The sequence below is a fragment of the Meriones unguiculatus genome, chromosome 1 (assembly GCF_030254825.1).
Source record: "Meriones unguiculatus strain TT.TT164.6M chromosome 1, Bangor_MerUng_6.1, whole genome shotgun sequence".
NCBI lineage: Eukaryota > Metazoa > Chordata > Mammalia > Rodentia > Muridae > Meriones > Meriones unguiculatus.
Genome location: NC_083349.1, coordinates 80,608,695 through 80,722,189, shown reverse-complemented (window position 1 = coordinate 80,722,189; position 113,495 = coordinate 80,608,695). Strand labels below are relative to the sequence as shown.

Here is a 113,495-nt window from a genome sequence, read left to right as displayed (position 1 = left end):
AGTGCTGGTAATTTCTGGAGCTGGAATTATAGGTGTGAGAACTGGATTTGGATACTAGAAACTCTACAGGGTGCTACCCTTGAGCCATCTCTCCAACACCAACCCCCTCAATACACTGCATTATACCACAGAATATAAATTCTAGATAAGGGATTTGCCCACGGAACCTAACAGTGTATCTATCTTCAACTAACACTAGTATGCCAGTTCTGGTGGCACATCTGTAATCTCACAGAGCTTGAGACGCTGAGGCAGGAGGATTGCAGAGGTTTCAAGGGCAGAATAGGGTAGAGATACCCTATCTCAAAAATTAAAACAAATACAAAATGAATAAAGTGTAATTAATAGTAAAAAATATAATAAAAAATAAAAAAATTTAAAAAAACAAAAACAAAAAAAAACCCCACTCATTATCAAAGTGGCAGCGAAAGATTGATGTGAAGAGCTTTAGGTTCCAACTACTGTGGGAGCAGCCAGATGCCCTCCAGGAATGAAAAAAGGAAGAGGCACTGCCAAGAGATGACATCAGGCTGCAAGGCCTCTTGAATAATTCACAACAGTGTAGCCTCAGGAAGGGTTGGGGCGCAACCGGGACAACAAGTAGGAGGTAAACATTGTCCCACAGGGGCAGTTTCTGGAGACTCGATCTTCCCTATGCCGAGACTCCCTAAGGAGTAAACTCAGGAATCTTGATCCGATTCCGTAGGGTGTGCTCACTGTGAAAACCCAATCCCCCTCCTAACTATTAGCAGTGTGTGGCCCTACAGACTCATTCGCCACCCTCGCCTTACCGCATAAGCCTTGCCTCTGTAGCCTACATTGTAGACCAAGAACAAGCTTGGTGTGGGCTTCGCAGATCAGAAAGTTAAACAACTCTGTCCCAGAAGAACCAATGAAAAGTAAAGGAGGACCGGGATCCCGCTTTCTGAGGGGCCTCAACCTCCTCACTAAACCAAAGTCAGCGCCTCTAGTCATGCCTGCGCGTTTTGGTATTGCAACTCTTCCCGCCCACCTCATGCCCTTCTCCGCCCCTCACCCTCCTTGGGTCTCACGACCTGACCCCTCCTCCAGCTGGTTCCAGCTTCAAGCTCCCACCTGCCTCGGGTCTCCTGACTGTCCCCACCTCACCTCACCATGTCCCCGCCCCCTCGCCTCAGGCCCCGCCCCTGGCTCCATCCCCGCCCCACCCCTCAAGCCGCGTCCTCACTTCCCTATAGTGTCCTTCCGTTCTCGGGGATTTCCTTTAGGCCCCGATTGGGGCTGCTCTTCCCTTATTAGACCTCAGGCAGATTTGATTACTGTGTTTGGTGTCCTAACTTTTCCCATCCCAGCGTTTGCTCTCAACAATCCCATTATCATCATTATTTGCTGTACTGGTTAGTTTTTGTCACCTTAACACAAACCTAGACATCTGGGAAGAGGGACTCCAATTTGAGAAATCGTCTCCTGATTAGCCTGTGGAGCATTTTTTTGATGGCTGATTGGCGTAATAGGGTCCAGCGCACTGCGTGGTGCTATTCTAACCTCGGACAGGTGGTCCTGGGGATAAGAGCAGGCAAGCAGAGCAAGCCTTGGGGAACGTGCCTATCGTGATGGATTGTGTCTGGGAGTAGTAAAATGAAATGAACCCTTTCCTGCCCAAGTTGTTGGCAGTTCTGGTGTGTATCGCAGAAGCAGACTTGAGCAGTTGCAAAGATGCTTGTGTTTGTCTAATGAGCTTAGTTGAGTACGCTATCGTGGAGTAGCCGGGCTCGGGTCTGGTCCCTCAAACGCAGCCAGCGGAAAGGAGAGGACCTGTTCCCTCCCTGACAGCCACACCAGTGCACCTGGGCAAGTGCACGCACATACAGTCAATAAGTAAATACAACAAAATAGTTTTGTTTTTTTTTAAGGGGTTAAGGTGGGTCAGACAGCTCAACCATTGCTGGAACTCATGTAAAGATGGAAGGAAAAAAACCGAACTCTACAAAGTTGTCTTCTGACCTGCACACTCATGCCATCATTTTCCTCCCCCACCATACACACAATAAACAACTTATAAAGAGGTGATCTGGGAATGATTGTGCACACCTTTAATCCCAGAATTTGGGAGGCAGCGGCAGTCAGATCTCAATGAGTTTGAGGCTAGCCTGGTCTACATAGCTGTTCTACTCCAGGCTACATAGTAAGATTTTGGGTTTTTTGTTTGTTTGGTTGGTTGGTTGGTTTTCTTTTTCTATGTCAGCCTGGCTATCCTGGAACTCACTCTGTACCCCAGGGGTTAAAGGTGTGCACCACCACTGCCCAGCTGCAACACCAGAAAAAAAATGGGGCTGAAGAGAGATGGCTCAGCAGTTAAGAGCACTTCGATCAGTTCTCAGCACCCACAAGGCAGCTCACAATTGCCTGTAGCTCCAGCTGCAGGAGGTCTGACACCCTCACACTGACATACATAAAGTGAAACACCAATGCATAAAGTAAAAATTATATATATTTTTAAAGTAAAAAAAAAAACTAAAAAATTAAGTTCTTTTTCTTTTTTTAATTTGATTTCTTTTTTTAAGATTTATTTATCATGCATGCAGTGGTCTGCCTGCATTGTAACCTGCACGCCAGAAGAGGGCACCAGATCTCATTATAGATGGTTGTGAGCCACCATGTGGCTGCTGGGTGTTGAACTTAGGCTCTTTGGAAGAGCAGTCAGTGCCCTTAACCTCTGAGCCATCTCTCCATTCCCCAATTAAGTTCTTTTTCAAAACAGGGTTTCTTTGTGTAGCCCTAGTTGTCCTGAAACAAACAGATTGTCCTCACTCTGTAGACCAGGCTGGCCTTGAACTCAGAGACCCCCTGCCTCTGCCTCCAAAGTACTGGGATTAAAAGGTATGCGTCACCACTGCCAACACAAAAATCAAGTTCTTGTTGTAACAAAATTAGGCTTCTGTCTAAGATTAGCTGTAACTCACAGATTATCCCCAGCTGATTGCAGCTGCTTTAAACTACACATAAAAGCTATGTGGGACTATGAGTGTGTCGCAGGATGGTTTGTTTTTGTTTGTGTGTGCCCAGAGGGAGTGACATCTGTCATCCTGGGTGTGATGTCACATTTCTGCAACCTTGGAGAGAGAGACATAAGTATTGCTACAAATTCCAGGCTAGCCTGAGCTACAATCAGACCCTAATTCAAGAAAGAAGAAAAACAAAACAGCCAAATATGAAACAAACAAAACCCCCATAACCACAAACTAGTAAGTACATCCTTAGTCTTAGAAACTGGAGTTAAAAGACCCATTCTGGAAGCCAGACCTGGTGGCCCACACCTGTGATCCCAGTACTCTGGGAGGCAGAAGCAGGTGGATCTCTGTGAGTTCAAGGCCAGCCTGATCTACAAAGTGTGCCCAGGACAGCCAAGGCCACACACACACACACACACACAAAAAAAAAAAAACATGTCTCAAAACAAACAAACAAAAAGACTCATTTTACCCTGTATGATAGTACAGGACTTTAATTCCAGAACTTGAAACACAGAAAGGACAGTTCCTGGACAGTTCTTGGAGTTTAAAAAGGGTGGGTACAAACAGAACAAGTTGACACCTTTCCCTGTGACATAATAAATACTGCAAGGCTTGCTCTGCTTGCCTGCTTTCTTATCCCCAGGACCACCCACCTGTCCGAGGTTAGAATAGCACCACGCGGACTGCCTACAAGAGGGTAAACATTCCCTTGAAGGTTCTCCACATTAACACAGGCTTAGTTTCAACATTCAGTGTGAAGCACTGTTCTAGACCCACACCTCATTGCCCTTCCATCTCACAACGGTCCTATGAGGTGGCATGATCGCTTCTTTTTTACGGACAAGAAGCAGCCTTGGAGGAATTAATTTACTGATTCTTAACATGATAACCAAACAGTAAATGATTGTGAGTTGCCAGGATTCAAACCCTGTACATCTCCTAAAGACTACATTTAAATACTGCCAGAACCTAAGATGAGTAATCAATTTTTAGAGGTTATGTGGTAAAGACTTCCCTGTCATAATTATAAAAGACTCATTCGGCAAGCACAATGCTCTTGATACCTAATTAAGAGCTTCACTCAGCTTCTCTTGCTAATTCTAGTAATGCCTCTGTGGGATTGTACTATTGTCTCTGTTTTGTGAGGAAACAGGCTTAGAGCCCTAGGATTACTAAGATCACATTGTATGTGTCACTGCCAATAAATCTTATTTGATGTTCACAAAGAAACCCTGTAGACAGCCCTCTTGTGTCCACTAGACATATAACTTTATACAGCATTTTCCAGTTTCTGAAAACTGGCTTTCCGGGAAAGATAAATAGCTTTCCATCCAGCATCTGATGATGAAACAAGGGAATCCAGAAAGGGCCAGTGGGGACTACTTCCTCCTTCAGTCCTGACACCCAGAACCACACTGCAGCTCCTTGCACACTGCTGTATGAGCCTCTACCTTCTCTTTAAAGGGGCCCCTTCCTCTCAGGAAGTCCTCTAAGCACTCCTGGTGATATTTCTTTCTATCTTCATCTGTAACTTTGTAAAAATGTCTGACTCGTGTCTCTTTAAAGCAAAGATTGTCTTATGTGTGGGTTTTTTTTTTAATTTGCTTTTATTTTTAAATTACGTTATATATATATATATATATATGTATGTATCTTTGTGTGGGTATATGCATTCGAATGCAGAGGCTCTTGGAGTCTAGAAGTCCCCTCTCTCTTGCATTTAGGAACCTGTACTCAGCTTTCCACACAAATCCTCGTTAGAATCCTCTTCCTAAGTAGTCATCCACATGAGCCTTCCAGAATTTCACAGGGTATGTAATGAATGAACAGCTTGGAAGAACCCAGCTGCCCATTACAAAAATGGCTTCAGTTGCTTCACTTCCTGTATCACGTGACTGTGTTAGTCATCATGTGACTTTGTCCTTTCCTTAAACCGGAATTAACTTGCTGTACAAGTCCAGCTATGGTATCTGTCTACATTCCTGTTTATATTTAGTAGCTCTTCTATATTCTCAAGACTCTGGAACTCCCACAATCTTCTCCTCATTCGTTGACCCTGAGGAGCTCAAGTTTTCAAGACCTTCTGAAAAGGTAAGCAGGCAGGGTTGCAGTTTGCCTTGGCAACCTTGCGTCTGTAATTCTGTTCATCCAGATTATGGAATTCAGTGAATAGCAGGGTTTTTGTTTTTAAATTCAGGCCATCATGACTCTTTGACTAAGGCACAGATGGAGGGAGGGCTGAAGGTTGAAATCGATGAGGAAAAGAGTGAAGAGAGTCATTTTGGATAGGGCAGAAAACTCACTAACACAGTGGTTGCAAAGAGGAACACATCCACTGTCTATGGGCATTGTCTGCTCACTAATAAAGGAGGGAGACTATGTTGTGGGCATCCACAGGCAGCTAAACTCTGGCCAGGAGGATGGTTGCAGGGTAGAGAGGGTCTTACCTGCTAATCATTCTTCATTCTGTTCTCAGGAGAGTCTCAAATACTAGGGTGGGGCAGGCATCATGACTGCCAGGCTCATAGGATTCTTTCTACTTCAGGCAGCTTCCTGGGCACATGGTAAGTGAGTGAAGGAGGAAACGGCAGTATGAATTCCTCTGCCCTATTGTCCTTTGGAAGGCTTCCACTGTACTGGTGAACTTTCAGTGGGGCCTCTATAACTCCTTTAGAGTGTCCAAGACAATTTTTAGCTGGGTGTACACTGCAGAAATTTTTAAAAAATTGTTTAGTCTCCTTAACCAGCATGCCCACTCCCCCATCTACCCACTTTGATGCTTGTTTTTTGCTCTGTCCTTTAGGTGCTCAACCCTGCATCCCTAAAAGTTTTGGCTACAGCTCAGTGGTCTGTGTTTGCAATGCAACGTACTGTGACTCTCTTGACCCACTGACCCTACCTGCTTTGGGTACCTTCAGCCGCTATGAGAGTACTCGAAGTGGACGACGGATGGAACTGAGTGTTGGGTCCATTCAGGCCAATCGCACTGGCACAGGTAGACACTTTATTTCTCACTAAACCAGCTAGGTCCCCTGGTGCAAGGTCACACCAGTGATCAGTATGTGCTCCTACATACACTGAGTTCTCTGCTTTTCCAATGGTGTCCCCAGGGCTCCTGCTAACCTTGCAGCCAGAAGAGAAGTTCCAGAAGGTGAAGGGATTTGGAGGCGCAATGACAGATGCCACTGCTCTCAACATTCTCGCGCTTTCACCCCCTACCCAGAAGCTGCTGCTGAAATCATACTTCTCCAGTGAAGGTGAGGAAGGGCAGGATCGCTTTTTTTTTATTTTTATTGCATTTTATTATTTTATGTGCTGAGCATGGGTGTGAAGGTCGAAGAACAATTTGCAGGTGTCCATCGTTTCCTACCACTACCATGGGACTGATGGCACCAGGTACTTGGCACCAGGCACTCTTACCCACTGAACTATCTTGCCAGTCTTTTTACTGATTTTCATGATTTTCCCTGACATTTGCTTACTTTCTTTTTCTTCTGCTCTCCCCTTCTCTATCCCTCTTTGAGTGGGTCTCTTGTATTCTAGATTCAAATTCACTATGTAGTCAATGATGAAGTTTGAACTCTTTTTTTTTTTTTCTCTGTGTAGCCTTGGCTGTCCTGGACTTGCTTTGTAGACCAGGCTGGCCTCGAACTCAGAGATTCACTTGCCTCTGCTTCCCTGAGTGCTGGGATCACAGGTGTGTGCCACCTCACCTTTGAACTTCTGATGACTTTGAACTTCTGATCCTCCTGCCTCCATCTCCTGAGTGCTGGGATTACAGGTGTGTGTCATCACACCCAATTTACACAGTGCTGGAACTCAAACTCAGGGCTTCATGCATCTGTGGCAAACATCTGTCACCTGAGCTACAGTCCCAGCCTCTCTTTCTTTCCTCTTCTCAGATCCTTTTGTAGATCCCTTTTGCCTAGAACATGCTATGTAGCCATGATTGGCCTCAAACTCTTAGTCTTCCTGACTCCCAAGTGTTGGGATTACAAGTATGTGCCACCAAGTGTATCAGGCCATTGGGTCTTGAAATGAGTGCCACTGAAATGAGATCGCCTCTTCTTTTTGGTTTTTTGAGACAGGGTTTCTCTGTATAGCCTTGGCTGTGCTGGGATTACAGGGATGCACCACCATGCCCAGCTGAGATTGCCTTTTTGATATTCTGCTAAGGACTTAGAAAACGCATGTTCAGAATGAGCCTGTGTTTCACTTAGATTCTGGTCTCCATAATTCTATGCCCAGACCCTGGCTCTGAATGAGACCCTATTGAAGACTAACAAGTGATTAAAGCCAATTTCTATACTTGCCTTTTAAATTTTGTTTTCGTTTGTTTGCTTGCTTGCTTGTTTTGAGACAGGGTTTTACCTTGGCTGTCTCTGCCTCCAGAGAGATGGGATTACAGATATGGTGCCACCACACTTGGCTCCATACTGTCCTATTGATTCAGATTTTCCTATGTTGGCTATCCTTTTCTGCAGGAATTGAATATAACATCATCCGGGTACCGATGGCCAGTTGTGACTTCTCCATTCGTGTCTACACCTATGCCGACACCCCTAATGACTTCCAATTATCCAACTTCAGCCTCCCAGAAGAAGACACCAAGCTCAAGGTGGGCATTCTGGCTGATTCAGCCCTATTGGTATTGCTGTCTGGGGCCTGGGAAGGTCCGGGTTGAGCTGTCTGCAGATCACTGTAGAACCTTCTGAAGCCTATTTGACCTGGGGGCAGGAGGGTGGAGGCTGGTGGTTGGACCTGATGCACTGGTTGAACTAGTTTGTGTTCCAACTCTGGGTGTCTCTCTCTTCACTACATTCATTCATCTCCAGATACCCCTGATTCACCAAGCCCTGAAAATGTCCCCACGCCCCATTTCACTTTTTGCCAGTCCCTGGACATCACCGACTTGGCTCAAGACCAATGGAAAAGTGAATGGGAAAGGATCTCTCAAGGGTCAGCCAGGGGATATCTATCACTGGACCTGGGCCAATTACTTTGTCAAGTAAGGGATCCCTGGGGCCATGGGGTCTGGGCCAATCTCCCTTTGGACACCTTGGTGTATATTCTACCCCTTGACCGGCTCCACTTCTAGATTTGCTTTTCAGCTCATCTTTTGACATGCTGTGCCTTTCAGATTGTCAGTTTTACCTACTCCCCAAGGTCTTGGTCCACTTTCTTGGCTTTGATCACTTATGGTCTTTCTCTATTGCCAGGTTTCTGGATGCTTATGCTAAGTACAAGATAAAATTCTGGGCAGTGACAGTGGAGAATGAACCTTCTGCAGGGCTCATTACTGGGTATCCCTTCCAATGCCTGGGCTTCACTGCTGAACACCAGAGAGACTTTATTGCCCGTGACCTAGGGCCAGCCCTTGCCAACAGTTCTCATGATGTCCAGCTACTCATGCTAGATGATCAGCGTTTGCTATTGCCCCGCTGGGCGCAAGTGGTAAGGCCTAAAACTTTTCAGGGTGTCCCAGTGGACCCAAGTCTTCCATCCAAAATGACTGGCTAAAATTTTAGAATGTCTTCCCTGTGCCTGGGTCATCTTACTGCCTTTTGTGCTTGAGCCACTACCCCTTACTTATTCCTTGCACTTTTTGCTGTTGTTTTTTGGAGACAGGATCTCACTATATATCTCTGGTTGGCTATATAGACTAGCCTGGCCTTGAACTCATAGAGATCTACTTGCCTCCAAGTGCTGGAATTAAAGAAACATACCATACCTAGCCACTCACTCCTTTTTGTATATGAAGGTAAAGGTGTGAACCTTAAATGACAGTTCATCAAGAGCTGCTGAATTTGGTGTGTTTACTTTGTTTTGGTTTTTGAGTCTGAATCTCTGATTAGGCTAGCTTGCTAGCCACTGAGCCCCAGGGTCCACCTGTCCCCATCTGCCCTGTGCTAGGATATAGTGCTGGAGATCAAATTCAGGTCCTCAGCTGCATGGCAAGCACTTTATCAGCTCCAATTCTTGACTCCTAGACACCCTAGGCTGGATCTGATTGCCCAGGGCACTACCCTTTCTGGACTTCAAGGGCCCTATGAATTCTTATTGTTGTCACTTTAACCCCTCCAGTTCTTTCATCCCACCACCCATTTCTCAGGATGGTCGGTTCCTGTCCCACACCCCTCTGTTCAGGGCTGTGGTCAGTGGCTCCCTTTCTCTAATGCTCCCTCCTTCTCTCTGGGCAGGTACTATCAGACCCAGAGGCAGCTAAGTATGTTAATGGCATTGCTGTACACTGGTACTTGGATTTTCTGGCTCCAGCCAAAGCCACTTTAGGGGAAACACACCGCCTGTTCCCCAACACAATGCTCTTTGCTTCAGAGGCCTGTGTGGGCTCCAAGTTCTGGGAACAGAGTGTTCGGCTGGGCTCCTGGGATCGAGGGATGCAGTACAGTCACAGCATCATTACGGTGAGCCACGTGTTGCCCTGTCCCAAAGCAGACCATCCAAGATCCCCTCTCTAGTCTTAGGCAACCAAAACTATCCTTTTCAGATAGTTTGCTAGCTTGCTCTTTGGGGCAACTGAAGGATGCCACATTTATCTTTTCCTCCACATACATGTATACCCCCCATCACTTTTTCTTCGTGTTTGGGGCCCGGGCAGCTGTATTTGCCTCAAATTTCTCAGCTTGCTAATATGCCTCCATCTTCACAATTCCCATCTCCTTAGACAGACAGACAGAACACTCCTTCAAAGGAGCAAACCACTCCTAGCCCCCATATGTGATCCTTAGCCATCTTCTCTAGGTATACCCATCTTTACCTTTTTACCCTTGCCTCTACTATAGAATCTCCTTTACCACGTAGCTGGATGGACTGACTGGAACCTTGCCCTGAATCCTGAAGGAGGGCCCAACTGGGTCCGGAACTTTGTTGATAGCCCCATTATTGTAGACATCCCCAAAGATACATTTTACAAACAGCCTATGTTCTACCATCTTGGCCACTTCAGGTGAGTAGGGGCTGTGGGGGAGTGGGCATCCCCATTCCATCCCATGCCTATCATCTGTATCAGGCTTACATCATCCTGTACTGTGAAGAAGGTGTTCAGGGTAGGAACCCTGGGAGGGGCACACTCCTATTGCACCATGTAGGCAGGAAGTGACTAGGTGGCATCAGAGCCTAGATAATCCCAGGATGACTGAGTCGTGATGCAGGAGGACAGGACCAAGGCCCAGCAGCACGGTTGTTGAGGCTTAAGAGTATTAGTGTTGCCCAGGAAAGCCAAGGCCCTCATGATGCCTGTCTTCACATTCAGCAAGTTCATTCCTGAAGGATCCCAGAGAGTGGGATTGGTAGCCAGTAAGAAGAATGACTTGGAAACAGTGGCACTGATACGCCCTGATGGCTCTGCAGTTGTGGTCGTGTTAAACCGGTAAGCTGGGTACAAGGGCAGGTCTGGGCCTGAGCTATATGGGGTGCTTGGCCTCAGCAGGTTGAGTCTCAGCTTTTCTCTCTCCAGCTCCTCTAAGGATGTCCCTCTAACCATCAGTGACCCTGACCTGGGCTTCTTGGAGACCATCTCACCTGGCTACTCCATTCACACTTACCTGTGGCGTCGACAGTGACAGAACAGATACCCAAGCAGGCACCTGGGTTTAGCATGGACATTAAAAGGAAAGAGTTAGTTCCTGTGCTGTTTGTGACTAAAGAAGGCACAGCAGGGCCTGGGTGACCTTACAGTGACACAGATGGAGGGACAATGGTTTGGGTGTCTCATTTTTCTTTTTAGTATATGGTGGGGAAGGGAAGCCCTAGCATCTCCTCAATTCTCCATGCTTGTAAAGTGTGTGCAATGCACAAGCTGCCTGTAGAAACCAGGCCTAGGTCAGGGTGAGTTCACTAAATATAAAGAAAAAGATGGGGATGACTATGGAAGTTGGACCTATGCAGAGAAGCAATGTCACTCAGTTTAAGGGCTGAAGCAGCTTTAGAACCAAAGAGACAGTGGGTAAGCCTAGACCTATGCATTCTCATTGCAGCAGCTAGGAAAATGGCAGCCCCATAAAGGAGAAAATATTTGATCCCAGTTAGTGTAAACAGCTTTATTCTGGGGATAGCACCCCATTTTTGGCTGCTCCAACAATGGGGAGACAAAGAGGCATGTGGAATGCATGACAGTAGAAAAACAAGTCCTGAGAACATGAACACATCATTCTTCTTCATCCTCCTCAGCCATGCCCAAGGACCGGGTGCCTGAGGCCCGAGTGGGAGTTGCCCGCTGGATAGAGACAATGCCACTGAGCAGGGCATAGCCCACCATGGCTGCCAGCCCTGCCAGCACAGACAGAATCTGGTTCCTGCGCCGGTATGGCTCCTCCTCAGTCTCAGGGCATGCTGGTGTCTGGCATGGAGGTGGTACCTCGGCTAGGGAGCAAGGAAGGAAGGTGGGCAAGGGAGCTAGTCCTTGGATCCCAGCCCATTCTCTCCATCCACTCCTTACCTCCATCCCGGGGAAAGTAGAGGCTAAGGATGTGGGTACAGTAGACACAGAGGTTGTGCAGCCCCCGAAGGTGGGCCTGCAGCTTTCCACTGGGCAGCTTTGCCTGCAGCAGCAGGACCAAATGGCTAAAGACAAAGGCGTCCAGAGATGCAGGGCTAGAGAGACAGAAGGATGAGGTGGAAGTAGACAACTGCACAGAAGAATCAACATGGAGCAAGAGGAAAAGTCTGCTTTGGTGGGTAGGCTCTGGGCAGCAAAGAGTCACCAAGGGAAGGGCAGGACACCCAGCCCTGGATTTGGTAAGAGGAGTTTTCCCAGGTGGCGCCAGCCTGGCCCTGAATGGAGCTCTAGCCTAGGGCTGCATAAAGGACACATTGAGTGGCCCACAGCCGATCTGCGCCTGGCTGCTCTCCCATCCCACCCTCCTGTACCACCAAGGAGGTTCTAGCCCCACACACAGGATCCTGTCACCAGAGCCAGTATCTGTCCTAAGAACCTCTTGTTCACACTGCAGCCCAGGCTCTGAACCTGTATCTTCTTCAAACATCCACTTATTCCCCCTTGGAGTCAGACTCACGCATCTCCAAAGAAGAATTTCTGAGAGCCCAGACGTTGGGAGAGAAGGGTTAGGCACTCCCGAGCCTCTTGATATAACTGTAGAGAGAGACAAGGCATGTGGCTGTGGGAGCTGTGACACATCCCACTGTGGATACTCATTTCTAGCCATCATCTTTGAGCTTCATCTCCTACGTCCCAAAGCTACCTCTTTCTCTAGTTCTTCCTCGCTGTCTGGTTTGTGCTCGCCACACAGCAGTTGCAGACGCTCCATGTACCGGCGCTGCATGCGGCCAGGCAGGAAGAAGTTGAGGGGAAAGGGCATAGCCTCTGCATACCACTTTCGGGTCACTTCCACATAGTTCTTGGCATCTATCCAAAAAGTATGTATCTGGATTGGGCAGACAGAAAAGAAGAGGTCTGAGCCAGGTACCTGCCTATCACAGGATGGGGTTCTAAGTTTCATGCTGCTCTGAGCATGTGTTTGTGTGTCTGACTCCTTTTTTGCAGGCTGTGAATGCTAGGTCTGAATGTACTCACTAGCACAGGCAGCAGTTTCTCCTCCAGCAGAGACATGAAGGCTAGGGTATCTGCTCCTTGCCGAGCTGACAGATCATAATCGGCATTATACTTCTGTGGAAGAAATGTTCATGAGGTAAATATTGAAGGATTGCAGGGGGACTTTCTCAGTAGAAAAGGCATAACAACGCCACACTAGCCTCTGAGCATACTAGAGGTAGAATAGGGAGCCTTTCCTGCTGAGGTCTCCTTGCCTCAGCCCGGCCAGTAGCCTGTTGCTATTGGCAGAAAGCCTGGGCTTTGGAGCCCACTGTCTGTCAAGGTCCTGTGCCCGCTGGGGGAAGGAAAGAAGGCCTGGCCACAAAGTGGGAGCAGCTCCCAGAGTTTCCACGGAAAGCTGGCAGTGTGCCCACTGACAGCAACATTCTAACAGTAACTTCCTGATCCAGACACCACAGAGCTAGCAAAGCAAAGCTCAACTGCAGGCTGGAGCTCAGCCCATGACTCAGAAATTAGGGGGCACCATCCTTAGCCCCTTGAACCCAGGATATTTACGGCCAGCCACTCCCATCTCCAGCTTGTCTCTCATGGCCGAGCTCTTGGCTTTCTCTTCTGCTTCATTCCAAAGTCTATGTGCCATTACTGCACATATAGCCCATCAGTATTTCCATTTCTTGGTGTGGCCTACCTTTCCAGGCTTCATTCCATCCCTTAGTATCGCCCTGCAAATACTAAGAAAGCTTTGTCCCCACATAACCTCTTGAACATGATTCTTAAATTTCCCTGAACCTCAGTTTCTCCTTTATGGAAGGAGACCGTAATCTTTTTCCCTTGATGTGGCTAGGTTTGGAAATAATTTAGGACAAAACCCTCTGGAAACTGAAAAGGCTGTGTTTATATACAAGGTATCAAGGCAGTAACCCCAGGTCCTGCCAGGAACTTTGGCTTATCTGGCTCTGTTTTTCTGGGTCTCTACACTTCCATTACTTTCCCAGCTCCCTGGAAAGTAGAAATGAAAAAGAGGATCATATTTAGGACTGTATGTTCCCTCTTGGAACAACACTGTGAATGCCAGATCTCTTCAAGTACGCTTTACAGGTAAAGCGTTTTAGTTGGTGAAATGGCTTAGCAGGTCAATGTACTTGCTATCAACCCTGATGACATGAGTTCCATCCCAAGAGCCCCATGGTGGAAGGAGACAACTTACTTCAACAAGTTGTCCTCTGATCTCCCCAAGCAGGCCACAGCATGTATGCATATACACACCCCTCCCCCAACACAAGAGAAATACATGTTTAAAAAACAAAAACCAGAGTTTATTGCGTTGAGAAGTTAAATCACCTGTCCAATATAGAAGATATATATTCTGTCAATGATAGAAGAACAGAGCTAAGGCCTCCAATCTCTTGTAATTCTCTTTTAAACTTCCCAACCTAAGCCTCTACCTCCTGAATGCTGGAATTAAAGGTGTGCTCCAGCACTGCCCCATGACTTTTTTTGAGAGAAGCTCTTATGTATTCCAGGCTGGCCTCAAACACACTATGTAGTCAAAGGTGATTTTAAATTTCTGATGATCCTGCCTCTCCCAAGTGCTGGGATTATATGCATGCACTATCATGCCCATTCTTTTGAAGTTCCTTTCTAGCACCGCCCCCCCAAAGCCAACTGCTGTTTTCCACTCTTTATTTTTTACATTATCAACATATAGATTTCTCTCCCTCCTTGCCCAGCATTCAGAAATCTGATTTCCCCATCTGTCTCAACCCCTTAAGTCTGGCCAACTGCTAGTCACTTTAATCCTCCCCATATTATTCTTTGGTGCTCTGGTTTACCCTGTTTTGCTTGGCATGTGTCTGGTGTCAATAAATGTTACATTGGATAGACTGGATTTCCTTCATTGTCAGCCCCCACTCAAGCCACCTACCTCTTTACGAAGATGGGTGATGATCTTGTGTGGTACTGAGATGATCTCTCCATCACTAGTTCGAAGGGCAGGCAGAGTCCCTGATATTAAGAAAGATCCTAGCTTGCCTATGCACGCTTATTTGCATTACAGTCCCGTCTCCTGCTCCTCCCCTTGTATACGCCCTTCCCTACAGGGACACTGTATACCTGTCGGGCTCTGCCAAGGATTGCTGATCTTGTGTACCCTCAGTGGAGCACCTGTAAATCTGGTATAGGTCTGCAGGGAAGCAAGCAGAAGGTAGAGAGGCCAGCGTATGACTTCACAAAGTAGCCAAGAAAAGAAATATTTATTCAGTAAATTCAGTGCCATGGTCTATTCTTAGCAATTTTATACCAAAAAGAGAGGTAGAAAGAGGGTGTCATTCCCATTTTCAAATGGGCAAACCTGACTCAGAGAGATTGTGGACATGTTTATATGTTCACATCCATATCCATGATTACACATCAGAAAATCTTTAGACTTCCCTTCTGCCATCTACATTGTAAACCCTATTCTCAAAAGCTTTTCCTCAATAACTTCCCTGTTCTTGAAAGTACTGACTCACTTTTCACAGTCTCTGTGCTCTGTTCCTACTTTTACATCATACACCTGGGCATTTTATTATCCGCTTACATGTTTGCCTTACTTTAAACAATTTCAACGCGGGGGTTAAAATCTTACTGCAATGCAATGTCTAGCTTCTGGAAAAAAATGCATACTAAATGCTTCTTATTCTTGAAGAGGTTGAATGAAGCTAAGCAAGTCTGTCTAGTTCCAAAGCTTTTCCTACTGTCTGGGTGCGGGGCTGTCTGATCTACGAAAACTAGACTCCATAAATTCTTAGCGAAAAAGAGAGTGAAGGGGGCTGAGAGGGCACAAATGCCAAGACTATATTACTGAAATCGTTCAGAAGGGGTTACATCAAGGTCACACAGCCAATAAGTGGATAAGCAAGGTCTAAAACCCATCTTCTGAAACCCTGACCAAACCTACTTCCATTGCTACGTAACTCTATCCTAGGAAATCATAATGTGAGGCACACTGGGCACATCGGCCGTTGATTGCCTCAGTTTCTCTCAATATGCTGGCGTTTAGGCTCCCAGCAAAGTTCGAGCACCCTCCCCGGCCCTCCAAGGCATCGCAAAGGACGCCTGCATCATCCCTCACCAGCACTGCCAGACTATCCAGGTCCACCGACGGCAGTCCCCAACCCCCTGACCAGCAGAATAGCTCCATGGGCGCCGCCATCTTGCACACGCTTTGACCCGGAAGCACCTTCTCATAAGCGTCCGCCTTGCCCGGCTGGGACCCGCCCCTAATCACTGACTCTCTGGCCACTGGGGGTTGGGGATCTGGGGAGGCCTTTGGGGAGGAGCGGTTTTTCGCAGCCGGAGAGGTGGCGGGACTGCAGGAGGTGGAGCCTCGGCTTTCTGAGACGCGCTGTCGAGGGCTCCTCTTGAGACTGCCCCCACAAGGGGGCAGGGATGCGGGCCAGAGGCGCCTCTGCCGAGCGTAGCCACGAACGGCCGAAGACGCGGAGGGCCTGGGAGAGGGGCATCTAGTGCGGCTTGCTGGGCGCTGGGGGCACTTGCCAAACTGCACGTGGGCTCGACAACTCCGGGCCCCCTCAGGTCTCTGTGCCGAGCGGGGGCTGCGGGGGGGTCCCCCGAGCCGCATGTTTTCCAAAGCGCGTTATGTTTGGAGCGGTCCTCGCGCTGCCTGTCGCCATGGAAACAAAACAGGGGCGGTGGCGGCGCCGGAGCTGAGGCCCGGCTGGGGCCTGCGTGGGGGAAGGGGAGGTGGGGCCCTCGGGCTCTTGCCTTCGTCAGGGGAACTCCTGGTTTGTCCCTAGTCCCCTCGGGTTCATCCCGGACAAGGCCTTCCCGCGGTACCCAGTGTTCACCAGTCCCATCCTCTCCCCTGCCTCTAATTTTCTGCTCCAGTGCTTTTCCCCTTTTTTGATTTCTTCATTTCGACCTGACTGACCAGTTGCCGTAGGACGCTTCCAGACTTGTGTTTTTCCCAAGAATGAGGGGAAATGAAGGAATGGACACATTTCAGGGACTCAACACCGTAATAAAACCATTTGCTATGCCACAGCAATAAGCCTAATGTCGTGGGCATCCTCTAGGAATTGTAGCAAGCTGGTTTTTGGGCAAGTCCTTTGCTACCCTTTTCTGCCAACCGTGAAATAATGCCTAAAACCTAGCGCTGCCTAAGGCACGGATTTCTGTCTTTTTCAACCGCGGCTTCCAGAGAACAGTAGCATTTGGTAGCGCTGTCAGTAGAAGGCCCCCAAGAACCAGATGCCAGGGCAGAGGGAGGCACCCTAAGAGAGAGGACCATTATGGAGGAGCAGGAGGCAAGGAAAGCTGTAGGACTCTTTCCCAGTGGCCCTGGTTCTGGAGCTGGTGATGCCTCCAAGGTGATTGGCAGTTCTTTGTTTCAACCCCCCCCCCCCTTATCCGCCTGCTGCCCCCCCCCCAGCTCTCTTCTCAGTTCCTCCGCCCCTCCCGCTCCTGCTCTCCGCCTAGTCTTTTTCCCTCCCAGTCGCCTGCCTGCCAGGGGTAGTGAACCGGCTAAGCGGCATGGAGAAGCCGGAACTTTGGGGGGCTCTGGCTCTTCTCCTCCTTTGCTCTTACACATGTGCCAGTCAGGACCTTCAGGGTAAGCCTGCATCCATCCTCCTTGACACCTCTTTGTCTCCTTTCTTTGCCCCCAGACAAGTAACAGACCACTTGTGGGTTTGAGGAGAGGGAAGAGTCCTGAAATTGGGGTGGAGAGAAAAGTTACACTCCAGTGAAGACTTGGTGATAATGTGGGAGGAGTGGGCACCAGAGTGGTAGGTGAGTGCGAAGTGGCCCAGTGTCAGGCATGGGGACCATGACGGACCAGGAGCTGGATGCCAAGACCGCATGACTTAGTTTGTGTCAGTGCATCAACAGGACAGTCTGGGAAAGCAGCCTGATTGATGGTGGTTGCACGGTGTGAGACCCTGGGCTGGTACCCCTTTTACTCTGGCTCTTGGCTACTAAAAGATGGGATGGGGGTGGGGATTGGGCGGCCTGAGCTCTTCCGGAGGTCTGGTGGTGGGATGGGCCCATGGGTGGTGAGAGGTAACTGGAGCAGATGACACAAGCAAAGATTCTTTACTGGCTGGCGGGAAACCACAGATTGGCCAGGACACAGGAGGCAGAAGAGGCGTTGGGTCCTACATTCCCAGTTTGGAGAGGCTAAACAGTGGTGGGAGGCTCGGAGCCCTTGGTGGGCAGCTGTTCTTATCTAGCTGTGTGTGATGAGCCCCTAGGATGGGAGGAATGGCTCTTTGGTTTGAAGGGAGATAAACCCAGCAGTAGAGAAGCTACCTCTAGTTTCTGAGCTGTAGGCACCAGGTGCCACTACAGTCTTCAGTCAGCAGTGTCTCCTTTGCGCCACCTGGTGGGATATCTAAGTGGGCTCTAAGCCGATAGGTTCCCAAGGCCAACGCAGAAGCCACAGAAGGCGCTGGGAGGGAACAATTACCTCTGTTCCCCATTAACGAAAAGGGCTGAGGTTGTTTTTATAGATGGGGTCTTGTGGCCTATCCTGTGTAGCCGAGGCTGGCCACTTGCTTGAGGCAATTCTCTTGGCCTGAGATTACGGGCATATACCACCATTCCCAGCAAGTCTGAGTTTTGGAGGCGATTTATGCTATCCAGAGGTGGGTGGAGGATAATTAAGGATGCCTCACCTCCGAGAGTTCAGGAGGGAGGGCAGGCTTCAACACCAACCCCTTCCTCTGACTTTGATAATCCCTACCTGGCCAGTAATTGACCTGCTGACTGTGGGCGAGTCCAGACAGATGTTAGCTGTGGCAGAGAAGATCCGGACAGCTTTACTTACTGCTGGGGACATCTACCTCTTGTCCACTTTCCGCCTCCCTCCAAAGCAAGGTGGTGTCCTTTTTGGCCTCTACTCCCGCCAAGACAACACACGATGGCTGGAGGCCTCTGTTGTGGGCAAGATCAACAAAGGTGACTTGGTGGGCTTCTCCCCTCCTGCATCAATGACTCCTTGAGCAGCCCCGCTCCCAGGCCCCTCTTTGTTCTCCTTGACCTCTACTAGGGACACCTGGTATGGAGGTACTCAAACAGTTGGGTAAGGCCTGGTATTTATAGGGATAGATGGTAGGTTGTATGTTGGGATGCTTAGAGGGAGAATGAGGCATCTCTGTGTCTCAGCAATGATAGAGCCACTCAGATCTCTGGTAAAGTTCAGTGTGTAGACCTAGCTGTTACGTTGGGAGAGGATAGTTATCTAAGGCATTGAGAACTAATAAGGTCTTCATCTTAGGATAATTTGAAAAACATTTATTTATTCATTTTCGAGACAGCCCTGGCTGTTCTGGAACTCCCTTGGTAGACCAGACTGGCCTTGAACTCAGAGATCGCCTGCCTCTGCTTCCCAAGCATTGGGATTAAAGTTGTGTGCCACCCACCTGGCTGAAAAATCAAGGTGCTGAGAGATACATATACAAATTGGGAATTATCTTAAGAGATGTAGCACTGCCATGCAGTGGTGGAGCATGCCTTTAATCCCAGCACTCAGGAGGCAGAGACAGGCAGATCTCTGTGAAGCTAGCCTGGTCGGTCTACAGAGTGAGTTCCAGGATGGCCAAGGCTACAAAAAAAAACCTTGTCTCAAAACAAACGAACAAAAAAACAAAAACAAAGAGAGGAGCCAGGCATGGTGGCACATGCTTTTAATCCTAGCACTCAGGAGGCAGAGGCAGGTGGATTGCTGTGAATTCGAGGCCAGCCCTCGTCTTCAAAGAGTGTCCAGGACAGCCAGGGCTACACACAGAGAAACCCTGTTTCGAAGAAAACGAAAACAAAAAATAAAAAATAAAAAACAAAACAAAAAACGAGAGTAACTGACAGCCAGGGGGTGGGGAAAGTGGTATCTAGAAGAGATGATCCAGGTTAGTTGGAACGTGGGATGGCGGCTAGTGCCCATACACTGACCTCCAATCCTGGGCAGTGCTGGTGCGGTACCAGCGGGAAGATGGCAAAGTCCACGCAGTGAACCTACAGCAAGCAGGCCTTGCTGATGGGCGTACACACACAGCTCTCCTGAGGCTCCGAGGACCGTCGCGACCCAGCCCTGGCCTGCAGCTGTATGTGGACTGTAAACTGGGTGACCAACATGCTGGCCTTCCAGCACTGGCGCCCATTCCTCCAGCGGAGGTCAGTGGCTTGGAGATCAGAACTGGACAGAAGGCTTATCTGAGGCTACAGGTGAGAGGAAGTATCCTCTGGTTTGGGAGAAATGGTTTGTAGCACCTAGAGGAGCTAACTGATACTCCTACTCCACTTGCTGGCTCCTAGGGTTTTGTGGAATCGATGAAAATTATTCTGGGTGGCTCCATGGCCCGGGTAGGAGCCCTGAGTGAATGTCCATTCCAAGGAGATGACTCCATTCACAGTGCAGGTAATAGATCCCATCCTTTTGACTTCCCTCCCACTCAATGCCCATTCCCTTAGCTTGCCCATTCCTGAGGCTTTTAAAATTCATGGGTCTTTCATCCCTGATTTCATGACCTCATGTGCAGGAGGTATGTACCAGAAAAAAAAATCACTTTGTGGGACTGTAACTCTGAGGGGATGAAGAAGTAAGGTAATGGCTGAGTTGCTGGTCTCAAGTTTTTTAGTTCCTCTTGGCAGCTGTCACTTCCAGCCAAGACCTCTCACTCTGGCTTCTGACAAGGATGCTCAGAGGCTCTTACCTAAGCAAACACCCACTTCTCCCAGAGACTTCAAAGGGCTCTTGAAGTGGCATCTTGAGAAAGGGTTTGAAATGGAATGTACTAGGGTCCCAGCCCTGCTTCGGATGGCCTCTCAGTTGGAGTCCTCTGACTATGCCTGGGAACCAAGATTTTTTTTTTTTTTTTTTTTTTTTTTTTACTTTCTCTGAGGCAATGCCCAGAGGGCCTTAGCCCAATGGAATGGGATGCTTCTGAGTGTGGGGTTGTGGAAAGAGAGCTTGCCTACCAAGCATGAGATGGTGTAGTGTATCACCTCTGCCCTGCTTCTCTGCAACACTTCATCTTTATTGAGGTGCCAGTCATGTCCCCATTCCAGACCCGTTTTCTTCCCCCCTCCTCAGAAGCCCACCCCCCTGACTGCTATCACTTCTTCCTCTAGTGACCAGTGCACTGCAATCCATTTTAGGTGAGTTGACTGTGAAGAGGTGGTTGAGGTGGGGGTACTCCTCTGTCATGGGTGGGGTACCTCTGTCATGGGGGTACTCCTCTGATATGGGCTGGAGAGATGGCTAAGTGGTTAAGAGCACTGTCTGCTCTTCCAGAGGTCCTGAGTTCAACTCCCAGCAACCACATGGTGGCTGACAACCACCTATAATGGGATCTGATGCTCTCTTCTGTCATGCAGGCATACATGCAAACAAAGTGCTCATATGTATAAATAAATAAATCTTTGGGGGATGAGAGATGGCTCAGTGGTTAAGAGCGCTGTCTGTTCTTCCACTCCACCTGGGTTCAACTCCCAGCACCCACATGGCAGCTCACAACTGTCCATAAGCAGTCCAGGTGGTCTGACACCCTAACACCAATGCACATAAAATAAAATAAAATTATTTTTTAAAAAAGTGTGATATGAACTTTGGGGCAAGAGCTGATTTACAGTCCACAGAGGGCTTAGAGTAGCTTCCTGGTTCTAAGTCTCTCCATACGCTGGACCTAAACAGGGGAGCAGACCAAGGCACTGGTCACCCAGCTCACCCTCTTCAACCAGATCCTAGTGGAGCTTCGGGATGACATCCGAGACCAGGTTTGAGTGGGCCAGCCAAGGAAGGGATTCTGGGGAGGGGGCAGGTGGCGGCATATTCGGAGAACTGGCTCCTCCCCATTCATCAGGTGAAGGAAATGTCCCTCATCCGGAACACCATCATGGAGTGTCAGGTGTGCGGTGAGTGGGAGAGTAGAGGAGGGCTCCAGGCAGCATTGTTATGCTTCCCACTGTGTGGCTTCAGCTTCTTCCCAGCAGTCTGAATCGGGACCCTAGAGGGTGGCTATGATTGTGTCCACCTCCCAGGTTTCCACGAGCAGCGTTCCCACTGCAGCCCCAGCCCCTGCTTCAGAGGTGTGGACTGCATGGAAGTGTATGAGTATCCAGGCTACCGCTGTGGGCCCTGCCCTCCTGGCCTGCAGGGCAACGGTACCCACTGTGAAGACATCAATGAGGTGAGGAATGGCAGAGCCCTCCAGGGTACAGAAAGTTGGGTGAAAATTGTTCAGAAGTGGAAGGTCTGAGGTCAGCAAAGACAGGAGGGAGCAAAGAAGGCATAAGATAGACTAGATTACACAGTGAAGGGGATGGCAATGAGGTAGGGAGGTTTGAGATGGCCAGCCAGGGGAAACAGAGCACCATGAGGTTGGGCTGGGAGAGCTGCAGAAGGGATACCAGGAGCAAGGCTTCTAAGATCACACACAGCTGCCTAGCTTTCCCCAGGGAAATGCCTGACTTCTGCCTTCTCCTTTGGTCCCCAGTGTGCTCATGCTGACCCCTGTTTCCCGGGCTCCAGCTGCATCAACACCATGCCTGGCTTCCATTGTGAGGCCTGTCCTCAAGGGTACAAGGGCACTGGAGTCTCTGGTGTGGGCATCGACTATGCTCGGGCCAGCAAACAGGTCAGTTGGTGTAGTCTGTATTGATTTGTGACAAATGAGATAAGGCTACCCCAGCTCTGGCTTTGCATCTAAACATGCCAGTGCTCACCTGTCGCTACTGAGCTCTGTGACTGTGGCCCCCAACTCTGCCCTTTTAGGTCTGCAGTGACATTGATGAGTGTAATGATGGTAACAACGGAGGCTGTGACCCAAATTCCGTCTGCACCAACACGATGGTGAGCTGAGTGTGCCGTCCTGCCTGTGACTGGGACAGGGCTGTGCAACTCCCTCTGCCAATTTCCTACTTCTTCCTGCTCCCTGTGGGCACTTTTAAGTGTTTCCATGAACCTGGCTGAGATTGCCAGGTTCTTCTTTTTCCTAGCTGGGACTTTTAGAAAGTTATTTAATCTTTTTGAACCTCAACTTCCTCATTTAAAAAATTAGGAAGGATGGTGGTGGAGTACACCTTTCATCCCAGCACTCTGGAGGCAGAGGCAGGAGGGTCTTTGTGAGTTCTTCAAGGCCAGCCAGCTTTACAGATTGAGGTCCAGAACAGCCAAAGCTACAAAGAGAAACCCTGTCTCAAAACAAAACAAAAAAAGGTTCTAAGGCCCTAAAGGAGGTAGAAATATCTCTGTGGTTCTAAAATGCCTGTCTTATATCCCACAGGTAGAATAAGGTTAGTCCAGGGTTCCTGGTGAGTTCACCCTTTCTTCTTAACTCCACCTCCCTACTCTTTAGGGGTCTTTCAAATGTGGTCCCTGTCGTCTGGGTTTCCTGGGAAACCAGAGCCAGGGCTGCCTTCCAGCCAGGACCTGCCACAGCCCTGCCCACAGCCCCTGCCATGTCCATGCTCACTGTCTCTTTGAACGCAATGGTGCCGTGTCTTGCCAGGTAAACTAGACCTAAGACAGTGAAGAAAAAGGGGGGATCTGGAGAAATGTGTAAAGCTAGTGAATATATTTAGGAAATGACCTGAGTGCCTTCATAGGAAAGAAGTAAGCCTGTGTGTGGAAACTTACTAATGGGGGCACAGAGCTTAGAACAGGGAGAGCTGTGGGATACAGGGATGCACGGCCACACTGCTAACCCAACTGTATGTTTTGTCCTAGTGTAATGTGGGCTGGGCAGGGAATGGGAATGTGTGTGGGCCTGACACAGATATAGATGGCTATCCGGACCAGGCGCTTCCCTGCATGGATAACAACAAGCACTGCAAGCAGGTACCGAACCCCAGACTAGAGCGGAAACAAGGGTGGGGTGAAGGCTGGCTCACACCCAAAGTCACTGATCCTCTGCCTCCCTCCTACTCAGGACAATTGCCTTTTGACACCCAACTCTGGGCAAGAAGATGCTGATAACGATGGTGTAGGGGACCAATGTGATGATGATGCTGATGGGGATGGTATCAAGAATGTTGAGGTATGGCCAGGCATGGAGGCTCATGGCTTTAATCCCAAGTACTCAGGAGGCAGAGGCAGAGGCAGGCAGGTCTCTTAGTTTGAGGCCAGCCCAGTCTACCAGTTTACAAAGTGAGTCCAGTACAGCCAGGACTCTGTTACATAGAGAAACCCTGTCTTGAAAAGACAAAAAAAAAAAAAAAAAAAAAAAAAGTTGTGTATAGATGAGAGATGGCTCAGTGGTTAAGCATTTGTTGCTCTTAAAGAATGGCCAGTACCACATGGTAGCTTATAAAAATCTATAACTCCAGCTCTACTTCTGGCCTCTGTGAACACTGCATTCATGTGATGCACGGACATATATTCAGGGAAAACACCCATAAACAGAAAATAAAAATGAATCTTAAAAAAACAAAACCAAAAAAAACTTTGAAATAGACTTGCAGTGGTGACATGTGCCTATAATCCCAGCACTTAGGAGATAGAGGCAGGAGCAGCACTGCAAGGTGGAGGTCAGCCTAGGCTACAAAATGAAATCTTGTCTCTGAAAACCAAACAAGGCCAGTGTGACAGCTCAGCAGGTAAAGGCACTTGCCACCAAGTCTGGTGACCTGAGTTTAATCCCTGGAACTTATATGGTGGGATGAGAGAGTCTATTGTGGCAAGTCATCTTTTGGCCTCCGGATAGGTACAGTGGCACTTGTGTGCTCACAAACATATACTACATAAATAAGTGCATGTACGAAAAAAAAAGTTGGGTGGTAGTGGCAACAGCAACATACGCCTTTAATCCCAGCGCTCTAGGGGACAGAGGCAGGCAAATCTTTGTGAGTTCAAGGCCAGTCTGGTCTACAGAGTGAGTCCAGGACAGCCAAGGCTACACAGAGAAGCCCTGTCTTGAAATACAAACAAACAAAAAAACAGGCCAGGCACAGTGGCACATACCTCTAATCCTAGTACACAAGAGGCTGAGGCAGGTGGACCCCTGTGAGTTTAAGACCATCCTGGTCTATTAGGCCAGCAAGGGATACATAGTGAGGGCTTGTCTCAAAACAAACAACAGAACAACAAAACACCTCTAAGGTCAAAATGTCCTGCTTCTCTCAGTGCCAGTGCTCTCTCCATGTTGTGGTCTTTCCTTTGAGTCCTGCAATCCTGCCTCCTCCTGGCCCTTGGCAATTCTCTAGGAATACCCCTCGGACATGTACTGTGGAGCTCTGTACCTGGTTGGGTGGGTGGGGTAGCAGTAAGCAATGAGCCAAGATATTTTTGATAAGGACATGGACAAAGTAAGCATGTGGACTTTTTTTTTTTTAACTTTTATTTATACAGTATTCTGCCTGCATGTGTGCCTACCCACCAGAACAAGGCACCAGATCTCATGATAGATGGTTGTGAGCCAACATGTGGTTGCTGGGAATTGAACTCAAGACCTTTGGAAGAGCAGCCAGTGTTCTTAACCTCTGAGCCATCTCTCCAGCCGCATGTGGACTTCTGACCCTTCTCCTCCCACTCCTTTGCCTAGGACAATTGCCGACTGTTCCCCAACAAGGACCAGCAGAATTCAGACACAGATTCATTTGGTGATGCCTGTGACAACTGTCCCAATGTTCCCAATAATGACCAGAAGGACACAGATGGCAATGGAGAAGGAGATGCCTGTGACAACGATGTGGATGGGGATGGTGCAGGCCTGGGGCTGTGGGGGTGGCTGGGAGATCTGTAGAGGTGAGGCAAGGAGGTTGGGAGTCAATGAACTGGAGAAGCAGGCCTAAGAATACCAAAGAGGTTAAACAAGATGTAGGCAAATCACACAAGGTATAAGCAGGTTCCTGACAAAGCTTAGGCCTGTAACCAGTGTAGAAGAGTGTGCCATGCAGTCAGTAACAGCCTTGTCTCTCATGTCTACTAGGCATTCCCAATGGGCTGGACAATTGCCCTAAAGTACCCAACCCACTGCAGACAGACCGGGATGAAGACGGAGTGGGAGACGCCTGTGACAGCTGCCCTGAAATGAGCAACCCTACCCAGGTACAGGGGAGTGGGAGGGGTGGGGGAAGGGGAGGATCTGGTGGGGGAGGTGCAGTCCTTTACTCTCTATGGAGTTATCAGGAGATGGTGACATCAGACCCCTCTCTCTCAGACAGATGCAGACAGCGACTTGGTGGGGGATGTCTGTGATACCAATGAAGACAGGTAGGGTCTGGGCCAAGAGATTCAAGGTCTCCCAGGGAATTCTCCCAGGAAATATTTTTCCTTTCTTCTTCTACAATTCTTAGTTGCCTCCATGTAGACTTAACTCAGCACCCTTGAGCAGGAAATCATTCGCACAGTCTACCCTCCATTCCTACTGCTGGATTTTCATCTCATCTGATGGCAGGCCCCTGAAAGCCTACAGAAGGAAAAGATGGAACCCACCTACTCAGCTGGTATTTTGTTCCCTTCTTCTGAGCAGCGATGGAGATGGGCATCAGGACACCAAGGACAACTGTCCTCAGCTGCCAAATAGCTCTCAGCTGGACTCAGACAATGATGGACTTGGAGATGAGTGTGATGGGGATGATGACAATGATGGTGTCCCAGATTATGTGCCTCCTGGGCCTGACAACTGTCGCCTGGTACCCAATCCTAATCAGAAAGACTCAGATGGTAAGGATGGGGGGAGGGGGGCCCCAGAGATGGTTAAACTGATAAGGGCTATGCACAGGAGGTGGCAGGTCTACTGAAGGGAGTGAGGGGTCAGGAATGGAAAACCCCAGTGGTACCAGTTGCCAGGGCCTGAGTACCTAGCTTCACTCTCTCCAGGCAACGGTGTTGGTGATGTGTGTGAGGATGACTTTGACAATGACGCAGTGGTTGACCCTCTGGATGTGTGTCCGGAAAGTGCAGAAGTCACCCTTACAGACTTCCGGGCCTATCAGACCGTAGTTCTGGATCCTGAGGGTGATGCTCAGATTGATCCAAACTGGGTTGTACTCAACCAGGTATGCAGACCATGGGCTGGATGGGTGCTGTCACACCTGCCGGGACCCAAGTGACATCATGTACCTGGATCAGGGCTCTTTTTATTTTTTTTTTCCTTATCAATCCCAGGGCATGGAAATTGTTCAGACTATGAACAGTGACCCAGGTCTTGCAGTTGGTATGTAAGGGGCACCCAGCTCAATGATTTCCACAGGCTCCTATAGAGGGTGGATGGGAAGAAATGGGCAGGGGCTTATCAGAAGACTCAGGTTCCATGGGACAGGCATGGATGCCCCCATCCCCACCCTACTGTAAGGCCACCAAGAAGCCCCTAACATTTAGCCCATTCCCACCCCAGGATACACGGCCTTCAATGGCGTGGACTTTGAAGGCACTTTTCACGTGAACACAGTCACTGATGATGACTACGCAGGCTTCCTCTTCAGTTACCAGGACAGTGGCCGCTTCTATGTGGTCATGTGGAAACAGACAGAGCAGACCTACTGGCAGGCCACGCCTTTCCGAGCAGTAGCCCAACCAGGGCTGCAGCTCAAGGTATCCCAGCTGCCCACTCTCCCCAACCCAGCAACTTTCCTAAAGTTCCTGCCCAAATTTCAGGGGCCCCACTACCTAGGAGCTTTCTTACCTAGACATCCAGTCTGGAGATTGCCTAAGCAGCATTCCAGAGAATTCTTCTGATCCCTTGACTTCCTTTCTCACAGGTTCTTACCATCTTCTGTCTCCCTACACCCTGCTCTTGCGGTTAACACAATGTCCTTGTCAATGACTCCTAGGCTGTGACATCACTATCGGGCCCAGGCGAGCACCTCCGGAATGCTCTGTGGCATACTGGCCACACTCCTGATCAGGTACGACTGCTGTGGACTGACCCACGAAATGTGGGTTGGCGTGACAAGACGTCCTATAGATGGCAGCTGCTGCACCGGCCCCAGGTTGGCTACATTCGGTAAGGAAAGGGTTTGAGCCCCAGGGAGGGGGCAGGGGTAAGACTTAACCCCCTATGCCCTCTTGCTGGCAGGAAAGTGGTGACTGACCTTCCCTCTGCTCAGGTTCTTGGTGTCTTGGGTAGAGCTTGCAGCTAGCTCCTTCCATTTCCCTTCTCAGCACAGAGGAGGTGGTACCAGGCACAGCTTTCCTTCACACCTCTAAATCCAAGGTGTTGAGCTCAAGGCCCTTCAGGCCTCTGGGAGCCTCTAGGCCCTGGCAGCCTGTGGAAGAGCTCTTCACTTCCTACCTCTTCAGTGTCAGATCTTGTTCCAGCAGCATCTGACTTTGGATAGGAACCATGATTTACAGAAGAGAAAACCAAGGCCCATAGCTTATAGGCCTTTCAGTTTGACTTTTCCCTCCAAATGTCCCCAGTTGGTGAGAATGACTGCAGAAAGGAAGGGAAAGGGTCTGCTTAGAAGTGAAACTTCCTGTGACCAAAGGCCTAGAATCCAGAGGCCTGAGTTGTTTCCCCTTTAAGGTACCTAGAGCAGTGGGGCGCCAGGGCAGAGGATAAAGGGGTGGTGGTAGACAAGAGCCTGGGAAGCGGGTGACTTCACCCCCAGCCCTTTGTGCTCATTGTCATAGCAACCCAATCCTTGCTAGGAATGTGCTGGTGCTTTGAGATGCAAAAGGAGCTGGACAAAGAGCTAGGGGCCCAAGGCCTGAGAAAAAGCACCCCTCCCTCCCCTTTCCAGTCTTCCCTCAGGACTAGTGAGCACAAGGGGAGGGGAGTTGCACAAGACCCCAGGACTTGGTGGCACAGTGCCCACTGGCACCCTAGCACCAATGATATTTCTATCCTGGACAGAGTGAAGCTCTATGAGGGTCCTCAGCTAGTGGCGGATTCTGGGGTGATTATTGACACGTCCATGCGAGGGGGGCGACTCGGTGTATTCTGCTTCTCCCAAGAAAACATCATTTGGTCCAATCTCCAATATCGATGCAACGGTGAGGCTCTAAGCCGAGATCAACTTGACCTGTGCCCTAGGAAAACCACATCCTCTGACCCTGACTTATTTCCCTCTTTAGACACAGTGCCTGAGGACTTTGAGCCATTCCGGAGGCAACTGCTCCAGGGAAGGGTGTGAGGAGGCGGCCACGGATTCAGAATCCTGATTGGAGACCCTTTGACCTTGGGCTCCATTCTGGAGACCCTGGGGTCTAACCCACAGCCCCTCAGTCAAACCGACGGTTCTCTGGCACCCACCAAGCAGCTCAGCCCCAGAGGGGTAGTGACCCATTGTGCAGGGGTTGGGGGACTTTCAAGGGTTATTACTTAGGTTCTAACCCCAGGAAAGACAACAGCCCATTGCCATAAAGTTTCAGTTATTTTCTAAGTCAATGCAATTACTTATTTTAGGCCCTTTCCAGGACAGAAAGGAACCCGAGGGATAAGAAAGGCTGGTAGGTGCAGGTTAGAGAGCTAGGGAAAGTTTGCCTGAGTTGGGATCTGGGTGGGAAAAGTACCAAATGAAGGATGAGGTTGGAGGATGGCTTGTGTCCTCCCAGCCCCACTTACTCACCGTGGCAGCAGCGATACTTCAGTCTAAGCTGGGCAGAGATCGAAAGCCCGCTCTGGGTGAAGGGGCACCGGGGGGGCCGAGGGGGCCGGAGGCCGGGACGAGTGCAATATTGGCGGGGGAAAGAACAACACTGCACCGCGTCCCATCCCTCCCGCCCACCCGGGGCCCCGGAAAACCGCTCCCTACCACCTGGGTCAGTGGAGCCCGGGGACTGGGGGCATTCTGGGGAACTGGGATCACCTTAGAGGTACTCCAGAGCCTGGTAGCTCGGAAGAGTGGACGAGTGAGGAGAGAAGGGGAGCCTCGAGTGCCGGGGAAGGCCTGTTTCCGATGCCGAAGCACTGCGCGCGCTTGCTCTTTAAATACTCAGACTGAGAGGCGCGGAGCCATTGCCATGGTGACGGGTGTCCCAGCAACCGAATTGAATGGCTGTTGCCTGGCAATCCTGGGAGTTGGGGTTTGGGACCGCCCACTTTGAAATTCTTGTGGGCGAGCTGACGTAGGGCGTCCCCACTCTGCCCAGAGCTGGCCTGACAAAGCCGCTCAGAGGCGCTACACGCGGCGGGAGCGAGGGTCCCATGCCTCCGTTTGTGCACCTCTGAAATGTTTCTAAGGTTTCAGCTTCCGTCTTGTATTTGTTGGGACTCGGAACTATTTACCTACTACAGCTGTAACTGCTCCTGCTGGCTTACACCGCAGCCTGTGCCCGCGGGATCCATGCTGTTGTCCTCAGTGAACCCAAAACTATTTTTGCCCTTCAGAATACCTCTCACACACACACGCGTTCCTGCCCACTCCAAATAGCGTTCCTCTTCCAAACATAGCTCTGTGCTCCCAAGTTCCATGATCGCCCCACGTACTTACTCTCTATTTCCTAAATACCTAGTTACCTGAACATACTCTGTCCCATTGCCCTGTTCACATCCCGATGTCCTCATCACACAACCTGATAACCCCTTCCACACACCTTGGGGCTCTACCCACTTGACATCATTCCCCCCAAACACCATCCGGAGAGGTTGGAGTAGCCCAAGTACTGATCATTGCTTCTCCCCAGCCCTGTGCATTACTATTTGTCCAAATCATTGATTATTTTCACCAAGGCATAACCAACTAAGATATCTTTCCCAACGTTGGCTGTGCGGCCAAATCTCCCCATAGAGGGTCTCTCTCAGTCTGTCACTGTTGATGTTGTCGGCCGCGCCACTGTCATGGTGACCACTAGAGGGCAGGCGTTCCCGGGCAGGAGGACCGGCTAGCCTGCCACTCAAGGTGGAGGGTTGGGTAGGAAGGACCTTAGGCTTCAGTGGAGTCCAAGTTTCGTTCTTTTTAAGTGGAAATTTCCCCCACTGCCTTTCTCGGGAGAAAGCCAAAGAGAGACCCAGGCTACTGGAAAGTCTGGCAGGGGTGGAGACTGTGGTTTTCAGAGTACTGGGAGCGGTTAGAAGGGTAGGGCTATTCCGGGAAGTGGTGGGGGGAGGGAGAGGAAAACTAGCGACCTGTCCACTGTTATCCAGCCTCTTTATGTCCTCTCAACCCATGGAAAGTGGTTTTCAAGGACCCGCGGAGAGTAAGAAAAAGGCTCGGGCACTCAGGGATGGGTTTCCCTGGTCTTGTTGTTAAGGGCCTTCCTGTGTTCCCTTTCCTCACCTTCGGTGTTTCTCTGGGGCTAAAGCCAGAGCCAGGGGGCCCCAGGTTTCCTCCACATACACACTGGGGAAGTCAAGGAGTACTCAGTAAAAGGGGGAGGCCAATGGAGAATAAACAGGTTGTCATAAGGTTGAGTGATTGGAGCCCAAGCACCCTACACGGGATGGTTGGGGAGGAGGAGGAAGAAAGAATAGGGGAGGGGGTGGAGTTTAGTTACCTATCACCTGCTCTGACTGTGCCTAGGGCGGGAGAGGGACTAGTATAAGGCAGCAGGCACCAGAGCCGCTCCGCCCGCGCACACGCAGCGCCTGCCTTTAGTCTGTTTCTGCACCCTTCCTGCCTGTTCAGCACCACCATGACCCCAGCCATCCGGGCTCCTTTCTTCCTGCTGCTACTTCTAGCATTCCTAAAAGGTGAGAGGCACAAAGGTGGGGAAGGGCTGCGCTGTTCAGGTGGGGTTTGCCTGCTGGTAGAGTCATAAATGGCAGACAGGGATGGCCCAGTGTATGTCAGAGGGAAAAGAGGGCTAAGGCTCCCGGAGGCTCAGAAAATCTGGCCCCCATAGTAGGCAAATACTCTAATGTTTGTGTGGGGGAGCTGAGTGAACTGGCTGTGTCGGGAGTGGAAGATCCAGGCCACCAGCAGTGGTTCACATCTATAATCCCCTGCACTCAGGATGCTGAAGCTCACAGAGTTCAAGGACAGTCTGGGCTACGGTATGAGTCCTTGTCTCAAAAAGAAGCAGAGGTGATACCTTTAGGGACGGAGAGAGTAGAGAGGGAGGCTGTTAGCAAAGAGGAAGGCAAATCCAATCCGGGGCTACCTTATTCCTTTTCCTCCTGTGGTTACATTGGTTTCAGAGTTCATCTTTTTCTTCTTGCTCTGATTTTATTCACCAAACCAATAGTTTTTAAAACCTCTGGCTTTAGCCAAAGCAAAATAATAATAATAATAATAACAACACACTTATTACCCAAAGCAACCCAGCGTCCAACTCTTTTTTAAGCTGTGAGCATAAAAACAGTTTACTCCTCACCTTCAACTCTGTACAGGTTTTCTTGCCCTTTCACATCAGAAAAATGGCGTCGCCTCATCTCAGGACACCAACAGTTCCTTAACAATGACTACCACTCCAGGCCACAGTGGTGCCTTGACCCCAGCAACTAGTCCTCCAGTGAACTCGACCAGCACTCCAGGCCACAGTGGTGCCTTGGCCCCAGCAACTAGTCCTCCAGTGAACTCGACCAGCACTCCAGGCCACAGTGGTGCCTTGACCCCAGCAACTAGTCCTCCAGTGAACTCGACCAGCACTCCAGGCCACAGTGGTGCCTTGGCCCCAGCAACTAGTCCTCCAGTGAACTCGACCAGCACTCCAGGCCACAGTGGTGCCTTGACCCCAGCAACTAGTCCTCCAGTGAACTCGACCAGCACTCCAGGCCACAGTGGTGCCTTGACCCCAGCAACTAGTCCTCCAGTGAACTCGACCAGTACTCCAGTCCACAGTGCTACCTCCCCAGCTTCCAGCCCTCCGGTGGACTCAACCACCACTTCCATCCACAATGGTACCTACATCCAAACCACCAACGCTATATCAGGCTTAGCTAGCACTCCAATCCACAATGGTTCCTTGGTCCCAACTACCAGATCTGCATTGGGCTCAGCTACTAGTCCAGTCCACAGTGGTGCCTCAACTATAATGAATAGCTCTGACTCCAACTTGGCCACCACTCTAGTTTACCGTAGTACCTCTATCTCTACTATCAAGGCTACATCAGGCTCAGCCATCATCCCAGGCCACAATGGCTCCTTGGTGCCAACCACCAGCTCTGTATTGGGCTTAGCCACCAGTCCAAACCATAATATCTCTGCAATGGCTCCTACAACTCCAGTCATCAATGGCACTCAATCTTCAGTTCTAAGTCAGCACCCTGTTACTCCTGCTACCCTTGCCACTTCAGGCAACAGCACCATTGTCAGTAGCACTTACTTTTCCCTACTTTCTACTATTGCACTCTCCCCTACCTTCTCCAGTACTAGTTCGCCTCAGCTGTCTGTTGGGGTCACTTTCTTCTTCTTGACTTTTCACATCTGGAATCACCAGTTTAACTCTTCCCTGGAGGACCACAGCTCCAGCTACTATCAAGAACTGAAGAGGAACATTTCTGGATTGGTGGGTATTAGCCTGGTCTTCTGAAGTAGCTCTTCAGAACTGCTTGAATCTTTTGCATCAAACTTGTGTCTTCTCCTCTTATCTCAGTTTCTACAGATTTTTAACCAAGATTTTCTGGGGATCTCTACTATCAAGTTCAGGTACAGTTGACTTGTGGGAAGGATGGACAGTCTCATGGCTTTGTGATGTCGGGGGAGAAAGGCAGAACCATAAGCAGAGACCTGTGGCTGAGCCGTCTATTTCCTGTGAGCAGGTCAGGCTCGGTGGTGGTAGAATCGACTGTGATTTTCCGGGAGGGTGCTGTCAGTGCCTCTGAGGTGAAGTCACAGCTCGTACAGCATGAGAAGGAGGCAGAAGACTATAATCTGGCTATTTCAAAAGTCAATGGTGAGGCACCACTGTACAGTGCAGGGCCCCAGCACCTGTTGACTTTGGGTGCTAAGAGTGGGTTCCCTGACCACTGTTTTTCCTTTTAGTGAATGAGATGCAGTTCCCTTCCTCTGCCCAGTCTTGGCCTGGAGTACCAGGTTGGGGCATTGCCCTGCTGGTGCTGGTCTGTATTTTGGTTGCTTTGGCCATCATCTATCTCATTGCCCTGGTAAGTATCAGGCCGTCAGCAGTGTGCCCCTGGTAAATGGAATCCCACGGGCCATATAATCTCCTGTCTCCCTAGGCAGTGTGCCAGTGCCGCCGAAAGAGCTATGGGCAATTGGACATCTTTCCAACCCAGGACACCTACCATCCTATGAGTGAATATCCCACCTACCACACCCATGGACGCTATGTGCCGCCTGGCAGTACCAAACGTAGCCCCTATGAGGAGGTAAACTGTGTCCTACATGTTGGAGCAGGAGCCTTGGTTGGGTGGAGGTTTCTGAAAAGGTATCTGGGAAACTCGAGCTTCAGAAAGGTGGGTAGCAGATGGCCTAGCAAGGTTGGGAATGGAGGTAGAGTTGTGGGGTCAGATCTTGGGAGACTGTCAGTCTTCTCCAAAAAGTTTTGCCCTGTACTGCTGAATTCTGAGTTGTACCAGACTGTGCTCATTAGGATGCCGAGAGGTGAAGCAAAATACTGTGCCTGCAGGAGTGAACATTCATGTTACCCTCTCCTCCTAGTGGTTAGAGAGTAGATACAGAAACTGGGGACCAGAGGGTGGGGGGCTCAGATGTCTTTGAAAAGAAGTTTCTTCTAGTGAAATGAGTCTACTAAGGTAGTTCTTGGGAGTTTTAGGAAAGTGAAGATCCCACCCTCTTCCCTCACTCTACCTTTCCCTACAGGATCTAGTAAATCATTACTGTGGCTACCTGAGACCCAAAGACCAGTGGGTGGGAAAAGAAGACAAGAGCTTCCTTTTGTCCCATTTTCTTCTTCCTATGGAATCTCTACACATACACACACACACACACACACACACACACACACACAGCCCTTTGGACCAGAGGATCAAAAAAATAAAAGGAGAGAGAGACAGGAGGGGCCTTATAGCCAAGGGGAGGGGGAAGAAGTGCATGCCTGCTGTGTTTACAGTCACCTGGCTGATCCAGGGCCCCAGCCAGGTGCACACTCTGAATTAACCCCTTAGAACCTGCCAGGCCCCTAGCCTGGGGTGCCATCAGGGTTCTACCTGCTAGATTTTTTTAACCCTGAATTTATTTTCCCTCCACTCAGGTTGCTGCAGGTAACGGCAGTAACAGTTTGTCTTACACCAACCCGACAGTGGCAACCACTTCTGCCAACTTGTAGGAGCAAGTCACCCTACCTGCTCAGGAGGCAGCTGCTCCCTCAGTTGTCACGGCCAGACCCCTGCACTTTGATGTGGGCTGGTGAGCCTGAATTCTTTGTAGGCTGCTCAAGGCCTTCCTCAGAGGCTCTGTCAAGTACCTGGACCATGTTAGCCTGGTGAAGCCCAGCCCTGCCCTGGGGAACACTGGGACAGTGGGGTAGTGGTGGCTTTCAGAAGGATTGGTCTAGAAAGCCTGGAGATGGGGATGGGAACTCAAACATACCTGAATAAAAGGTGGCCTCCTGCTAGTTATGCCAGCGGTGGTTCTTCATATACAACTCATGGATCAGAGCAGCCAGAGAGTGTCTGTGAGGGGCCTGGAAAGGGTCTAGGATTGAAGACTCCCAAAGGCAAGGAGGCACTCGGAGGGGTGGGTGCATTTGAAAAACAAAACAGGGATGCAGGGAAGAGGTGGCCTGAGGGAGAACCCAGAAATTGCCTCTTCTATGCCTGGAGGCCCTGAAGGAAGGAGGAAACAAAACCTAGGCTGGCTCTAGTGGGCCTGCCCCTGACCTGGCTTCAGCCCATGCCTATGACTCTCTCTTCTGAGGCCAGCTCATGTCCCTCTCGGCTGGCACAGTGCCTTTAAGGCAGCTTTATTCTTAGCTGTCCAGGTGTGAAGCAAATCCTTGGACCACAGATAACAGTGGCAGAGTCAACACAGTTATGATAAGCCAGGGCTGGTTCAGATCCGGGTGCTGCTGGCACCAGGCCCTGGCCCTCAGCCACCCCACCCTCCACTGCCTCTGAGGGTGGGTTCTCTGGCACCCCGGGAATGGGGAAGTGGTTCTAGTTCCCTGACCCCTTTGGGTCCAGACAACATGCCACACCCTCAGCTACATCCCGGCAGGGTCCAGTGCCGCGGTCCAAATGCCTAAGGTGGAGCTCTATGCTGGCAATCAGTGCTGCGCCCTCTGGTGGTGAGTCAGCTGGAGCCTTGGCCTTAGGCGTGGCAGGAGACTGTCAGCACTTAAGTTAGGGACCTCCTTTCCTTAGGTCCCTTTCCCATGCCACAGGATGGAAATTACCAGGAATGGTCACACTCTGGGAAAACAGAAATGTGCCTGGTGTCACAGTTTATTGTTTATAAACCATAAAAATTACAGCTCAGCACAGGCCTACCAATGCCCACTGCAAGGAGGCAGTAGCTGGCATCAGAGGCCTAGCTTGGCTCAACCCAATGGGGACAACAGCCTCAGCTGGGTTCCCAAGGGAGACTTGGCACATTGGCATGGGTGCAGGATAGGTAAAGCATGCAAGAAGAGGGACAGAGGGACATGCGGCTGAAGGGTTAGGGATCCAAATAAAGCAGTGAGAGGCTCTCCTTCCTCTCACTGAGGAGGCTCGAAGCCTGGCTGCCAAGGCTGTAGTTCAGCATCAATGGGGCAGGGGACTTGGCAAGGCTAAGGGTAGTGTTGTCAACCATACCCAGTGTTCCAGGCATCCTGCCTCCCAATAAGCCTGGGGGGGGGGGGCAGTACAGGGATGGCATAGGGGCTTTCTCTGCCTTGGTTAAGATGTCACGAGCAGGGCCTGGAGCAGAGACTGAGTGGGCCTGGGGGCCTAGGCCAACAGGTAACACAGAATGAAGAACATCCAGAGGGTAGCAGAGGAGCATCCCTTAGTGAAGGAAGCCCTGGGAAGACACAGCTGGCAAGGGACAGGGCAGGGCCACATGGTCAGAAAAAGTTTCAGGGAGAAGTGCTGGGTAAACAGCCCGAGGTCTGGAGGCTTAGGGAGCAGAATGTAGATCTGGGGGAGAGGCCTGAAAGGCTCAGTCCAGCTTGGCAAAGCCTCCAATGGTGACTTTCCTCTCAGGCTTGGTGCCCACCGGCTCCTGCAGCTGTACGGCACCACCCCCGATGAAGCAGAAGGCAGGGCATACAGGCCCTGAGCAGTCCAGGGGGCACTCCAGGAGCCCACGGAAGGACACAGCATCCAGAAAGGAAACCCGGCCCCGCTCATAGTCCAAGCAGATGCCCAGGCGGGGTGGCAGGGGCACTGTGCAGCTGGCTGCTGGGCCATCCCTCCCTGTGAGCCCTGCATTTGAACTTGCTCCGGAACCCAGCAGGATCTTGCCCATGCCGATGGTCAGGAAAGCAAAGGGTGGCAAGGCCTCCACCGTAGCATCCTCAGCACCACTGTCATGCCCACTGTCCGGGTCATATCTGTAGGAGTGGGAATTCAGAAGGAAGAAGTTGAGAGAAAAATGGGGGAGAGATCAAAGAGCTGCAGTATTCGAAGGATTAAATTTTGGGGGACAAGAGGTTACATGTATTAGGTGAACACATGTTGAGGATGCAAGGGCTAGAGTGTAAGACTTGAGGCTTTAGTTAGTGTAGGAAAGCAATAAGGAAAGCAAAGTGCCTAAGAAAGGTGTTACAAGGAAAGAAGACAGGATGCTGCTACAGCACACTAAAGAAATGTGGCCCTTGTCAGTATAAAAGGTGCTGAGGATAGTGGTGCTAGGGAAATCAGGTTAGGGATACAGTTTTGACAGTGGAGGATGTCGGAAGGATGGGAGCACAGCAATTAAGATGCAGTGAGGGGTGTGGGGCAGGAGCAGAGCACAGATTTTGAAAGATGGTGTTAGAAAAGGGATGAAGATGAATTGGCATCAGGATGTTAGAGGGATACATGAATGAGGACAACAAAATTCAAAAGGGAATTTGTGTTGGGGAGAAGGCATTTTGAAGAAATGGGATGCTGAAGGGTAGAGGACTCAGGAGAAATAATTCAGGAGGGAAATGTGGGAAAAGATGTTAATGAGACATTGGAGGCAAGGGAGGGCTGTGGAGGTGTGTTTGAGGGAAGAACTTGGAGATCTTGAGAATGAGGTAGGTTTCAGAGAGAAAACTTTTCATAGAAACAAGGTGCTTGGGAAAGGAGGTAGGAGCTTAGATAGGTGGTGTATTGGTCCTGAATGACAGACGAAAGAGGGCCTTCTTTCAACCATTTCTCCAGCCACACACACTGAAAACCAGTCCTCAAAGCTCCTTCTGCCGAGGGACCACTTCCACCCACAAGCATCCCAGCCTGGCTTCCATGCTACTTGCTCTTGCCCCTTCCCAGCCCCAACTAAGCAGGTCTGCGTTCCCTTCACCACCCTTGCCAACCCCAGCTCCTTCCCCAGGGCTTTGCTCCCCACCCCTTGCAGAAGGGCCTGACCTGGGGCTGATCACATCCGGGGCACCCTGGAAGCTTTCCTGAAGCTTGCTCTCCAGCCCGACGCCCACCTTGACCAGGTAGGAGGCAGGGTCTACGGCACAGGCCCAGTAGCTGCGGCCCTGAGTCACAGCCACATCACCCAGGACCACGTCCACACTCAGGTGGCAGCCTGTGAGCAGCCGCTCAGCAGCCAGCAGCAAGGGAAGCCCCGGAATACTCCGCACCGCTCGCTGGTCCTTGCTGATGGCTAGCCGTTCTCGGCTTGCACCCCAGCGGCCATCAAGGAAGAAGTGCAGGACTACAGGCAGGAGGTTAAGACAGAAGGAAGGGTTTCAGGGACATACACTGGCACTGGGGATTGTGGGGCTTCAGCACAAACACTGGGAATTTTGGGCACAAGGAACAAGTTGTCAAGGGGTTCAGTCACTAGCAACTGGCAGGGGCCCAGGGAACTAAGGCATGGCAAACTGAAATAGAGACATAAGGAAGAAAGGAGCATCCCAGATGGACATGGTATGCCAGGAGTAGCTGCAGTGATGACTGGTGGGCAGAGAAAACAGTGTCCCATCTCTAACTGACTCAAAGTTTCTGCAACCCATTCTCCATGGTTTGCCCTGTGGACCTTTTCCACTACTGTCCTATTCTATCTGGTCGCATTCCTAACACCACTGACCTGGACCTTCCATCCCACACTCTGGTGCTCATACCTGGCCCCTAAATCCAACCCTGTCTTTTTTGCCCTTTACTCAAGCACTGAATACACTTGGCAAGCCACTTCTCTAACACCGGCTGAGCCCTTACTATGAGTCAGAAGCTAAGCCCTTACATGTCCCACCTTATAATGGTTTAATTATCAAACTATACTGTTAAATATTATTATGACCTCTGTAGAAGGGGGGCTCTGAAATCAAGAAAGAGAAGAATGTCAAGGGGCAAACCCAGGCAGTCTACCACTAGAGGAAGTGACTGTAATACACACATTAGATTGCACATTGTATTAAATTGCCTTTCCGGTGTCTGTTGGGAATGAGCTGTGCACCTGGCCATCCTGTACCCTCTGTGTGAACATCTACATCCCCACATGAGGCCGCCTGTGTGTGCACTCACCAGGGGCTGGAGGCGTGTGCAGGTGCACATCTTCACTGTACTCTCCATAGCCAGCTTTGTTGCAGCCACGGACACGCAGCACATACACAGAGCCTGTGTCAGGGTTCTCAAGAAGGGCACTCGTGCCCCTCACCTCCTCCCGTCGCTGCCATCGTGTAGGGCCTGGCTGGGCAGGGACATCTGTGCGCCGGAACTCAACAGTGTAATGCCAGGCAGGTGGTGAGTGAGGGGGGAGCCGCCAACACAGGAAGATTTGATCATAGGCGAAGGTGCGCTGGGTGTCAATGACAGGAGCCTCAGGCACTGTTGGAAGAGACAACAGGGGTCATCAGGGCCTGGCCACCAGCCTGGCAGGGAGAGTGGGACAGGCAGGAGAGGGAAGCAGCGGGAGCCGGGGGGTGAGTGTAGGTGAGGGAGCTGGGGAAAGGAAGCTTCTAAGCCCTGGGTGGGCAGGACAGGGCCCAAAGGAGAAAGGAGCGGGTGAGGGCTGGGCAGGGGACAGGAGCCCAGACTCTGTTCCTAGCTTGCCACTACCCTACTTTGGCCTGAAGTGAGCCACTTTCCCTCTCTAGGCCTAGTTTTCTCTTTAGTCAAATGACAACATCAGACCAAATGAGCTCTGAGAACTCTTACAGCTTAGATTGTTTGAATTAAGAGGAGCCCCAGAAGGAGGCAGGTAAAAGGCCACTGGAACCCAGGCAAGAGAGCCCTGAGCAGGAAGGGATGCATAAGGGAGCCATAAGGGTTGGGAAAGAGATACCAGGGAAGCAAGACAGAAAATAGGCAGCAGAAAAGAGCAAGCTTGCTAGTAGGACAGTGCATGTAGGTCAAGAGGAAGAGAATGAAAGTCCAAAGGGCAAGGGTCAAGATAAAAAAAAAAAAAAGGTCAGAAGGACCAGGACTATGCAATAGCCTAAAGAAGGCAGAGGAGAGACAGGGCATTTGTGGAGTGGGAGGACCAAGAATTCAGGGTGCATAAGGAGAGAAGGAAGCAATATGTGGGTGGCCAAGCTGTGTGGGAGCACAGGGAGGGAGTAGGAGGAAGCCTGGCGGGTGGCAGGGCCCCCAGGGCAGGGCTGCTGACTTGCCTGGGCTGCTCCGGAGCAGAGTCCGCGGTGGCCACAGCCTACAAAGAGAGAGGGAGAAGCAGCGCTGAGCGCGGTAGGACGGTGTGGCAGGGGTGGCTGGGTGGGAGTGGCTGGCCAAGCCAGGCAGGTGGCCAGAAGGTCCCTGGTGGGCACTGCCCCCCGGGTCCGCTGCTGGGGGAAAAGGGAAGAAGGCTCTGGTTGGACATGGGCCTGGCTAGCTCCTTACCTCTCAGGAAGCTAAGCTCTGTCAGCAGCTTCATCTCACGCCCCACATCCAGCTGGCAATGGCGAAAGGAGGAGCTGGCAGCTGGCCGGAATGTCTGGAGGGCCTCAGTGGCTCGGGCAATCCTAGAATGGGGCAGGCAAGGGTCAGGCACTGTCAGGTGGGCAGCAACCCCTCCCTGGAATCTCGCCCTGCCTTTCCCTGGAGCCTCAGAAGAAGCTAGCATCAGTTTGACCACACAAAACTCCTGGGGGCTCCAGCTCTCCACTTGGGTATTCTAGCTATTGTCCTAGTCACTAGACACTCCCATGATGCCCACTTCCCTGGAGTCTGAACCTTGTGCCATGTCCCTCAGTACCTGTTATGCAGCTGTTTGGCTGCTTGCACAAAGCAAGGCTGGTCTGTCTCCTTAAGGACTTCCTGGGCATAACCCACCAGACCCGAGCCATCCAGTAGGCTCTGATGTTCGTGGATCTGGGCGCTGAGCCGGGATAACCGCTCTTGCTGGCACTCTTCGATGGCCTGAAGCAGGGAGGCCCGCTTCTCTTCCAGCACAGCCCCTAGTCCCCGCACCAGCTGCGACACCTCCTCCTTCGCCTGCTGACCACTCACCTGTCCAAGGAGCAACACCAGACAAGTGACTTACTGTCTTCTTGGAGGCAGTACTTGAACCAGCCCCTAGGATGCCACACCATACTGTCCTAGGGACTTTAGGTAAATTTAACTTCTCTATATCAATTGTGGCCACCTAACCACAGATTTGGTCCCATTTGTGCTGGATCTGGACCATTTGTGCTAACTTTCCTGAATACTCAAACCATAACTAGGTGAGAGAGAAGCCTCTTCTATTTCCTAGATTTTTAGCTTGATCTAGGAAACCAAATCAATACAGAAGAAAAGTACAGAAGTCCTATTAATTTTATGCCTACTTGGGGATCTTTTTAAAGTATTTTTATTATTTTAGGTGTATGGGTGTTTTGCCTGTATGTATGTGTGTGCACTAAGTGTGTGCCTGGTGCCCGTGGAGACCAGAAGAGAGCATCAGATACCCAGCAACCACAGATGGTTGTGAGCCACCATGTGAGTGCTGGGAATTGAATCTGGGGACTCTGGAAAAGCAGCCAGTGTTCCTAACCACAGAGCTATCTTTCCAGCCTTTACTTGGGGACTCTGTAAGAGGCAGGATTTCATGCAGCCTCGGCTGGCCTTGAACTTGCTGTGTACCCGTTTCAATTTCCCCAGTCCTGGGGTCACAGTGTAAGCCACCGTGGCCAGGTTAAAAATTTAATTAATTAATTAATTATTTTTAAAAGATTTATTTATAATTTATACAGTATTCTGCCTGCATGTGTGTCAGCAGGCCAGAAGAGGGCACCAGATCTTATCAGATAGATGGTTGTGAGCCACCATGTGGTTGCTGGGAATTGAACTCAGAACCTTTGGAAGAGCAGCCGGTGCTCTTAACCTTTGAGCCATCTCTCCAGCCCTAATTAATTAATTTTTAAAAGAATAATTCAGGTGCTGAAGAGATAGCTCAGTGATTAAGAGTGAGTAGGGTAAGGACTGAGTTCAGTTCCTAGCATCCATCTCAGATACTGAGCCACCTGTAACAACAGTTTCAGGGAACCCAATGCCCTCGGACCCCATGGGCACCCCATTCCTCCACCACATGGCATACTCTCTCTCTCTCTCTCTCTCACACACACACACACACTATATGATTAAATTTTTAAAAATTAAAATAATGCAGTTACATTTTTAACTTAAAAATTTTTAATTAAATTTTGCCAGTTTTGTGGTTTATTGTTGTGGTTACTTTGGACCTTGACCTTGTACTGATACAGCATGTTTTTATTTTAAAAATATTTTAGTTATTTTTCTGTGTGTGTGTGTGTGTGTGTGTGTGTGTGTGCGAGAAAGAGAGAGAATTTATGTATATCACATGTGTACAGAAGCCCTTGAAGGCCAGAAGAAGGCATTAGATGCCCTGGAGCTAGAGTTCTAGGTGGTCATGAGCTGCCCTGTTGGTACTAGGAACTGAACCTTGGTCCTCTGCAAGAGCAGTAAGTGCTCTTAACCACTGAACCTTCCAGCCTGTTTGCTCTTTGTGATGAAGATGCATATGCTCTACCACTGAGCTTCAGTGTCAACTCCAGATGAATATATTTGTGAAGAAATGATGAGATAAATGGATATATGGGCTAGAGTAGTAAATCCTAGCCATGTTGCTAAGAGACAAATGGGGAAAGGCTAAAAACTAGATAAGGGCTACTTTCCATAGTTGGTTAGATTGTTCTGAGGCCTCAGTGTGTGAAGGAGAGCCTTTTCCAAAAAGTCCTTATATATTTCATACAAGTCAGAAAATGCAGTAACTGGGCCTTTCCGAGTCTGTAATTCCTCAAGTGATTGCAACTTGAAATCACAGTTATACTAATTGGTTATATTTCGCCTTAGCTCTTTCATAGTCTTAAATTTTCTCTGTTTTTTAATTTAAAATTTTATATTGAGACATGGTTTCTCTATGTAGCTTTGGCTGTCCTAGACTCACTTTGTAGACCAGCCTGGCTTCAGACTCACAGAGCTCTGCCTGCCTCTGCCTCCCCAGGTGCTGGGAGGCATACCCCACCAAGCCCAGCTTAGTCTTAATCTCTTAATGTCTCATCCAAATAAGAAAGGCCACGGCTGCACTAACATTCATTTTTGGACCGCACTAGCTGTGGCACACTGGTGGCTGCACCATCGTTATTATCCAGTCCCATGCCAGTTAATTCAGACAACCTAGCAGAAGCTGTTTGTTCCCCACCCTAGCTTCAGGGTGTGTCCATGCTAGCTGAACCTAAGCACATTTGAGCTCAGTAGCCCTAGCTATAACCCTCCTACCCTCCCTGCACCCCAGCTCCACCATAACTCAGGATACTGGTATTTTTGCCAATGAAGTTTGATCAGAGCCTCTGCCCACACACATCCCCCTGTGGGCTTGGAACTGGCAGCAGGGCAGTGGGTCACACTCAGCCAAGCAGGATCCAAGGATCCTGTCTCGCTCACCTCAGTGTGCCTGATGGTCTCCTCCAGCTCACAGATCTGGGTCTGCACTGTGTCCTGGTTTCCCAAGATGTATGTCAGACTCTTTGTCAGCTTATCCTAGGGGCAAAGAAAGAGGAGGGCATCACCCTGGCTCTGCAGGAAGCAGGAAATCAGGAGGTGTGGGGAGGGTGCAAGTTAGTGCTGGAGCTGAGTACATGGCGGTCTCTACCTTGAGGGCTTGGTAGGCACTGAGCACGGGTGTGATCTTGTGCCCACTGTGGGTGCGGCGAACTCTGCAGAGCTGGCACACCAGCCGTTGACATGTCTTGCAGTAGTGGGTCACCTCTTCCTTGTGGTCTGGACACATCAGACCCTAGGGATACAGAGGATAATGAAACAGTCAGCACTCTGTGTCTAAGGGTGCTGACCTACCAGCACCTGGCTGCCCCCTCCAGCAGTCAGATGTGGGGGAATCGGAAAAAGCAGGTGGTGCTCCAAAGCACGGCCCAGACATCTGGCATGAAAGCACTGAGGACCAGTCCAAGCACTGTCCTCGCACTGATCCTTCCTTCATATTACGTATAGTAACAACAAAACAATGGTGATTAATGTAATCCTGTGGCTCATCTTTGTTCACCGTTGTACCCAATTCCTAGGATAGTGTCCCGCATATAAACAACTTTTTTTTCTTTTTGGGTGGGGGGGATGGAGTTTTCCTATATAGTCCAGGCTGGACACCAACTTCCAAGTCTCTTTATTCACCCTTGCAAGTTCTGGGAAGTCAGGCATGTGCCACCATGCTTGGCCAGATAACACTTTTTTAGGCAAACATCTCCTGTGATCCTCTCAACAGCCCTGCGGGTATAGATACATAGTAGATTCTCTCATCTCTATGCAGCAAAGGAGGAGAGAGACCCAGAGATGCTAAATCGTTTGTTCAGTGAATGTTAGAGATGGGGATTGCTCAGCATCCAGACATGATGGTGCATCTGTGTAATTACAGTACTCAGGAAACTGAGGCAAGGAAATTGCCATGAGTTCAAGGCCAGCCTGGGCTATGGCAAAGCTGTCTTTTTTTTTTTTTTTTTCTTTTTTTGTTAATGTTTTATTTGGAATTATGTGTATGTGTGAGTGTCTGTGTATGGAAAGGTGCATGTAAGTGCAGGTGCCTGAAAAGGCCAGAGGTGGTGTATCCCCTGGAGCTGGAACTACAGGGAGACAAATGGATTCTCTGGAAGAGCTCTTAATAACAGGGCCATCTCTTCAGCTCTAAGACCCTGTCACACACACATCTACATACACACTCAAAAATATACACACAGACAAAAATACAACCTACCACCCATCGGAAGCCCAAATGCCAGCCACCCCCAACCAGTGGTTCAGCCCCACCATGCCCTCCCACCTCAGACCCTGCAAGAACTGGCTCACCTTGGGACGGAATGAGAGGGTGGGCAGAGTGGGCTCGTGCTGGGCCTTCTGAGTGCCCCAGGGGTGGAAGAGCTTGAAGCATTCATTGCAGAAGGTAGCCCGGCACTCTGTGCAACCCTTGGTAGCCTCTAGTGGTGGGGGCTTGCACAACTGGCACAGGATGGCGCCTCCCACACTCACACTCTGCCGGTACCTCTCCACCACTCGCTCTAGGGTCAGATTTCGGAAAAGCCCGGAAAGGCCCCTCTCCCCCAGCTCCACATCGCCCTGGCAGGCTGGGCACGGGAATATGATTGTCTGGGAGTGCAAGGCACCCCGCTTCCGCCCAGGGTATGTCCCAAAGCCTGTGGATGGACCCAGGAAGTAGAGGTGAGAATTACAGCTGGCTGGGGGTGGATGACATCTGTTCAATTAAAAAGTGGAATTTTATTTCACCAGAGCTCAGCTCTCATTAGAATTCAGATAAGCGGTAAGTAGCTCCACCCCAGCATGGCACACAGATGCCCCTGACCCTTTCCATCTTTCTACATTCCCACCCCAAGCCACAGGCCCTAGCCCCAAGCCCCACCTGACTTAAGGAGCCGGTCCAAGCGGTCTGGCTTGGGTAGAGTTCTCCGAGAGAGGCGAGGGCTGCGGGTAGAAGGGGTCGAAGCAGGAGAAGTGGGCTCTGAACTGGGGTCCCCACCATGGCCTATGTACCCTTGCTGGCCCAAAACCTCTCGGGCACAGGCCTGGCACACGTTGTGGGTACAAGGCAGCACTAATGGCTGCTTGTACATCTCTTGGCACACTGGACACAGCAGTTCCTTCTCCATGTTCTTCATGCTTGTCTGTGGAGGAACGAGGAGGTTGTGTGAGAGCTAGGACACTTGGGAATATCTCAGCCGGTCCCTTGGCTGCCAGGAAGGGCAACACAAGCTACCTACTGTTTTAGCCCAGCACCTGCCTTGTTTGGTTCACACACCTTTCCAGTTCTCTATCTCCAAGGGAGTACTTAAGGTCCAACAAGAAGGTATGGTTGGAGCTCTGGCCACCCCCAGCATCGTGCCCCACCCCCATCACTCCTGATGCAGCAATGCTGGCAGGCAGTCCTGCCTCCTCACCTGTCTCCATCCCTTCATCTCTGGATTAGCAGACTGCTCCATGCATTTATTTCAAGGGCACCACCCATTCTACAGCTCGGCGCTGCACCCCCCTCCCTTTCTCTAGCAACCTTAGACGCTTGACTGCTCCCCGAGGCCAGGGTGCGCTAGCTTTCCTAACCAGCTGGGCACTGGCCTGTGGCCGCCCCACCACCCATCCTCCATTCTTCACTTGTATTTCTTCCAGTCTTCCCAAATCATCCTATTCCTCTCTGCCACCTATACTCTCCGGCCCATTCTGGTGGAGAAACTCAGCCTGCTTGCAGCCCTCGGCCCAATCTGGGGGCGAGGGAGGGGGAAGCGCCCCGCCTACTTGCCCCCTCCCCACCGGAAGTATCCCTTCCCCTTTTGGTGAGGGGTCTTCAGGCTATTCCCCACCCCCACACCTCACCTTGGTCCCTCTCTTCGCAGCCATCCCGGTCAGGGGCGCAGCTGACACAAAGGAGGGAGGGACAGGGAGGGAGGGGGAAGGAAATGGTGGGGGGGAGCAGGGTTGGCACCGCCTCTGGGAGAGACGGGCACGGGTTACCATGGCAACCACAGGCTGCACGGCAGCTCGCGAAGGGGGGGTGCGGGGAGAGCGGTAGGGTAGGGGGTCGGGAGGGGTCCAAATTGGGAACTGCACCCTGGAGCGGCTTTTTCATCACCTCCCACTCGACCTGTCCTCAGTTTCTTGGAAAACATCCAAGCTCACACATAGCCCTGGTACGCTGCTGGCCGCTACCCCAAGCCTACACCTCAGCAAACGGGAGTCTTTCCTGCACTCACCACTCGGCCGTCCCCCGGATCCCTGCACACTTGCATCGCCGCCTTCCTAGTCATTTCTGTCTTAACTAGTTCCACCTCCTGGACCCCCACCTGTTCAAGGATCTGGCTTGCCCCGACCCCTCTACATCCCCTCCCTTCCCCTTGACCCCACCTTAACTCACACTGATGCGGACTAGTGCATCCATGATGGAAGTGAAGGTCTGCATATCCTCACCCTCAGCCATGGCCCTACTGTGCCCGCCCGCCCCCGGGTGCTCGATCCTGGCTGCTCCTGCGAACCCGGGGCTTAACGCAGGAGCCGGGTGGGGTATAGGGAGGGGTGAGGAGGGTGAGATTTCACTGCGCATGCTCCAGGGACCTGCCTCGAACTGCGCCCGTCGAGGTAGGGGGTGGGAAATAGTTCTTCCCACGTGGGTTTCCAAAGGCGGTCTAGGGGGTGGATAACATGGAAGGGTATTTGAGGGAGGAACCATTCCTTCTATTAGAACCTTGCGTCGATCCCTAGTCACAAACTCACATAAATCAAGAGGCCGTTTTCAGAGGAAGATGAACTCCAGGTGGAGAGCGCTACATCTTGGGTGGGGCATAGATTCGGGAGATGTTGAGGCAATCAGAATGGGGCAGGGAGGTCTGGGGAACTTGTATTAGAGATGCCATAAATAGCAAAGAAGACATAGGTGACTCTAGGGCATGGGGTCATGACTGAAAGACCTGAGTGCAGCTTGTTCAGAGAGGATGCCCTGGGTACGAAGGTTGGAGACAGGCAGGGCGGCGGCCTAGAATACTCGTGAAAGCATTATTTCCTCCTTGCCGCAAGAGGGCGCTGTGCACAAGGCAGGCAGAGGAAGCAGTAAAGCAAGTCTACGTTGTGCGCGGACGCCTGCGTGTAGACAATCGCGCCGGGTTTGGCTCCCCTCTTTCTCCAGAGGCACGGGTTGGACCCACGGACCCGGCGTGATGGGTAACCCGGCCGGCGGAATGCCCGGGCAGTTCTGGCGGGGTGGGCGTCGCGGTGGCCCTCTTTTCTCGGTAGCCTTGTTAAAGCTGACGTGTCCTGATTTCTGAGAAACTAATAATTCCTCCCGACAGGCGGGAACTTGGATGTGCGGGATCGGGGCCTTGGGGGAGGCATGTGGAGTGTGGCTGCAATGCTGGGAGCGCTAGGAAGTGGTTGGCAGGCCGAGCTCTGGAGTGAACCTGCCTGAAGCTTAGCCTGACTCTGTCATCTCCAGTGGTTGGTACCGGAACCTCCTTGGCGCTGTCCTCCCTCCTGTCCCTGCTGCTGTTCGCTGGCATGCAGATATACAGCCGCCAGCTGGCCTCCACCGAGTGGCTGACAATTCAGGGGGGCCTGCTGGGCTCTGGCCTTTTCGTCTTCTCCCTGACTGTATCCTCCCCTCGCCAGGAAGTGGGGGATATGTTTGAACAGAAGTTGGGTTGGGGAGGGGGTAATGGGAGGCGAGGCCCTTGCATTTCTCCTACTTCCCAGAGGCGGGTTTGTGTCGCTTACCCTCCAGCCTTGGCTTGTTGCACTAGTTTTTCCTTAATTCCCTCAATCCAGGCCTTCAATAATCTGGAGAATCTGGTCTTTGGTAAAGGTTTCCAAGCAAAGATCTTCCCTGAGAGTAAGTGAAACTAAAGAGTTGATTGAACTCGTTTTTTAAACCTTCCGCAAGCATGGTGCTGAATTTCCTGGTACTTAGATGGCAAAGGAGAAAACTGTCTTGAGGACAGAAGATGCTTTTGGATTAAGCATTTTATCTGGCTCTTGACATCGGAGCTGGAAGAGAGGCACAAAAAGAAGAAAAAGGAAAATGTGGCTTCCTTCCAGGAAGGGTTCCAAGCAAACAGTCAAATCTGAACGGATGTTTGATAGGCATGTTTGAAAGCAAGACCATGTCCACTGAGGGATCATGATGTGAGTTTGAGCTAGCACTACTGACTTCTGCTTGAGGTGATTGTAAAATTTATAATCACTGGCATGTAACTGATAGCAGGCCCCCTGACGAATAGAGAAGGACTGTTAGAGCTCTCTCTTTGTTTCTCTTTTCCTCTTCTCTCCTCTCCTCTGAAGCCCAGACTGGCCTTGAACTTACTGTGTAGCCGAAGATGACTTTGAACCCTTGAACTGCTGATCCTCCTGTCCTGGGATTAGCACCACCTCATATAGTGTATGTGGCACTGAGTGTCGAACCCAGACTCCACCAGCGGAGCCGCATCTGCAGCCCTGATCAGTTTTTGTATGTAATAATCCTTGTAAATTGCTTCATATAGAGATCTGATGTTCTACTCATTTATAGAGAAGTAAGTTCATAAAGCAAAGTACGCATCAGGACCAAACCACCTGAGGAAAGTCATAAGCTCAGATGCTCACAGCAGCTGTCACCTTGTGAAAGACTCACCCAGGAACACCAAAGCCTGCCACATTTCCTCACCCTCCTCCAGGTTTTGCTGTCCTCACAGCCCTGTAGCAGGTTCCAGGACTTCCATCCAGCACTATCAGAACTTCTGACTTTTACCCTTTGTTCCATGTGTACTGTCTTTTATTTTCGGAATGAAATTGTTGAGGGACAAAATTCTTGTCTTTCAGCCAGGCAGTGGTAGCAAAGTCTCTTAATCCCAGTACTTGACTAAGTCTCTTAATCCCAGCCCAGTCTACAGAGTTTCAGGACAGCCAGGGTTACACTGTGAGGCCTATCTTAAAAACAGAAACAAAAAAACAGAACAACTTTCTTCCCTGCTGATTGCAGCTGGAAAAGTGGAGCTTCTTTGCCTTTCCATCTTGTCCCCCTGTCATTAGAGGTCTTAGTCCTCCGCCCTAAATAATGGGAACAAGCCTGTTCCTCAAACCCAAATGTTTATTTTATTTATTAACTTACTTTTGAGTCAGGATCTCACTATGTTGCCCAGGATGGCCTTAAACAATCCTCCTGCCTCAGCCTCCTGCCTAGCTTGCTGTATATGCATATACCACTATATTCAGCTTTCTTGTGTGTGGGGGGAGGTGGCAGAAGTTAAATGAGATGTGGAGCAAAGCTAGTAAAACAAAACAAACAAAACCCTATTTATATGTTACCTGTGTGTTCCAAACAATGTTAAGGCCATCTAAAGTCTGCTTTTATCAAGACATAACCTTTTGTTTGGTTTTATTGTTTTTCTAGATAGGGTTTCTCTGTGTAGCCTTGGCTATCCTAGAACTGGCTCTGTAGACCAGGCTGGCCTTAAACTCACAGCGATCTGCCTGCCTCTGCCCCAGATGCTGGGATTAGAGGCTTATGCCACTATGCCCAGGAGGACATACCTTTTAAGCAGCTTCCTCTTCAGGGCTCTAGATGATTGCTCCTGGTTCTCTATTTCTCTTTTGAACACCTGCTGACCCGCCTTGTTCTCACCTCCCCAGTTCTCCTCTGCTTGTTGTTGGCCCTCTTTGCATCTGGCCTCATCCACCGCGTCTGTGTCACCACTTGGTATGTATCTGACAGTTGGGCAAGGTACAGTGATGCCACACCAGATCCTCCTATGATGTTGCCAGTGTCTTCCCTCCCACCATGTACCTCCTCCTCTGTGTTCCCATTTTCATTCCCCTAGTTTCCCAATTGTGAACCTGAATTCTTTCCATGAAGCTGGTGTCTGCTCTGCTAGCAGCATGGTGTAATGACTTGTTTTCACCCTGTAGCTTCATCTTCTCCATGGTTGGTCTGTACTACATCAACAAGATATCCTCCACTCTGTACCAGGCAACAGCTCCAGTCCTCACGCCAGCCAAAGTCACTGGCAAGGGCAAGAAGAGAAATCAACCCTGAATGACAAATAAAGTGGATTCTTTGTAGTTCTGTCTGCAAGCTGTGATAAGTTGTATCCCTCATCTGCTGGGGCCTGAGCTTGGAAGTGCAAAAATGATCCACGGACCTGTGGGAAGAGAGGTTAAAGGTCAAGAGTGGAATACAGGAAGGGCTGCCTTTCAGAACCAGAGCAGAATTTATTATTGTTGTTAACTGTTGTGTATGTGTATGAATGTGTACATATATGTGGGTGCACATGTGCAGAGGCTACAAGAGTGTGGCAGGTACCCTGTATCATTCTCCAAAACCAGGAACGAGCTTGCAGTGAAAGTGGACCCCTTAAATTCTAGGTCATGGGGTTCCACCTGGTACTGTTACTCTGGCTCCCATCCTCAAAAGTGAACTTTTGTTCTTACCCTGAGCAAAAGAGCCTTTTGCAGCAAGGTCAAGGTGGGAGTCCCTACAAATGTCCATCTGTTCCACTCTAGCATGGACAAAGTGCCTGTGTGGATAAGGTCCTAGGTCAGTCATGAACCCTTGCCTCTGCTTTTGTGTTTTTTGTCTCCCCATCTTGTATCCAAGATATTAGGAAATTCATATTTTCTCAAGAGTATATTAAAGAACAGCCATCCCACAGTCTCAGCCAGTCTTGATGGAAATGAGGCAGGTGGCCCCCAGATCCTGTTCTGTACTGTCACCAGAAGCAGCTCTGTCCAGAGTGGTTGTACCTCCTCTCCTGGTGGATACCGTAGGCTTCAGGGAACACCCATGTTGGTCATTTCTGTATGCTCAGTAGTGCCCAATTATGGGAAGTAGGTTGGTAGGTTGGTTGAACGAAAGAACTTATCCTTCAGCCCTTCTAGAACAAAATTCTGCAGATTAGAGGCACCTAAAGGCTAGGGAATAAGGTTCAGTAAAGATGAATAAAAGAGTCAAAGGAGTTCTGGTATAGACGCCACACTGTGCCCTGTCATCGCCCCAGACAGAAAAGGAAGAATTCGCAGTTTACACAAAATGCCTGCAGAGGGCACTGTGAGTTCATCTATCCTGGACACTCAGGCAGAACTCTCCTGGCAGATTGGTCCTAAAGGGCAAGGGCTGCGCTAGTTCTTTGGAAGCCAACCTCGGGAACCCAAGGGGCCAGGCACCCTGCTGGGTGGGTAGAAGCTTGCATCCAATTCTTGGTCTGGGAGTAGGTCAGAGTTTCCAGTAGAGATCACAGTCTTCCTGAGGGTGGCCGTTCCAGGCTCCAGGCTCACCTAGTGAAGTTGCAGGAAAGTAAGAGAAGTCTGAGCCAGGCATGGTGGAGCATGTCTTTAATGCCAGCACTTGACGGAGGCAGAGGCATTAGAAGCCAGCCTGCTCTACAAGTCGAGTCCAGGACAACCAAGGCTACACAGAGAACCCTGTCTCAAGACAAAAAGAAGTGATATGTAGGGCCCTCTGAGGAATGGAGTGGGGTTGTCCTTAATAGCCCCCACCACCCCCCATCTATGGGAAGCTGGTTGGTTCTAGAGCTTACTGTCAGACTGACTTTCTCCCTAGCTGAAGTGGTAGCAGGGTAGGGTGCATATAGCCTGGGGATAAGGCCTCCTCAGTCCAGAGTCTTCTAGAAGGTTGGCTTGGGTGGAGCCAGGCAGATAGCATCACTAGGGGAGTGAGGGGAAGAGCAGAGGACAGGTGACTGAGCAGTGCTAAGGGATCTGGGCACATGCTACTACCTACTATGTAGAGCCAGGAGCAGCATGTCCCTTGGGGATAATGATCCATTACTCAGGAATTGGTGGGTTTACAGGGCAGATCGGCGCCAATAGCAGCTTTATACTCAGCCTATCTGTGTGTCTAGTTGTAGCCTATACACACCTGACCTTCTAATTAACCCTGGCAGGGATATCAAGGCCTCTAATCACAATCTTTACATAAAGGGGCCTGAGGATATGGTGGCTTGGCTTCCAAGACCTGAAGGTGAAAGAGGTGAAGGAACCTGGGACTCTGCTTCACCGGGAGGCAGTAGACCTGAGGGAGAGAGGAGCGCTCCCCTGGAGAACAGAGGGAGCCAGATGTTTCCTCCTGTTCACACACGTGGCGGTGACACCCGCAGGCACCCGCCGCCAACTCCGGAAACAGGAGTAAATAATACATGGGCGGAGTCAGTGTAGTCTGGCTGGAGGCGTATGGCCCCTGACCTGACTTGCTTCTTAGAGTCAAAGTTGGTACCACCCTCCAAGAAGGCAATGGGACATTGAGATTGAGGCAAGTAGGCAGAGCTGGTCTCCCTTTCCCGGGACAGGCACTAGCATGAAGAGCGCCTGGCATTTAGGGCATACCAGTAGGACAAGGCGGGACCTGGGGGCGCCCAGGGCAGGCAGGAGGGCTAGTCTGCGCCAGGCTTTGGCTCCAGCCCTTTCCGGCCCTTATTATCCTTGGTGAGAACCGGACACTGTTGTGTTCCCACTGGCCCCTGCCTCCACAGCTCTGCTCCCCAGGGCCTCGGGAAGGATGTTGGGAAACAAGAGAGGCCCAGAGACCCATAAGAAACAAGAGATGCTGAGAGACACAGAGACAGAAGCACAAGGGTAAGGGTTCAGTGAACTGCATACACTGAAATCTATTGTGAAATCACGCGTAGGGGGCTCTGTGGGAACCCCGGGAGAATGGAAAACTGGCAGCCCTGCCCTCTGGGGTGCTCTAGTCTGCTCTGCAGTTCTTGACTCGGGTTATAAATATGGCTACCTCCTAAGCAAACAATGGTCACAGCCCTAAGGCAGTCAGTGCACACAGCCCAGGTGTATTTCTTTGCCTCCTTTCCAGGGAAATGGAAGTTCCTGGGGGCTCAAGGGGCTAGAATCAGGATCTCACTCTCCAACCAACCCTTCCAGGATGGAAAGCCAGCTGTACATATGAGAGTTGTGCCCTAAATGCTATTTAGTGGAGTTCCTGCAGAGGCAAAGAGAGAATCCCTTAATGGCCACGGAGTTAGGCATTCTCCATACCTATAGCAAACAGCTTTAGACCAGCTACTGGTAGGGTAGACTTCAAAGGTTTCAAGACTTTCCCGTGGGCTATAGTGGGCAGCCACACCCAGCTAGCCTCTTCAGCACTGAGCCTGTACAGGGTGGGAATCCTGGGCCCACATGTCTCAGCAGCTCCTCCCCGGGACTCCTGCCAGCTGGGGAGAGATTCAGGTCCCTCTATCTATAGAGGTTCCGGCTGCACTAGGAGAAACCAGGCATGTGTCTACTTAACAAATATTTTTCTTGTATACGTAGAGTGTGTGTGGTGTGCACATGAGTATGCGTATTTATAAGTATGTGGATGGGAAGGTATGTACACAGAGGCCCAAAGCTGAAGTCTGGTGGTTTCCTCAGTTTCTCCCTGTTTATTTATTGAGGTGGAGTCTCACTGAGTCTGCAGATCACAGACCCAGCAAGTTAAGCTAACCAGCTTGCCCTGGCTATTCCTTGTCCCTGCCTTCTGGCTTTTAAGTGGGCTCTAGGGCTTAGAACTCCTGTCCTCACACAAGCCCTTTCTCCAGTCCCTAAACGAATAATTCTTAACACGCTGTTACAAGTGTGCTGGCTACACAATCATTACAGATTCATAGAAATTCCCAGAATAAGAAGCCAAGGTCCAATTTTATCCCTTCAAGGTCTGTGGTAATGGGCATACCAGCTTCATTGTGCTATTATGTGTTTTGTATATTTGAAAACTCAGAGAGATCCAGGCAGTGGTGGTGCAGGCAAAGAAAAGTTCGATCAGTTTTATGGCAAATCCCTTCTTTTTGTTTTACTAGAGTAACACTGTAGATTTAGCTGCACTGAGAGATGATACCAAAAATTTTCAGTTGGAAGCCCCTGGAAGCAATAAAGCCTACGCCCAGTGGCTTTCCTGAGCTAGGAGAGAGCCTCCAGGTTCCCTGAGCAGTTCTCACACCTCAAGAAAGCTGGAAAAGAAAAGCAGGGGCGCTCTCCTGTGCAAGAGGTGGAGCTCCATGCATGTGTGTGTGTATGTGTGCATGTTATATATATGTGTATATAGATTACATATGGTTTTTTGAGACAGGGTTTCTCTGTGCAGCCCTGGCTGTCCTGGACTCTCTTTGTAGACCATGCTGGCCTCAAACTCACAGAGATCAGCCTGCCTCTGTCGCCTCAGTGCTGGGATTACAGGTGTGTGTCGCCATGCCCTTTGTTGCTCCACTGTATATTTAGGGGAGTTGGAGAGCAAGAATACTTTCAGGTGCCATAGAGAAAAGCCGTACCCTGAGCACTGCCTCAAGCTGTTTCCAGGGATTTCTGGGACTGGGGTGTATGTATGCCCGTGCGAGGATGACAGAGGTGTGAGTGATAGAAGTAAGCATTGCAGAAACTCCACCCCTTCCAACCCTCTTCTAAGCTGTGCTCCCAGCCAGCTTTAGGTTTGTAGGCAGTGTGAGACAGTGGGGAAGAAATGCTTCTTGGCTTTGTTGTTGCTGTTTAATTTAATCTGTATGAGTTTTTCCCTGTGCATTTATGCACACCTAGTGTGCCTGGTGCCTGCAGAGGTCATAAGAGAACATTGAGTCTCCTGGAACAGATGGATGTGAGCCGCCATAGGGTGCTAGGAACCTAACTCAGATACTCTTAACCTGAGCTCTGCCACTTTTCTAGCCCCTGTTCTTTTTCTGATATAAAGTCTCAGATATTCCAGGCTGGCCTTGAGTTCCTTGCTTTGCCAAAGATTACCAATTTCTGATCCTCCTACTCAAATCTCCAGTGCTGGGACTGCAAGTGTGGGCCACCAAGCCTACCATTATTTGCCCTGGGTGTAGAACCCAGGGCCTACTGCACAGTAACAAGCAATCTACTCCCTGAACTACATCCTTAGCACCAGAGATGTGTCTCCAGTTAGACAGCTCTGAGGTAGAGTATGAACTCTGACATTGAGCAGGCCTGTTACAGGCACAAACTAAGTGACTTCCTTACACGTCAGACTCCTTGACCATAAAATGACCTGACTACCTTAGATTATAATGCTAAAGATTTTAATTAAGTCTGTGGGAAGCCCTGTATTTGAGGTGTTTATTTCGTTCCTTTCCTTCTTCCTTTCTTTTTTTCTTTTCTTTTTGTTTTTGTTTTTTTCAAGACAGGGCATCTCTGTTCAGCCCCGGGTGTCCTGGAACTAGCTCTGTAGATTAGGCTGGCCTCAAACTTAGAGATCTGCCTAGCTCTGCCTTTCAAGTGCTGGGATTAAAAGGCATGTACCACCACACTTGGGGAGGCAGAGGCAGGAGGATCTTTTTGAGTTCAAGGCCGGCCTGGTCTGGTCTACAAAGCAAGTCCAGGACAGTCAAGGCTATACAGGAAAACCCTGTCTCAAAAAGAAAAGGAAAAAAAAATACAGATCGAGAGAGAGAGAGAGAGAGAGAGAGAGGAAAAAGACATGAGCCCCCAGGCCCAGCAGAGAAATGTTTGTTTCTTATATGATAACAACACACCATTTAGCAGTGAGTTAAATCCAGCCCTGGAATTATATTTTGGATGAGATCAATTTCCCTTAAAAGGGGGAGGGGGAAGCAAGGCTAAGCCATATAAGTGAACTCTAGGTTTTAATGAACAATGCTGCCTCAAGAATAAGATGGGAGAACAATCAAGGATGATTCCTGACAACAAAAACCATGCATTTACACATGTACACCACACATACAAGCAAACATGCACACACACACACACACACACACACACACACACATGAAAATAGAAAAAGAAAAAAATAAAGTGGGACCAGGGGTGTAGCTCAGTGGCAGAACACCTACCTAGCACACAAGAAGTCCTGAGCTCAACCTCAGATTGAAAAAGAAAATTAGGGGACTAGAGAGATGGCTCAATGGTTAAGAGCACTGACTGTTCTTCCAAAGGACCTGGGTTCAGTTCCCAGCACCCACATGGCAGCTCACAATTGTCTGTAACTCCAGTTCCAAGAGATCTAACACCCTCACAAACACATACAAGTAGGCAGAATATCAATGTACATAAAATAAAAAAGTAAATAAAGTAATTTTAAAAAAATTAGACTGGTAGATTTTTTGAGTAAAGCAGATTACTGTTGTGTGTGACCTTCATCAAAACATCTGAAGATCAGATTATTAGAATGAGGGAGAAGTAAGCAGTGCACAGCCTTCCTGCTTGAACTGAAATCCTGGATCTTTCCCAGGGCTCCAGCCTACTGACCCACCCTTCAGGCTTTGAACAAGGCTGATTCCCTAACTTCTGAGCCAGTTCTTTAAACATCAGTCTCTCAGTTCCTTTCTCTGTGTCCCTGGTCCTGTTTTGTGGGAGAACCCTGACTCATACACTGTTATCACAAAAGGAAGGAAAGGCTAGAGTGACTGCAAGGCACTGCAGTCTTGGGACTGGCAGGGCAGCATACTGTCAGCATTTGCGGTTCCAGTGCTGAGGGCTCCCGCCCCCCAGCTTACACAGTTTTTTGTTTTTTGTTTTTTTCCTGCATTTATTTCTTTGTGTGTACTGTGGCATGCCTGTGGAGAATAGAGGACTAACTGTGGGAATCAGCTCTCTCCTTCACCATGTGGGTCCCAGGGATAGAACTCAGGCTTAGGGCAAGCACCTTTACTTAGCCGTCTCACCAGCCCTTTCCCAGCTTTCCTGAAAAAGCTTTCTTGCTTAATGCTTGCTTTCTGGCCCAAGATGGCCTCAGACATGTGGCAATCCAGTATCCTAAGCCTCCTATGTGATGGATATACAGCAGTTCACCTGGCTTCTTACTACTTGATATAATACATATTTGATTCCTTTTTATCTCTGTCCTGCCACTATCCACTTAGCTGATTGAAGGGGATTTTTCTGCTTACTAGGTAAGTCCTCAGTAATATTTTCTTTTTTGCAAAAGTGAGGGTTCAAACCCAGAACATACTGAGCCAGTGCCCCATTCCTGGTCTGTCCTTCTAGTAAAAGCCGTTTGTTTATTTATTGTTTTTACAGCAGAGTCTGACTGTGTTGTCTAGGCTGGTCTTAAGCTCATCCTAGCCTCTTGCTTCAGCTTCCCAAGTATCTGAGAACTAAGTGACACCATTGTACCCAGCTAACAATTGTTTGTAAAAGGCAGACAAGCACAAAAGAAACCAGGAATGTTAAACAGGAAGGACCATCTCCTCAATGGAGGAGATGTATGCCTGCTTTCCACACAGAAGGCTGGTAGTAGATATAGTTAATAGCCTGGCCAAATCCCTCAGACTATCCCAGTCTCTCCCTCCCTACACTTTTATCTTTATCTTTGTTTCTCAGTTAATAGAAACCATCCTTAGGAGAGATGTCATGTGTTTTATAGCTTGGTGACCTCCATGCTGTCTGTGTGACAGAAACTACACCAGATTCTCCCCTGGGCAGCTATCAAGCCCATCTATATGGAAGAGGTCACATATACTTTGCAAAAGAGTTTCAATGTAGTCACACCTTAAGCTTTATTGTGCACAATTGTTACCAGAAAACTTTTTCCCAAAATTGTACTCTATTTAAATATGTCTAAGATAAAATGCCCTGTGTCAGACTCTAGAAGTTTGAACCAGAACCGGCTAAGTCTGTATTGAATCTGATTTCCTTCCTGCCTCAGACAGATCATTACTCTGCTGGAAGTGACATGCATAGAGACCCCCCAAGGTGTTTGTTGACAGGACAATCAGGACAGCTACCGCACACCATGGCACACTGGGGCTCTTTGTTGAAGCTCAGCTTCTGCTTTGAGTCAGTTTGAAAACAATGAACTCAGGTGAGCCAGGTGCTTCTGCCAACTGCCCAGGTCTGTGTGTGGGTCCTCTCTTCCTAAAGCTATCATCTTGTCCTGTCTGGATGGTTTAGGTTATCCTGTCTGGAAGAGTTGACTCACCTGAGCTCATTCCCAGTCAGTGTGACATCTCTGAGCCGTCTTTTCCCTGTAAAGCCTGTCTGTAATCTTCCCAGTATGTGTTGATTATACGTATGACTGTTCTGTTACCCCTAGGAAACTGTGGGCAGAAATGGATACAGTCTGACTACCTGGAGCCCTCCTGAAGGACCCAGTAATCTTGCCACCTGTGGGTACCTGTGTGCAGGTCATAGGGTGAGCCCTTCCCTTCAACACAGACAGATTCAGCCCTCAAGCTCCTGGTGACCGACCTGGGCCTGGCCTATGCTAAGGAGCTCTCTACCCTTTCCACCACTGAGCTCTATGCCTAAGCCCCAACTACAAATACCTTTATTTGTTTTTATGTCTGTGCTTTGCCTGCCTGTATACACAGGCACTGTGTGTGTACCTAGTGCCTGCAGAGAACAAAAATGGGCACCAGATACCCTGGAGTGATAGATGGTTGTGAGCCACTATGCAGGTGCTGGGAACTAAACCCGGGTCCTCTGCAAGAGCAGTAAGTGCATTTGACCCCTGAGCCAAGGATCCATCTCCAGGAGTACTGCAAAACAATTGTTTTTAAAGATCTATTTATGTTAGCTAGGCTTAGTGGCACATACCTGTAATCTCAGCACTCTGGGAGGCAGAGGCAGGTGCATCCCGTGTGTTCAAGGCCAGCCTGATATACAAAGTGATACCAAGGCATCCACGGTTACACAGGGAAACCCTCTCTTGAAAAACAGAAAACAACAAAACAAAAAGATCTATTTTTATTAAGCCAGGTATGGTGGTGCACACTTTTAATCCTAGCACCCAATGAGTTTGGCCAGTCTGGTCTACATAGAGAACTCCAAGATAACAAGCACTATTTAGAGAAACCTCTTCTCCAAAAAACAGTAAAAAAATTACTTTTATTAATGTGTGGTACACAGATGTCTGTGGAGACCAGAAAAGGGTTGTAGATCCTGTGGGCTAGAGTTATAAGCAGTTCTGAGCTGGCTGATTTGAGCGCTGGGAACTGAATTCAGGTCCTCTGAAAGAACAGTGTATGCTCTTAATCTCTGAGCCTTCTCTTCAGCCCCCCATACAACACAGGTACTTTTCAGGGTTGCTAATCACCTGTCTGCGGCCAGTTTTCCCAGCCTTGTCTCCTGCCTTTTCCACCCCAGGAAGCATTTTTGTCTTGGAGACAGACACAAAGAATTACTCCGCATGAACTGTCACACCTGCACGCCTTTGTTCAGGCTGCTCCTCAGCTGTGTATGCTGCACAGCCCTCAACCTGCACAGCTCTTACTCATCTTTCCAGTCAGATGAGGTTCCTGGGCCTCCATGAGGGCTTCCTCCTAGGCAACCCAGCCTTCCTTCTCTGTGATCTGGTTAGTAGTGCCCATTATTCACTCTTCAGTGTCTAGGATAAGGAGCACTCAGGTTTAGAATATGCCCTTCTAAGCTAGAGAGGTAGAAAGTGCCAACAACCATGTGCTTAGCATGTGCAGAAGTAACTTCCCTCAGACAGTTTTGAATGATACAAGGTAGGGGAGAGAGTATTTAGCAGATATGTTTACTATGTCCACGGATATTTTATCTGTAGAATGTCTGTATTCAATGGCTATGCCTGGTGCCCTAAGAAGCCAGAACATGTCAGATCCCCTGGAACTGTAGTTACAGATGGTTGTGAGCCATGTGTGAGTGTCTGAGTGTTTTAATTTCAGGTCATCTGAAAGGGCAGTATATGCTGTGTGTGTGTGTGTGTGTGTTTTGAGACAGGGTTCTCTGTGTAGCCTTGCCCTTCCTGGACTCTGTAGACCAGGCTGTTCTGGAACTCACAGAGACCCACCTGCCTCTGCCTCCAAGAGTGTGCGGTATTTGCTCTTAACCGCTGAGCTATCTAGTTGTTGTTATTCTTCTTTTTCTTCTTTTGGTTTTTCAAGACAGGGTTTTCCTCTATAGTCCTGGAACTAGCTCTGCAGAGGAGGCTGGCCTTGAACTCACAGAGATCTGCTTGCCTCTGCCTCCCAGTGCTGGGATTAAAGGTGTGTGTAACCACTACTCAGCTCACATAGCTATCCTTAACAAGAATTACTAACTCCTGTTGCATGCCTCTGGATGACTCTTTTTTTTTTTTTTTTCACCTAGTCTGTAGTACAGGCTGGCCTTGACTTCATCACAACCCTTGCTTCAGCTTCTCAAATGCTGAAGTTACAAGCCTGAGTCACCACAACTGGCTACTGTGTTAACTTAAAAATGTACTAGATAAAAGGGACCTGTGTTGGCTCAGGGCACCCCAAGACAAGGTTTTCAGCACAAAGGAGATTTATTTGAGCAGAGGGACGAAGGGCAGGGAATAAGAGAGACAAAGACGTGATAAAGGAAAAGGGAGAAGGGAGAAGGGAACAACAGAGAGGGGGAAGGGCTGTTTGTCCCTGGAAACAAAGGACTGCCTGTGGACTGAGAAGAGACAGACATGGCCAATAGGCAAATGGTGGTTTATAAAGGTAAAAGGGGAAACCCTTTTAGGGTGTTAGGATGAGGTGTTTAATTTTTGTTTTGTTGTTGTTTTGTTTTGTTTTTTTTTGAGACAGGGTTTCTCTATGTAACCCTGGCTGTACCGGACTCCGTTTGTAGACCAGGCTGGCCTTGAACTCACAGAGATACACCTGCCTCTGCTTCCCTAAGTGCTGGGACTAAAGGCGTGCACAACCCACTCAGCTCATACTAAGTTCTTTTTTAATTTTAATTTTATTTATGTATATATATTCAGACTAACCTCAGATTCATTATGTAACTAAGGATGACCTTGAATTTGTGATCCTCTTGCTTCCTTCTTTCAAGTGCTGGGATTACAAGCATGTACCAGCATACCCAGTTTATAATTTTTTCCCTTCTTATTCTGTTCTATTGAGTTGGTGAAGGAGATGGACAACTCTGGAGTCAGATTGTCTGGGTTTCATTTTCATGTGCATAACAGGGAAAATAATAGAGTGTGTTTCATATGGCTATTGTGATGACTAGATGAGCTAAGGACATTAAGCACTCTGCATTGTATTTAGCACTTAGCAATGATCTCTATCTGCCCATTCCTGTGCCGACCAAATAAAACAGGAAGCTCGCTCAGAATGTAGTTTGGAGTTAGATAGCATAGTAGGGCCTCTTCCATCAGGCTTGGTGGGGCACACCTGTGATCCCAGCACTCAGGGAGGCAGAGGCAGGTGGATCTCTGTGAGTTAGAGGCCAGCCTGGTCTACGAAGTGAGTCCAGGACAGCCAAGGCTACACACAGAAACCCTGTCTTGAAAAAAAAAAAGTAGTGTCCCTTCTTATTTCGTGAACTTGGGCAAACTTAGCTTTTTATGTGTCTCAGTGTTTTCATTCATATATGAAGATACAAAAAATACCTACTGTGTGGAGGGAGGAACGAGTGGTAAATAGGATTAGAATACATTCCATGAATTTCTCCAAAATTAATAAAAATTTTAATTAAAAACTTCCTATTAGCCAGGCATAGTGGTGCACTTGGGAGGCAGAGGCAGGTGGATCTCTATGAGTTTGAGGCCAACCTGGTCTACCAATTAAGTCCAAGACAGCCAGGGCTAGGCAACAACAGAGAAACCCTGTATCAAAAAACAAAAACAAACAAAAAGTAATAATAATAATAAAATAAAAATATATTAAAAACTTTCTCCTGAAGGGACTGGAGTGGTTAAGTGCCTGCTGCCCTTGCAAAGGATCTGAGCTTGGTTCCTGGCACAAGTGCCAGGCAACTCTAGGGGATCCAAAACCCTACTGCAGCATGCTGTGACTATAGTGTCACACAGGCCAATGTGCACAAAAGCCCCTTCAGTGAGTAGTCATTTTTCTGGTGATGATCATTATTAAATTCTTTTTTTTTTTTTTTTTTTTTTTTTTTTTTTTGCTTTTAAGGGGATTTTTTTTGAAGGGATAAAGTGGGGAGGTTGAAAAAGATGCTAAGCACCAAGGCACTGATCCTTTCTCCGGTTCTGCTCTGTGCTGCCTCAGAGGTCTAGCCAGGCCTGGGTCTGCCTCCTTCCTGAGGAGAGCTGGCCCGCCTTCTGCCAGCCTTGCTTTTCCTACTGTGGGCTGACATGACCATGGGGCAGCCAATATGCAAGACAGCATTTGGGTGTGGACAAGACCATGAGGGTTAGAAGCACCCTGGGCATCCACATTCATGACATAGGAATTGGGCTCTACACCAGGAGCTGCTTAGAGCTCTGCACCAAGCTCTGCTTCTTGTCTTTCCTCTTCTGCAGGGGGGTGAGGGAAAGCCTTTGTGTCGGACATGCTGCTTCTAAGATTTTCCTCTTTATTTCTAAATAAGTATTTTTTTTTCCTTGTTTCCAGTTTTCTTGATTATTTTTTGGTAATGTTTGGGGATTGAAACCAGAACTTTGTGCCTATTGGCACTGTCTCTTAGTAGACTTGATGCCATAGAACAAAGATTTAGTTGTCACTAATCCTCATTTTCCTAATATACTTTCTTATCTTACTTTTTTGTTTGTTTGTTTTATTTTTCAAGACAGGGGTTCTCTGTGTAGCCCTGGCTGTCATGGAACTCACTCTGTACACCAGGCTGGCCTTCAACTTCTAGAGATCTGCCTGCCTGTGCCTCCAGAGTGCTGGGATCAAAGGTGTGCACTACCACCCAGCTTCAGTCTACCATTATCTTCACTTTGTAATTTCCAAGTGGACCCTCAATCCACTTAGACCAGACTTTTTTTTTTTTCTTTCTTTCTTTTTAAATCAGGGTCTTCCTTCTGTAGCTCATATTGGCCTTGAACTCGGAGCAATCCTGCCTTTTGAGAACTGGGATTATAGCTATGCACTATATCCCCTGGCTTAGTGAGGACTTCTCGAGTCCTCATTTACTTTTTATTTTCTCCCAACAGAATTGCTTCAAGCTGGGTTTGGTAACACATGCCTTTAATCCTAGCACTTGGAGAGAGGGCAGTTTTCAGCTACATATCATACTCTAGGCCAGCCTGGAGTACATTAGACTCTGTCCTCAAACAGAACAAAAACCAGTTTGGAAACGTAGCTCAGCAGTTAAGTGCACTTGCTGCTCTTCCAGAGGATCTGAGTTTGGTGTCTATTGCCAGCGTCAGGGAGCTCACAACCACCTCTAGCTCCAGCTCCTGGGGATGTGATCTCTTCTGACCTCTGCAAGCACCAAATGTACACAGCACACACTCATGCATATGTGTGCATATGCACACATAAATAAAAAAATTAAACCCAATCAAAACAAAGACCCCTCTTGTTAAATTGGAACTCTGCCTAAAGCCAACTAACCCTTTATCATATTCTGCAATGGTCCTCTTTTCTTTTGTTGTATTTACCTGAAATCACAGGTATGTGCCATTCTTACCATGACCAACCAGCTTATTTCACACAGGGTCTCAAACTGAGCTTCAACGTTATCGTGAGTACTTAGTAAAATCCTATTTCAAAGTAAAAAGGGCTCAGTGGTGGAGAACTTGCCTAGCAGGTATGAGCAGCTTGTTCATCTTTAGTGTTTGGTGGGCGTTTTGGAAGAATGCTTGAATGAGTGGGGTTTCTGCGCTGGAGAACTGAGTTTAAGGGGGGAATATATTGTGTTTACACAGCATTCTGCCTGCACACCAGATCTTATTATAGATGGTTACAGATGGTTATGAGCCACCATGTGGTTGCTGGGAATTGAACTCGGGACTTTCGGAAGAACAGCGAGTGTTCTTACCCTCTGAGCCATCTTCCCAGCCCTTGTATTTTCATCTTAATGCAAGATTTAGGCATATATTCAGACTTTTCACAGGTCCCAGATGTCTAAATGTGGGTCCCCCAAAACACAGCGCAAAAACTCCTGGACTCAGCCTGCGATTTTCGAACAGCGCTGTGTAGGCTGCGTAACACTCTGCCTTTGAACGCGGCCGGAAGTTCTCCAGGCATTGTCCAGAGAACTACAGTTCCCAGAAGGCAGTGCGGAGGAAGGCGGTAGTAGAAGAGGACTTCCGGACGCCGATGCTGGCCTTGTCAGCGCCACACGTAGAGGTACGCTTGGGTGTCGGGCAGAGTGGAAAGGTGGAAAAGGGTGGCTGTGACTAGGTTGAATGTCAGATGCAGATAATGGTAGAAAGGATCCCTAGCTTTGATTTCTCTCCCTGCAGCAAACATGACGAAGTTAACCCAATGGCTTTGGGGAGTGGCGCTCCTGGGCTCTACCTGGGCTGTCCTGACCATGGGAGCTCTGGGCCTGGAGCTGCCTTCCCCCTGCCGGGAGGTCCTGTGGCCACTGCCTGCCTACCTGCTGGTGTCCGCGGGGTGCTATGCCCTGGGCACTGTGGGCTATCGCGTGGCCACATTTCACGATTGCGAGGATGCCGCCCGAGAGCTACAGAGCCAGATCCTGGAGGCCCGATCAGATTTAGCCCGCCGGGGGCTGCGCTTCTGACACCTTCACCCATTCCAATCTGGACATCCTTCCTCATTCCCCATTAAAGTGCAGTTTTATTTTCTAACCTTGTTTAGTTTTGAATATGGAGGGTAGGTATTGGAGATCTCTATATACCAGAGGTCAAGAAGTGAGAGGCAGGAAAGCCACCTTTAGCGTTGCATTTTGGTGTTCTGTCCCCTTCTCAAGACTTTTTTTTTCTTGTTTTTTAATAGGATCGCAATATCCTATTACTGGTCTCAAAGCCAGCCATGTGGTTGAGGATTATCTTGATTTTCAATCTCTCAAATTCTCTAATTACAGACTTAAACCACTATGACTAGTTTAATGTGGTGCTGGGGCTTGAACCTACTGGGCAAACTTTTAAGCCCTCAACTGAGCCTGTTTTGTTTATTTGTTTAGACAGTTTTCCTAAGTAGTCCAACCTGACCTACAACTTGCCCAGGCCATTCTCAATCTATGATCCTCCTGCTTCAACCTTTTTGTTTGTTTTGAGACAGCCTTGGCTGTCCTGGATTCACGTTGTAGACCAGGCTGGCCTCAAACTCATAGAGATTCACCCGCCTCTGCCTCCCTGAATGCTGGGCTTTCAGGCTTCTTAACACAAGGCTGGGCAGGAAGCATGTATACCTAACTTCCATCCTTTATAACTTAAAAGTTTTTGTTTGTTTTTCTTTTTTAAAGGTCCTCATTTTTTAATTTATTTTTATTTTTATTATTAGTTACATTTTATTAACTCTGTATTATCCCAGCTGTATCTCCCTCCCAATCCTACCCTCCCCCCATCTCCTCCCTGCCCCTTTCCAAGTCCACTGATTGGGGAGGACCTCCTCCCTTTCATCTGACCCTGTTTTATCAGGTATCTTCAGGACTGGCTGCAAAGTCCTCCTCTGTGGGGGGAGGTCAACCTCATGTGTCTTTCTAACTTCTAGTTCTTTCAGATACCTTTGCTGAGCCAATGCTACAGGCTCAGATACTAGACCTATCATCTTTCAAATCAGGCAGGTTGAGAATGCTGAAGAAAGCACAGCCTTGCAGGCAGGGGTGGGGAAACAGTTTATTTTAAGGCACATTCTACAGATACCACCCACCCCAGCCTCCAAAATGAGAAAAGATAATCTCTTTAGAAAACTGTGATTCCATCCCATAGGTCCCTCCTGACCTAAGTAAAAACCTTTGATCCCTCTTATTTCCAAAGTCAACTTCTCACAACCTATTGCGTCCATGAAATTGGTCACGAAGACCAGCAGAAACAGGAGCTCTGTTTGGTATCAGGCTGGCACTAAGGTGCCTGTGGTCATGTTTGTAGAAGGCGGTATTTCCTGTCATGCTCTGGGGAGTACTTGCAGAAAAGCCCAAGGCGGATGAAGCTGGTAAGGATCCCTGGAAGGTTGGGCACCTGCAATCAAAAAGCTGCTGTAAAGACAGGAACTAGTTTCTACTTTGTAAACAAGTTGTCCCATCCAGAATCTGCTCACCATGATGTATGGGTCTCTGAGTCGAAACCCATAGAGGGACCAGGAGGCAGAGGAAAGGAGGGTGGCGATGGTGAGTGAGAAGGAGAGACGCTGGGTTGATTTAGTCTGAATGATCTTGGCCTGTGGCAAAAATACTGGTGGTTCAGGTTCATAATACGTTCCTGAACTCTTGCTAGAGAATTCCCTCGAGAAAAAAACGGAAACCCCTCTGATCTGCCACCCAGCCCTTTCCGGCATCCCACTTGTCCATGTAACTCTTTCCAAGTGCTGACTCCAGCCCCACCAGAGTACTAGCCATCCCTAGCTCAGGAAGTCTAACCCTTATCTGTTAGCCAACCCCACTCACCAGGTCAGCCAGTGGGGAGACGTACATGCTGATAGTAAAGACACTGCAGAAGATGCCTAGCTGCTGAAGCCGGGCCTCAAGGTCTGGCACCAGAAGCCAAAAGTATCCATAACCCAGGAGAAGGACACTCAGCAGGGTTCCAGTCTGGAGGAGCGCCGCGTGCTGCAGGGAAGAGGTGCCTTACTTGCATATGTACCAGAACACTGATTTCTCTGCTGGAATTGCTTCATCCTGACCCTATCCATGCTCTAGTGGGGAAATCAACGTTTTATCCCAGCCTTCATGTAATTTTCTGTCAGTTACTTGAAGGAAGTCTCATCCACACAACATTGGAGGTCTCCAAGGAAAGGGAAAATATCTTCTTTTTCTCCGTCCCCTTTCACGTGAGCTTACATATACACTGTAAGAGGCTAATAAATGTGTGATTGAGAGGGAAAGCAGAGCTAAGAGCCATTCTTATCCACTGGACCTGATCCTGATCCTGACCCTACAGGAACTACCAGAGACAGCATAGCATAGTCCTCTCCCAGCTTGTTGCAGAGCACAGGGTAGCACCCCACTGGGCTACATAAGCCACCAGCCTGTGAGCACGGGGAGGGTGGGTGGCTGTGTGTTTATTCTGTAGGCTTGGCTTCATGGAAAGGAGAACCAGAAGGGCCTTCTGGGAAAAGGTAGTAGTGCCATTCTTCTAGTTTTCCAGGAAGTAAAATAGCATATGCTCTGCTAAGATGGCAGGGCGTGCAGCAGAGGTGGGTGCAAGGGAGGGCCTCTACCTTCTGAGGACTGTAGTGCAGATATGCCAGGATGTAAAGAGTCTGAAGCACAGCACCCACGGCATTGACAATGATGAGGGTCACATCTCCCTTCAACACTCCATAACTCAGCCAGCCCAGGTTGCTGCGAGGGGAGGAGGATTATGGTCCAAGGGGCTGAGTGTTGCAGTGGGTCCCCAGGGAGCTCTTATACCTCCCTCAGCCTTTCCCACCACAGCCCAACAACATTCTCACTTGACATCCGTGGTGAGAAAAGGCAGGAACTGGATGCTGTCCACACTCCGTGTCGTCTGCATGTGCCTGAGGTCCGAGCTGGAAGGGACCCAAAGGGAATTGTTAGGAATGGGTAGAAGATTCCTCAGTGCTTGTCACCCACCCTGAAGGACAAGCAGATCTCCTCCCTCAGACTTAGCGGCCAGCTTCGCCTAACACCCCAGATCGCCCAGCCCGATTCCACTTTCATTCTGGGTTCCAGATGCAGCCAGGAATTGTAGCCACGTCTCTTGACCACTTTCCTTTCTTGACTTCCTGGTCCTGCCCCAGCCCAGTTTATCCGCGCTCTCACAGGCCAGTGGAGAACATGCCCAGGGTGAAGAGCACGCAGGCACTGGAAAGGAAAGAGTCTGCTGCGCCGCCAGCCTCCATCCCTCCGGCATCAGTTTTGCGACCAGTGTTGCGCGCCCCGGGCTCCGGCTTCAGCTGAAGACAGCGAAGCCCCGCCCCTCCCGGCGGAACAGCGCCGGAACCCGCCCTCGACGGAACTGCACCGGAACTGGGGTCCATGCCATATCAGCTCTGCGTACTGGGCGGGTGCTTCGACGTAATGTGACGGTCTGGGTCCTGATCTTGCTCTTCAGATTGCGTTTAGTGGTTTTAGTAGGGACCGTGCATTTTTCTCCCACCCAGTCCCTGCTCATAACTCCGAGCACCCCTTGGATCATCTAGACCACTAGCCTCAACTTCTGTGTTCTTATATGTCCTTGTGTGTTAGAACCCAAGCCCCAAATTTAGTCTCACCCAGTCTTCAACGAGCCTCCTATTCAGTGTTCCATTATCAGAACCTTGGTCACCCCAGCTTTGGGAGGTTTTCCCTGGGAGTTATTGTCAGACACCTGAAGAGCAGGGATTGGCATCTTCCTCCAGATGCCCTCCTCTACACTACCGACTTTATCCGTGGGCAACCCTAGCCCTGGCCCCCTGTTCTAACATACTCGCTGCTGGGAACTTTCCTCTCCCAGCCTCCCACGCAACTCTGCTGGTGGGGCTGCGCATATGCTGGCATCCAGCTCCCTGACTCACCCAGACAGCATGAGTACCTGGCTGGTATGCCAAAGCCCAGCGCTTGAGGCTGGTGAGAGTGGGATAGACGTTGGACAGAAAGAACTTAAGAGTGGGTGCAGAGAAAAATCCAGTCCATTATTATAGGGAATTCTCCTGCAGAACCCTCATAGGAGGAAACATCTTCCCTTTGGATTTTGTTTTGTTTTTTTAAAGACAGATAAAGAAGTAAAAACCGTATCTTTCTTCCTCCTGATCCCAGCCATTCACTTATTTTGTCTTCTTTTGTGAGACAAATTCTCACTGTAGCCCAGGGTTCCATCAACATTTTGGCAATCTTCTTGCTTCAACCTTCTGAGTGCTGGATTACAGGCATGAGCCACCATGCCTGGTTATTTATGTTTTGTGCTACTGAGGACTGAACCCAGGGATTACACACATTAGGTTAGCACTCTACTTTTTCTGTTTGTTTTTTCCGAGACAGGGTTTCTCTGTGTAACCTTGGCTGTCCTGGACTCACTCTGTAGACCAGGCTGGCCTTGAACTCAGAGATCTACCTGCCTCTGTTTTCTCAAGTGTTTCTCATTGGGCTAGCACTCTACTTCTTGAGGTACATGTTCAGCCCTTTTGAAGCATGGTCTCAGTTGCCCGTGCCATCTCAAACTTGCAGTCTTCCCACCTCAGCCACAAGATTAGCCGAGATTACAGGTGTGCCTCACACCTGCCCAGCTGCTTCTGCTTCAGCACAGTAGAGACTCTGTGGTCATAAGTCAACATGGAGAAGCAGAAAAGCATGTCCAAAAAAATAAAAAAACAAAAACATTACTTTATTCTGAATTCAAGAACATTATATAAAAAAGCCCTCCAGTTTTAGAAATGAGCAGACACAGCACATTTTCTATACAGACACTGTACATGTGGGTCCTGCCCTTTAAGCTACACTCTACACAGACTGTACACAGGGGCACTGCCCTTACAGCTATACTCTAAAGCCAGGCTGATATAGTCCTCCTGTTGGCACAGCAACAAGGAATGCTACCCCTGGGATGGGGAAGACGCAGTCAGTGCCTGGCTACAAACCTCTCTGGCAGCCTAGCAGGTAGAAATCTTGCCGAGCTGCTGGGTCATGCTGCCTCTCCTGTACCTGGCTCCCATGCAGGAAGCTGTCTCAAGCTTTTCCTTCAGTCTGGACATCATGGCTTTCTTGGCGAAGAACGTCTTTACCAAGTTCAGAGTCCAGCTGCATGAGCACAGGCTCTTCCTGCTCATCTCCCATTGGGCCCTCTTAATGGGCCGGGTGTGCACAGCTGTTTCTTTGGCTTAAAGGTAGAAACGGAAGGGAAAAGGCCTTCCCCACTTCCTTCTCCATCCCTCTGAAGTCGAGGCAGGGATGGCACAGTCAGGCGATGAAACTCCTTTGGGTTGAAACCCTTAATACTGAACCTCCAGAGGCTTCTTGTGCACAAGTGGCAGCTTGTGCGTGTGGTGGGAGAGGTTCCCAGGGCCGAGCTTTGGGGTGCTTCTCCCTGCCCCTTGCCCAACTCCAATCCTTAAGCCAGGTGAAGCATATGCCTTCACTGAGTTTGCAGCAGCAGCAGTGGCAGGAGCAGCACAGTCCAGACTAGGGGGAAGAGGCGGGGGGCGGCACTGTGACCAATGCTATGCAGAACCTGCACCTCCGGGTCATCTGCATGGTGAGAGGGCAAAGATGGACAAGGTGAGTGGCTCACTGTTTGCACTGCTTCCAGCCCCTGTGTGGTAGAGTAGCCACCTCTAGTGCTCAGCCTCCTTGAGCAAACCCCTTCCTGTGACCCATTGGCTTGAGATACCTACCTGCTAGAAGTCTCTTCTCTTGGGGGTTGACATGCGCCTGAGGACTATGAGCTGGAAGATAAGAATGGTAGTAGATCAGTTATTGCACCAGGAGGCAGAGAGGCAGCTTCCTCCCACCCCAGACCACTACACCAAGCTCAGCATGGATGGAAGGAAGAGGTCCATAGGACCTGACACTCACTGATTTTGCCATTGACAGTCACCTTCAACTTCAAGCACTGGGTTTCCTGGTGGTAGATAGGTTTGGCTGTAAAATAAATCCATAGGATGTTAAGGAAAGAGCCTTTGCTAGAAGATATGCACTCAGATTCGTTTGACTCTGCTTTCTCAGTGCCCTGCTTATGTTAACATTTCTATTTACTTAAGACAGGGTCTCACTATGTAGGCTTGGCTGCCCCAGAACTTGCTATGTAGACAAGGCTGGCTCCAAACTCATAAAAATCTACCTTACCTCTGCCCCCTGAGGGCTGGCTAAGGGTGCTCAGCACCACACCCGCCATTATTATTTAATTTTAAAATTGTCTTTCTTTCTCTTTCAAGTATGTCATGGCACATGTGTGAAAGCAAGATCACAAATTTTAGGAGTCAGTTCTTGCCTTCTATCTATTTCTGCACTGCATGCTCAATACGGTTGGTTTTCTTTCTTTCTTTCTTTCTTTGACAGGGCTTGCTGTCCTGGGATTGATCAGATTGGTCTCAAACTCACAGAGATTCAAATTCCTCTGCCTCCCAAGAGCTAGAATTAAAGGCATGCACCACCACACCCCACCAAGGCTAATTTTCTTGTTTCTGCCTTCTATCTCCTTACAGGGATGCTGGGATTACAGATGTATGCTACAGCATCTGGCTTTTTATTGAGTTCTGGAGCTTGCAGCTGGCTTATGTGGGTTCCAGACAAAATTTAGGTTCTCAGGCTAGTGCAAGAACTACTTTAAAAAACTTAATTAAATTTTGGGGAGACAAGATCTCTTGAAGCCCAAACTTGCCTTGAACTTGTTATATACAGCTAAAGAACTGCTGAGCCTTCTGGCTCTCCCTTCTGAGCACTGGAATTATAGACAAGCATCACCCCAAACATTTATTCAGTGTTCGTAACATGTTTGGAGGTCAGAGGACAATTTGGAAAAGTCCTTCTTCAATCACATGGGAGCTGGGGATCGAATTTATGTTGTCAGGTTGGCAGCAAGTGTTTTTTTATTTGCTGAGCTATCTCATTGGCTCTCTTTATTAGTTTTTTTGTTGTTTTGTTTTTTGAGACAAGGTCTTAATATGGAACCCAGGCTGGCCTTAAACCATTAAATTCATCAACGGTTTCTGACACCCTGAGGAGAAAGTCTGAACCCCTATTAGTATTTGGGCCCCAAGAATATGTCTTATCTACTTCCCAAGCCCATCACTCATTCCAAGAGCACCTGAAGTGGTCACTGTCTCTATGCTGTGCTCTTGTCCTTGTCATTCCACACTCAGGCTTTTCTGTCTTTGACCTTGGGCAGGTACACAGGGCATTTTCCCAAGTGCCCTGTGTTCATTTCTATCATATCACACTCTTCTCTTGGCCTGCTGATTTATATGGGTTCCTTCCCCAATTCCCTGAGGACAGGGGCTAGGAGTGCTTTTTAATCTTTGTGCCTAAGACACACCTGAAGTTTGCTCCACCTCTGTATTAACGGGATGAGAGGAAACTGAGTTTGGACTTGGAATGGGAGGCCCTGTGCTACTTGACTCTCCACTAAGCATGCACTCAGACACACACTGATGGCCACCAGTGCTCTGTGGCCTATCCCTTGTGCACTCACAGATGTAGTAGTAGCTGTGTCCTTCCTTGAACTCCTTGCCCAAGGTGAAAGGCGTGAAGCGCTGGAATTTCTCAGATAGCTTCTCTGGGCCATGTTTTGCACTGGGTTGGTTGCATTTCCAACGGACCTGGTCCTTGGACTGGGGCTGGCATTCCACATACTCTTGATGCTCCACCATATACAGTGTATAGCGCTCCATGGCAGCCTCGGCCACAGAGTCCTCCTCGTAATGTGGGCAGATGATGTCTAGGTAGTCATTGAGCTGCACGTGCACGGTGTAGCCCTCCTCCCGGAACCTGGGTACACACAAGGCAGGAAGATGCTCCTCAGAATGCAGTCCAGAGCCTTGAGCTGCCACTTCACATCATGCCTCACGTTCTACACTGGAGCCCCAAAGATTTTCTCAAAATCTCAACTCCCGTATTTACTGACCTTGATTTCTTTCATCTTTCCTCACCACCTTCAGTCATTCCCTCACTACCATCATCTCGTACCAGTTCTCCAAACAGCATCCATTAAGTATCTCTCAGGTTCTGTGTAGAATACTAGGTATTTGCCTAAGGATTGGCTTCTAGACATTTCTGTAGCTCACTTCCCATTCTGTTCTCCTGAGCACTGTCTCCCAGGTGCTTCTTTAAATGCCAGGAGACCTCAGCCTGGGCGGGTGTCTACTCAGGAGCCCAGGCCCCTTTCTCTTTACCATGCCACTGAGCCCTCATCACATCTCTCAGCTCATCCTATCCTGCCCCTCACACCGAGTCTCTTTGAGGTTTCCACTATATAACAACACCCTAATTCCTAGTCCAAACCCATACTCAGAGGTAATCAAATTGTATCAGTTTACTCAAATCTCCCTTTCTTGTTACCCAAATTTATGCTCTGATCTCCTTTTTTCACCCTAAAACAACCTTGCCATTTTATCTCCAGGGGTGACAGCTCCACCTTCCCTGAGGAAAGATTCAGTTCTCAGACCTGTGACTGCCTGCCTTCCCCTTCTCCCCAGGTAGAGACAGCTCCCTTCCCTGAGTCGGGTCCCCCCAAGGCCTGCAGGCTCCAGCCTGACTGCCCACCAGCCCTTGGCTCCAGCCTGGGTAGGGTCTTAGCAGTGGGGAAATGATCCCTCCCCTCTTGATGAAAGCTAGTCAGCTTCTCTGAATTCCCCCAAGCACTGCCAGTGACAGGCTCAGCAGAGCTGGCTGCCAACTTGCTTCAAATCCAAGTCTTTGGTGTGAGTGGGTGGTGCCCATGGTGATGGTGGGGTTCCATGGTGGCCACCCACTACCCAGTCATCAAGACCCTTTAAAGCCCTGGCCTTGCAACAGCTTTCAGCCTCTAGAACCAGGCATACCAACCCCTCCCCCACCCTGGGGAAAAGAGAGAGAAGCAGAGGGAGGCTTTTAAAATTCCTCTCTGGAGAGATAAACATAGAAGCCATTTCAGAACAGGTATTTCAGCTCTGGGCCTGGCGTCTTTCCCTTATTCCCGTGATGGGCACTGACTCATACCTCATCCACCTCTGCTACCCGCCCAGTCACTCTTGAGGGCCTGTGAAAATTTACCTTGTCAAATGTGGAGCAGCCCCCAGGACCTCAGGACAGACCAGGACTGGTTTGCCCCAGTGCTGGCCTCTGGCAAAGGGAGCAGAGAAGTCTGAATAGCCAGGGTGTCTATCTCTTCAGGACCACTGGGGCCCAGAGCCCAGCTCATAGTGGTTCAAGGCTAATGCCCACCGCCCTGAGTCACCTATGCCAACTCTACACCCGCCCTGCTCATTGCCACCTCATCTCTTCCCCCAAGCCAGACTGCCCATGACCTCCACTCTAGACTGGCTTTCCTGTAGTTGTAAATAAGACAGGGTATGTGTATGTCCAGAGAAACAGGGCTGAAACTATTCTTAGTAGGGTACTATCTCCTGCCTGCCTGTTACCCTGAGTCTCCATCTGGAAAACGGGTCTACATAAGTGGCAGAGAAGACAGGGAGGGGGGCAAGGAAGAGGCTCCTTCCTGAAAGAGAGGAAACCTGGGAGCTTGGGAACGGAAAAGGCCAGAGTTCCCCCCTCCCTACTCATGGCTTCCTGTCCCTTCCTCCTCCTCCAGCCAACACCTGGCATGGGCATAAACTGGGACTTTGTTCTTTCTCACTTACCAGGACAGGACTAGGTCAGGGAGGTAAGGGGCAGCACAGGGCTGGCTGGGCTGCAGTAGCACTCCAGGGCCAGGAAGGCCTTGTCTAGGGTTGGCAGCTGGCTTTATCTTGCCCTCCAACAAGCCCTAGACAACAGACCCTCAATAGGCAATGCCACAATGCCAGGGGAATGGCACAGCGTCTATCTCAGGGGAAGGGGAGCAAGCTTGCTGGATCCGGGTGTGGTTTGATGGTGTTTTGTGCTGCCTCCCCTCAGCTGCTAGGCGCCTTTCTCCTTGTTCCACCGTATCTCCCTCTTAGACTCTGCCCCACCACTGTTCTCATAACTCAAGGAAACTCTAGGGCAAGAACAAAGGGCCAGACAGTGTCTTCCCCCAATACCATTTGCTTCGTAGCCCTAAAACCTGCCTGGGAGAAATTACCTCCTTCCTGTTACAGCCCTTTGTAACCCTGTGAACCCCCCTCTGCTCCTCCCCAAGCTTTCCAGGGACACACCTCTCATCAGTTCCTTAGTGTGACCACCTCAGCCACTGCTTCTGTCTACCCATGCACAGCATGTGCCTAATTTATGCCACCCCCCTCCGCCCAAAAAAAAATCCTTGGGGATATTCTCCAGAGTCATCTTAAATACAAAATTATTCATTTCATAATAATACCCGAATACCATAATAATTTCATAATACCTGAAGCCTAGATCCCTACTAAGGGTCTCTGCAGGGCTGCCCTGTGCTTATTCTTGATGCCAATAGGTGCCTGTCAGTATGCAAATGTCCAAGTGGCACACAAAAAGGACACAGAAGTTTTCTGAGGGGACTTAAAGCGCCACTCTTAAGGCAGGAAAGCATGAAATCCGTACTTTAGAGTGATGGCATGCCAGAGGGCAGGAAGAGAAGGGCTGAAAGAGCGCCTGAGCAAGTAGGCATGAGTGGGTTTCTGCCCGGGTCGGCTGTTGCCAGTTACTAAGGGATGGTAAAGACGGAGATGGAGAGCTATAGAATTCAACCCCTGGCCACCTCTCCTAGGCTCAGGCCAGAGGGTGGACGGGAGAGTTAGTCTAGGGAAGGGCATTGCTAACCCGGCACCCAGGCTGCCAGAGGAAGTCTCGGGGCTTACTTGGGATTTGAACTGTTCCAGAAGACGATGTGGCGGTCAGCAGCGGCCAGACTGCAGCACAGACCCAAGAGAGGGGCCCAAAGGAACTCCATAGCGTGGGGCCGGGCCGGGCTGGGCCGAGAGCTCCGTAGTGTAGGGTTCCCACTGGCCTCTCCACGGTACAGTAGGCACCGCGATCACAAGTCTGGCCTCTTTGCTGCTCGACTCCGCCTTTTGGGCTGGCGCCGCCCGACACCCGCCCCGCCCCCGCCCCGCCCGGCGCGTACTGCCCCAGGGCCTGGTGGCTTGGGAGGTGGAGGAAGGGAGGGCTCTGGAAGGGAGGGCTCCGGGGGTCTGCACAGATCTCCCCATAGCCGCGTGTTCTCTTACCGGGGGTGGCGTGTGGTGGTCTATGTGAGGCTCTGTAGGCTTTGTGGGACTGGGAGCAATCACAGCTGGAAAAAGGGAAGAACTCATATTTGAGTCTGGGAACCGCGGCTTCGGCTTCAGGACCCGATTTTGCAGCGCCGAGCGCCAGTCTTGCCAGAGTGCGAGATGGGGGGTTATACTCACACCTTTCCTGAGATTCACATCCAGGTCCGCGCACTCGCCTCCTCACACTATCCCGCGATCACTCCCAATCCCCCCTCATGCCCAGATTTTGCGCTTGGCTGTTCCTCCCCAACCAGACGCGGCTGTTTGTTTTTGTTGGGTTTGTCAATGTTGTCTTTGTTCAAGAGATTGTGTCATCGCTTAAATGCCGGGACTAAAGTGCTACGCTGTGTGTGATCAAGTGTGTAACGTGTGCGGCCATGGCGAAGAGCTCCTCAGCCCATCCGCACTTGTGCGTGAGGAACTCTTGGGCTCACGAAGGGGGATCTGTTTCTAATTTTTTTCAGTTGCGCTAAAGTACACTAATGACCTGTTTATCTGTTCCCGTGTGTCTCTAGCGAATGCGCTTTTGCAGACGGAGTGTGGTACAGTACAGTAGGAACTGGTCACGAAGGGCGACAAACTAACCGCACGTGTACGGACTGTGATGTGTAAATGCGTGTGATGGCGGTGGCTGTAAAGACACTGTGTGTGGAAGCGTGTGAAACGTCTAACACACGTATGCTAATGTTTGTGAAGTGTGAAGAAGAGAAACGAGTTTGGGCGTGCAGCGGGGGTGGGCTGGAGAGGGGGTAGTTTGGACAGCTGTGTTTGGCTCAGGCTGACTTGGGTCTTCTGGTTGGTAGGCCCTCAGTACCAGGCTCTGATCCCCTCCCCCACTCCATGTAAACAACCCCGCAGGAATTCACCTCTCGGAACAGCGAAGTCTGGAGAGGGGTTGTCGTTGTCTGTGTTGGAGCTGGTGGGCAGGTGTTTGATTAGGCTTGAGTGCGTTCCTGGAGCTGGAAAGTCGAAAGCCGAGTGTTTGGTAGTTTGTGTGTGTGGCAGTGTGCCTGTGTGTGCTGCAGGGTTTGATGGGGCGGGGGTTTCCTTCCCTGGCTTCCCTTCTTTGCGGCTGCGCATCGGACACGGGTTCTTCGCAGGCCGTATCCAGCCGTTTCATCCGTTTTTGTTTTTGTTTTTGTTTTACGGGCAGGCTTGCTCCCGACCCTGTAATTACACCGGGCCAGGACGCCGCGGCCAGCCGAGTGCTGACCCTGCTGGGGAGGAGCCTGGAACGGAGGAGGGCTCTGGCTTTCCTCCACCCACTCCAGGAGGTGGGCCCTACTGGTCGCTCTCACGGTGAATGTTTACTGAGCGCTAACTCAGTGCCTAACCGCGTGCCTGGGTCAGGGTCCGGCCTTGCACAAGCACACGCCAACCGAGCGCACATCTGCGACGTGCCGGAGGCCCATGCAGATCCAAGGTGCGGCTAACCCCTCCCTGCGGATCCGAAGGTTATCCGCAGCTCTAGGGAAGCTCTTCACGCGCTTTTTGCTCACCTGGAGGAGGAACACGAGGTGAAGCTCTCCCACGCACCCCTCGTGGTGCAAGTACCCCTTTTAAGTTCCTTTGCTTCCTAGGGTTTTATTTTGTTCTCTGCCGTGTTGCCGGCGCAAGCCCAAACAGTAGCAGGTCACTGTTTGCTGAGTGAGGTCACTCACTATAAAGGTGTAAACATGCAGCTGCTGGGAAACTCGCAGAGGAGGTAGGCAGTGGTACAGTACATCTTTGGAGAAAATAGTTCGATTGCCTCTGGGGGAGACGGCTGTGGATTGGATTAGCTGTGTTGGCTGCCAATCTCCCTGGGCTCAGCCTGGCGAGGACAGGTCTGTCTTCTGCCTGGGGCGAGCTAGGTGGAGAGGGTGGCGGAAATCTAGGCACCGCCAGGGCGCAGAGATCCCCCGCTTGGGACCGTCTCCAGCATTTTCACTTCAGGTCTTGATCTTACCAATATATATACGGGTAGCTCATCTGCTTTGGCTTCCCCTTGGCTGGATATTGGCTCGATGAGGCTAAGATAAAGCCTCTGCCTTCCTGGAGTCCTGCAGTCGGTAGGGTACTCATGTCTGGGCACATGTTTTCCTGGAGTTGTGTAGTAGAGGAAGTCTGCCTGGCAAAACAACAATCTTGCTAAGTGCTGAAATCAGACCCACAACACATTAGCGCTACTCCAGAGCGCCGAGACCACTGCGCCGCCTGGTGGGCGGAGTGGAGAGTTTCAGGCTCTGTGAAATGCGGACGCTGACAATAGAAGGGACTTCAGAACACAGAATAAATCAAGGCCTCCTGGGCATACCAGTTCTAGCTCCCCCGGCGTGTCTGGCTTTGTTTGGGGCATCTCTTATCCTAAAGTTATGTACTTGCGTTGTCTCTCAGCACTCCCACCCCCAGGCAAACATCTGTGCAAGTGGCAAATATGTATGAGGTGTCTGTTTGTCTGGGGAAAACCCCTCTGTGAATACCTTCTGGGAATTTTTAAGAGGTAGGGTTAACTCTGGGGGTGCTGGGTTGGGGTGGGAGGATCCTGTTTCCACAGAGGACACTGCCTACCTGCAGGCAACTTTTCCAGACTGGAGCAGCCACAGCCACTCAGCAGCTTGACTTGATGTTTCAGAGTCGGGAGGCCTGAGCCACAGGCCCTCCAGCATCTCTGGGCACTTGGATGAGGCAGTGGCTCAGTGGGCCCTGAACTTGGAGCCATTTCTGCCTCACTCTTTGAAGATAATTTTAAAAAGTAAAGTACCATCTCTTGCTTTATAGTAGTGTGTGCAGTTTTTTCAGTTTGGAAACTAGAAGGGAGAAAGAGGAGGAGCTTCTGATATGAATGTTTTCTTGCCTTTTTTTTTTTTTTTTTTTTTTTTTTTTTTTTTTTTTTTTGAGATAGGGTATCACTATGCTGGCTATTCTGGAACTCATTATATAAACCAGGCTAACTTCAAACTCACAGAGCTCTACTTTCCTTTGCCTCCTGTGTGCTGGGTTTATAGGCGTGTGTTATGGGGCTGGAGATAATGGCATAGCAGTAAAGAGCACTGGCCAGAGGACCAAGATTCCATTCCCAGCACCTACACACCTGGTGGCTCTCAACTGTCTGTCAGTCCCAGAAGATCAAGGTTCTCTTCTGGGCCCTGAAGGCAGGAGCATATGGTACAAAGTCCCCCAGGCAAAACGTCTGCAGAATTCAAATAAATCGTATGGTCTGTAGAGATGGCTAAAAGGCTAGGCTCTTGGGTCAGTGGTGGTGCATGCCATTAATCTCAGCAACTGGGAGGCAGAGGCAGGCAGATCTCTGGATTGGAGGCCAGCCTGGCCTACAGAGCAAGTTCCAGGACAGTCAGGGCTACACAGAGAAACCCTGTTTCAGAAAACAACACAAAAAGGTTGGGCTCACAGCCAAAACAAGCTGGTTGGTGGTGGCATCTCTAATCCCTGCACTCAACTTGTTTAGGAAAAACAAAAACAAAAACAAAAACACCAATCATGTGTCACTATTCTTTTGCTATGATTATGACTAATTTCTATTGGGACTATGGCGGTTAATATTTGATTGTCAGCAGGAGAGAATTTCTGGGTATGCCCATGAAAATGAGGGGGTTTCTAGATTGGGTTAAGGGAAGTGGCAAGAGGGAGAATGTGATACTGAGGCCTGGGTTGAATGAAGAGGAAAAAGCAAACTAAAGGTGCTTTCTGAGTATAGCTGCCCTGTGACTGGCTGCCTCCTGTTCCTGCCATCAATTCTTCCGAGCTATGGTACACTGTATTTTTTTTTTTCAAGACTCATTCTATGTAGATGAGTGTTCTATCTGCTATACACCTGTTTGTCAGAAGAGGGCCCAGATCTCATTACAAATGGCTGTGAGCCACCATGTGGTTGCTGGGAATTGAACTCAGGACCTCTGGAAGAGCAGCCAATGCTCTTAATCACTGAGCCATCTCTCCAGCCCCAGTACACTGTATTCTTAACACCACAAACCAAAGTAAAATCTTCATTAAGTTGCTTTTGACAGGCATTTTTGTCGTGGCTATGAGAAAAGTAATTAATACAGGACTCTCCTTGATTAGCTCTGCAACAGAAGCTATTTCCATCCCACACTCACCACACGTTAACTCTGGGGATGAGATGCCTAACACACTTAAGCATGACTTCTACCTACCATGGAGCCACATCCCAGACCTGGAATTGATTTATTTTTCAAACCTAAGACCCATGAGTTGGAGACAAATCCTCTAATGCCAAGCTACATTTCCTGGTGTCTCTGAAGGATTTTTAAAAATTTTATTTAAAAAACAACATCTCATTATGTTGTCTAGGCTGGCTGTAAGCTCATAATCTTACTTGCTATAGCCCTCTAATTTTTGAGATTACAGGTATGTGCCACCATACTCAGCTGGAAAAAAAAAAGAAAGCTTTTGATATTGCAAGCCAAATTCAAGTCTTTTGGTCACTAGTCCAGTTATCTTACCTGAAAAGGTCTTAGGCGTTCATACCCACATGAAGAAGGCCATACACAGAGGAATGGATGTGCAATGAATACTCGGGTGTAGCAGACATCCCAGAATATCCGACTATATCTGGTAGAGTTGTAGAAGAGGAGGCAGAAGGTGATGTGGGGACCGTGTTGCCATGGACAATGATACCATGCTTAAGAGTGTAAATGCTGCTTCAGCACATGGGTGGCTAGTTGAGAACCACACTCAGATTTGTCCTTTAAAAAAAACAGTTACTATGAGGAGTAGACGCTGGTTGGGGGCTCAAAGGCAAGGGTTAGTGAGGCCTGAGTGACAAGGGTTGATGTATGTGATCTGACTTGCACAGAAGAGTGACAAGAGAGGACAGAGGTAGTCAGAGCTGAACACAGTCAAGGGGAAGTCAGAAGGTGAGTCTCATAGGCAGGAGCCTGCATGGAACAGTTAGCCCAGCAAGGGCCCAGGACACTGCACCAGTGCATCGGCTGCAAATGACATAATAAACAGCAACTAGTACTTAAACCAGAAATCCTAGGCAGGTATGTTGGCACAAACCTGTAATCTCAGTACCCAGAAGGCAGAGACAGGGGGATCTCTTCGATCTGTGACTTCAAGGCAGCCTGGTCCACATAGTGAGTTCCAGGAGACACAGAGGGACCCTGTCTTTAAAAACAAACAACAGGGCTGGAGAGGTGGCTCAGAGGTTAAAAGCACTGGCTGCTCTTCCAGAGGTCCTTCATTCAATTCCCAGCACCCACATGGTGGCTCACAACCATCTATAGTGAAATCTTGTGCCCTCTTCTGGCGTGCAGGTGTACATGCAGACAGAACATTGTATAGACAATAAATCTTTTTGGTTTTTTGTCTTTTTTTTTTTTTTTTTTTTTTTTTTCCAGAGCTGAGGACTGAACCCAGTGCCTTGCGCTTGCTAGGCAAGCGCTCTACCACTGAGCTAAATCCTCAACCCCAATAAATAAATCTTAAAAAAAAAAAAAACAAAAAACCAACCAAACAAAACAGAAAACAACAAACCCAGCAACCCTTCTCTCAGAAACCCTTCCCCACCCCATGATCAGAGGCTATCCAAGGTCCAAGCCCCTCCACCTGTCTGCTCTGCTGTTCATGGTCCTGGTTGACAAGGCTGATACCTGTGTGGAGCTCTGGCCTGTGTGAATGACACACTATTACCATCTCGAAATGAGTAAATGTCAGAGTGGCTGACCTTACCCACAAGACACTGACAAGATCAGGATATTAATCACCGGTGTGAAAGGAGTTGGGGTGTGGAGGAAGGCTCATTAACCCCTCACCTGAGATGCCAGGAACTCCCACCTGGCACCCACCCCCACCCCAGGGTGTGTAATCTTGCCACAGCTTATGGTCACTGGTCTTGGGGTGTGTGTGTGTCTCTGTGTGTGTGTGTGTGTGTGTGTGTGTGTGTGTGTGTGTGTGTTAGAGTATACAGGAAAAAGAAGGTAAACTGAAGGAGGGGCTTTTGTGGGGTGGTTACTCATGCTGGGGTGCAGTTTTTTGGTGATCTAGCTGTATTGGGGTTACCCTCAATCTTCTAACCCTCTACTTGTGCTCCTGTAAGGAAACCCAATAAACTCCTTTTTTCACCAAGCAAGACTTGCGACTTGCATGGAATATATATATATATATATATATATATATATATATATATCTAGAATAACAAATAACTAGAATCTCAGGGAAGGGTCTAATGCCCTACCCCTCCACACACACTCACAAACACACACACACACACACGCACAAACATGCACCCTCCTTTTGTGTGGGAGTGTTAACAGTGAACATAAGCAAGCCTGATGGTCTCTTGCAAGCAGACATGGCTGATATAATGAAGATAGCTGCTATATTTTCTCTGAGGAATATATTTTTACAACAGTCTTGTATACACTCCAGTGTTTAAATGAAGTGAATATATATATATATATATTTTTTTTTTTTTTTTGATCTGTCACTGCTGTGCCATCTGGTATGAATAGATGTTTACACCTCCTGTGGAAAAGTCACACAACACTGCCTCAAAGGGCCACCTTCAAGCTTCAGGGGCCATGGGAAGAAAATATGGCAAAGGGTCCCCAGGACACTGTCTCCAGGGTTTTTCTGTAGGGCTCAGGCAGGCCTCAGTTATTTTATTTTATTTATTATTTTTTTATTTTATTCTTTTTTGCAGTGTTGGACTCAAGCAGGGCCTTGCATGTATATACCAGGTAAGCATTCTACCACTGAGATAAACCTCTAGTCCTTTTTGCTATTTTGTTTGAGACCAAGGGTCTTTCCAAGTTGCTCAAATTGGCCTTGATTTTATGTAGGCAAAACTAGCTTTGGACTTTCAATCCCCCTGTTTCAGATTCTGGAGTAGCTGGGTTTACAGGTGTGCACAATCATATAACATTTTTCTAATTGTGAATGAGAAAATTTGGAAAAACAGAGAACACTGTGTTCCAAATGCATGCACTTCGCAGCAATTTCCCCAGATTCTGTAACTCTTATGATAAATACCTGAGAGGTTAAGGCTTGGTGCCCAGGGGACCAGAGTAGGACCTTGTATTTGCTGTAAGGTTTATGACAGTGCAGTTCACCTGTGCCTTTGAGTATGTACTCTACCCTCTATCTTTATGGGCTGCTGCAAACACTGATTCAAGTGGAGCCCCTGAGTGGTAGGGGAGAGTGAGGCTCAGATATGAGAGTGAGGTGGTTGCATTTGGGTCTTGGATTGGGTCTTAGACCCTAAGGAGCTATTTCTGCCCACACCCACTGCCCAGTCCTGGGAAAGAAGGAAAGGTTTTAAAGTGCTGTTTGCTGTGAGAAAATGGAGAGTGTGTATGCAGAGAAGAAAAAAAAAAAAAAAGGGCTAGAACAAGGCCTGTGCTCCAGAGTGAGAACATTGTGGGTACACAGAAGGGGTTGGCTTGAATGGGAGATCCCAAACAGACAGGACCTCCCTGGGACAGGCTCTGAGATGCTGTCACCAGAGCTCAGGCTGGCCTGGAGTGCAGCTGAAGCAGAGAGTACTCATCTGTGTATCAGGCACCTGCTAGGAGACATGACTCAGAGGAGGCCAGACAAGGCCACCTGTGAGTCAGGAGATGGTGCCAAGAAGTCCAGCCTTCTGTCTTTGCTGTAGAAACTTAAGAAAGTTATTTATTCTGAACCCCACTGGCTGTTTTTGTCCCCTCCTTCACCCCATTTGTGAAATGGAGTCAAGAATGCTTTCTTTCCGGAAGTAGAACAGCTGAATAAAATATTGGCTGGAAGGAGGAGTGGTGGCAGGCCTGGAGGTGTAAGCGTCTCCTAGTAGTGTTTGGTTCTAGCCTTTACAGGCTGTTGGAGATCAATGTGTGGAGAATGGAGGAGAAGGAGGAGTCTCCAGAAGATAGGTGTTGGGAGGAGGAGGCACACAAGCATAAATATCTGTTGTATTAGGAAGGATGTGAAAGGGCCCTGAAAGCCAGGATATCCACTGTACAATTGGGCAGACAGTGGGTGGCAGGAAAGCTTGTGAAAGTCGGCTCTATGGGTAAGGACCAGAGAAACTAACAGTTGCCTCCACTGCCTGACACCTGCAGGAGAGGGGGGGAAGATGTGGACAGTGCCACATCTCGGAGCCCATTCTTACATCTTCCCTGTTCATTCTTCCTAGTTCCTCTCTAGTTGCTCATCCTTATCCCATTATGGCCTTAGCACTAACAGCATGCTGGGCACTGGTCTACACGGCAGATCCTGAGGTAGGTGTCAGGAGTGTGAATGGGCTTAGTAATGGTGATGAGAGTACAAGAGACATAGGAAGGAGGCACAGCTAGGATGGTGCAAGGAAGGGGCCAGACCCACTCAGAGAGGTTGGGGCAGAAAGATACAAGTATCTGGAACACAAGACCGATAACAGTGCGGGTGGTGGGGTACCTGTGTCAGGGTATATGCCAGACAGAAAGGACCCAGGAGAGGTCCTTTGGCGACAGGCTTGTAAGTAGTCTGAGTTAAAATGAGCTGGAGCATGTGCAGCATATGTATGCTTAGGAGGTGGTAAGCCCCATGAGTGCTGGGAGTCAAACCTGGGTCCTTTGCAAGAACACGTGTTGTTAATCACTGAGCCAACTCTCCAGCACTGACTGAGCTGGGACATTTTAAACTGGACTGAGAAGGGCCTCAAAAGCAAGCTAACAGGGTGGATTTGACTGAGGACCCCAAGGCAGAAGAACAGAGAACTGAGAAAGGCTTGAATAGCAGATAGTGGCCAGAGTGTCCTGAGAGTAGTCACCGCATTAGCTCATGTTTCTAGAGATATTTTCTGGTCCAGGCAAGCTCATTTGAAGCACTTTGCATTCAGTAAGGTACTTCATTGCTACAGTCAGCATAAGAGGTAACTATATTGGTGACCTCATTTTGCATATGAGCAAATGGAAACACAGAGAAGCTGGCAATGTCCCTGAGAGCATACAGCTAGAAAGTGGTAAAGTGTGCAACAAAGCAATCAAGCCTGCATTACCCATTCCTAGAAAGAAACACTGAGACTTAGGGCAGCCCAACAGAGAGAGATGCAAGGCCATTTGAAGGAATCTGGTAATTGGAATTCTGCCTCCTGGCCTTGGCAGATGTGGGTCTTATCCATAGCTCAGTTTCTCAGAGATTGGCCTTGGCTACCTCTGGGAGACTGACCCTGGCAACTTTGCAGGCAGGGTGTTCCGAGCCTGAGAAAGAGATAGCAAGCTCCATGCAACCCTGGGAACCAGAGAGCAAACTTTGTGTGACCTTGAGTGAATTCTTGGATGCCTTGCCAGGTGGCACAGATGTGTTGTTACTGTGAAAAAATTTGCTTGTAATCCTTTGCTTTATAAGTGTTGTTTGCACATTCAGTAAACTGAGACCTTGATCAGAAGCCTGTCTTGGTCTCCATTCTTCGAGTCTCTGTCCCCCATTTCCACTCCCTCTTTCAGGTCGACCCTGTTCAACTAGCCTGAGGGATGGGTCAGCATTCTAGAAGTAGTCTCTTCAGAATGCTGCAGCTATTGGTGTGTGTGTGTGTGTGTGTGTGTGTGTGTGTGTGTGTGTAGGAGCCAACCTTTCAGCATTGGGGGTGTGGTAGGAAATTGAAAGATTCACAATTTGATCCTCCAGGTCTGCCCTGCTAGCGCCCAGTCAACCAGACACTTCCATGCAAAGGGCACGCTCAGACACTGAGCTTAGAATTAATTTCCTGCTGGTCAAGGTCCTCATTGTGGTTTTGGCTGCACTTGTCAGCCAACTTAGGACTGAGCCTTTCCTTGCATTCTGTGAACCACTCCTCTCCCATTTCCTCCCAGAGTTCTTTCCTAGCCTCAAGGAAGACCTATTTCAGGTTCTGACACCAACAAGCCAGAACCTGGACCACAGAGACGGAGTAGGTAATGGGTCTGAGGGTCTGAGGGAGTGTCAAGATGGAGATCTTGTGGCACGAAGCAGATGTGGGAGTAGGGTAATCAGAAGCAGATCTGAGCTTAAAGGAAGAACACAGAATTCTATTTTAGAAGGTCACATTTGAGTGCTTGGGATTTCCTGAAGATTGGATTGTCAAGAAGCGGCAAAATGGGGCCCAGACCTGGATATCGTTCCTTGAGTTCAGGGTATAGAGGCGGAGCATAGGATTTAACTGCGCATCCCTGCAATTGCCCTGTGAAAGGGTGGAGAGCTGGCAGCACCCTGTCTGGAGGAACCAGGCAGGTGTCATAAGAGGAAAGGGCAAGACAGATATGCTATTAGGGAAGCAAATGACAGGCTTCTGGCTGGTGTCCTGAAGGAAGAGTCCCCTCTCACCATTCAGCCAGTGTCAAAGGAAGCTCATCTTGACCTGTCCTGGTCTATAAGGTCAGCCTATCCAGAAGCTGCGGTAGAGAGAGCAGTCAGACTCTCAGGACACCTATGGTCCTGAGATAGGGTACTCCCTACTAAGCCATGTGTACTGAGGATGAGAAGGGCCCACGGAAAATGCACTCTTCTGCTTCCTCATTGTCTGGGGTCACAGGACTACACCAGTAGGCTCATTTGTAAGGATTCCCTTTTAGAGTGGGGAAATCTGGGCCAAGCTGTAGATAAGGAGGAAGAAGCCACAAAAGAGCCAGGACATGCAAGGGGAAATTGAGGATGCAGGCCCAAGAAGGACTAGGAAGGGATGCAGTTAGGGGCAGAAGGCTAGAGATCATTTTTTTCAAGTGGGTGTGGCTGTTTCTCAGAGTGGGGCTGGAAGGGAGACAGAGGTGGGGGGAGAGAATTCTCAGGTCACCTGTTTCTTTAGGCCTTACCCAGGCAGAGCATGGGTCGCAGAGCTGGGACTTCAGGGATGCAAAGCTCCGTCCCATTGTACCCTTAACTCTGGGCAAGTCACAGTCATGTCTACTTCCTCTCCTAGTGAAAAAGGATCTGTCTGTGGTTAGTATTAAATGAGATAGTGTTGTAAAGTGTTTGGGGGCTGGTGCATCTGGAACACAGAGATCTTCCACAACCTGTTTCATGGTGGCTCTTACACTGATAGCACAAGTTTCAGCCCAGTGGGCTCTCTCCACTGCTTACTGAGATGTAGGCTTTCTACTGTCCCAGGGGTTCCACTCAACCCCTGATGTTCTCAGAGCTTGCTTCCTGTGGGTCCAGAACGTATCCGTTCTTGCTGAGGGCTGCAGTGGGTACAGTGTGTTCTCACTGGCGGGAACTCGGGCAGCAGGGGCCTGCTTGTGCCACCTCTGTTGGGAGGTTCCCATGAGGGCCATTTGTGTCTCCATGTGTCACCTTCCATTCACAGCCACTGGACATGGAGGCTTTGGCTGGTTGCCCCTTTGCTGAGTTGTACTAGGATTCCAGTTCTGTCTGAGGACAATTTTTTTCCACTGAGTAACTTGGAAACTTCCTCAGCCTGTCCAGCCATCACTCCTGACTGCTTGGTGACTTCTGACCCCAGTGTGCACACAAGCAGTGAGGCTCTCAGTGAATGACTTGCCACAGCCCCTCCTCCCACCCTCAGGACAGCAACCCAGTCCTACAGAAAGCTTGGGCACTCAAAAATGAAGGTTGACAACCCAGGCCTCCATTTGTCAGCATCAGAAGGAGCCAGACCCCTTGCATAGCTTGATGTGAAACCTCTCCAACTGTAGGCTACACTTAGTCACCTAAGCCTAGGACAGGCCCTCATCGGTCAATGATCTGATGATTTGACCTCTGTGCCAAACCTCTGCCAGGCTAAGGACAAACTCAAGACCCTTCCTCCAATCTCATGCAGACTCCTGCTTCAACAGAACCCTCTTCTGATAGATACAATCCCTGTGTATCATTGGCACATTCTGTAAGACTAGAAGATGGCATGGCAGGTGGTGAGGAAGGGCTGGTGTCGGACATCCATTGCCTCACAGGAAGAGGGGGCTTGACTGTAGAACAGATCAGTATATTCTATAGTGACAGGAGATGGCTCAGCGGCAGACTGAGATTAGGCAGGAAGAACATGGTGGAGAGTGATGGGAAGGGGGATCACACAGCAGTTAACAGAAGTGCCTGAGTGATTACTGGCTTGAACAGAGTACCCCTGGGTATCTAGGGGAGGGGGTAGAGAGAGGAAGGACTACAGTTATCATATTGTATGTTTAAGAAATCAAAACAGGCCAGGCATGGTGGTGCACACCTGTAATCCCAGCTCTCTGGGAGGCAAAGGCAGGAGGATCTCTGTGAGTTTGAGGTCTACAGAGGGATTCTAGAACAGCCAAGGATACACACAGAACCCTGTCCTGAAAAAACAAAGCAAAGCAAAACAAAACCAATCAACCAACCAAACAAAAAAACAAAGAAATCACAAGAAGCTGGATGTGGTGGCAGCACAACCTTTAATCTGAGCACTCAGGAGGCAGAGGCAGACAGATCTCGGTGAGTTTGAGGACAGCCTGGTCTACATAGCAAGCTCCAGAATAGCCAGGACGACATAGGTAGACCCTGTCACATACCCACAAACACACACAAACACACACACACACACACACACACACACACACACACATCTTCCAGGCACTGTGGCACTCCTCTGTAATCCCAGCACTCTGGGAGGTAGAGGCAGGCAGATCTATATGAGATCAAGGTAAGCCTGGTCTACAAAGTGAGTCCAGGACAGCCAAGGCTACACAGAGAAACCAAACAAACAAACAAAACAAAAACAAAAACAAACAAACAAACCAAAAAAACACACAAAAAGGACAGAAATTACAAGGGTTGGAGAGATGGTTCAGTGGTTAAGAATACTTGCTGTTCCTTCAGAGGATCTGAGTCCTGGGCAGTGGACACCCTTCCCTGGCTTTTCCAGTTACCCACACTCATGTGGCATGTACTCACATTGATACATAAACATAAATTAAAAAATCATTAAAATATTTTCCTTAAAAGTTGATTTTTTAACAGCCTGATCTACAAAGCAAGTTCTAGGACAGCCCTCTGTCTCAAAACACACACACACACACCTGCCTCCAAATTACTTTTTGTTGTTGATTTTGTTTTTCTGTGCAGCCTTGGCTGTCCTGGAACTCACTCTGTAGAGCAGGCTGGTCTGGAACTCATAGTCTGCCTCTGCCTCCAACTGCTGGAATTAAAGGTGCGTGCCACCACCACCTGGCCCCAAATTACTTTTTAAAATGAAATATCAACTATCACTGAGAGGCTTGCTCTTCTCTGAAGGGAAACAGAGGAGCAGTGGATCTGGGGGAGAGGGGAAGTGTAGAAGAGATAGAGAGGAGGCTATGGAGGAAGGGAGATAAAAAGGGAAGTACCTGGAGGCTGAAGAGATGGCTCAGCAGTTAAGAGCACAGACCGCTCCTTCAAAGAACCCAGGTTCAATTCCTAGCACCTGCATGACAGCTCACAACTGTGTGTAACTCCAAGATCTGACACCACAGACATACAGCAGGCAAAACACCAGTGCACATAAAATAAGAAAAAATAAAGAAGAATATCAACAAGAAAAAGTCTGTATATGTTCAGTATAGACACATTTTTTTTCTGAAAAAAATTTTTCTGTGACTGAGTGCATTGAGGAAGAACCCACAGTTACAGAGTTTAAGCTATTATGAATAAGGGACTGGGGGCTTAGCTCAGAGGTTTGCAAGTCCTAGATTAAATTCCCAGTACCCAGAAATAACACAAAACAACAACAACATGTGTGAATTTCACTGCATGAAAACCATACCTTGGTGATAAAACGAGAACTACCGTTAGCAGGACCCACGTTTGTGTCAGGAGGACAGTGCATGAGAGTCGTGAGGAGCATGAATAAGAGCTGTGTGGGATCTCTGGGTAAGAGACTCTGGGTAAAGGTTCTGGATAGAGGCTAGGGACAAGGTTTAGCTCATCTCAGCCCAGGGCTGCTCCTCTGGCTCTGATTGTTCTGATTCCACAGCAATCTTGTTTGGCTCTGAGGCTGGGAAAGCTGCTCTTTGAATCCCTTCTTCATAGATCCTCAGTCTCCTGGATTTGTCTCAGGCTGATTGGGTAGCTAGCAGTCTGAGAAACAAAGACCATGCCACCCCACTTTGGCTACTGGCAGCGCCTATAAAATAAACACGATCAGGAAAGCTAGTGACCACCAAGACAGAGTGAATGGAACAACTAATCAAATTCAACAAAAGCCCCCCCCCCCATCTCAGTCTCACCCGAAAAGCCCAGCTTCCCAAGCTGGGTGGCATATAGCACAGGCCTGTTTGGGGTGATATTTATATAAGAAGCTGGGTTCCTCCCTGGGGCAAGTAAAGTAAGCTGTAAAATTTGAAGGTTTTAAAATTGTTTCAGATCTCCAGCGTGTTTCCTGTCTGGCACTGTATACAGGCATTGGTAAGGCATGTGTCTGTGTGGCCTGGAGGTCCTGTTAATGAAAGAGAGGGAGAAATGCTGAGAGGCCAAACATCCAGGCATGGCGTGGGGGGCCTGCTGTTGCTCAGGGTGTGCCTTCGTGGTGTTGGAATGCCTATAAAGGGCCCCTAGCCTCAGGAAGGTGGTTTGGTCTGAGAAGTTAGAATCTTTGAAAAAGCACTATATTATAAATGGTTAGTTAAAGGCCCCAAGGGACGTGATACAGGTCTGTTACTTTGTGTGATGCGGTTCAACAGCCCCTAGTGTAGAACATGGAATTTGACAAGTGAGATAAGGAGCATGTGTGGTCCCTGTCACACACATTCCTGTGCCCATCCACTCCTTCCTGGTCACCTCCCTTCCTACGGTCCCACATAATGGAAATTACTTCCTGTCTGGGCCCCCTTGACACTTCGTCCCTTCTCTTCTGAAATGTAATTGAGTATGTTCCTTCCTATGACCATTCCTCTGAGGAGCAGAAACAGACCTTTCTGGGTTGTGATGTCCTTGCAGTGTTCTGGGCTCCTGAAGTCTGGCAGTGCTTTTGAACAGAACTGTTGATTTTATCTGCTCTAGTCTTGTTCTTCTAGAAGGGGATTACTGGGAGGAGGAGGAGGAGGAGGAGAAGGAGGAAGAAGAAGAAGAAGAAGAAAAAGAAGACCTTTTTGACATGGAACTAAGTTGGTAAAAGCAATCACATTGAGGGTGTTTTTTTAAAATATGCTCTTAACTTCCTGTTGTTTCATGTAGTTACTTTAGATTTAGAAATGGTGAAACTGAGCTGGCAAGATGGCTCACCCAGACCTTGATGGTCACCCACATGGTAGAAAAAGAGAACTGATTTACGAGTTGTCCATGGACTCCCCCCCAAATGCCTACACACACACACACACTCACATGCATTCATACATGCCCAAGCATGACACACACATGCATACTCTCTAAACATAAAAAAGAAGCTAGTGAAATTAAAATTAGTTTGAAGGTGTGGGGACCACATTTGTGTGGGGTAGGAAGATCTGTGGTAGGCTTATATTTATTGTGAAATTTCCTGGCCCTTGGTTAATGAAGGTGGTGACATGTTAGCAGCTGGGCACTCTTCCTATAGTTGTGGAACATGAAACCAAAACCCAGAAAAATACCAATGAAGATGAATAATTCAGAGTCACCCAAAGTGCAGCCTATTTAAGTGGGAATTAAAAAGAGTGTCCATGTGTAAGTGTGGCTATTGTGTTCTGCTTTGAGAACAAACTCCAAAAGAGAGGGAAGGAAAGGAAAGACAGAACGAAGAAAGGAAGGAAGGAAGAAAAGAGAAGATGTGGTACTGTTGTCCAGTAAGCCTGTGATGAAAGGGACCTGAGCCCTGCCCCCAATCCCCAACCACACACTCATGCCCTTTCTGCCTTATTCTCCAGGATATGGGCACAGAAGAAACAGGTGCTCAGCAAAGGCTCAGGTCTCAGCTCCCTCATCTGTATAGTGCAAGGAATGACTCCCTCAGGAGGTTGCTGAGGCTCTTGTAAACTGCCCAGCTCTGTAGCTGGCAGCTGTGTATACACAGGCGTTAGCTCTCACTCAGGCCAGCATTCCCATGGCCTTCTCCTCCTGCAGTTCATTCTGTACGTTTAGCCTGCACTGCCACACAGAATTGTGGGATACCCAGTTAAGTCTGGATTTCAGACTTCAATAAACAATGAAGAGTTTTCTAGTAGAAATATGTCTGATATAATATTTGGAATATATACCAACATACATTTAAATATTTTACATTATTTATTTTTGTGTTTGTGTAAAAGTATGTATGTGGAGGTCAAAAGACAACTTGCAGGCCAGGTGTGGTGTTATACACCTTTAGTTTCAGCACTGGGAGGCACAGGCAGGCAGATCCTTGAGTCCAAGGCCCATTTGGTCTACACGACGAGTTCCAGACTGTTAAGCCTCTGTAGAACTTGTCTCAAAAAACAAAACAAAGCAAAAGACATCTTTCAGGAGTCAGTTCAGGTCACTGGGCTTGGTGCCAACCACCTTCCTGCTGAGCCATCCCAGTGGCCCCCTTACTTAAATGACAACAAATAAACAAACATTGTTTACCTGAAACCCAACCAGCAGTTCTGTCGCTTGTCCCTACAAAGGCCAGCTTGAACTAGCCATGCCGTCTGAATTCCTGCGGCCTTCATGACTCAGCACTTTATTGACATCCAGGAAGCAGTTCACTTTTCTTATTAGTGACAATAACTATGACTGCTTGTTGATCCTATATGATCTGCCAGGCACGTAGGCACTTTATACAGCCTGTCAGTTCAGTCATAAGGTGATCCCAACAGCCAGCGTTGTCTCTTTATGGAGACATTGAGGGCCAGTGTCATGCAGTTGGCATCTTTCTCCAGGCTCAAGGCTTTAGGACAAGATCTCAAAGCCCAGAGCTGCCCCTGCCTGACAGTGACTCTGTTGTCCTCTGCCTGTGCACACACTGTGGCACCTGCCCAGGTCTGTGGCCACGAGTGTGACTCAAGAGTGACATTGGAAGGTGTTCCTTTCCAGAAAAGAAATCCTACCATCAGAATTGGCGTGGGGGCTGTGTCAAGGTCTTTCCCACAAGTCCTACACCATGTAGCAAAGACATGGATATCAGACAAACAAGGAAGTTTCTAAGCCGTAGAAGCTTCTGGAACTTGTTTGCTTTCTAGTGTGAACTCTGGTACTGTTGTTTGAAGTCTTGTGAAACTGGTCCCTGAACAAAGTCCTCCTGGATGTGGCTTGGGCTGCGTGTGGTGTGATGTGTGACGCAGAGGCACACGGCAGAGCCACACATACATTTCTGAGGGCTTTGCTGGCTTAAGTTTGGGAGCCATGTGAATGAAGCTGAGGGCCTCTTTCAAGAGGACATAGACATTGCTGTATTTAAACAACTCTTTCTGGTGCATTTGTTGTTGTTGTTGTTTTAGGCAGGGTCTTATTCTGTAGTACAGGTTGACATGAAACTCACTATGTGGGCTAGGCTGGCCTCCAACTCAATCCTCCACAGTCACCTCCTTTGTCAGCCTGCTAAGTGTTAGGATCAGAGGAGTGAGGCATCATTTTTTTCTTTTCATTCCTTTCTTCCTTTCTCCTTTCTCATTTTCTTTCTTTCCGTGGTTGTAGATGAAGGAGACCCTATGGAAGCTAGGCAAGCATTCTATTCATAGCCATTTATTTATTTATTTATTTATTTATTTATTTATTGTTGTCCAATTTTTAAAACAAGCTCTTTCTAAGTTGCCCAAGATGGCATCTAACTGTGACATCTTCAGCTTCTAGCACAGGTGGGGCGACAGGTCCAGGCCACCCTGGCAGGCCTAATCCCCAGTCTTTATTTAGTAGCTATCTGATGTCACCCTGACCTGGATGTAGGCATGAGCACTCATACATTCCTGGACTGGGAGAATTGTTACCAAATGGGAATTTTGTTCCTTCTGCTGTATGGTCCTTACCTGTGCTGTAAATGTTACTTCCTGGCTTGTGTTTCAGTTAGACAAAGGAGGTGTGGTCAGCTACAGTGAGTTCAGTTGAGCAGGCGTGGATACAGCTGTGCAGATGCCACAGTTTGGGGACTCGTTGTTCTCAGATCTGTCTTCTGATTCCCCATGCTGGGGATTTAACCTAGGATCTCACAGTTGCTAGACCTATGCTCTGCCACTGTCTTACATCTCCAGCAGTCTTTTGACTGTTTTGCAACCAGCCCAGGCTGGTCTCTGACTTGCTATGTCGTGAGGGATAACCACGAACACCTGAGGCTCTTTCCTCCACCTCCAAAAGAACTTGGATTAGGGGCCTAGTTTGGCTTCATGTTCTTTTGTTTTATGGTTGTCTGGTTTTATTTATTTGTTTGTTTGTTTATTTATTTTAAGATTGTTTCACCAAGTTGCCTAGACTGTCCTTCAACTCTTACCTTTCGACTTCAATTTCACCAGGAGCTGGAATCACAGTGCTGGTAGGCCTGACATCACCCTTCTTTTGTCTATTTTATTTTATTTATTTATTTTTCAAGACAGGGTTTCTCTGTGTGGCCCTGGCTATCCTAGAACTCTCTCTCTCTTTGTAGACCAGGCTGGCCTGGAAACCAGAGATCTCTCCGCCTCTGCCTCTAGAATACTGGGATTAAAGGTGTGTGCCACCACTACCACTAGGCTCTTACTTTTATAATGTAGGAGTGCTCTGTCTCCATGTGCACCTACATGCCAGAAGAGGGCATCAGATCTCACTATAGATGGTTGTGAGCCATTGTGTGGTTGCTGGGAATTGAACTCAGGTCTTCTGGAAGAGCAGCCTGTGTTCTTAATCACTGAGCCATCTCACCAACCCCACTGGGCTCTATTTTAAATTTTTTTATTTTCTTAATCTGTGTGTTGATGTAGACAACAGGGTTTGACACAGCACATGTCAAACACAGAGGGCAAGTGTGTGGAGCTGATTCTTTCCCTTCTCCTTTTTGTGGGTTTCCATCCTAGTTTATCTGCTTCTGAGAAGTTGGTCTTAAAGGTGTGGTGGGACTAAGGGACCGGTCTGTTCTTATTGTACCTGATTGTACCCCCATGCCAGCGTGGGGACTGGCAGGGCTGAAGGCAGACTTCGCATACTTGCCTTGTTGTAAGTCATATCTGAATGTGGGTCTGCAGACTTTGACTCTCAAGCTGTCTGTGGTGACACTCAGATCCTGTTCTTCACAGACTCAGGTCGAGGATAGGGTTAACCACACAAGTGTGTTCTCAAAACTACCTGAACATGACTGAGACTCACCCTTTGGACACACACAGCTCACAGAAGGAGGAGAAGAGAAACACAGGACATGCCAGCTTCCCGGCATTTTGGAAGATAAACAGCAGGTGTGGGAGGGAATAGATTTTTGGAGAGAGGAAGTAGCTCTAAACTGAGGCAGCAAAGTGAAGTTCAGCCTGGCAGCTGAGTTTGCCAGCTTCTTCTGATGCCAGGGAAGGTTAGAGGTTTTGAAGGATTGGGGCATTTCAAAGCTAGGTATGGCTCAGGCTTGAACTGGAGATTGATCTATATCCCACATGGCTTTCTGACCCCTCTTGGACAGTCATGTGCCAGAATGGGGGATTTGCTTTCCAAACATTAGGCCAGAAAGTTTTTTCCCAGGTTAAACAAGTGGTTCATTCAGATGCACAACCACTGGCTCAATATTTCCTTTCTGAAGGCTTGAGCAGGCTCACAGTGGCCAGTGCACAAATCTACAAACAGGCTGTTATACTTCATCTGATTTTTTACTCTTTCCCTTTTCTTTTTAAGAAATTATACCAGTCAGTGGTGGCATATGCCTTTAATCCCAGTACTCCAGAGGCAGAGGCAGGTGGATCTCTATGAGTTCAAGGCCAGCCTGGTCTGCAGAAAGAGTTCCAGGACAGGTAGGGCCACACAGAAAAACCCTGTCTCAAAAAACAAAAACAAAATTACATTGATTGATTGGGGAGGAAGACATAAAAGCATGTCATAGCATGCCTGTGAAGACCAGAGGACAACTTTTGGGTATCAGTTCTCTCTCTCCACCATGTAGGTTCCAGAGATCAACCTCAGGTAGTCAGGCTTTGAAGCAATGATTGTTACCCACTGAGCAATCCTGCTGGTCCCTGTTGTCATTGTCATCATTGTCTTCTTCTTCTTCTTCTTCTTCTTCTTCTTCTTCTTCTTCTTCTTCTTCTTCTTCTCCTCCTCCTCCTCCTCCTCCTCCTCCTCCTCCTCCTCTTCCTCCTCCTTTTGTATCACTGACATTTCCTGCTTCATCATCATCATCATCACCATCACTGAAGTTTCTTGACACACACATGCCCTTTATTTTCTGTCACCCAAACCCAGAGTATTCAAATCTCTTATGTAAGCTGGTGGAGTTTCTGTGTATAACTTGGTACGTGGTCCTTAATTTTTTTCAAGTTTTCTGAGATGCCCTGGATGTCCTGAAACTCACTTGTAGACCCAGCTGGCCTCGAACTTAAATAGCAGATGGGCATGGCAGCCCACCTGCAATTCCATCATTTCAGAAAGCAGAGACAGGGAGTCCCTGCAGTCAGCTGGCTAGAAAGAATGGCCATGCTCAGTTGAGAGGCCTTGCCTAAATGATTAAGATGCAGACTTATGGTGGAAGACTTTTGACATCAGCCTTGGGCCTTCACACTCACATGCATACATGCACAAACACACATGCATACATGCATGCACATGTACTGCACACATGCATGTTAAACAGAAAAGAAAAAGTAGTTAGAATGAAAGCTTTCCATGGAGGGTCCATGTCTGTGCATTACTGCCGGGCTGGACTCTTCTCTCCTTTTATGAGGTATGCCCTGCAAGTTGGTAACCACAGAAAGCAGGAGACACGGGGTCCAGGGAGCTCCCCAGACATGGGAAGGGGTCAGAATTCCCAGAGCACTGATGAAGGAACGCCCCAGGACACAGCTCTGTGGCAGAACAGAAAACATCTAGTTCAAACCTAAGCAGACATGGATGGTTCCAGAAAAGGACCTCCAGCACAAAGACATGATCAGGCTATTCACAAGTCCATCCATGTTGAAGAATGCAGGGCTAACTAATAAGTTTTTTGCTTGTTTGTTTGTTTTCGAGACAGCTTTTGCTGTCCTGGACTCACTGTGTAGACCAGGCTTGCCTGAAACTCACATTGATCCGCCTGCCTCTGCCTCCCAGAGTGCTAGGATTACAGGCGTGTCCCACCATGCCCGCTTTAACTTAGTTTCCATTTGTTCATTTACTTTTCTGTTGCGTTTTCCTTGAGGGGTTGCAGGTAATCTACAGCAAGTGTGTGGCGGTCAGAGACCTACTGGGAGTCCATTCTTGCCTTCTGTCATATGGGTCCTGGGGACCGAACTGCACTTGCCAAAGCCTGGCAGCAAGCACTGTTACCCAGTGAGCCTCCTCACCAGCCTAATCGTGAGTTTTAAACACATAAAATAAATAGACAGCCCAGACAATTACAAATGTAAATTCTTTGTTTTTGACTCCCGGGGCTGGAAATTGAAGCAAGTACCCGACATGCTGAGCAAATGCTCTGTCCCTCAGCCTGCCCTCAGACCTGCCTGAGCAAATGCTCTGTCCCTCAGCCTGCCCTCAGACCTGCCTGAGCAAATGCTCTGTCCCTCAGCCTGCCTGAGTGTGGGAGCACTGGGGGCTGAGCTCTGTCCCTCAGCCTGCCCTCAGACCTGCCTGAGTGTGGGAGCACTGGGGGCTGAGGGCATTGAATCTAGAATCTCTGGCATGACAGGCTGGTGCTCTATCACTACAACACAGCTCCAGCTCACCTCTTGCCTTTTTTCCTCTTTTATGTCTCATTGAGCTGCCCAGACTGTCCTTGAACTCATTCTACCCCAGCAACCTGACATCCTCCTGACTCATCACTGGGTCTGGCTTCTAAATAGGTAATATGTACACTGTACATGTGGTTTAAAAAAAACCAAAACTAGGTTGGGTGGCGCATGCCTTTAAGCCCAGCACTCAGGAGGTAGAAGCAGGCGGATCTCTTTGAGTTCAAGGCCAGCCTGGTCTACAGAGTTAGTCCAAGTCAGCCAAGGCTGCTACACAGGAAATTCCTATCTTGAAAAACAAGCAAACAAACAAACAAACAAAAGTAAAGTAACTGTACTGTTGGTATAATGTTCTTTTAAAATGTATGCTTTACCCTTGTTAATTCAAATGCTGATTTCCCCACCCCCAACTCTCTGGTTTCAATCTGGATATTGCATTGTGATACTCACTATAAGCATCCTGTCTCAACTCTTGTGTAAACAGGACAAAAATAAAGCAACTAGACACAATGTTGTGCAATGGGAGGAGCCAGAAGACAGGAAAGAGGGGAGGAGCTAGAGAACAGGAAGGGGCGAGAAGGAGGAGGAGCTCAAGATGAGGAGAGCAGAGCTGGAGGAGAGAGTTTGGAGGACTTGGAGCATGAACCAGACCTAAGATTTCACAAAAAGCAAGTATAATGTGGGAAATCTAAATGTTAGGAAACTGAGGGCTTGGAGGTTTAGGAGGGAGTAAATATTGCCCAGCATTGTGTTCTAGGTTAACTAAAAACCCAGTCTCTGTGTGGTGATTTGGTTATACAGCCGCTGAGGATTAACAGCAGCATTACAAGAAGATAAACCAGTAGTAAATATTAGTAATAGTAATATTAATAGTCGCCTACAACACTGTACATTCCTCACTCTTCCCCAAAACAAGCAGTCTTTTTTTTTTTTTTTCATTAGTTTCTTATATATACTTCTGGTGACTTATTATTTTTTGTGGTAAAAGAAATTATAACCAAAAGGGCTGGAGAGATGGCTCAGAGGTTAAAAGCACTGTCTGCTCTTCCAAAGGGGCTGAGTTCAATTCCCAGCAACCACATGGTGGCTCACAACCATCTATAATGAGATCTGGAGCCCTCTTCTGACATATAGACATATATGCAGGCAGAACACTGTATAAATAATAAATAAATAAATCTACAAGACGAAGAAGAAGAGGAGGGAGAGGAGGAGGAGCAGTTAAGAGCACTGGCTGCTTTTCCAGAAGTCCTGAATTCAATTCCTAGCAACCACATGGTGGCTCCCAACTATCTATAGTGAGATCTGGTGCCCTCTTCTGGCATGCAGGTTCCGTAGAGCACTCATATATATAAATATATATTTATATAAAATAAAAAGGTTTATTAGAAAACAGGGATTATAACCAAATTTATCATCTTTACCATTTTTCACCTTGAACTAAAGTATGCAGTTTAGTAGCGTTGATAGTGCCCTCGATGTTGATGCTCAGGAATCTGGCTTTTTCTTCCATATTCCAGGCATTGTTTGCCGGTGCACTTCCTCTGTGATTTGGTGTTTCACCGTGTGGACATACAGTAGTCTATTTAAGCAGCCATCCAGAGAGGGACACTTGAGATATTTCCAGTGTTTTCCTGCTGTGAGCGAGTATAAGAAACACACATGTGCCCAAGCTCAGCTGAGAGACAGGCTCTGTGGGTGGGTGTGCTCGGTAGAGGCTAGATGCAGTGATAGCTTTGCTTGCTATCTATCTTCCAGGCTCTCTTTCTGTCAGTTTTACTGCTTTGCTTTCCCCAATGGCAATGCAGGAAAATGCCTGTTCCCCAAGACCACATCTACAGACTGTGTTATAAACTTTGGAGGTTTTGCAAAGCTGATAAATGAGAGATGCTGTTTGATGTAGTTTTAATTTTCACTTATCTTCTGTGTGAGGTTGAACATCTTTTTAAAAATGTAAAAGCTGGGCTGGAGAGATGGCTCAGAGGTTATGAGCACTGGCTGTTCTTCCAAAGGTCCTGAGTTCAATTCCCAGCAACCACATGGTGGCTCAGAACCATCTATAGTGAGATCGGGTGCCCTCTTCTGGTGTACATGCAGGCAGAACACTGTATAAATAATAAATAAAAATGTTTTTAAAAATGTAAAAGCCATTTGTTTCCTTTCTGTGAACTGCTCATAGTCTCTAGCCATGTCTTTCTTGAGTTGTTAGTTACTTTCTGGTAGTTACTATCTCCAAGAGAAAGAAAACGCCGAAAAAGAAACGGAGTGACTCATACAATAACACATGGTTCAACTGTGAATAGTGGTTACAGCTTCATGACTAAGTAAGTGCTAAATGTTGATTTAATGGGTCAGGATAAGACAGAAAACCAAACCCTCACCTTCCTCCAGGGAAGACTCCAAGACCTAACAGCAACACAAACAGCGTAGCTTGTAGACTGTAGCTTTGGGGATGTAAGGCGCACATCAGACAGTCCACCGGAGGTCTTGCCTGTGTGGGCCTCTGAAGTGGGATTGGGAGCTGTGGAGAGCTGTGCTTGTTTGTTTAGCAGTTCTGGGGACTGGACTGAGGACCCCGTACATTCTAGGCAGTGCTCTCCCACTGATAAAAGCCCTCAACCCAGGAGAGATCATTAGTTTCTTATATGTACTGCCTGCATGTGTGCCTGCACACCAGAAGAGGGCATCAGATCCCTGTATAGATGGTTGTGAGCCACCATGTGGTTGCTGGAAATTGAACTCAGGACCTTGGGAAGAACAGTCGGTGCTCTTAACCTCTGAGCTATCTCTACATCTCATTGATTTGGTTTTGATTTCTGTTTTCTGTTTGTTTGTTTGTTTGTTTGTTTTAAACTATGTGTCCCAGGCTATCCTGAAACTTCTCATTATGTAGACCAAACTGACTTTTTTTTTTCCAAGACAGGGTTTCTCTGTGTAGCCTTGGCTATCTTGGACTCACTCTGTAGACCAGGCTGGCCTCAGACTCACAGCGATCCACCTGCCTCTGCCTCCCTGAGTCCAAGCTGACTTTTAATTAACAGAGGTCCACTTGATTCTGTCTCCTGAGAGCTAGGATTAAAAGCCTGTACCAGCACACCCACATTACAGCTTTCTTTAAAGAAAGTAGTTATAATTCTATGTGCACGTGTGTGAGCCTGTGTGTGTGTACTGTGTGCATGTAGGAGCTTGCAGAAGGCAGAAGGGGGCATCAGATTCCCTAGATCTGAAATTACAGACGGTTGTGAGCTGCCATGTGGGTGCTTGGAATTGAGCCCAGGTCTTCTGCAAGAGCAATAAGTGTCCTTAAGCACATGGCCATTTATGCAGTCCCAGATTTTGTTTAGTTTTTGACACTAAGGATTATGCCTCAGGCTTCACTAGTTAAGCACATGCTGCCTCACTGTGCCCTATCTGTACCCACTGTCCTTTGAATAGGGATCATTTTCTTCCCTATTGCCTTCAACAAAAACACATAGCCTGACAGGGGCGGTGCATACCTTTAATCCCAGCACTTGGGAGGCAGAAGCAGAAACAGGTGGATCTCTGTGAGTTCAAAGCCAGCCTGGTCTAGAGAGTGAGTTCCAGGACAACCAGGGCTACACAGAGAAACCTTGTCTTTAAAAAACAAACAAAACAAAAAGTAACAGACCGTGCAGTGAAGCATGACAATCAGACACAGGAGAAGAGGCAACACTAGGGTGTTCTCTCTGAGGGCAAAATGAATAAAGTGAGCCCCCAAATTGCCCAGCTTCGTGGCTGGAACTTCCAGGCTTGTGTCTGAGAAGCACAGCTTGCTGGCCTCTCTACGTGAAGAAAGGGAAGGATGCTTGCCCAGAGGGACCAAGGCAGATCTAGAGTCCCACAGAGAACAGTTTACAAAGAAAGAATTTTGGAGATCCACAGAGTACCCCTCAGCCCTTTAGCTGTGCAAAGAGTGACACAGCCCATGAGGGAGCTACTCTCATGTGTAAGAACTGTGGGAGAAGAAAAGCATAGCTCACCCAGGGCCACCAAAACCTCATCTTCCCACAAGCAAGAGTGGAAAGCTGTCTTGCAATGCCACTTTAGGCCCGTTCTAGATGCCTTGCCTTTTAGCTCTATACTGATTCTTCATAAATGCTCTGTGAAAGTGGAGAGAGGGCGCTGCAGAGACAGTCTGAGAAAGGAGCTTTCCTCCTGATGCTGACACATTTACACTGATTTCTTCAGCAGCAGCAAGTCCTCTCCTACAGCTAAGGGACCACTTGCTGCTCCTTAGATGTGGGAAAAGGTTCCTAGGAAGAGTGGCTGCCATTATACCAAGTTAAAAGTTGGTATAATACCAAGTTATTATTACTATTTTTTTTAACTGTGGAGACTTACTATGTTGCCCAGATAGGCCCTGATTAAGCAATCCTCCTGCCTCAGCTTCCAGAGTTCCTAGATCTACAGGTATGCTTGACAATTCCCATCTTCTTTTAGGGTTCTGTTGACTTTTTGCCAGCCAATCACTCCCCACTCTCATTACCCTTATGGTTAATAAGTCCTCACATTAAACTTCCCCCGTTCAAAGTACTGTGTGGTTTCTGTCTCCTGACTGGACAGCTGGTATAGCAGCAGACACTTCAGGGTGATGTCTCTTTAGATTAGCCAGAGGACAAAGGTTGCTCTAGTCTTGCCAGATGTCACTTAGCAGTGAACCTTAGAAGGGTTCACTTAGAGGCACATACCTGGGAAAGTGCAATCAGGACAATCAGAAGTTCAAGGTCAGTTTCATGGCCCACTCAAGGCTAGTATGAAACCCTTCACCCACACAAAAGTCAAACTATTTGTCTTATTTGTTCTAAGTAGCTCCAGTCATAGAGGATTCGACACCGTTTTCTGGCCTCTGTAGGCACTAGACATGCACATGACACATATATGTACATGCAGGAAAACACTCATACACATTTTTTTAAAAGTCTGCATGAAGATGTATCACAATGTTTTTTAAGTGAAAAGTAGTTGTCAAGTTGAAATGAATAGTGCCTGCTTTATCCCAGTGGTGTTGCCGCTAGTGGCATGCTCACTATTTGCGATTAAAGTCATACATTTTAATTTGCAGTTTATACTTGAGTGGTGCTATTTAAGGAATGTTGCTAAAGCCCTTTACACATATCACTAATTTCTTCACAGCACACATTCAATGACGGTATGATGATTTCAAAAGAAAATAAAACAACAACAAAAACCAGAATATTTAAAGACTAATCAACAGGCTAGGCATGGTGGCACACACCTTTAGTTCTAGCATTTGGGAAGCAAGGCAGGTGGATCTCTGTGAGTTGGAGGCCAGTTTGGTCTGCTGCATAGTGAGTTCAAGGCCAACCAGAGCTACATAGAGAGGCCCTGTCTCAAAACAGGCAAACAAGCTGGGTGGTGGTGTCACACGCCTTTACTCCAGCACTCAGGGATCTCTGAGTTTGAGGCCAGCCTCGTCTACAGAGTTCTAGGACAGCCAGGGCTACTCATAGAAACTGTCTTGAAAAAAAACAAACAAAACAAAACAGCAATCAAACAAAAAAAAGATAGATTAATTAAGCCAAAACCAAACCAAACCCATTCGGCATAGCTAACCATTAGAAATTTATACTTCTTGTAAAACTTAATGTGATCTTTTTAAGGGTTATTTTGTTTTATCGTGTGTCTCTGTGTGTGTCTGTGTGTACATGAGTGCTGGTGCAGGGAAAGCCAGAGCTACCAGACCCTCCTGGACTCACTAGGGTCCTGAGCTGCCCAGTGTGGGTCCTGAGAACCAGGCCTTACTGAGGCATTTGCAAGGGCAGTCTGGGCTCCTAAGTGCTAAGCCATCTCTGTAGCTCAGGAGAGGCTGGGGTGGTAAAGAGATTGTCCTGAAGCATGAGGACAGGTTTGGATCCCAGCAGAGTACAGTGGGGCACATTTGTCACCCCAGGAAGGGACAGAGAGATCCCTGAAGCTGCTGGTCAGCCCAATCTGTGGCAAAGTAAAAAATTTAAAAAAAGGTAAAAAAAGATTCTGTGGTTAAGAGCACTGGTTGCTCTTGCAGAGGATCTGGTTATGTTCCCAGCTTGCACATATTAACTCACAACTGTCTATAACTCCAGTAGTTCCGAGGCATCTGTGCCCTCGTCTGGGCTCTGAGGATAGTAGGTACATACCTGATGCACAGACATACACTCAGGCGACACACCTGTATACACCCATACACATAAAATAAAAATAAAATAAATACAGTGATTATTATGGCTGCACAGCCAGGGTGAGGAGGAGCAGCTGTTTGATTGTTAAGTATTTATGTATTTGTTGTATGCATATGTGTGTGCTTGCAAGGACGTGTGTGGAGGTCACGTGGGCTCCACAGATCTAACTCCAGGGCCAGCATGTGCCTTTGCCCTCTAGCCCAGCTGACCCTAATTTGGTTTTTGTTTTGTTTTGATTGAGACAGTCTTCCTTAGCCCAGGCTGAGTTTAAACCCCAGCTCCACCTGCCTTTATGACTTAATTGCTGTGTGTGCCACCAACTCCAGCCTCCAGGACATTGTGTGTTGAGGGTATAGGTTTGTGTGTATCTGGCTTATGATTTATCTTTTCTTTTCTCTTCTTTTTCCTCTCTCTCTTTCTCTCCTTCTTGTTCTTCTTCTTTTTTTTCTTCTTCTTCTTTTTTTTTTTTTTTTTTTTTCTTTTTTCATACAAGGTTTCTCTGGCAGTCCCGGAACTTGCTCTGTAGATCAGGCTGGCCTCAAACTCAGAGATTCATTTGCCTTTGCCTCTTGAGTGCTGGAATTAAAGTCGAATTCTGCCACCACCTGGCTGTAATTTCTGTTTTTATTTGCTACAAGTACAATGAAATGTCCAAAGGCTGTTGTGTGGGCAGTCTAAGGAAAGTGGCTACTGAAATTCTGTACTCGTTCTCCGTGCCTGCCTAGCTTGCTGTCTTAAGGCTGCTCATACATACTTAACAAAGGTTGTGTTGGTACAAGCGGAGCACCCTGGCTACTGGCTGATCCTGACCAAAGCTATAGCACTTAGGACTGGTGGTTCTCAGTTCCACCTTCCTTATTCTGTCTTTGTGGATACTTAGCAGCAGCACAGAGGGAAATCTCAGGAGCAAGCCATCATGTGAAGAGGAAACAGGAGCTGACCCCTCTCCAGAAGCCTAAAGCATGAGAGACAATCACGCTAGAACTCTGTGTCAGTATCTTTCAAATATGAAGGTGAAGAATGGCACTTTCAGACATCTAAATGCTGAAATAATCTGTCAGTAGCAAGCTTGCATTGTAAGAAATGTTTTGAAAATCTCTTCAAGCAGGAGAAAAATGACAGCTTATCGAAATCTCATCCACACAGAGGTTCAGAGAGGCTCGGCAAACAAAGCTGTGCCTTATGCTTTTTATTTTTATTTTTTTTAAATTTTAGTTTTGAGACAATAACTAACTTTGAGTGGCCTGGAACTGGCCTTGTAGACCAGGCTGGCCTCAGAACTCACAGAGGTCTACCTGCCTCTGCCTCCCATGTGCTTCTATTAAAGAAATGCTGGCATTAAAGGTGTGAACCATCATGCCAGCTGTGAATTTGTTTGTTTTTTTAGAGAATTAAAAACAAACAAACAGTTGCTGGGGGCTAGAGAGCTGCCTCAGGGCTAAGAACACTGGCTGCATTTTCAGAGGACCTGGTTGGGTTCCCAGCACCTTCTGTCACTCCGCTTTCAGGGGACTCAGCACCCTCTTCTGGGCTTCGTCTGCACTCAGGTGGTGCACAGAGGCAAAAGCAGTCAGAACACCCACATCCACACACAGTATACACATTACACATATTGTGGGACTCACAGGATGTGTGCAAATAAAGGCCACTGTGACATGAGCACAGTCAAGTGGAGTGGAGGTTGGAAGGAGCGTTCATACTGAACAAAGCGGTCTGAAGTGCCTGAAGCTCCAACGTGGTTTGAGATGCATTCGTTGTTCTAAAGGGCACATTAAGCAAAGCTGAAGTGAGACAGTACAGGGAGCAAAACTCTATCAGGCGGTGGGGTGGGCTCCTGAGGCCGCACAGTCCCCACCAAGCCTGTGTTCTAGACAAAGCAAGAGAGAGCCCCTCGCCTGCCACCTTCTGGTGGTAACCTATTTTAAATTCTGGCCAATGCTTAAGAAGAGCTTCCAAAGGCTGGGGCAAGGCAGGATGGGGTGCCACTTCCTGGCTTCTCTGCTCTCTCCAGACCTGGAGAGCTCAGAGACTGTTAGAGGTCAGGACTCTGTTGCCAGGGGCCCCAGAGGAGGTTCATTAACTGGGGGCCCCAACAGACAGGCAGCCTGATGGTCACAGATGACTCTCTAGGGGACTCCATTCTCGAAGCTCCAGCAGTGTGGGAATAGCTCTGCTGCCGGGTGGAGCCAATTTGGTGGGTCAGGGAGTAAGCCTGTTGCTCAAGGAGAGCTGTTCATAGAGGCTGTCTGTATAGAAAGGGTGTGCACTGCTCTGAGCGTGAATGTTTCTGTGACTGTTGGTATTACGGAACAGCGTAATACCAGGGTTCTGCCTTTGTGATCTAGCTTATTTTGTCTGTTCAGTCTCCCTGCAGTGCGGTGTCTTCACTGTGCCCCCTCCCCCACACAAGCCTTCAGCCATCCCTGCAGGCCTCAGAACCTTCTCAAAGTCGCCTCTGACAATCCACACAGTCATTGTTTTGTTTCTTTGGAGAGAGGGTTCTTTGGAGACCCCAGGCTGATCTCCCTAAGTAGCTTAGGCTGACCTTGAACACCTGCTCCCCCTGCTGTCAGCTCCCAAATGCTGAGCTTCCAGGCTTGCACCATGAGGCTCAGCTATGCATATACCCAAAGTTTAGCTCCTGCCTGCACGTGCAGTTGGCACACCAGGAGTAATGACTGTTCCAGACCCATTGTGATGGCCTTTCTAGGGGGCACTTCCAGAAGGGGCCACACTCCCTTTTCCCACTCCTGGAAGACTACCTAAGCAATTAACTTCAATGTACGGAGGAGTGCCAGGATCAACTTTCTTGTCCAGGTGGGCATCTGTGTAGGCTGTTTCCTCATGGGCCATTCTGGGGCCCAGGTAGGCAGACATGGGCATGGCTCGTGTAGGTGAGACAGACACTTCGAGGCTCTACAGCCCCTTCCCTGAGGCTCAAGATCTGGATGTGTGTGTGCGCCTGTGTCTGTGTCTGTGTGTGTATCTGGACGAGCCTGCCTGAGGTGTGGGCAGGAAGGGCTCTCTGTCCTCAGACTAAACTCTTCCAAGATAATCCTTCATTGTCTTTTCCCTCTGCAAGGTGGTGTGGGGGTGGAGTGTTCAAGTTCTTGGTGGGAGGGTGTATGGGCATCAGGAGTTATGCTGGGTGTGGGCTTGTTTCTGAATGTGTGGGTAAGGTCTAAGAGCCCTGCTGTCTTGAGGTTTGTGAATGTGCCTGAGTCAATCCTTAGAGTTGCTTCTGTGTCTTGTGTGTGGCTGCTGATGTGCGCTGCAGATCCCGGGAATGTGAGTGTGACGCCAGCACCCTCTTCCCTTCTTGCACTTTCCCCAGACTCCTGACTTGGCTCAGTTGGTTTGGCCCTTCTTGGCACTACACTCTGTTGGTTTGTTGGGACTGTCAGCTGATCTATGTAGACAGTCCTGTCATTCTCTGTGTCGGCCTGTGTGACCCTGGATATAAATGTTGCTTGGGGTTGACTGTGAGACACTTTCTTTGTGCCTGAGCTGGAAGCAGGCTAAGCATCCAGACCTGTGTGTGCAGTATGGCCGCGGTCTGTGGGAATGAGTCTGCCTGTGGGGAGTTGAGCTAGTCCCTCTGGCGCGGTGGGAGGTCCCTTCTACCTCAGCTGTGTAAACAAGCCTGGTTCCCTTTCTAAAGCCCCCTCAGGGTTGTCACCCCCATTTTCCCCACTGAACAGTAAATTTGGCTGTGTGGGGATTGCAAAGTTGTGAGATTATGTGAGTGAGTGTGAGCTGAAGTGTACAACATTGTGAGTCAGAACGTGGTATGTCAGAGTGTTCCCAGCCTCTCAGGGCCAGTTGAGCCCTGGTCCCTCTGGTCCAGTTCCCTCTGGTCCCTGAGCTGGCCTATCCATTCTTCTACACCCGGGCTTGACAGTAGCTCTATAATTTCCTGGGGCTAGATGACATGATGAAGGCAAAGAGACTGGCATTGACCCTCTGGGGAGGGGCCATATCTGCTCCCACTGGCCAAGCTAGAGGAGACTAGAGGAAGCAGGATCAGGTTGCAGAGCCACAGCCTAGGTTTTGCCTGCTGCCCAGAGCCGGAAAAGTCTTTGGTGTTGACCCAGCTCCAGCAAGTCTGGGCACTCCCAAAATCATATTTTCCTAGGCTTTTGTCCCAGGGCTTCAGTTCCCTAGATGGTGTCCCTATATTTTCCATGTGTGTTCTCCATGACAGCCCATATCCCTCACCTCCTTCATCTTCACCCATGTCTCTAATTCTCAATACAGTCCTGTTCTCTTGGTCCCAGCTGGTGTCCATTCTAGCCACATGTCACCACCCATTCAAACGAGATTCCCCAGTTTGTGAGTTGTACAACAAAAGGAAGAGTGTAAGAAAGAGGATGAGGTAGGTATAGGGCCTGGACAGTGTGGGCTGGCCTAAGCCAGTCTATCCCTCAACCCACAGCTAGAACTGGGGGAGGGGTAAGACTAAGAGATTTATTTTTGGTTGGAGAGGGGGCTGGTACATCCCTGCTCTTCAGTGGCGGCATTCCTTTACCCTTTCATAGTTTGCACACCCTTCCTAATCCAGGGGCAGTGGCTCGTGGGCTATAAGTATAACACTGTTCAAAAAAGCAATAAGGAAGTCAGGCACAGTAGCACACACCTGTAATCCCAGCACCCAGGAGAGCAAAGGCTGTCAGACCTCTGTGAAGCCAGCCTGGCCTACAAAGTGAGCAAGTCCAGGAAAGCTACACAGAGAAACCCTGTCTCAAAAAAAAAAAAAAAAAAAAAAAAGCAATAACAAAAGTGCCAGTAATGTGGCATGTGTCTGTAATACCAGCACGTAGGAGGTTAAGGCAGAGAGATTACTTCCAACCTGGAATATAGTGCAAGAGCCTGTTTCAAAAACCCGCCTCCCCAAACCAAGCAAACAAACAAACAGAAACGAAACTGTAGAGATGGCTCATTGGTTAAGAACACTCGCTGCTATTGCAGAGGACCTGGATTTGGTTCTGAGAATCCACAAGGTAGCTCACAATTGTCTGAAACTCTAATTTCAGGTAATCTGGCACCCTCTTCTGATTTTCAGATACCAGATAAGCACACACAGAGTCATAGTCAATGCACAAATATTCAGGTAGAGCACTCATACACATAGCTTTAAAATATAATTTTAAAAATCTGGGCAAGATTCGGGTGGTGGCACATGCCTTTAATCCCAGCACTCTGGAGGCAGGGGCAGGTGGGTCTCTGTGAGTTCAAGGCCAGCCTAATCTACAGAATAAGTTCCAAGATAGCCAGGGTTACATAGAGAAAGTCTGTCTTGAAAAACCAAATAAGTAAATAAATAGGTAAACAAATAAATAAAAGTAAAACTTGGGCATTATTGTGTAATATCTATCATCTCAATACTTAGGAGGTAGAGACAGAAAGATCAGGAGTTTAAGGCTATCTTCCATAGTGAGTTCAAGGCCAGCCTGGCCTTCATGAGACTGTCTCAGTTGAAAAAGAAAGAGAGAGAGAGAGAGAGAGAGAGAGAGAGAGAGAGAGAGAGAAAGGAAGGAAGAAAGGAAGGAAGCAAGGAAGCCGGCTTGGTAATGTTAATATTTGTGTTTGTTGTGGCTGTTCCCTGCTGCTCATTCAAGTCAAGAATGGGAGGAATGTGATAATGCTGGATCCAGGAAAACATTCTTAGTGTTCTTGTTGAGATGAAGCCAAAGAAGGAGAAATGCTCCTCTCAGTGTGCTCCCCATCCTTGTTTTCCTAGTCTGCAGGACGGCTTGTTGGCTTGGCAGTCTCTTACCTGAGAGCTGAGTGCTTCATGGTGGGGGCAGCAAAATTAGCCAAAGTCCAAGACTTAAGGCAACACCTAGAAGAGCCTGGCCTGCGTTCATTAAGTGCAGAGCCAAGTACTCACACCTGCTTCTGTAGGCGTGTGCCCTGTGCTGGTTAATTTTAGCTGCCAACTGGGCACAACAACCGACAATCTCCTGGGAAGAGAGTCCTAATCAAATATTATCTCCATCAAGTTGGCCTGGAGCATGCCTGTGTGGGGCTGTCTTAACTGTTAATTGAGGAAGACCCAGCTAATTGTGGGTGACATTTCCAAGGCAGGGCATCCTGAACAGTGCAAGAGAGGAGAAGGCTAACAACAGTAGCAAACAACCCGCATGCCTGTAATCCCAGCACTCTGGAGGCACAAACAGGAGGGTCGCTGTGAGTTCCAGGTTAGCCTAGCCTACAGAATGAGACTTTGTCTCAAAAAATAAAAAATAAAGCAAGAATGCCGACATTTTATTTCTCTTTCTTTCTTTCTTTCTTTCTTTCTTTCTTTCTTTCTTTCTTTCTTCTTTCTTCTTTCTTCTTTCTTTTTTCTTTTGAAACAGAGTGTATGTAGTCCTGGCTGGCTTGGAACTTAATATATAGACCAGGCTGGCCTTGAACTCACAGAGATTTACCTACCTCTGCCTCCTGAGTGCTGGGATTAAAGCTGTGAAGCAACATTCCCACCTCAAATTTGGCTTTTCTCTGCTTCTAACTGCTCCCCCCTCCTGCCACTGTAACTTTTCTGATATGATGAACTGAAATAAACTCTCAAAATGAAACTAGAAGATGCTCTGACTCAGGGGGAGGATGCTCATGCCCAAGTATCAGGGAAATGGAGAGGGGTTTTGGAGGGGTTTTAGAACCCTGTCCTAAAAACAGAAATAAAACAAAACAACTAAAAAAGTTACTCTTTTACTTATTATGTCCAGGGTGTTGCTGGGGCCATAGGATCACTTGTCACTGCGTGTTGACTGCAAACACTTCCCCCTCTGAGGACTACGTATCTTAGAATTGAAGGTCAGGGCTCAGTATACAGAGTCCTGGTCCTGAGTACCTGTGGCTAAATTGCTGCTGCCTCTGACCTTCAGAGGTCCCACCTGTAAAATGAATGGCCAGAATGGCTACCTCGTGATGCTTGGGGTCTTCATAACTCTTTTTCATCACAGGAGGGAGGAGTAATAGGCTGTGGGCATGAGGAAAGGTAGTCAGAACTTACAGAAAAGGTTCCAAGTGTTGATACAGGTGCCAGAGGGCAGAGCATGGTGACAATTAAAGCCAATTTTGTTGTTGTTGTTTCTGTTGTTTTTGTGATGCTGGGAATCAGACCCAGTACCTCATGCATCCTAAGCAAGTGTCCTGCCACCTAGCTTCACCTTAGCTCTTGAGAGATCCACTTTGATTGCCAGGTTATGTGACCCTAGTGAAGGGACACAGCCTCTCAGAGCAACGATTTTCAACCTGTGGGTTACAGCTCTTTTCACAGGGGTCACCTAAGACCATCAGACAACACAGATATTACTATTCATAATAGTAGCAAAATTACAGTTACTAAGTAGCAACAAAAGTAATTTTCTGTTGGGGTCACCACAACATGAGGAACTGTATTAAAGGGTTAGGAAGGCTGAGAGCTGCTCTAGACACTTTGTGTGGGTTACTGCAGAAGTCAGTCAGGCCTCAGGAGACACAGTGCTGAGAGAGCAGAAATTTAGTTCTCTTACCACCCTGAATTCTAACCCCTTCACAGTCTGACTAATTATAGATTTTAAAAATGTGTTTTTCTCCTGTGCAGTGGTGGTGCACACTTTTAATCTCAGCACAGGTAGATCTCTGAGTTCAAGGGCAACCTAGCCTACAGAGAGAGGTCTAGGAAAGCCAGGGCTACACAGAAGAACCCTATCCTAACAACAGAAATAAAACAAAATAACTAAAAAAAGTTACTCTTTTACTTATTGTGTCCAGGGTATTGCTGGGGCCATAGGATCACTTTCGGAACACAATTCTCCCATTCTAGGATGTGTGATCCAGGGATCAAACTTAGGTCGTCAGGCTTGCCGGTAAGCGTCTTTATGCTCTTAATAGCCCTATTGTGGTGCTTTGAATGAGAATGGCCCCACAGGCTCATATATTTGAATGGTTCCCGAGAAGCCTTAGATAGGATTAGGAGGATTAGGAGGTGTGGCCTTGCTGGAGGTGGAGTGTGATGGGGTGGGCTTTGAGGCCCAGTCCTCCTTTCTCTGTCTGTGCATCATGATGTAGCTCTCAGTTCTCCAGCAGCACACCTGTGTGCTGACATGCTCCCTACCATGGCGGCAATGGACTGGCCCTCTGAACCTGTAAGCCAGCCCCAATTAAATGCTTCATAAGAGCTGCCTTGGTCGTGTCTCTTCACAGCAATAGAACAGTGACTAAGACACCTGTTTGAAGTTTGGAAGCCACAGGCATCCCTGAGCAGTCACCAGCCTAGACATCTAGGGGATCTGCAGCTGAGCCCTGTTGCCTCATGGACAAGTTTCACTCTGACAAGGCCTCCCATGCTCCATGGAAGAGTCCACATTGTATACTCCTTCTCTGAAGCAGGGTTCTTCTAGCCCAAGAAAAGATTATATTTTCCTGACTATATTTCCACAGCCCCGTACTTGGCCGCCCTTCACCCCTTGTGTGTGTTATTAATAATTTTTTTTTAAAAATGCTTTTTGCTGGTTTTTTTGTTTTGTTTTGTTTTTTGTTTTTTTGAGACAGAAATCCTTCTGTGTGTAGCCTTGGCTGTCCTGGACTGGCTTTGTAGACCAGGCTGGCCTAGAACTTACAGAGATCTTCTGCCTCCCTGAGTGCTGGGATTACAGGCATGTGCCACCTTGATCAGCTTATTACTGATATTTTTAAAGACTTATTTATTTATTATGTATACAATGTGTGTTTGCATGTTCACCTGCATGCCAGAAAAGGGCACCAGATTTCATTTTAGATGATTGTGAATCACCATGTGGATGCTGGGAATTGAACCAAGGCTTTCTGGAAGAGCAGTTGGTCCTCTTAACTGCTGAACCATCTCTCCAGCCCCTGCTATTGATTTTTGGTCATACATCATGTCCTAGTTAGGGTTACCATTGCTATAATGAAACACCATGACCAGAGGCAAGTTGGGAGGAAAGGGTTTCGTGGACTTACGCTTCCACATTGCAGTGCATCACTGAAGAAATCAGGACAGGAACTCAGGCAGGGCAGGAACCTGGAGGCAGGAGCTGATGCATAGGTCATGGAGGGGCGCTGCTAACTGGCTTGTTTCTTGTGGTTTGCTCAGCCTGCTTCATTATAAAACTCAGGACCACCAGCCCAGGGATGGCACCACCCACAATGGGCTGATCACATCTATCAATCACTAATTAAGAAAATACCCTACAGCCTGATCTTATGGAGGCATAAAGTTGAGGTTCCCTTCTCAGATGACTACAGTTTGTGTCAAGCTGACATAAAACTAGCCTGCACACACCAACACATATGAAATTAATTGGGAGCTATCTTAGTTAGGGTTATCATTTCTGTGATGAAACACCATGATCAAAAATTAAGTTGAGGAGAAAAGAGCTTATTTGGCTTAGATCTGCACATTATTGAATAAGCCAGGACAGAAACTCAAAACCTGGAGTCAGGAGCTGATGTATAGACCATGGAGGGGTGCTTGTTGTGGATATAAACATGTTTTTGTTTTGGTCCCAGGTGTGGGCTATGGGACTGATTCAGATGGTCCACAGCAGCAGACTATTTGCTTTGTGTGGGCTCTGAAAGCTCTTTGCCAGCTACAGATAGTTTGAATATGAGGACTCTGAAGAAAAGAAATGCCAGAGTCCAGAGAGTAGAGCTCTGAGAAAGAACAAGGCTGCTCCTGCTTCCCCCTTGCTGCTCCAGGTTGCTGTTGTGAGACAAGAAGTTGGAGATTTGAAACAATGTTGGCCTGGCTCCAAGGAACCCATGACCCTA

At 48.6% G+C, this 113,495-nt stretch overlaps 9 protein-coding genes and 1 long non-coding RNA gene across 25 annotated transcripts; 5 read left to right on the top strand and 5 right to left on the bottom strand.

The window, feature by feature from the left end:
• The first annotated feature begins 4,924 nt into the window (after positions 1–4,924).
• Positions 4,925–10,635, top strand: Gba1 (glucosylceramidase beta 1). Its single transcript, XM_021653196.2, has 11 exons — positions 4,925–5,084; positions 5,470–5,557; positions 5,797–5,988; positions 6,104–6,250; positions 7,478–7,611; positions 7,829–8,001; positions 8,213–8,447; positions 9,194–9,418; positions 9,797–9,960; positions 10,267–10,383; positions 10,471–10,635. Exons 2-11 carry the CDS (start codon positions 5,503–5,505, stop codon positions 10,574–10,576), a joined length of 1,548 nt encoding a protein of 515 aa, XP_021508871.2. The 5' UTR covers positions 4,925–5,084; positions 5,470–5,502; the 3' UTR covers positions 10,577–10,635.
• Positions 10,636–11,038: 403 nt separating this feature from the next.
• Mtx1 (metaxin 1) lies at positions 11,039–16,147 on the bottom strand. The gene is made up of 8 exons (XM_021654356.2): positions 15,638–16,147; positions 14,638–14,707; positions 14,450–14,529; positions 12,547–12,639; positions 12,215–12,397; positions 12,029–12,105; positions 11,452–11,606; positions 11,039–11,375 (listed from the first exon to the last, which is right to left on the bottom strand). The coding sequence occupies exons 1-8, from the start codon at positions 16,145–16,147 to the stop codon at positions 11,161–11,163; spliced, it is 1,383 nt and encodes a 460-aa protein (XP_021510031.1). The 3' UTR covers positions 11,039–11,160.
• An 838-nt stretch (positions 16,148–16,985) lies between these two features.
• Positions 16,986–28,848, top strand: Thbs3 (thrombospondin 3). 6 transcript variants are annotated; one of them, XM_021651264.2, is made up of 23 exons: positions 16,986–17,137; positions 18,277–18,483; positions 19,490–19,746; positions 19,837–19,939; positions 20,653–20,679; positions 21,215–21,297; positions 21,384–21,435; positions 21,562–21,710; positions 22,017–22,157; positions 22,295–22,372; positions 22,878–23,030; positions 23,249–23,359; positions 23,451–23,558; positions 25,062–25,221; positions 25,449–25,567; positions 25,680–25,732; positions 25,992–26,185; positions 26,342–26,520; positions 26,630–26,678; positions 26,859–27,055; positions 27,295–27,467; positions 28,320–28,459; positions 28,541–28,848. In XM_021651264.2, the coding sequence occupies exons 1-23, from the start codon at positions 17,059–17,061 to the stop codon at positions 28,597–28,599; spliced, it is 2,871 nt and encodes a 956-aa protein (XP_021506939.1). In that variant the 5' UTR covers positions 16,986–17,058; the 3' UTR covers positions 28,600–28,848. The 6 variants fall into 6 exon arrangements, with proteins under 6 accessions (XP_021506939.1, XP_060248542.1, XP_060248560.1 ...); XM_060392559.1 differs by having other exon boundaries at positions 25,917–26,185; XM_060392577.1 differs by lacking the exon at positions 21,215–21,297 and having other exon boundaries at positions 21,384–21,428.
• Positions 25,194–27,298, bottom strand: LOC132656869 (uncharacterized). Its single transcript, XR_009594653.1, has 3 exons — positions 27,147–27,298; positions 25,955–26,556; positions 25,194–25,307 (listed from the first exon to the last, which is right to left on the bottom strand). It is a non-coding gene; the product is annotated as an uncharacterized LOC132656869 (long non-coding RNA).
• A 132-nt stretch (positions 28,849–28,980) lies between the features above and the next one.
• On the top strand, positions 28,981–34,908 carry Muc1 (mucin 1, cell surface associated). The gene is made up of 7 exons (XM_021650087.2): positions 28,981–31,097; positions 31,737–32,854; positions 32,942–32,994; positions 33,108–33,241; positions 33,331–33,452; positions 33,528–33,677; positions 34,523–34,908. Exons 1-7 carry the CDS (start codon positions 31,040–31,042, stop codon positions 34,595–34,597), a joined length of 1,710 nt encoding a protein of 569 aa, XP_021505762.2. The 5' UTR covers positions 28,981–31,039; the 3' UTR covers positions 34,598–34,908.
• A 788-nt stretch (positions 34,909–35,696) lies between these two features.
• On the bottom strand, positions 35,697–46,933 carry Trim46 (tripartite motif containing 46). Of its 5 annotated transcripts, none has more exons than XM_021645798.2 (10): positions 46,750–46,933; positions 45,247–45,508; positions 44,679–45,022; positions 43,477–43,620; positions 43,269–43,364; positions 40,582–40,835; positions 40,227–40,348; positions 38,913–39,215; positions 37,806–38,103; positions 35,697–36,805 (listed from the first exon to the last, which is right to left on the bottom strand). In XM_021645798.2, the coding sequence occupies exons 1-10, from the start codon at positions 46,810–46,812 to the stop codon at positions 36,412–36,414; spliced, it is 2,280 nt and encodes a 759-aa protein (XP_021501473.2). In that variant the 5' UTR covers positions 46,813–46,933; the 3' UTR covers positions 35,697–36,411. The 5 variants fall into 5 exon arrangements, with proteins under 5 accessions (XP_021501473.2, XP_021503817.1, XP_021502260.2 ...); XM_021648142.2 differs by having other exon boundaries at positions 46,740–46,909; XM_021646585.2 differs by lacking the exon at positions 46,750–46,933 and adding an exon at positions 46,212–46,691.
• A 462-nt stretch (positions 46,934–47,395) lies between these two features.
• Krtcap2 (keratinocyte associated protein 2) lies at positions 47,396–50,417 on the top strand. Of its 2 annotated transcripts, none has more exons than XM_021631631.2 (5): positions 47,396–47,549; positions 47,821–47,975; positions 48,150–48,213; positions 49,989–50,055; positions 50,265–50,417. In XM_021631631.2, the coding sequence occupies exons 1-5, from the start codon at positions 47,546–47,548 to the stop codon at positions 50,389–50,391; spliced, it is 417 nt and encodes a 138-aa protein (XP_021487306.2). In that variant the 5' UTR covers positions 47,396–47,545; the 3' UTR covers positions 50,392–50,417. The 2 variants fall into 2 exon arrangements, with proteins under 2 accessions (XP_021487306.2, XP_060248483.1); XM_060392500.1 differs by having other exon boundaries at positions 47,452–47,588.
• A 13,721-nt stretch (positions 50,418–64,138) lies between these two features.
• Positions 64,139–64,764, top strand: Dpm3 (dolichyl-phosphate mannosyltransferase subunit 3, regulatory). Its single transcript, XM_021632073.2, has 2 exons — positions 64,139–64,297; positions 64,414–64,764. The coding sequence occupies exon 2, from the start codon at positions 64,419–64,421 to the stop codon at positions 64,695–64,697; it is 279 nt and encodes a 92-aa protein (XP_021487748.1). The 5' UTR covers positions 64,139–64,297; positions 64,414–64,418; the 3' UTR covers positions 64,698–64,764.
• A 972-nt stretch (positions 64,765–65,736) lies between these two features.
• Slc50a1 (solute carrier family 50 member 1) lies at positions 65,737–68,034 on the bottom strand. Of its 4 annotated transcripts, none has more exons than XM_060392411.1 (6): positions 67,860–68,034; positions 67,529–67,606; positions 67,295–67,418; positions 66,547–66,683; positions 66,176–66,295; positions 65,737–66,096 (listed from the first exon to the last, which is right to left on the bottom strand). In XM_060392411.1, the coding sequence occupies exons 1-6, from the start codon at positions 67,937–67,939 to the stop codon at positions 65,904–65,906; spliced, it is 732 nt and encodes a 243-aa protein (XP_060248394.1). In that variant the 5' UTR covers positions 67,940–68,034; the 3' UTR covers positions 65,737–65,903. The 4 variants fall into 4 exon arrangements, with proteins under 4 accessions (XP_060248394.1, XP_021500317.1, XP_060248413.1 ...); XM_021644642.2 differs by having other exon boundaries at positions 66,522–66,683; positions 67,860–68,027; XM_060392430.1 differs by lacking the exon at positions 67,295–67,418 and having other exon boundaries at positions 67,879–68,028.
• A 1,344-nt stretch (positions 68,035–69,378) lies between these two features.
• On the bottom strand, positions 69,379–77,017 carry Efna1 (ephrin A1). Of its 3 annotated transcripts, none has more exons than XM_060392481.1 (6): positions 76,741–77,017; positions 75,830–75,894; positions 72,202–72,497; positions 70,587–70,652; positions 70,406–70,456; positions 69,379–70,259 (listed from the first exon to the last, which is right to left on the bottom strand). In XM_060392481.1, exons 3-6 carry the CDS (start codon positions 72,398–72,400, stop codon positions 70,147–70,149), a joined length of 429 nt encoding a protein of 142 aa, XP_060248464.1. In that variant the 5' UTR covers positions 72,401–72,497; positions 75,830–75,894; positions 76,741–77,017; the 3' UTR covers positions 69,379–70,146. The 3 variants fall into 3 exon arrangements, with proteins under 3 accessions (XP_060248464.1, XP_021499106.1, XP_060248472.1); XM_021643431.2 differs by lacking the exon at positions 76,741–77,017 and adding an exon at positions 76,013–76,127 and having other exon boundaries at positions 75,461–75,894; XM_060392489.1 differs by lacking the exon at positions 76,741–77,017 and adding an exon at positions 76,013–76,117.
• Positions 77,018–113,495: the final 36,478 nt, after the last annotated feature.

What these genes read in the sequence shown, in the direction of transcription:
- Muc1 (XM_021650087.2), top strand. Translation starts at nt 31,040, where the DNA reads ATGACCCCAGCCATCCGGGCTCCTTTCTTCCTGCTGCTACTTCTAGCA. An exon ending in GGCTATTTCAAAAGTCAATG is followed by an intron (nt 33,242 to 33,330) that starts GTGAGGCACCAC and finishes TTTTCCTTTTAG; the next exon opens with TGAATGAGATGCAGTTCCCT. An exon ending in TCATCTATCTCATTGCCCTG is followed by an intron (nt 33,453 to 33,527) that starts GTAAGTATCAGG and finishes CTGTCTCCCTAG; the next exon opens with GCAGTGTGCCAGTGCCGCCG.
- Thbs3 (XM_060392559.1), top strand. Translation starts at nt 17,059, where the DNA reads ATGGAGAAGCCGGAACTTTGGGGGGCTCTGGCTCTTCTCCTCCTTTGC. An exon ending in ATGGTGCCGTGTCTTGCCAG is followed by an intron (nt 23,031 to 23,248) that starts GTAAACTAGACC and finishes GTTTTGTCCTAG; the next exon opens with TGTAATGTGGGCTGGGCAGG. An exon ending in TGTGATACCAATGAAGACAG is followed by an intron (nt 25,733 to 25,916) that starts GTAGGGTCTGGG and finishes ATCTGATGGCAG; the next exon opens with GCCCCTGAAAGCCTACAGAA.
- Efna1 (XM_021643431.2), bottom strand. Translation starts at nt 75,552, where the DNA reads ATGGAGTTCCTTTGGGCCCCTCTCTTGGGTCTGTGCTGCAGTCTGGCC. An exon ending in ACACAGCTACTACTACATCT is followed by an intron (nt 70,653 to 72,201) that starts GTGAGTGCACAA and finishes TTTATTTTACAG; the next exon opens with CCAAACCTATCTACCACCAG. An exon ending in GACTGTCAATGGCAAAATCA is followed by an intron (nt 70,457 to 70,586) that starts GTGAGTGTCAGG and finishes CTTATCTTCCAG; the next exon opens with CTCATAGTCCTCAGGCGCAT.
- Gba1 (XM_021653196.2), top strand. Translation starts at nt 5,503, where the DNA reads ATGACTGCCAGGCTCATAGGATTCTTTCTACTTCAGGCAGCTTCCTGG. An exon ending in GGCAGCTTCCTGGGCACATG is followed by an intron (nt 5,558 to 5,796) that starts GTAAGTGAGTGA and finishes TCTGTCCTTTAG; the next exon opens with GTGCTCAACCCTGCATCCCT. An exon ending in TACCATCTTGGCCACTTCAG is followed by an intron (nt 9,961 to 10,266) that starts GTGAGTAGGGGC and finishes CTTCACATTCAG; the next exon opens with CAAGTTCATTCCTGAAGGAT.
- Dpm3 (XM_021632073.2), top strand. Translation starts at nt 64,419, where the DNA reads ATGACGAAGTTAACCCAATGGCTTTGGGGAGTGGCGCTCCTGGGCTCT.
- Krtcap2 (XM_060392500.1), top strand. Translation starts at nt 47,546, where the DNA reads ATGGGTAACCCGGCCGGCGGAATGCCCGGGCAGTTCTGGCGGG. An exon ending in GCCCGGGCAGTTCTGGCGGG is followed by an intron (nt 47,589 to 47,820) that starts GTGGGCGTCGCG and finishes TGTCATCTCCAG; the next exon opens with TGGTTGGTACCGGAACCTCC. An exon ending in AGCAAAGATCTTCCCTGAGA is followed by an intron (nt 48,214 to 49,988) that starts GTAAGTGAAACT and finishes TCACCTCCCCAG; the next exon opens with TTCTCCTCTGCTTGTTGTTG.
- Trim46 (XM_021646585.2), bottom strand. Translation starts at nt 46,352, where the DNA reads ATGGTAACCCGTGCCCGTCTCTCCCAGAGGCGGTGCCAACCCTGCTCC. An exon ending in GGACCGGCTCCTTAAGTCAG is followed by an intron (nt 45,023 to 45,246) that starts GTGGGGCTTGGG and finishes GTCCATCCACAG; the next exon opens with GCTTTGGGACATACCCTGGG. An exon ending in GTGCCTACCAAGCCCTCAAG is followed by an intron (nt 43,365 to 43,476) that starts GTAGAGACCGCC and finishes CTTTGCCCCTAG; the next exon opens with GATAAGCTGACAAAGAGTCT.
- Mtx1 (XM_021654356.2), bottom strand. Translation starts at nt 16,147, where the DNA reads ATGCGGCTCGGGGGACCCCCCCGCAGCCCCCGCTCGGCACAGAGACCT. An exon ending in TCCTTGGCAGAGCCCGACAG is followed by an intron (nt 14,530 to 14,637) that starts GTATACAGTGTC and finishes TCTTAATATCAG; the next exon opens with GGACTCTGCCTGCCCTTCGA. An exon ending in AGGAAGAACTAGAGAAAGAG is followed by an intron (nt 12,106 to 12,214) that starts GTAGCTTTGGGA and finishes CTCTCTCTACAG; the next exon opens with TTATATCAAGAGGCTCGGGA.
- Slc50a1 (XM_060392411.1), bottom strand. Translation starts at nt 67,939, where the DNA reads ATGGAGGCTGGCGGCGCAGCAGACTCTTTCCTTTCCAGTGCCTGCGTG. An exon ending in AGTGTCTTTACTATCAGCAT is followed by an intron (nt 66,296 to 66,546) that starts GTACGTCTCCCC and finishes TTTTTGCCACAG; the next exon opens with GCCAAGATCATTCAGACTAA. An exon ending in TCAGAGACCCATACATCATG is followed by an intron (nt 66,097 to 66,175) that starts GTGAGCAGATTC and finishes TTTTGATTGCAG; the next exon opens with GTGCCCAACCTTCCAGGGAT.